The sequence below is a fragment of the Trematomus bernacchii genome, unplaced genomic scaffold, assembly GCF_902827165.1.
Source record: "Trematomus bernacchii unplaced genomic scaffold, fTreBer1.1, whole genome shotgun sequence".
In the NCBI taxonomy this organism is placed as follows: Eukaryota; Metazoa; Chordata; class Actinopteri; order Perciformes; family Nototheniidae; genus Trematomus; species Trematomus bernacchii.
Window position 1 is genome coordinate 1,112,730 of NW_022987782.1, and position 144,179 is coordinate 1,256,908.

A 144,179-nucleotide genomic window follows, 5' to 3' on the forward strand; every position below is an offset into this window, starting at 1 on the left:
ACGTTGTTAATCCAGAACAGACAGACCGCTGTCAAGGATTTATTGACCGTTGTTAAGGACGCTCACATCTGCACAAAGAAGTCCGGTCGATTTATCTGTATACCGTTTGGCTGAAAAGCAAACTGCACGCAGTTTGCTTTTCGAACTGACAAGACAGGAGCGACAAGAAAACAGCGTAGAAGTCACGGGCAGAAACCCTCCTTTTTACGCAGCGGTCCAGACATAGACATCAAACGGCAAAACATATTCAGTGTGCAGTTCCTTTGGCATTAGGGCAGGGATATCTAGATACTTTCCAAGGTTTGACATAATGAATTGTGCTACTTTTAAAGCAAGCAACGATGTTTTCAAATCTGTAATCAAAAAGCTCCGCCTTCCTGCCGTTGCTACGTTTTTCAAACGGTAACAACGGACTATTTTCCTTAGCGGATGGATGTCAATTTAAATCAATACATACAACTATTTTTTAAATCAATAAAATCATTTTCTAAATCCATAAAAGCATTTAAATTAATATTGGGAGTCATATCGTTACTTTGTTGAGAATGTGGCCATGTAATAAGCGGGATAATGTGCAGCGACTTGGTCATTATGGGGAAAAGAACACCTTCATGCCGATATTAGATAGTGTTAGCTAAAAATACGGCACGAAAGGAACTCCAATGTAACTTGAATTACTAACTCTCACGAGGGCAACAAAGCACAAAAGGTGCTGCTGGCTCTGGTTCATGCTTAGTACAAGCAGCACCCAACTAGCTAGGCCTTGTTTCGCAAGCTGGCCTCGTTTCGCTAGCTAGCCAGCCAGCATTGTGAAGCGCGAACCTAACTGCATGACGAATATACACATGCAGACAATTATATTCGTCTATGTATAGCATAAACACGTTAAAATAACTTTTCATCTTCAATAACGTATGGTTAGGCAGCGGAATATTAAACAATTAGACTTACCTAAAGTCCGTCGATCGACGGTGTAGGTTGAAACGCCAAGTCTACGTCCAGTGTGAACACTAGTCAACGTCAGTAACGTCATGCTTTGCGCATGCGCGTTACCTCCCTTCAGGGTCTGCCTTCCCTTTATGGGATTTAATAGAATAAACTGTACTAATTGTCTTACATTCAGTTTATATTCAACATATTCACGTTGTGTTCAATTGCTTGAACAAATCCACTTTATATTTGACAGATTTCAGTTATATTATATCTGAAAATATTGCTTCATATTTATGTGGACCAAGAATCAGTTTTTTGAGTGTAGTTACAGTTACATTAGCAGTTCAACACACATTGTAATCCCGTACAATAACGCCGAGTTACGTATTGTAACCCTTGTTATATAAACACAGGCGGAGCCCTCTACTGGACTCTATGGGTACTACCTTATCCCACGTGCATTCTCCCACTGAGACTTCTATAGACGTAGCCGGCCCAGGGCGGGCCTACCTGAATGCGCGCGCATCACACCGTATAAAAGGAGGCCTCGCCTCCTGACTGCTATGCTATACCTCTCTTCAGCGAGCGGAACAGGACAGGCAGTGCCCTGAGTAGAGGGCTCCGCCTGTGTTTATATAACAAGGGTTACAATATGTAACCCGGCGTTATATCTCTCACAGGCTCCGCCCTCTACTGGACTCTATGGGTACAGTGGGTGGAGCCCTGATGTATACGCGCACTGTCGTCCAACACCAATCCACCCTACTGCCCCTGACCGGCTTTTCTGGTCAGCAGCTGCTGCCCCCCCCTCTCCTTTAACCCGGTTGTGACCGAGGAGAAATCTGGGCTGCGGCTGACAGAGCACACCCTGCTGCGCTTGCCTCGCAGAAAAATGTGCTCAAAAAACAGTGCCGGGGGACCCTCCGCCCCTAGACGGATGGGGAGAGCCCCCTCGGCCCCGTATGGGCTTACTACGCACCTGCCTTCCTGAATTCCTAAGGATAACAGGGAGAGCGCCAGCGCCCATGCCTCACACTCAAGCACTGACCCCATGCAGAATGTGAGAGGACTAAAAAATGGGGGGGCTATCCTCCCCCTGCCTCTCGGCAGGAGGGGGGCAGCCCCTCCGCCCGTAACGGGCCAGCGCGCCTCTTGCCCACCCCGGGACCCTCAGAGGGCCCAGGAAAGGTGAAGGCGCATCACGTCCGGGGAGGGGGTCAGATGCCAACTGACCCACAACCCCCCCCTCCCCTACAAATTCTGTGGTGCCTCAGCAAGCACAGACGAGGAGAAAGAGCCAGACATGTCCAAGAGATAAAACCTTATGAAGGGGCCTGGCGTCGACCAAGACGCCGCTGTGCATATATCCTCCACACTCACACCGCTGAATAAGGCTGTTGATACAGCTACAGCCCGTGTGGAGTGCGCACGAATCCCCGTGGGGCAGGCTCTCCCCGCCTGTCCGTAGGCATGTGCAATGCACTCGCAGAGCCAGCCTGCCAGGCGTTTCTTGGACAGAGCTTTCCCGATCACCCCGCCCCCGAAGCACACGAACAGCTGTTCGGTGCGTCTAAGGGCAGCCGTGCGCTCTACATAGCATGCTAGCGCACGCACCGGGCAGAGGAGGTGCAGTTTAGCCTCCCTGGCCCCACCATGGGGGGGAGACTAAAACCCCCTAACTGAATAGCCCTCGACCTGAACGCACTCCTTAGGTTTTTAGGTACAAAGGAGGGGTTCGGTCTAAGTGTCGCGCCGCTCTGGTCACCCTGAATTAGTAAACAACCCGGGTGCACCGACAGAGCAGTTAACTCGGACACTCTTTTGGCTGACGTTAAGGCAAGAAGCAAAGCTGTTTTCCACGACAATGCTTTCAGAGAGGAGAGCTCCAGAGGCTCAAATGGTCCCGAGGCCAGAGCCTCGAGCACTAGGGGCAGGTCCCACTGCGGGGTGGAGACGTGCACTACAGGGCGCAGTCTCCTAACCCCCTGTAAAAACCGCGACATCAGTGGTTGACTAAAGGCTGACCTGCCACCAAATCCCTCATGACAGGACGAGATGGCTGCTGCATACACCTTCACTGTGGAATGCGCCAGCCCTCTATCCACCAATAACTGTAAGAAGGACAAAATAGAGCCTAGCTCACAAGATAGGGGCTCTATTCTCTGTTCCTCACACCATCGCTGGAATCCCAGCCACTTCGGCCTGTAACAGGCTGTGGTGGATCCAGCTCTAGCTGCCTGGATAGACTGAATAACACTGTCAGACAATCCACCCTGTCTCAGCCTGTCCCTCTCAGGAGCCAAGCCTGGAGAGGTTGGCCGAGCGTGGGTAACGCCCAGATTGCACCTGCCTCTTGAGACATCGCCGTGTTATGAAGGTTTTTATGCATGTAAACGGTCTGCAGAGTCAAAAACCCTCAAAGTACACCCTGTAGGGAGTAAAACTCTAACACAGAAAATACCTCCCCAAAACGCCTCGTTGGAGATTTCTCATTTTCTTCCTGGGTATCGCTAAGTAGCCACGCCAAGAGCTATGGCCGCCGCCGCACCCTCTGACAGCCTTTCACGAAACAAAGCTTCCCAAACCTTTCAGCGATTCATGCCGGATATGTACAGCGTAGGGCACTGAAGAACGATGCTGTTCCTACTTTGTTTGGACCAGTGGGAGATTTGAGTACACAACCTGTAAGTATTCATTGTTGTTTGTGTATTTATGATGTTTAAAACAAACAAGGTATCTACCACGACTGTTTAAATGGGTAAACGTTTTTCGGGCTACTAAGTTGGGATCGCGGAGAAATGCTCTCCGCAGACCCATGCTCACAGCGTTATAAACCTTTTTCTTACTCAATATCAAGCCACAGTTATTGTTTTTACTTCGGCTGTGAGTGTTTGTGTGTGCTCAGGATGAGTTTAGCTTGTTCTAGCTCAGGGGTCGGCAACCTTTTTGATATGAAGTGCCATTAAAAAAAAAAATTGTTATCAGCGCGCCAACGATCGAGAATTATCAACGGGGGGGGGGGGGTGTTGAGGAGCTTGACGCTCGTGAACTATCAACAGGAGGGCGGGGGGGGCTCGCTGCGGAGAAGCAGTGTGTGGACCTGTCAGCGCAACTTACATGATACCGAATTTAACAAGCACATTTAAATAATTGGTTTAAACGGCATAATAATAATAAGGACGATCGTCCGTTCTGTGATTCTCCAGAACACACATGTTATGATATTAGGGTCAGGCAGAGATGAGATCGCTGTCCCTTTAAGAGAGAGAGAGAGAGGGGTGTGGCGTGTGCATGTGTGTGTGTGGGTGGTAGAGCGAGAGTGAGCGAGGGTGTGTATGTTTCTGGAAGTGAAACGAGGCAGCAGAAAAACAGAGGTCTGTGATGTATTTTGTGAAACAGAAGAACAGCTAAATAAATGCAACGGCCTCCCCAGAAGAGCTCGCCTCTCTCCAGTCATTTAAGTTAAAGTGGGGTATTGAACCTGAAGCTTGTTGCTTCTGCCCTCCTCGACTACGGTCTGGGAGCCGACAGGAAAGTTCAACACACAGATGGCCAGTCCGCCCCTTTGTAGCATATTATTTCAATGAGAGATGAGCAGATCGCCACTGGGCTTTCAACTAAAGACACACACAGCCACGCAAAAACTGCGGCATTTCTAAAGCTCCTTATGGGTACTGCAATTTGTGAAGTGCTTTCCTCTGTGGTGAAACGATCAGCCCTGCACCACGGAGGAAAGCGGCAGAAAGTCACCTGGCGTTAAAGAGAGCGGGGCTGCGTTGCGTGCATGGCTTCCTTCTGCAGGTAACGGGGAGACGCGCTCTGGCGGCGGTCTCGTTCAGGATCCGAAAATACAATTTAAATATTTTGCACACTTATTCCACTTATTCCTAGTGTGCCACTGGTTACGGTGCCGCGTGCCAGCATTGTTGCCGACCCCTGTTCTAGCTGTATCTGTATCGCCAACACGGAAGCCTCTCTGCTCCTCACAGCAATGAGCAGCAGCTGCGAACAGCTGCGAGCAGCAACGAGCCTTTCACGTCGCGTGACCAATCGGAGCACACTGGGCTCACAGGGAGGGGGGGGGCAGGAGCTCCAACAAGCCGTTTAGGACAGAGAGTGAATACCGGTGAATACACATACTTTACAGAGATGCTGTATGAGAAATCAATGTGAGTTTGGAAAATTGCACAGTATAAATCTATTTTAGTATACCTCAACAATGGAATTATGATCAGTAGAAATGGCCATGACATGGGACCTTTAAAGTATTTTTTACACAGCGGCACATGCAGAAAGCTGTTCACAGTGTAATCTCCTCAATAAATCAAATGTGTTGAGTGTTGCCTGGGTGTAATACATGTTATGGACCTGCACCACCCAAACTATGTGCAAGATGGACTCTCATGTTGACACGGTATACTGTGTTGGCTTCCACTCAGCACACCAGCTCAGTGATGCTATTTATATAAAGTCACAGAGACTATATTAAAATGTTTTTTTTGTTGAAAATACTCCACTCCGGTTCAAATAGAAAACTTCATACACACATGCTTATGATGAGCCTTCATGCAGCATGGAGAACACACAGGCACCGTTCTGCCCTGCTTATTGAAAGCAAGTGACTTATATGATGACATGAGATTATCATAGGCTAATGCAAATCTGGTTCACAAGGCCAAAAGGAGAACTGGTTAGACCAAACTTAACAGAATGAGAGAAAATTAGTGACAGAGAGAAGGTCACTATCCTTGTGCTGATATTATAAATAAACACAGGACAGAAAAATAAAAACAAAGAAATGGACGACATAACATACGTCACAGCCTTGGTGAAACCCTTTCAAGGCTCCAATAACAAGTCTTCTCCATTTCCCCAACAAAAACCCAGTCCAACGCATTAGACCCTCTTAAGGACCGGTTCACTGCTCTTACGTCAGTGCCGTTTGTTGAGATGTTTTACAAAAATGGAGACAGAAAAATGACACAAAATATTTGAAAAGGCTTCCAAACCAGAAGGCTGTTTCAGCAGCTGTCAGCGGAGTGAGGAACAAGTAAGGCTTTTACATGATTCTTCATTTAATTCAAGCTCTTACATTTACAATGTATTGGATCGAGGGTCACTCAGACTAAATGTTCATCTATGTTTTGTCGATGGATTCAGGAGTGCATTAATGTTAGTGCATGTTCACAAGGCTGCCAGAGTTCAGGGCTTTGAAAGCTTATTGTATATGTTCAGATCAGTATGTGTTACCGGTGATAACTAAACAAACCACTGAAAGCTACATAAGGAGAAAACATTGATAAAAACCTTTTACCTTAACACAGGAAATAAAAACTAACATCTACTGTTACTGAGTGATGAAACGATGAGGTGACAGGGGACAGCCACAGGTTTATTATCCTTCTCAAAGTGCAGAGTGGCAGGAGAGATCATACGAATATAGCAGAAAACAGTCCTTGTTAATCCAGCTGTTTGATCATCAGCTCAATAAAAAACAAGAGCAGAGGCAGACTGGAAGACTGTTTAATAAGAGATAAGGAAGGTATTGCACTGTGTGTGTGTGTGTGTGTGTGTGTGTGTGTGTGTGTGTGTGTGTGTGTGTGTGTGTGTGTGTGTTCGACACATTTTGGATGAACGGTTAATCTGTGGTCGGTTCATGAAGAATTTAACATGTTTTAACTAAGGTTTTTCTTCATTCAACTTAAGTCCTATCCTCAGGATATTTCCTTTAATACTCACATTTTGATCCTTCTGTTGTAATTTTTATCTTATGAAAGTCATATAAAGCATTGAACAATTTTCCTTGAAAATAAACCGGGAAAACTATAAAACCATAAATCTTCAAGTGTACGTCATTATCCTTTCCTCTAAAACACCCAATACTTACAAAATAATTACAGTACAAATTATTTAGACTTTACTCGTTAACCATAAGGCTATAAAATATACTAGTAAAAAAAATAATACTTGTTCACTGTACCTTCTTTTAATTAGTAATAACTTTGAACTACTAATAGCAACCAGTGAGTTTTTACTACGTACTGATTCATTTGATGTTAAGTTCTGAGTTCCAACATGTAAAGCGAGTTTGCACATCTAAGCCTATGGAATTAGGTTTGTGCCATTAAGATAAAGCACCACTTTCTCAGAATCAAGCAAAACTAAAAGTTTAAGAGAAATAAATACTGAGTCAAGCTAAATACATTTGATTTAAAAAATAAAACTATAAGTTGCAAACAAATCATTTGTGTAATCATGTAAACTATAAGTATCTTTTATTTGTTTTAACATATCTTTTTGTTTGCAGTTCTCTTTGCTTCTTTCTCAATGATCAGACTTTTGCTCTCGCTGCAGCTTTCTCATTTGCGCTCTCATTTTTTGTTTTAGATTCTGGCACAAACATCCCAGGTGGGCGGGACTTTCAGGGGTGCGTACTCAGTTTTTGAGTGACATCCTAGTCCTCCGGCGATTGTACAGTGCACCAACACTAACGTGGCCGAGTGGACTCCGGAGTTTGTTGCATGGGTTGCACTGTACGATCTGTGGTGTAGTGGGCTGTCACTCAAAAACTGAGTAGCCAATGGGGACGCACCCCTGAAAGTCCCGCCCACCTGAGATGTTTGTACCAGAATCGCAAACAAAAAATGAAGGAGCGCAAATGAGAGAGCTGCAGCGAGAGCAAAAGTCTGATCATTGAGAAAGAAGCAAAGAGAACTGCAAACAAAAATATATGTTAAAACAATAAAAAAATACTTATAGTTTACATTATTAAACAAATGATTTGTTTGCAACTTATAGTTTTATTTTTGAAATTAAATGTATTTTGCTTGACTCAGTTTTTTGTTCTCATAAACTCTTAGTTTTGCTTTATCTTAATGGCACAAACCTGATTCCATAGAATCCCAAATGCTCTCAGTTCTGCACAGCATTATGAAGTTTGCGTTAGTTGTCAAAAAGGTATTGTATGCATATGTCTGTATGTATATATGTATGTATTGTTTGCAGGGGGCGTTTAATGCATTAGTGGGTTTTTTTTATCTGAGAAAAAGAGTGTGTGTATAAAACACACAGATGGTGATAGAAGACAGGTTTGAAGTGAGGTGATGCAAATAAGTTCAGTTCATGGATGGAGCATATACTTGCATGTGTATAAATATATATATATATATTTTAAATGTTTCCAGATGTCTTCCCATGTTAACTGCCAGCAATCAGTAAACAGAGGATGATGATCATCATGGGGATGATTTATGTCCTGCTGCAGGGAATCAATATCATTTTATTATTAATCAATAACCTGCCAGCTTCCTGCCAATTTTACCCCAAGGGTTTATCTGACCTTATGTTTGATGACATCAGAGTATTGACCTGGGTGTAAATCGATCCCACACACACACGCACGCACGCACACACGCGCGCACACACACACACACACACACACACACACTGGAGTTGGGACGTGTGGCGGATCTTTCTTTAGTGAAAGTGCAGTAGAAGCTGAGGAATATAATATCATCTTTTATCACAGCCAGTGAAGTGAACAGTGAGAGAACGCACAGCACCATGACCCTGAAACGGGGGGTTACGTATTGTAACCCTAGTTATATAAGCACCTAGTTATATAAGCCCTCTACTGGACTCTATGGGTACTACTCTCAACCATGCTATGTGAGCATTCACCTACTGAGTTGCATAAACGTAGCCGGCCAATCGGGGCGAGCCTACCTGAAAGCGCACAGGCCCACAGTATATAAGGCGGCTACGCCTCCTGACTGTCAACCACCTCTGCAGGCGACGCATATGCAGTAACTCCAGCGGTACCACGAGGTGAGCAGCCGCCATGAGACCCAGAGTCTGCACGATGCCTGAAGCAGGGATGCCTGTCTGCTCTCTGACAGGGTGGCACGTAGTCTGCCTGCATCGAGCAGAATCCCCAGATACTTGCTGGTGAGGTATGGGACTGCTCTTCTTCCAATTGACCGCAATCCCCACTTGGATCAATTGGGCTGTGTTTGCCCCTTCCCTGGACCTGGCCATGACTATGAGGTCGTAAAAGAAAACCCTCATGCCATGGTCGCGAAGCGGCTGAAGCGCTGTGGCCACACATTTGCTGAACGTGCGTGGGGATAGGGAGTAGCCAAACGGTAGTCTGTTGTACTCGTAGGCTACCCCCTGGAAGGCAAAACGCAAATATTTTCTGCGCTTTGGAGCAATTTCGACATGAAAGTAAGGGTCCTTCAGGTCGATGGTTGTGAACCAATCGCCCGGCTGCACTAGTTCCAGTAATTTTTTTACATATGGAACTTTTTGCAGGCAATGTGCTGATTCAGGCTGCGAAGATCCAGAATGGGTCTGAACTCTCCTGTCTTCTTGGAAACCAGGAAGTACATGGAGTAAAGCCCCTTTTCTCTGTCCTGAGAGTGCACAACAGACACAGCCTGTTTTTGCAACAGGGCCTGAATCTCTGTTGAAAGAAAACCTATCTCCTACTGGGATGATAGATTTGCCTCTCTTATGCCCCTGAATGGAGGAGGGACGCCGCAAAACTGGAGTGAGTACCCCAGTTTCAGTGTCCTGTCCATCCATTCTGTTAGTACACAGCTGAGCTTCCATTCCCCATAAAACTTTGTTTTAGGGGACATGCAAGGGGCTGTGGAGCCGCAGCTAAGACGCTGTGGTACTCTCTGGTGGCCCTCTCCTCCGCCAAACCTTCCATGAAAGGAAGATTGGCTTATGGGGAACGACATTAAAAGGGCCGATTTTCTGCGGCGGTCCTTGAACGCAACAGCGGTAATTAAAGTTGAAAAGTCTCAAAAATGCTACAACTACTGTCACAAACTGGATGAATGTGAAGTATTTTGTTAAAGGAGGATGAAAGCGTAATTAAGGAGCACTATTGGAGTGACTTTGATGGTTATTGGACTCAGGATTAATTTATTTGGATTCCCGCTGTATGAAGAAAATAAAGGACGGCGCAAGTGGAAACAATTCACAAAGGGATTAAACTGTTTAAAACACATGCTCAAAGTAAGGATTTGCCGATGTGTTTATGTGGATTCAAAAGTCGTAAATAATCTACAAAATGGAGGAGACCGATCTGATCGGAGCAACTGTGACAAATAATCCAACTGAAACCGGCATGGACAATGACTATGTTTTAAAAATGCGCTTATCCAGACAAGCCTGGTTTGGACACTTTACGGGCAGAAGAAACATTTCTATTAAAGAAAGAATTATACATTTCTGTGTTTTTATGCCTATAATAGCTACTAACTTGAATTTTTATTCAAATTAATTAATCAATTATTTTTTATATTTTATTGTAATGTAGAGACAAGGCTTTTAGTGACAATCATGTATTGCGTTACAATTATATGTAAAAAAAAAAGAATAAAAAAAAAGTCTAAATATGATATTTGGCCTCAAATCATCTGAGGCCTGGCGCTCCCCCTGCGATTTTTGGCCCCCCCAGGTTTGGAACCACTGCTCTAGGGGGTCCGGGGGCATGCTCCCCCGGGAAGACTTTTTAAAAAATATATAAGTTAAAAGCATAAATCTGGTGCACTTTGAGAGCAACATTAAGAGATCTATGGATACATCTCTCAACACCCATATGAAACAGAACTGTAAACAGATTTACTTTTTCTTTATGGATATTTTACAAATCACTCCCCTTTTAAACTGTATTCTTGTTTTACTGTCATATAGTATTTCATACCTGTTTTACATTTATTGTCTTATTTCTTTATAACTATAATGATCATATAAACGTGTGCCTCGGAAATAATTGTTTACATTAATCATGACCAAACCGTTTGAGACCCGGCCACTAGCTCGCTAGCACCAGAAGCTAACAACAACGATCTCCGGTACCGGTGCGCTCTCTCTCTCTCGCTCGCACACGCACACAAAATGGCTCGTTCCACACACACACAGCCGAGCTTGAATGAAACACAGAGACCCAGACGTACTTGTACTGTACAGTAGCATATTATTTTAGAATCAATAATTTTTCAAATTATGATTTTCTTCAAAACCATCTTTCCTCCTGGTCTCTCGCACCCCCCCTGTCATGCCTCTGCATCCCCCACTTTGAGAAACACTGGCCTAGGGAGAGCCTCAGCTAGCAGTAGGCCAGCAGGATCTGTGTTTCCCTCTCAAGGGGTGGGGGGGGGGGGGATTGCGGGCTGGAGGCTAAAGATAGGATAGGTTATATTTGACCAACTACTATTTTTGTTTTAGTGCTCAGGAAGGATAACATTATTATGAGTCATGTTGTCATTGCCTGACCCCAAACAATAACGCACAGCATCATGCGCTTCAGGCTGGGACAGTTAGCTTAGCAGGTGCTGATGAATTCAATGCAACAAACAACAACTAGCTAGGCTGCTGAAAATGAGATCGATTGATCCCGGGCTGATACGCTACATAATTGAAATGCACGCTAAGGTTTTATGTCTTAAAATAACACTATTAGTTATGTGAATTAAGAATTTCAAAGGAAAAAATGTAATGCAAACACTAAGTTCATGACAATTCATGAAGTTTCTTTGTGCCCTGCAATCTGGTTTCACCACTTGGTCAATTACGGAACGTCTACACAGCAGCGTTAAAAAAATCTTGGAGGTGGGCGTATCTGAAGCTTGGGGATTTTTTGCGAACAACCAATCACATGAATCTCTCGCCCCCGACATACGAAGCAAAAAAGCCCGAAGTAAACTGGATATAAACTCCCCAAAACAGGCGAAAACCTACCACTGTCTCTGCCACCTCCCTCCATGCCTGGCTCCTCCGGTTTATATCCCGGTAGGTCTGGTCATAAAGCACCGGGTGATTGATTCGCTACCGCTAATTTCTCCTCCATTTTTTGGAACATGAGGAAATGACCTGCGGTATGTGTCTCCCAGCATACACGCCGTTTGATTGGCTAGAGCTTGAACGGTCAGATTTGCGTACACGGGATTTGATTGGCTGACGCTTCCACCTCAGCCTCAAAAGTTGAACATTGTTCAACTTTGAATCCTCAAAATCCTCAAAATCTCCGCTCGCCTGCCCACAATGCATTTCGGCGAAAAGTGAGGGAAAGTGACGTCACCCCATTCAAAGTGAATGGGCAGAAGCGTTTCAAGATTTTTTTAACGCTGCTGTGTAGACGTTCCGTTATTGACTGTGTGACTGTAAGCCCTGGAAAACATTCACCATCGAAACAAAACACCTACAGAAAAACATTGATTACACGTCCCCTGTGTAAAAGGCCAAAAGGCGCGTTCACACCAAGTACTTTTCCCACAATAGTTCATGAGAGCTCTTTTAGTTCTGATGAACTAAAGCAGATCGCGTTCACACCAAAATGAGTTCCTGGGGGTGGATTAGGCAAATGAGCCGCTGACGTCACTTCTTCTTCTTCTGCTTTGGGTTTACTGGCAGGCCGCAAACAACTTCACGGCGAGTACAGTAGGTGGCGGTATGCACCTTAAAGTTGCAATCCGCCAAAAAACCAAGAGAAGAAGAAGAAAAAGAACTTCCGCTTCCGCTGTATGCTTCTGTTTACCTTCCGACCTCAGACACGGTATGGAGTTGACGTTTTGGTGCTCGTGTTATACAGCTTCGTAACTGAGTTATTTAAGCCAATAACTCAGCCACAAATACAAATACAGATCGACCATTCAAATGCAATAGAAATGCTGAGTCGGAGGCGAAGGCGGTTAAGAAGCCTTAACGATTGGACGACGAAAAGCACACGCTATGGACATGTTTCGCCGTAGGACAGCTGAGGATGATGACCGTTATCACGCCCAAAGAACAGCAATGGTACGTTCATTAAATCACATTAATACTATCTAATGTAGGATTTATGGAGTTATGTAGGGCTAATTTGTGTCTTTGTATGTGTTCCAGATATGCGAATACTACGGAATGCGTCGTGTCCCGCGCTCTCTCTGGGTGAACAATAGAACATCGGCCTGGTGGGAGAAGGTGGTGCCAACGTACACCAATGTGCAGTGGATCAAAGATTTCTGAATGTCCAAGGGCTCTTTTCAACTCCTCTGTATTCGCCTGGAAGCAACGTTGGGGAGACGCAACACCAACTACCGGGAGTGTGTACCCGTGCCTAAAAAAATCGCCGGGGGGCAAGGCACGCGCACAGTCCTTATGAGGCATCTGAACAGCATGGAAATTGTAAATTGACAATAAAGCTGATCTTTTGTACAGTGCATTTGGTTCTCTCTTTTATTTACCACAGTCAACAGACAAAATTACAATAGTGCAGACACACCTTAGTGCAAAGATAAAATGTCAGTATCAAAACAGTACTCATACTGTATATTTGTATATTAATATGAGTATATAATTATGTAAATGTGTGTTAAAGACGGATGGATGAGGTTGAAAGCTCTTTAAAAAGCTTTTGTATACCATCTTTACTGTGATAAATACACACCTGAAGAACTACGTTACACACACACAGGTTAGTCTGTGTACAGCTGCACTGCTGCTGGTTTAAAGACAGTCATGATGCTAGTGCCGTGCAGCAGATCATCTTCACTGTGTGTTGTCGCCCAGAACTGCACCATACAGGTGAAAAAAGACAACACACCACATGTCTGTATCTCTTTCTCTATGAGGGTTAGGATAACAATCAAAGTTAAGACTGGCTGGCTGGTTGTGGTATGTCAAAACTCAAATGATGTGGCAGATGTGTTTTAGAGGTCCATAATAATCTAAATGAATAAAACTGTGATTATGGAAAAAAGTATTGCACAGTAAATAGGCTCAGCAGTTAACACACCTTTATTATATATCCTCCTGAGAGGAACTCAGTACACTAACTCCTAAGATGTTCCCTTACTATAATTAATTAAAATATTGAACTCACAACACTGGTAATTACAAACTTAACCTTTTCTCTTTCTATAAATAGTGTTTGTGTTGATGGACGCCATTTTGAAATACAATGAAATTATCTTTTTCAAAGCCACATATTTGGGGTGGGACACAATAAATAAAGCTTCGCCAGTTTATAACCGATGAAAACATGATGGTATCAGTATAATCACTTACATGTTATGTATAGGATGCTACACAGGTCACTGTAAAGATAAAGTGTCAGAGGAGAAATAAGCAAGATACATTATCTGTTTAATCTCCATGTGGTTCTCTTTTATTTATCAGCAGCAGATCAATAAGTGTCAGTAGTATCAAAACAATATAATAACAGTGGCAATATATATATATATATATATATATATATATATATATATATATATATATATATATATATATAATAACAATAGGTAGGCTCAGCAGCAGACACACCTTAGTGCAAAGTTAGGTGTCAGTATTAATAACAGTGGCATATATATATATAATCACAATAATACAAAATTAACTGTCCCAGGTGTAGGCAATTTGGGGTGAAGTGTCTTGCCCAGGGACACAACGACATCCTGACTGCAGTGGGGTTTGAACCTGTGCTCCCCTGATCCGAACACCAACGCACCAGATCACTGCACCACACGCCTCCCAACAAGTCATTGTACAGTTTATCAACGACGTCAAGTTTTTCTTAATATTTGTATTGAAGGCCTGTTGGATTTAATCAGCTCGCTTAGCACTGCCAGAAGCCCAGCCTGAAAGGTATTTTGTTGCTCCACCTGGCGCGCCATCACCATGAGCAGCTGGTCGTCCGATTCCTGGGCCTTGTGTGAATGCAGCAGCCGTTCGTCGTGCATCTCCTTGGCACGCAGGTCCTCATTCTCCTTGCTGACCATGGCACGGCAGTCCATCGCCATGATGGTGTCAAGGAAGCTGTCATCCCGTGCCCGCTTTCCTAAGGAGAAATAAGCAAGATACAAGATCAGTTTAATCGCCTAGTAGGTTGTCAACAGAGACAACATTGGACATGGTGCAGACAGGGACAGTGTACAAAATGCAGGTGTAAAGTAGAAGATAAGATAGCATCAAATAGCTGACGCTCAAAGTGCCCTTATTTATTGTTTTATATTTGTTTAGAGTGCTTAAAGTACGCTTGAACTTTGTCCAAAAATGATACGTTTTCTTACCGGCAGTCATGTGACCTCTAGCCCGGATGTTTATGAGAGTGAAAAGGGCGCTAAAAGTGTAAATGATGTATTTTCACGGTGTTTCATAATTGTACCAAGAAGGAAATAAACGTGATTAGTGGACATCAGTTCGATGCGTAACGTTCTTTCAAGACCAGAGTAGTTACAGTGTGTTTGTACGTACTTTTGCGTTTGCGAAAGTGCTGCTGTTGTGATCCGGAGGGGAAAGCTCACTTGTTTCCAATTCAGAGAGTTGTCCTGCCTCGCCTGAAACACACGATTAGTGCCATGAGTTAGTGAAGCAAATTACAGAAAACATTACACACTTATTCACAAGTCAAAAACGTTTTCATAGCGGCCGAGAATGATGTTATTAGCCATGCTAGGCTGAACTGGCTAGCAGTGTTAGCCAGTTCTGGCTAGCATGGCTAGCTCGATCTACTGAGCAAATAAAAGTACATCTGAGACCAGTATTGTGCAGATTAAAACAGTGCAGTGCATGTAGTTTATTTTACCTTCGTAGTAGTCGTCGTTGGACAATTCACAGGCCACTGAATCCGCCGTTTCACCACAAGTGCCGGAGAATGAGGGTCTGTGGCCGAGCAGAGCATCCAATCGATCATACCATTTACGGGTCTTCCGGCCGCTACCACTCTTGTTATTATGCTCTTTTATTTGTTTGTAGTCCTGCTTTAGTTTCTTTATTTTGTCCCGGCATGAGTGTGCGATGTGGAAGATTCCCATGTCGGCTAACTTTACCGAACAACGCTGATACATTTTGCAGTTGGAAACTGCCTTCAGTAGAAGCTGCTGGATCCCATCCTCCGAGTAAATCGCCAGACATGCCGACACATCCTCATCACTCCACCGCTCCGATGATTTTTGTATTCTTATTGTTGCCATAATAACTGCTTTCACAAAAGTACTCTCGTTGGTGCGCTGGGCTAATAATGCCAGCAAATACAATGGCCGCTCCAAAAAAAATTCAGAGTTAAACAGGGCGTGGTTTGCATTCCGCACAGCCAATCAGACGTATGAACTTTTTTCTCCCAGGACAGTCCCTGCGAAAAGCGGGTCAGATGACTAATTTGAACTACTTTACTTCCTGGGGCTTTTTGGTGTGAACGCAAATATATCGTAGTTCTGATGAACTATTGTGGGAAAAGTACTCTGGTGTGAACGCGCCTAAAGAAAGGTAATTGTGACCACATGGCTTTACATGATGACTGAGCTGTGCCAAAACCACCCACTAAAAATAGCACATTCAGGAGGCCTATGTGAAAATTGTGAAAATGGATAAACCAGCTGCAGTTCGAAACTCGCTGCAACCATTGCCATGTGTGTGATAACCCAGCGGAGTAAGAAGCACATTGTATCGGCTGAGAAAACAACCACTTTGGTTCAGATTGAATCTCTAGTCATTGCTTCTCACATAACATACACTAAGCATTGAGTAGAAGAGAACGGCAGGATTTAAAAATTAAGATACTGTAATAGCCAAGGCTATGACTGACACAATCTATAATTAGCTGCAGTGTAATCTAGTCCAACACTTAAGATAAGAATAAACATGACATATTAACATTTTTCTTGGAATGGTTCTCTTTCTAATATGGACAGATAGCTATCTTGGCTAACTATGAACACCACCACAGTGAATCAGACGGACTGCCCCGAGGTGAAGGTTCCTGTCCCTCTCTTCTTCACCATCGGTGTGGTGAGCCTGGCTGAGAATCTGCTGGTTGTGGTGTCCGTCATACTCAACAGGAACCTCCACTCCCCCATGTTCTGCTTCATCTGCAGCCTGGCAGCCTTCAACACCATGGCCAGCCTCACTAAAACCTGGGAGACCCTGATGATTGTGTTTGCCAACGTGGGCCAGCTGGAGAAGAAAGGTTCCTCTGAGAGGAACCTGGATGATGTGATGGACTCCCTGCTGTGTATGTCCTTAGTTGGCTCCATTAGCAGTTTCCTGGCTATTGCTGTGGACCGGTATGTATGAATGGCTTTGATTTGCACGTTTCCAGCATTTTTAAACCATATGCTTCAAAGAGTGAGGGGTGGACTTGCATCTGTGATGGTATACATTGATTCCACCCCACTAATACACCAGAATCCCCGTTGCAAGGCAGTTTAGTTCCATTTTACTGCTGTGCTCTTTAGTTTCTCTGTGGACTGTGGACCCTACAACCAATTATCCTCTGCTCATATTTAAATTCATCAGGCCTCACTAACTAGGACTCTGGGGAGAATTTGGTGAAAGTCTAAACTTTCCTCAGGGCTCTGCCTCATAGATCCAGAGCTCATTTAAAGCCCACTGCAATATTGCATGCACGCTTTACCACAAGGACTGTAATGGCGCAGTTCCACTACAGCGCGGAGCTCGCTTTAAGCGTGCCGTGTCGTGCCGTACCCGTTTTTGGTTGCGCTTCCACTAGGCCTAGGTACGGCCCGGCCCGGCCCGGGGCCACTTTTTCACCTCTTTTCTGGCCCGACAAAATTGTGGTTCTATCGGGGCCAACAAACAGGGCTGAGTCGGGCTGAGTATGCTAAACCAGAGAGAGGAGCGCTGGCAAGAGGGCTACAACTACAACAAGATGGACATATTTGACCGTGATTTAATTGTAATACACGTTTCAAAATGATGCCGAAGTAACAACATACTGATACCGGTTAGTAAAAACCATGAATTAATGCTTTGTCAAGTCTGCAGACAGACGGCAGGCGAAAAACCTTTTAAAATTCGTGTTTTTCTAGATGGAGATTGGCTAAGCTAACGCAGTATATGCTCCGACCGTCCACACTCACAACAACGGCCTATACAGACATAAATAAAGCTGCGACTGTATTCACCATGACACAGGCAGTCTGTGGTGTGTACTTGTTTAACTTTTGTCGAGTTTCTGAACATATATAAGGAGCTGTGAGCTCTGAGTGCTAACAGCTAACGGCTGTGTTGTGTTTTCTGGAGTTCTCATTGAAGATGACGTCACGGCTCCGCCTACACTGCGTTACTATAGTAACTACCCCAGTTCCTAAACTGTAATGGAAGCGCAGCATGAAGTGAGTCGGCCCAACGCGGCCAAGCCGTACCGAGCCATACCGAGCGTGGCCGAGGCCGACCGTGTAGTGGAACTGCGGCATAAGTGTCACTTTCTAGTAGTACCTTGTTTACAATATTTGACACCTTCCACACAGCCACTCATTTCAGATCATGCGAGTATGGTATACAAATATGAAGTGACTCTAAACATGCATGAAATTCATTCATCAAATTATCCATAGTTGCTAAATGTGTCTCTCCAGTTTGAGGAAAGGCCGGATGAGGCATAGATTTTGACAAGCTTAATGAGATTTCAGTTGGACCTTATACATATTATTTATGCAGTGTACAGCACAAGTGTAACACAACGCCAAAATCTTAACTGAGCATATAATAGAATCACTTGTTTTTCTTTCCAGCTACATCACGATCTTCCATGCTCTGCGATACCACAACATCATGACTATGCGGCGCACAAAGGCTATCTTGGGGGTAATCTGGATAACATGCGGGGTGTCAGCCGTGCTCATGGTGAGGTTCTTCCACTCCAAGTTCATCATGATCAGCTTTGTTGTCTTCTTTGTCGTCTCCTTGGCAATTATCTGCTTCCTCTACTTCTACATGTTCATGCTGGCACGCATCCATGCCAGAAAGATTGCTGCCCTGCCCAGCAGCAGTGGGGGGAAGTTTGGCCGCCAGCGGTGGAGGGGCAGCAGCATGAGAGGGGCCCTGACTCTGACCATCCTGTTTGGGGCGTTCGTTGTGTGTTGGACGCCGTTTTTCCTCCACCTCATTCTCCTCACGGTGTGCCCCATGAACCCGTACTGTGAGTGTTACCGCTCCCTGTTCGAGCTGCACGTGGCGCTGATGATGAGCCACGCCGCCATCGACCCGGCCATCTACGCCTTCCGCAGCGCCGAGCTCAGACACACCTTCAGGAAGATGCTGCTCTGTTCAGACTGGAAGCAGCGATCATAGAGAACATCTATTGGCACCTTTTGTTTATCTTATTACACTGCTCTAAATTCATTTGTTGCATATATTCAGTGTTGCGAAAGCTATTTGAGGGCATAGCTTTGCAAGCCCAGTGTTTCCCCTATATACAAATAGTGGCGGCGCAGCGCCGCTGCTGAAATATGCGCGCCGCTGCTAGGGGGCGCCAGCCAGGTACCCAAAAAAATAAATAATAATAATAATTAGAATAATAATAAGTGGCGTCCCTTTTTCATTTTTGATTGTTTGTTATGTGGATTTGTAGTATTTGTGTTACTGTATGTTCAATAAAGGTGTATTTTTGCTAAATCTTGAGACATTGGACTCTCTGAGTGTTTAGATAATTTTAGTCATCTCAGTGGGTCTCAAACGTTTTGACCACAAATTATGTAAACACATATTTCCAAGGCACTCCTTTATAATTATTAGGATAAATAAAAACAGGTTTGAAATCATTCCAATGTATACTATAGGACAGTAAACCAAAAATATCGTTTAAAGTTGGAGAGATACAAAAATATGCATAAATAAATAAATAAATGTTAACTAGGTAAAATAAGATATGAATGAACAACAAAAATAAAATAAGTTACATTTATTTGTTAATGGATATGTTAGGTTATTGGTTATGTTCATATACTTATTTGATTATTAAAATGTAAACCGATCTTTTTCATATGGGTGGTATAGAGTTGTACCCCCTAGATCAGGTCTCTAGTAATTGTGCGCTCAAAGTGCACCAGATTTTAGCATTTTACTTTAAAATCTTCCCGGACGGCATACCCCCGGACACCCCTAGAGGATGTGATGTCCACCCCCCAATTCAAACATGTTCATACAATGCTGAATACATTTGAAGCCATTTTGACGTCCTATGTCAATAAGTTTCTGTTTTTGTAGTGTATTTGTCTTTTGTAGAGATTTTTCATTTATTCTTTATATATAAAATCTCGCCTAGGGCAGCAAATTGTCTAGAACCGGCCCTGGTACTAGGCCTCAAGAGCCTTTCTTGTGCTGGCAGACACATAGAAACAAATTGGCGGGGCGCACTTCGCACGTGCACACACAAAAAAATTCCACGCGCTCCGCGCTCACATTATGCTGGGCCCACGTGCCTTAGCACCGCTGCTATGACTCCATCCTAGGGGAAACACTGAAGCCACCAACATGTATTCACACAGGAAGACGTTGAACTACAGCAAAGCTACCCTAAACAAATGAAGTTAGGCTAATTAAAGAACCCTTAAAAAAAATAAAATAATTGAGTTTATAACAAAAGTGCCTTGTTCACAGGTCATTCATTTTCTTTTTTTAAGGACAAAAAACAATTGACATATGGAAGGAATGGTAGAAAGATAAGTACAATTGTTTATGCTCCAAAATAGTTTATAAGATAACTACACCAAAAATAGCAAAATTGTAATGTAACTACTCGAATCACTGTGCAAATATAAATTCTGTTGAAATACTCCTAGATGATATCTAATACACTTAGATATAAAACAATAGATGTGACATTCCATAATGTATTGCTGTTCAAGGACGGAACATTATGCTAGCAATCTATGTTGAAGGGCCTCAGGTTTGTTTTTGTAATCATTGTATTCATCTACCAACATATTGATAAATATATTAAATCAAAGTAATGAGCCGGTACCTGCCTAGAATGAACCAAAAGCACAAACAAAAATTCAATAATGAAGATAAACTCATAATTAGGGGTATATTTTGCAGACAATGCTCTTTTTTGTGTTTTCACCCTAATCTGTGGGATCTGTCTTTGGTAGCCTAAATAGTGGTGCAGTGATGAATTCTTTTTGTAGGCCGACCCAAAAGTTAGCATTTTAAACTCCCTCGACATAAAGCAATGGGATTTTTCCCTTGTATTTTGGCATATTGCAGAAACTAAGAGGACGTTTATGTTATTTCATCAGAAAAATCTCCACCAACAACACCTGATGATTTTTGTAGCGAAAATGCAATCCAGAAGAAAAAAGCTCACATATGACTATAAACACACTACATCACTGTGACATCAAGTCACCAGCGCTTAGCTGAAGGCAGAGATGGCAAAAGTACACACATCCTTTACTCAAGTAGAAGTACAGATACTCGCGTGTTTAAAAATACTCTGGTAAAAGTAGAAGTACTGACTAAACTTCTTTACTCAAGTAAAAGTAAAGAAGTATGGGCTTCGAAATGTACTTAAGTAAAAAGTACCCATAACTACCAGCTGTTTTATAGAGTAACTGACCTCACTTTATATTAATAGAACAATAAAGATCTTCTATTTCAAATGGTAATAATGTCATTGTTAGCTAATGAATGTTTCAACACTGAACAACCACCATTTAGAATACAAGCAAAGGAAACAAAGTGGGGAAGGGAAGAAAACGCCTAGGATACACTGTAGATTCTAGGGTGACTCTACCTCTTCTTTGGAAACACAACAATTATTATGGTAATGCTTAAAAAAAACTGAATTGAAGTGAGTTATATGGTGAACTTTATTTAAATGTGTGTGATTGTTACGTCCCTACTAAGGTCTAGGGCAGGGGTACTCAAATACAAATCTTAAAGGTCCAAAACATTTTTTTCAATAAGACAAAGGTCCGTTTATTACGGTCATTCAAACTTTTAAACAATTGCAACAAGATTCTTAACACGAGGTTGCAAAAACTAAAATAATCTGTATGCAGCAGTTTTCATTGTTATTGTGTCTGTGCTTGATCCCTCAGAGCAGTGTTAATTTCGTCAACGAAAACTATGACGAAAAATGTTCGTCAACGACCTTTTTTACATGACTAAGACGAGACGATAACGAGCTAAAAATAGATTCTTGATAACGAAAATTTGACGAAATGTATATTTAGTTTTCGTTAACGAGACGAGACGGGACTAAGGTGTTAATGGTGGACTAGCGGACGTTCAAAATGCAGCATATTTTCCCCCAATTGCCCGTCTTGTCTGTCAAAATGCATCTTACATTTCTAACTTGCAATATCATTATTTCCGCTCTCTTCACTCCAGAAGAGCGATCTCTCTCTGTCTCTCTGTGTGCGGGGGGCGGGGCCTAACAGACACGCTGCAGCGGCACACAGAGATCTGCCGGGGACGGAGCGTTCAGAAGTATAGAGACACTACAAGGCTCGATGTGGACAAAGCTCGTTTGCCATGTTTTCGCGTTAGCGCGTTGACACGAGTAGAGTAGTCTGTCCAAACAGCCGGCCAAAAGGCGTCATATTCAGTCGGAGAAATGCACAATTTTCGACTTCCTTAACTCGTAGCTCTGTTGCCCCAATTACGACATCAGGTGTGCAGAGGTGGGAGAAGTACTCAGATCTTGTCGCTAAGTAAAAAAATACCATAGTGTAGGAAGAGTTCCTCAAGTCAAAGTATGATCATCAAAATATAGTTAAAGTAGCGACAGTACAAGTAGTGATTGTGCAGATTGTTCCATTTCAGAATAATATATATGATATGTTTTATAATGATTGATCATTAAAGTGTTCTCAAAGCTGGTAAAGGTGCAGCTAGTTTGAATGATATATTATATATCTGTATACTGCAGGGTAGCTTGTGAATTTACTAAAGTCTGAGTTAACACTTGATTATATTTCACATCATTCATCCACATCTGTAAAGTAACTAAAGGTATTAAATACATGTAGTGGAGTAGAAGTACACCATTTAACTATGAACTGTAGTGGAGTAGAAGTACACAGTAGCAAAACATTGAAATACTCCAGTAAAGTACAAGTACCTCAACATTTTACTCAAGTACAGTACAATATTTTAACATAATTATATATATTTAATTTATTTCACATTTTAAATAAAGCAATTAATTCGGTTAACAATTTGTTAGTTTTTTCCTTTAAAAAATAACAAAAAGTAAATACAAGAATACCGTTAAAGTACCGGATCGATAAGCAGTATTGATAAGACTAGCAGTACCGTAGAAAACCTTAATGATACCCATCCCTAGATATTACACAAGTAAAGTGTTGAGAGTGAAATGTTGCTTTACGAATTTCAACACTTGATGCTGTCACCTTGATTCCAATTTCAGATACCTGTATTTGCCTAACTGAATTGGTTTAAAGAGAGAAAACATTTTGACTAAAAGTTGACTAAAATGTAATTTTTCATCGACTAAAAGTAGACTAAAACGTTTTGAGTTTTCGTCGACTAAAACTAGACTAAAACTATGAAGGATAGAAATGACTAAAATGTGACTAAAACTAATTACCATTTTCGTCTAAAGACTAAGACTAAGACTAAATCAAAAACAGCTGCCAAAATTAACACTGCCTCAGAGTCGCAGTGTAAGAGCTGCACAGTTATGAATAAAGGCAGCTGCACCCTCTTTCATTCAGCATTCCCATTATTGCTTTATAAATGTCTTGCACCCTTGTGTGTCCACTGAGGTTCGTCAGGCCCAACACATCTTCAACAAACTCCCCCTTTGCCTCATCATAAAAACTCACAAACACCAGCAACTGAGCATTGTCAGTGGTGTCAGTGGACTCATCCACAGCTAAGGAAATGCACTGTGCATTTTATATTCCATCACAAAGCTGATTAATCAAATCACCAGCCAGTATTTATGTTCTTCTGGTTGCTGTGGAATCTGAGAGGGGGATTTGCTTGATTTGACCTGTTATTTCCTCTTTTTGTTTGCCTTCAAACATGGTCTCCATCACTTCAGTCATGCATTCTTTTATACTTCAGTTATTATCCAGTGGAATGTCCTTACCTACTGGCCTAGTTAAATCAAAGTGGTTACTTTTTTTTGGCCCGGCAGTGTAGTTTTACACACCGTCTTATTTGACTTTCTCAGGACTTAAAACGTTTTGGGGGCAGACCCCCACAAAGAAAAAAATATATTTACACACGTAAGGTCATCATTTTAACAGTTTTGTATGCTCATCCGTGAGCAGAGCATCAAGTTGACATGTCTATTACAGCTGAATGCGGCGATTACCATTTTGTTCAGCAAAACGCCTCACAAACTTATTAAGATCAACAGCTTTAGTGCGTTTTGATTCAATGCTGAGTACAGCCAAACTTGACAGTCTCTTCTCTGTCATTGTAGACCGCAAATACCTCATTCCTTCAGTACTTGGGTCCGAATGCTTCTCGTTTTGCGCCGTCCCGTTCAAATGAAATCGCCGCCAATCATATTTCCATGCTCGCGCCAGGGACGGGGGGAGGGGTTACAAGACGTGCGTCTTGTGCTGCATTCACTTGCACTCGGACATTAGAGACTTTCTCTCATAAATGTCCGATGAGCCACAACTTTTCTTTCAAAACAAAGCTGCCAACTGGGGTGGCAAGGCCTATTTTTAGGGTGGCAGTTGCCACCCCATGCCACCCCGGTAGGTGAAACTAGGCTACTAGCTACAGTACAGATGCAACTAGATGAGCTGTTAACTCTCGCTCTGACTTTTTTTTTTTTTTTTAAACACACGCGCATTTTTCCCACCCGCATTCCGCGAAGACCCGCCCTACTGTGCCTCTGATTCGCAGACTGTTGGTGGGGGGGAAAAACGCTGACGGGATGCTGAATGTGATTGGACCAAAGCGTTGACAGACAGACACAGTGGAACAGTCTGACATGCAGAGCGCTGTTTGCAGTGGACATAGCGGAGAATTTTGACTCGTTGCGTTGTGGCGATGTCTCGCAGATAACACAGATAACACAGATAATACATATGAAAAGTATAATTTGCTCAGAGTCCAGAGACAGTTGTGGTTCGGTCCGGATCCGGACCGGAGTCCGGACTTTGAGGATGCCTGATCTAGGGGACCTGGAGACAATAACACACAACAACCAATAAAATGAGGGAGTCAGCGTAAAGGTTAACAAAAGTTGTATTCCTTGTATACCAAAGAACTGAACATAAATACTCTTTTGCCGCAGTTCCACTACACGGTCGGCCTTGGCCACGCTCGGTACGGCTTGGCCGCATTGGGCCGACTCACTTCATGCTGCGCTTCCATTACAGTTTAGGAACTGGGGTAGTTACTATAGTAACGCAGTGTAGGCGGAGCCGTGACGTCATCTTCAATGAGAACTCCAGAAAACACAACACAGCCGTTAGCTGTTAGCACTCAGATCTCACAGCTCCTTATATATGTTCAGAAACTCGACAAAAGTTAAACAAGTACACACCACAGACTGCCTGTGTCATGGTGAATACAGTCGCTGCTTTATTTATGTCTGTATAGGCCGTTGTTGTGAGTGTGGACGGTCGGAGCATATACTGCGTTAGCTTAGCCAATCTCCATCTAGAAAAACACGAATTTTAAAAGGTTTTTCGCCTGCCGTCTGTCTGCAGACTTGACAAAGCATTAATTCATGATTTTTACTAACCGGTATCAGTATGTTGTTACTTCGGCATCATTTTGAAACGTGTATTACAATTAAATCACGGTCAAATATGTCCATCTTGTTGTAGTTGTAGCCCTCTTGCCAGCGCTCCTCTCTCTAGTTTAGCATACTCAGCCCGACTCAGCCCTGTTTGTTGGCCCCGATAGAACCACAATTTTGTCGGGCCAGAAAAGAGGTGAAAAAGTGGCCCCGGGCCGGGCCGGGCCGTGACTAGGCCTAGTGGAAGCGCAACCAAAAACGGGTACGGCACGACACGGCACGCTTAAAGCGAGCTCCGCGCTGTAGTGGAACTGCGCCATTTGTGTGAGGAGGAGGAGGAGACAAAGGAGATTGTGCCAAACAAAATAAATAAGTATAACAAAACCAGGCCTATCTCTATGTGCCGGTGTGGTGCGGCTAGGTGCTAGAAGTCGGTTGCTGACAACGCCACCTGGAGGAGTTTCGCCCCCAGGAAATTATAAAAACTAGGTCTAAGAGGGATAAGGACAATCAGGTTCGTTTTACACCACGGGCAGAGACAGTTTTAAGGGTCAGAATACAGTTTTATTTATAACATACAAAATATCTAAAAACACCACACACAATACATTTGAATAAAATACCCACTTTGGGGAAACGGACAGGGCTGGGACTTACCACGGCGGCAGACGCAGTTAACAAAAAGGGGAGTAAGGGGTCCAAAATAAATCACCCGTGACACTGCACTCCACTCCACTCAAAACGGACACGTGAAGAAAACCACTGCTACCACCAGGGAGTCTGCCGCCTCAGGCCCACAGCACCTGTCCGGCACAGGATACAATGTTATGGTTCTGACAGAAGGTTTGTGACAGAAGGATAAACAAAGGAAAACAACAAAATACACCAAATCTGAATTAATGTAAACAACACAAATGAATAAACAAATTAAAGCAAATGTAAAGGACTGCAAGGAATAAACAAATTAAATCAAATTAAAGTAAATGTGAAGGACATCAAGGGATAATCAAATTAAATAATAAATGTCCTTATAGTCGGATTAGGGCAATTCCCTGACGCCAAGAACGGCTCCAGCAACAGGCCAGAGTGAGCAGTCTGGGCCTGTCCACAGCGACGAGCCACAGCGATGAGCCACAGCGATGAGCGAAGCTCACAGAGAGCCCAAACTCACAAAGAGCCAAAACAGCAGCACGGGACGGGAATGATGGCCAAAGGTGGGGAGGGAGAATAGTTACTGGAAAGGGGATTAGAATTACTACAAAATCTGTATGAAAGTGACGGTTTAACTTATAATATGGGGGGCTCATACATACCACCTTGTGCAGCCAGGCGCAGCCACAGAGCCGACAAGACCTGCAAATCCCACGGCCAAATCCTGCTGTGACATAAATAATCGATAAGGCAGGGGAACTACGCAGCAGATTTAAAGAGAGCAGACAACGGCACTCACCAACAGTGTGCAACGCTGTGACCACGGAGCCTCTGGCGGAGCAAATGCCTCCTTTAGTGCCCTGGACGTCAGCTGCGCTAAGACAAGAAAGTGTCAGCAGTGTGTAGCTTGTGCCCATGAATGAATGACAGACTGCACAGTGCTTTACCTGTCCGGTAGAGAGTAGGACATGAACGCTGCCACGCCAAACAATTTGCGTCACCACGCCAGGCTGCAGCCACCACAGGAGAAGCGGAAATGGGAGCGACCCAGTTTGGCACCTCAGCTTAAATAGCCGGTGCGCACAATTGGTGCGCTGGCACGGTGCCAAGCAGCGGCACAGAGGGAGAAGACCTCCAGTCACATCTACATCTATCCTCTGAAACCAAAACTCAAACAAAAACCCTCACTAACTACTCAGAACTGGACAAAGCTAAATACAGGGGTGGCAACAATCCGCTAACCTAGTGTGTCTAAACATTAGTTACCTACGTGATGAGAAATGTACAGGGTACCCCAGACTTACCTAACTCCTCCACCTCCCAACACACACACATTGACAAAGGTCAGAAAATACAAAGTAGTATCAGTTTCTAACAACAGTTGAATTCCGGCTCCTCAGTCAGCAACAGGCCCAGGGTGAGAGAGAGGGAGAAGGCTTCCTGGGTGCCTCCTTTATGGTCGGCCCTGGCTGCTGATAGGCCAGCTGAGGGTGAGAGGATCCAATCAGCCGTCAGACTCAGGTGCACAGGCAGGTACTGATCAGCTGCTGATTAGCTGTAGAGAAGACTTTAGGCTCGTCTCAATACCCCTCCTCGACTCCTCTCTTCCCCTCCTCCGGGACTTGACCCGGAAATCGTTCAAGACACGCCATGTTGAAGGACGTCCCAATAGCTGAAATGCACACGGAGGAGTCGAGGAGGGGTGAGGGAGGAGGGGTGCGGGAGGAGACGAAAGGGAGGATACACGAGAGCAGACTATGCGGAAGTGTTTTCACTACTTGCGTATAAAAGCCCCGCCCCCACCTTCACAGCTGGTCGATTTCAACACAGGAAAACGGAGAACTGGAAGAATGAGTGGAAAAGCGTCACATCCTAAGTGCTCACAGCTCCGTGGGAATTATTATGTGCAATTCATTTCTTAAGGTTATACTAACAATTTAAGTCATGTTTAATGATCTTGAACGTCACTAAAACATAGCTATTAAGAAAGCTATTTCATAAATGGCTAGATCTTGATAAATAACAATTATTTGTTTTGTTTTGTGTTAAAATATTGAGTAGTTAAATTATTTAAAATGCACAGTCCTGAATGTGGGTTTGTGGTGAATGTGGGGATCTACAGGACACATATGTTCAGAGTAAAGGCTTTCACATTATTATAATTATAATTGTATTGAAATGTACATTTTACACCAAAACGGAACACAAAAGCAGGACCAACCATCATACATTGAATTCCTTGACTAACAAGAGAAAGATTCATAATTTAAATACATATTTAACAACAAATGGGCCGGTTCTAAAGGTTATTCAGTTAAGCCCGATGAGAGGGGATACAGCTGTGCACATGTCATCATTAACAGACGTCGTTTAAGAGTGACGTTTGAGTGAACGAGGACATCCCAATTAATACCTGAGGACTCCTCTGTCCTCGCGTCACCTCCTCGTGTCTCTCGCTCGCATCTTACGGAGGCGGAGCTAAGACGCAAGGAAGGGACGCGAGTGAGGGAAAGGAGGAGTCGAGGAGGGGTATTGAGACGAGGCTAAGGGTTGCGGTCGAATAGTCCATTTAGCTTAGGAACCTTCCTAACGGAGTGAAATGACCCGGAAGTCCCTCAGTGGCAGCCATGATAAGTGCCGTTCGAATTCTCTAAATGAAAAGGAAAGGAGGTTTCAAACTTCCTTTATAACCTCCTTTAGCTTAGGAACCACTGGACCTCCCTAACCGAAAGGAGAGGAGAAAATGCTGCCCCACAATGCCTTGCTGCCGCGGCATTTGCCGTCACACAACAGTCGGCCGTTCAAGGAAACAATCGATTATGAACGAGAAATGATATCATGAAAGTTACGGTTCAAAACGTATGTGGTAAGTTGCCAAAGTGCTTTGTTTTGAACGTTCATCAGTATTATAATCAAAAAGAGAAACATGAACGTTAGTTTTTACTGAAATGATCAAATAAAGTCAACATTTCAGTCTTTACTAAGCTGTGTGGGGTTTGTTCAACTTTTAAAAAGATGTTGGTATGGTAATATACACAGTGATAGATGTTAAGGACTAACGTTTATAATAAATACATTTGTATTGCTTTTAAGATCTTTTCATAGTTCATACAATCATACGTATTGGGATCATTTGTATTAATGTGGACCGGAGGGAGAGGGTGACGAGCATAAGTTTCACTTTCCTTTTTTATTTCAATTCCAACTTTGGTCATGAAGAATATGTTTCTCTGTTGTCCCCGTTCATAAAGCATAGTATTCGACCGCAACCAGGGGCTGCAGTCAAATAATCCAAAAATCAGCTCCTAAGTTCTAACCCTATCGTCTATTCCTTGACCTCTGAGTGAAACGTCATGGGGTTAAGGGATAGTGGATAGGAGAATTCAAAAGGATTTAGGAGAAGAGACTGCGGTACTTTAGAGAATCCGACTGCACTTTCACTATCCGACGTGTTTATGATGCGCCAGCGGAGGTCATAAATGTGCGCCTGCTGCTGTGGGGAAACTATGGAAACTACAGTTTTCTATACAGCGGACTACAACAGGGATGTTTAATAAGAACGAGGGACTACTGTAAACTCATCTAGAGACTCTGCACCGTGCTCTGATGCTGTTGTTTTATGCTTTATGAACGTCAAAGTCAAAGTCAGCTTTATTGTCAATAATTCTACATGTTGTACATCCAGAAATATCGAAATATCGTTTCCCGCAGTCCTACAGTGTGACATATATACATCAAACAAAAAACATAAAGGGCCTAGATAAACATGGTATACATTTAAACAAAACAAAGAGCCTAGATAACCGGGGTATACAGTTTAAAATGTTAATAATATAATTTAAGTGTTCAAAGTACAGTTTCAGTGCAGTAGCATGGGAGATGGGCAGAAAAGTGAGTTAGGGGGTTTGAGTCCAGGACCATTTGGGGCAGGGGAGAAAGGTCGGAGGCAGGGTGGAGAGTTCAGGGGAGAGATGTCAGAGGGCGGAAGAGATGGAGGGAGGGGAGAGAGTTCAGCATCCTGACTGCCTGGTGGAGGAAGCTGTTCCCCAGCCTGGAGGTGCGTGAGCTGAGGCTGAGGAACCTTCTTCCTGAAGGCAGGAGGCTGAAGAGGCTGTTGGAGGGGTGGGTGAAGTCACCCACAATGCTGAATGCTTTGCGGGTGAGGCGGGTGTTGTATATGTCCTGTAGTGAGGGGAGTGAGGCACCGATGATCCTCTGGGCAGAATTCACTATGCGCTGCAGGCTCTTGCGGTCGGCGGCGGTGCAGCTTCCGAACCACAGCGTGATACAGCTGCTGAGGATGCTCTCGGTGGCGCCTCGATGGACGTGGACAACAGAGAAACATATTCTTCATGACCAAAGTTGGAATTGAAATAAAAAAGGTTGAAATGTTGACTTTATTTGATCATTTCAGTAAAAACTAACATTCATATTTCTCTTTTTGATTATAATACTGATGAACGTTCAAAACAAAGCACTTTGGCAACTTACCACATACGTTTTAAAAAGCTTAATAAGCACCGTAACTTTCATGATATCATTTCTCGTTCATAATCGGTTGTTTCCGTGAACGGCCGACTGTTGTGTGATGGCAAATGCCGCGGCCGCAAGGCATTGTGGGGCAGCATTTTCTCCTCTCCTTTCGGTTAGGAAGGTCCAGTGGTTCCTAGGCTAAAGGAGGTTATAAAGGAAGTTTGAAACCTCCTTTCCTTTCATTTAGAGAATTCGAACGGCACTTATCATGGCTGCCACTGAGGGACTTCCGGGTCATTTCACTCCGTTAGGAAGGTTCCTAAGCTAAATGGACTATTCGACTGCAGCCAGGGAGAAGAGAGAAAAGCAGGAGGGAAGGAAAAGCACACAAGTACAGCCTGCCTGGCACGTAACCCAACTCAATCGTTTTTGATGCCGATCATTTCGAACATCTCCCTCATATATGGCCATGGGTGAGGGAGATTAATATCTCTGCTGCACTCAGTCTTGTCGCTAACTTCATCACCTGTCTCTGACTCTTCCTCTTCCTCCCTAACCTCCATCTTTATTCCTCTAGCTGCCTCTGCGGCCAGGTTCTGCCTCGCTCCGTTACTGGCTGGTTTGGGATAATAAGGCGCAGCAGTTGCTTCTGGTTCAGAGGATGATGGGAATAGACAGAATGGACTCGAGCCGAGTTCTCATTGGTCCCTCTTCTTTAGAGAAGACCAGGAAATGATGGATATACGGATCGTGTTCAAATCAATAGGCACGCAATGACTCTAAATAATAATGACCACGCCACCAAACACACATTCAAACTAAAGGAACCAGCCTGTTTGGAAAATGTAACAAGTAGAAAGTACAGGTATTTGTGTTCAAAATGTAAGAAGTAAAAATAAAAATATATACTTAAGTATTTGTACTCCACTACTTCCCACCTCAGGCTGAAGAGGGACTCGTGTTTATTGTGATGACATTCAGTGGTTTCATTTAGTCACTTGTTAGCAACGTGTTTATCACCCATAGATGCTTCGGAAATCCATCAGTGGGGTATTAACTGATGTGTTTAATGTTCTGGAACAAAAAGGGAAAAATCTATTTAGTTTTTACGAGTGCCTTTTTCAGGCGTCTTACCAAAAACACATTTTACAATCGGAAACGGGATGTTGTAAAATGCTAACTTATTTCCAGGTTTTAGGACTTGTTCCTGCACCATTCTATTCTACATGGCTTTACACTACATTAACCATTATCGTTTGTATAACAATATGTTGGTTAGTGTTCAAAGTTGCTGTTAGTGTGTGATTTGATACGTTACCATCAGCAGACTGGACTACTGTAATGGTGTCTTCACAGGTCTCACAAAAAAATCCATTAGAAAGCTGCAGCTGATTCAGAACGCTGCTGCTCGAGTCCTCACTAACACTAAAAGAGTGGATCGCATCAGTCCTGTTCTGAAGTCTTTACACTGGCTTCCTGTGTGTCAAATAATTGATTTTAAAGTACTGCTGCTGGTTTTTAAAGCATTGAATGGTTTAGGACCAAATTATTTTAACGATCTCTTGCATAACTATGAACCATCCAGGAGTCTCAGGTCTTCTGAGACGGGTCAGCTTTCTGTCCCCAGAGTCAGAACTAAACATGGAGAAGCAGCGTTTAGCTATTATGCTCCGACTATCTGGAACAAACTCTCAGAATCCTGCAGGTCCGCTGCAACTTTTACTACTTTTAAATCCAGGCTGAAAATGTATCTTTTTGCCGCTGCTTTTGATTGAGCTGTTCATATTCACACTGCAGCATGGCTTTTATTCATGTATTCTATACCTGTTGTGTTTATTTCATTATCTTTGCTTTTTAATGCCTGTTTTTAAATGCCATGTTATAATGTGTTTCTGCTGTATTTCTTCTTAAATGTCTTTTCTTTTATTTTATTTTGTAAAGCACTTTGAATTGCCGTGTGCTGAAAGGTGCTGTATAAATAACCTTGCCTTGCCTTGCACTTTTTGTGTAGATTGTAAAGTGGCAAGTTGCTCAATTTGTCTTCAGATATTATGAAATAGCATTTAAGAATGCAGATGATCACTTCTCCTTGTTGTTAATGTTCACATTTCCTGTACCTTTTGAGCTAAGCTAGCACAGCTAACATTTTAACAACGTTGTGCTGGTTGTAACTTATCTGTTTAGCTAACAGATCAATTCTGTTGAGAGTTAATGTTACCAATCAGGATAACTTTGTCTTAATGGTATATTTGCCTATTTCACAACTTGTTGTAGTTTTAATCTTGTTTACTCTGTACTGTGTGTAAAGTGATGCCAGCCTCTCTGGTCTTTTTGGTAAAACAATAAAATGCTGCACAGCTGATAACCAGTTCCTTCCCATAGACAATCATGTAATGTTGCAATTTTATTTTATTGCAATTAAACTACAAGCAAGATACAGCTAAATGTAGGTAGACTACATACATTAACAATAAACACACCTGTACTGCCACTGAGAATGAGAACAGCAGGTTCGCAATGGGCCAAACCTTAACACCTGGTTCTCAAATAAAGGTAGTTCAAGGCTACGGACCTTTTATTCATTTTGTGTTTAAATGTGCACATCTGACTTTCAATCTATTTGTTGAGTGTCTGAGTGTTTCTGTGTATGATTTTTTAAATTCCATACCATCTAGCTATCTTCTCTCTGCCTTGCTGATTATCTACTACCCCACTCGTTTTCTCTCAGGACATGGATGTACTCGCATTTTAAACCAAGTGTCAATCTTTATAAATAACGTTTGAAATTACCCATCTGCACCACATTCACATGGGACACATATTTCCCATAGACTGTTTTCAAAGATCATGTTATTATTTTTTCACATAGATCATAATCTTGAGGTTTCCATCATTCACAATTTACCACAGTTGATGCAAACAATTATATGAAGACAACTCAGAACTTTGCCTTTTGCTTTTATTCACACTCAAATTAATAAAATACATACTTTTGTGCAACATTGCCAACACTGACATCAGTCATTTCTCTTGCAGTTCACATTTATATTTTTGCATGCCATGAATTTACCATAACTTACATGACACATGTAACTGTTATATGGGCTCACTTTACAATAACATAGGACTGATCATGCAATTACTAAGTGGGCTTCCCCTCTAGTGTAACATTACATTCAGTGTTTTTGCTGCTGTTTCTTTCGGGACAACTAAGTACTTCCCAATAAATAATAACAATGATATCATTGGGTTTTAATAAAAGCACTTTACCATGTGGGCATGTACATTTGTTTGCATATTCATATGCTCTTCTTTTGATCTCACAAATACAAAGCACTTACAAAGACAATTAATGGGGAATACAGTAAGGCCATTACAACATGATTTTGATCCAAAAACATCTCTTGTCCCAGAGTCTTTATGCATAAGATATGCCACAGATAAATCAAAGACACAACTAATAGAGGCTTGCTCTTTTTGAAATACATATTACAATGTAACACTAGAAAGAAATGTTTAGCTTCTAGCACCAACAAGGTATGCCTAACTTTAGTCATGAACAGCAGTTTCAGACGGTTGCATTTTATAACAAAGATCTGTTTAGCTTCTTAGTTGGGAGGTAGGAGCGACTTACAGAAAGCACTTTGAAGCTACAATACATTTTACATTTAAAGTGTAAACTTATGGCATTTTACATTGTTTCATACAAGCACTGGCAGGGCTGTGTCATGAAGAGATCATGGGCGGCACACAAAATATAGCAGCTATAAATAATATGAAGATACAAGATATATACAGAAGAGTGTCAAAATAATCATAGCAGAAAATGTCTATGCTAATGAGCGTTAGCATTTAAGGAAGTTGCTCATTAGCTCTGAGTTTATGCTGCAGCAGGTGGAGGCAGGACAAATGTAGTTTCAGCAAACTATCTGTTGACAGGTGATAACATCCGAAGGTTAAGCAGCAGCTTACTTTCCCCATTTATGTGCTGTTTACACGAGAACGCAAACGGTTGTATCCACTACTTTTCTCTTTCGTATAGCCCGTTCGTTCACACGAGGCCGTAACGGAAACGCGGAAACGGACCCCGCAAACAGGTCCCAAGGTGGATAGATCTGCAAACGGAACGCTCTGGGGGGGCAAACGGCTCTGTGTGTACGCCCGAGCGGTCTCGTGCGGAAGTACAGCGCCAATTACAGGCCCGGCATATGTACTACAGCGTCTCCAGCGCTCCCGAGCGGTCTCGTGTGAACGGAAGACTTTTTTGATATCGTATTCGGTTCGTTTGCGTTTCGTATGCGTTTGCGTGTAAATGGGGTCTTAGAGTGACACCACTGACAAAGTAACACTCCTCCTTATAGATATATTTAACAATTTGTTTTTGAATCACCTCCTGCCAGATTCCTCCAACTCAAATGAATTATGGGCGGAATTGTTCAGCCTCAGCTTATGCTGACTCAGGCGACATCACCTGAGGCAACTAACTATTGTGTATTCCCTGCAAAACTTTTCCAATAGTGTCTTAATTCCCAAAATGAATACATACAGTAATTAAAAGCCAGCCTATAACGTTTCCTTCCCAACAGCATTTACGGTAGGGTTCACTTGTTTTAGTAATGAACATGACGATATCCTGTCTTAGCTTGTAATTTTTTTCTTTTCAAAAGGAAAAAGCAAAAGTATAAAGAACAGTACATTTCCTCTAAAATGAAAGGCAGGACACAAACTGTTTTTCTATAATGCAGTTTCAAAATAATCATCATTTCAAATGGTCCTGCATGTCTGTTCAAATACTGTAATGTCAACTAGCCACTTTGTATACAACCTTCTTACATACTGTGAGGGACCCCTCTCCAGGTAATTCCTGAGAGAAGACAAAGATGGTCTTGACCAAAGACTGTACTTGCTGAGAAGTGCAATGAACCATTTCACAAAGTGTATGTTTGATACTCTCGTATGGTTATGCGCCAGTGTCCGATTCAGTAGTTCATCCTACAAATCCTGTCATTGGTTTCATAGTCTGTGTCCCTCAGTACTTACCTGTTAGAGCGCAGATGTTGGTGAAGGCGTTCTTCAGGCTGTAACAACAGATAATCTCTTTAAAAGTCTTCCTCATCTCCTGACTCCTGAAGGCATAGATCAGTGGGTCAATCACAGAGTTGCACATGATGAGGATGAGGTACATGTTGAAGTGGGACATGAAGCACACACAGTAGAGGTTCCGCGGACATGAGATCATCAGGATCAGGTGGAGGAAGAAGGGAGCCCAGCAGACGATGAAGATCCCCAGCAGGATGGTGAGCGTGATGGCCCCCTTCATGCTGGCCCGCTGGTGGATGGAGTTGTAGCCGGGGAGCGCGGCGATGCGTTTGACATGAGAACGCGCCAACATGAACATGTGGCTGTAGAGGGAGGCCATGATGAGCAGCATAGCAAAGAACATGGAGACCAGGCAGATGATGACCGGGGTTGTGTCTGAGTAGATGATGAAGACGATCCCGCAGCCCGTGCAGAAGGTCCAGATTCCCCCGATGATGCAGCCGGCTCTCCTCACTGTCATGATGTTGTGGTATCTCAGCGCATAGAAGATAGTGACATACCTGGAGATAATAACACATAACCAAGTCAGCTATGATTTCCTAAAAACCTTTGTCAATGAAATATTCAGAACAGAGGGATTACCTTCAACATGGCGATAGCTTAGCCGACCGCTAGCGGCTAACAATGCTAACAGTACTAACAACGTGCAGACAAAGCTAACAATGTGAACCAGAACAGAAGGGTTTACATCACATTATCTGTGATAACGCTGTCAGACGGTAGGCCTTCTGCTTTATCAGTGGTAAACGCTATGTAAGAGACAACTGTTAGCTAGACACACAAGGACTCACATGCACTAACATGAATGTACAGCTAGCATGAGAAACCTGAGTAACTTTCTCTGCTACTCCACTATATACTAACATAAAACATTTGTATGCTGCTTTGTAGGGATGCTCCGATTGATCGGTGCTCTCTAAACATGCCGATCGCGAGGGCCGATCGCATGACGTAAAATACATGACACTTTTCTCTGTACGCGGCAAAACAAGCTCGCCAAAATGGCTTCACCGGTCTGGCATTATTTTAAGGTGTCCGAAAAAGACAGTAAAATAGTGGTATGCAACGTGTGTGTGAAGCAGAAATCCTGCAGCTCCACCCGCTGTGATGGGCGGTGTGAGCGGAGCGAAACACACAAGAGTTAGACCTAACACACTTAGCTATATTATCTACCTCTGGAACAAGCTAAACTAGTTATAAATATGTTTATTCTTCACTGTCGGCCTCACACATTACTGGATCAGCGAGCTGCATGAGACGATACTGACGGGCTGTCAGGAGACGGAGAGAGGGGGAGAGAGAGGGGGAGAGAGAGGAAAAGAGAGCGCTTGCTAATTTCTCCCGTGGTATTATCCAAAGTGAATGTAAACTTGAATAATATACATAATTTGAATGTAATAATTAAGTTGATTGTTGTTTGTGGAAGCTCCAGTGAATGAGCCCCATTAACTGAGTTTTAAACATCACTTTAAATGGAAGATTTAAAGTGATGTTTAAATCTTCCATTTAGGCCCCGCCCACTCGATCGGATCGGCGATCGGTATCGGCAGATACTGATTCCGGCGATCGGCGATCGGCCCCAAAATTGGCGATCGGAGCATCCCTACTGCTTTGTAATGCTCTGAATTTCAAATTGACAACCTTTAACTTGACACTGAGATTTTGAATAAACCAATGAAGTAAGTTTATTTTGAATGCTTTATGGTTAATCTGTGTCATCTGCTAGAAGCTTTTCTGAAACAACCTTATAGGCCTACATGGTATATATACTTATTTAAATATATATACAAAAAAGATGGCGCGGCAGATGGCTGCTTCGGTGTTTTGGTGCGCTCTGTTTTGTCTTGTTTTGTGCGTTAATTCAGTGTTTACATACAGTACACCAAACTATTTCACCAGGGAAGAGCTCCTAAACATTAGAGAAACAACTCCAGCGGATTACTTTCCCACTTTTCTCTGTTCTTCCGTGGAATTATTGGACATTCTTGTAAAAGGTACCCTCACCTGCATCCGAGCAGCGAAACGCCACAGGAGAGGGAAACGGGCCGGGACAATCGTACGCCTCCGGAGCCGCGGACTTTGCACGCTGCTACTTGGAATATTTCTCTCTCGTTCAATAAGCAATAAACTGGACAAGCTTCAGCTACTGGTTAGTAGAAACAGAGACTTTTCTTCATCTTGTGTTTTGTGCTTCACTGAGAGCTGGTTGTGTGGATCGATTCCGGACTTGGCGCTGCAGCTGCCAGCGGATCGTGACACGGAGCTCTCCGGCAAATCAAAAGGTGGAGGAATATGTTTGTATACAAACAGTGGCTGGTGCGACGATGTGACAGTGATTCTGCAGCACTGTTCTCCCACTCTGGAAACTTTTATCCTCAACTGCAAACCCTTCTATTCCCCCGCGAGTTCTCCTCATTCATACTGGTCGGTGTATACATCCCACCGCATGCGAACGTGCAGGAGGCGCAGCGCACACTTGACCAGATACTGTGTGTGGAGAGGACTTATCCGGACTGCCTAGTTATTGTTCTTGGTGACTTTAACAAAGGCAACCTCAGCCATGAACTCCCAAAATACAAACAGTTTGTTAAATGCCCCACCAGAGAGGGGAATATTTTGGATCAATGTTAGACCACCATCAAGGGAGCCTATCACGCCGTCCCCCGCGCTGCATTGGGCCACTCTGACCATACCATGGTACACCTGATCCCATGACTGGGACATGTTTAGGACTGCTACTCAAAGTCTGGATGAGTATACAGAGGCTGTGACGTCATACATCAGCTTCTGTGAGGACAGCTGTGTACCAACACGCACCAGGGTGAGTTCTATTTCGTATATGGCTTCGCCCTCTAAGGCTATCGCTATTGGGTAATCCCCCTGCGCACCCGCGCAGCACTGAAACACTTGTAGTCCATGCCCGCCCGCAAGGTGGGCCCCACCCTCGGGCTCCCTTCCGGTATAAATAGGAAGGAGGCCCGACAACCTGCTCCCTCTTTTTCTTCAGCACCCCGTTACTGAAGCACAAGAGACACTTTCATTAACAGAGCAATCATGAGCAGCAATTGTGTGAGAGATTGTCCCTCATGTGGCTCTGGATACATTATGAGTTACGACCAGCACACGATGTGCGAATCCTGCCTGGGGCCAGAGCACGGATACGCGGCTCTCAGCCAGCAGGTCGCATGCACACACTGTGCCCGTCTCCCCTCGGACGACAGGAAGCGAAGAGCGGACGCTCTCGCTGCTGCGGCCGAGGAGGACGATTGGCCCGTCCAGGCTTTCGAGCCCGTGGACGGCGGCCTCATGTCCCTGGAGCCGAGTGCCGGGCAGGTGTCGGACGACTCCTACCCCGCCTCCCTCCACGGTTCACCGTACGGTTCTCCCCTCCCTCCTCTCCCTCCTCTCCCCCGGACGGGGGAGACAGAGTCGGAGCAGGGTGCCGGCTTGGCGGACGAGCACGCGGAGAGACGCCCACAGCCGCGGCATCAGGGTCCTTCAGCGGCTGCAGGGGCTCCGTCCCACGTCTCCGCTCCCCCACCACCCCAGAGACAAAGGGGTCTTCCAGCGGTGGGTCAACGGGGAGTGAGGCACTCCCGCTCTTGGTCTGCTCCACCAGAGCCTCCGAGGAAGCAGAGACGTTTTTGACGTGTTGGGGTTGTGTGGAAAATAAAAGGAGAGTTCATTTTCCAACTTTTTGTCTGAGTCATCAGTATCAAGTGTTTTCTCACCCCCCACTCTGTGTAAGCCAGCTGCCTATAACCTATCGGTTAGTATACTGACCGATAGGTTATAGGCAGCAGGGCTCGTTTCAAAAGCCTGCAGTTTTTAATCTATCGGTTAATAAACTGCAGAGTTCGCTAATTAAGCCAGCTGCCACCAATCTGTTGATTAGTAGACAGCAGGGCTCGCTGCAGAAGCCTGCTGGTTTTAACCTATCGGTTAATGAACCGCAGAGCTCGCGGCATTCCTCTGTCCGAGATACGTCTCCTACACACGTAATAAGCCCATGAGCGCAGTTATGACGCCTCATGTGGACGTCACGGCACACACCTCCACTCATCCCCTGAGCGTGTACACGCCTCATGATGAGAGCCGGAGTGAAACGCAGCGTGTGGAGGCTCCCTCACAGCCCTTTTGCTCCAGGCCCACCTTGGGTTGCCTCACGGGCTCGTCGCCATGACGACCACAACACATCTCAAGCATTTGCGCCCGCTCTCAGAGTGTTTCTCAGAGTGGTAGCGCGTGTGTCTGATGGACAGCAGAGGGTACACCCTGCAGTTCGCCTCTCCCCCCCCCCCCCCCCCCCACAGTTCAATGGGACACAGGAAACACTCCCGTCATCCCAGGAACAGTCTTACGGGGAGTGGAAAAAGACTGGGGGAATGAGACCATCCTCGATCTGTCAGTATTCCACATGCTGACGATCAAACAGGTGCTGGAATGTGTTCACCAGGACGACTGGTTCACTTCCACCTGAAGGAGGATGCATACTTCCATACCCATCATCCCGAAACACAGGAAATTCCTGCGTTTCTCTTTTCAGGGAATATCAGACCAGATAATCTGTCTGCTGTTTGGATGTTCCCTGGCTCCTCGCATTTTGTGTAGAGAAGGCTGGAGCCACTACACAGTGACAGAGGAGGGATGAGAATGAGGTTTTTCTCTGGACGACCTGCTATTTGCTGGCTCGCTCCAGCATGAGGAAGTCGCTTTACAGACGTTACATCTCGTATCGCATCTGTCAAAGCCTGGGTTTCATAATGAATTTGGAGAAGAGCTGCCCTCTCCCCTCTCAGACATTCATTTATCTGGGAGTGGAATTAAACTCAGCCAGCAGAGCGCGGCTCTTGCGGCAGCGAGTGGAGGAACTGCAGCGAGATCTCCTCCGGCGTGTCTAAACCCGCACAGCCCTCTCCGTGACGCAGCTGCTCGGCATTGGCGTCAGCTGGTCACGTGGTGATCCCCATGGGTCTCCCCCACAGGAGGAGACTCCAGAGGTGGGTCATTCGCTGCAGAAGCCTGCTGTTTTAACCTATTGGTTTATAAACTGCATAGCTCGCGGCATTCCTCTGTCCCAGATATGCCTCCTACAGAGCACGGTCATGACGACCATTACAGCATATCACAGAGAAGCCTCTCCCCCCCGCAGTTCCATGGGATACAAGACTCCTGTCATCCCAGGAACAGTGTCTTGCGCTCCATTCAGCGCTGCAGGAACTCCTGTTGAAAAAGGCATTTTTTCAAGGGAGGAAAATCAGGGGTGTTTACTCCCGTTATTTTCTAAAATCCCGGAAAAGAACGGGGGAGTGAGACCCATCCTTGATCTGTCAGTATTCCCATGCTGACGATCAAACAGGTGCTGGAATGTGTTCACCAGGACGACTGGTTCACTTCCATAAACCGGAAGCACATATACTTCCATGTAGCCTATCATCATCCCGAAACTCAGGAAATTCCTGCGTTTCTCTTTTCAGGGAAATATCAGACCAGACAATCGTATGCCGTTCGGATGTTCCCTGGCTCCTCGCATTTTTTCAAAGTGTATAGAAGGCTGGAGCCACTACACAGAGGAGGGATGAGAGAGTGTGGTTTTATCTGGACGACCTGCTATTGCTGGCTCGCTCCAGGGAGGAAGTCGCTTTACAGACGTTACATCTCGTATCGCATCTGTCAAAGCTTGGTTTCCATAATGGATTTGAAGAAGAGCTGTCCTCTTCCCCCCCAGACATTCATTTATCTGCGAGTGGAATAAAACTCAGCCAGCAGAGTGCGGCTCTCGCTGCAGCGAGTGGAGGAACTGACAGCTCCCTATCCAGCGTGTCACATCCCACAGCGTGGTGACAGCCCTCTCCGTGATACAGCTGCTCAGCATGACGTCAGCTGATCACGTGGGGATTCCCCGGGGTCTCCCCCACAGGAGGGGTCTCCAGAGGTGGTTCATTCGCCCACGCACCGACCCCGTGCGTCAGAGGTAAATGTGCTGGAGCTGTTCTCCGGGTTGGGAAGTATTCCAGCACTTCGCCCCGTTGCTGTACAATCAAACATGTGTTGATTCGCCCAGCCAACAGGCCACGGCAGCCTACCTCAATTGCCTAAGGCTAAGGTCATCACAAACTCTTTTAGGTCAAGAGTGATCACCCTGGCTGGCTTCTTTCCCCCTCCTCACAGGTCGGAGGAAGAAGCCACGTCTCATCTCAGCTGTCCTGCTATGTGACGCGCACGGCTGCCTTGCGCCGTTCTCAGCGCCTGTTTGTGCATTATAGAGAGCGCTCGATAGGGCAGTCTCTATCTGCACAACGGCTGTCACACTGGCTGTGTGAAGCTGTGTCACATATGTCTCCGCTGGGTTGGATCCCCCGGAGAACATCAATGCGCACTCCACCAGAGGAATGTTTCCTCCTCCACAGCTTTGCACGGAGGAATGTCAGTGGAAGACATTTGCACTGTTGCATCTTGGTCTTCTCCCTGTTCATTTATTCAATTTTATTTGAGGGATGTCTCCCATTCCTCTCTGACACACCCTGTGCTGAGTGTCCTGTCAGAGTGAGTGACGTCAGGGATCCAGCTGTGCGCCTCTCTCCTGCCTCGGCACACGGAGAGTGGCCTGTATTTCCCTTTTATGAGAGGGACGTCCCCCTTTTTCCTCTGACACATTTCGTACGGAATGTCTTGTCAGAGTGAGTGATGTTGGGGACCCAGCTGTGCGCTTTCCTGCCTGTCTGCACGCAGAGAGCTGCTATTCCCCCTCCTTTCTGTCACTGGGCAAAGTGTGACCTTCGTCTCTACTTTCTCACAGCGGCAGGTATGTATTATTCCCAGCCTTCGTCCCCTCATGGTAAATATTCATGTTATGCTATATTCCAGGGACTGTGATGCGCCATTCGCATGGCGCAATAGGCATGGGTTATTATCTGAGCAGGTGTGTCTGTGCTTCTTGTACCGGGGGGACCCAGTGGGGCGCAGACTACATCTTGCTTCGCCCTTAACCCAATAGCGATAGCCTTAGAGGGCGAAGCCATATACGAAATAGAACTGAAGTTACCTACTGTAACTCCAGCTTCTATGAGTATTGGCGTAGCCCTCTAAGTTCTGGGCCCCACTGGCTCCACGAATAGCTGAAGAAAAGTTGTTTTGTGTGGGAGCAGGGTGTCGGGCCTCCTTCCTATTTATACCGGAAGGGAGCCCGAGGGTGGGGCCCACCTTGCGGGCGGGCGTGGACTACAAGTGTTTCAGTGCTGCGCGGGTGCGCAGGGGGATTACCCAATAGCGATAGCCTTAGAGGGCTACGCCAATACTCATATAAGCTGGAGTTACAGTAGGTAACTTCAGTTTCATCAACAACAAGCCCTATAGTTCACAGCTAAGATTGCAAAAGGAGGAGGCGTTTAGGAGTGGCGATAAGGCACGTTTTAGAGAGTCGAAGTACGTCTTTAGCAAGGCGGTGAGAGATGCTAAACGACAATACTCTGAGAAACTCCAACATCAGTTATCAGCAAACAATTCTGCTTCTGTCTGGCGTGGACTAAAGGCCCTGACACACCAAACTGACACCAAATAACACGTCCCGACGGACCCGACTGTTGTGTTGCCTCAAGCCTCCTACGTCTTGGCCATGTGTCGCACTGGAACACACCGCAAAGACTTCAGCCGAGCACGTACGAACTGCGCATGCGTGAGTGGCAATAACTCTCCTTACCAGCAGGCGGTGGTAGTGTGTATTCGTCATTCAAAATAGGCAACAACCGGAAGACAGAGAAGAAGAACAGACTGATATAAACAAACAACAAATAGCGTGTGCGTTCCATTTTCACTCTCGTCCATCGAAAACATGTTTTAGAATATAAAAATACATGAATGATGAAATGAGCACATAAAGTGCAGACATACTATAAAATCACAGTTAATAGACCTACATCTGATGATCGCAGTGTTCTGGCGGGTGTGTAGTTTATTGAGTCAGCAATGTAGTAATGTATGTAATGTAATAATGGCCACTTCTTGCTAAATTTACATTTCCATGTGATGCTTTTATCCGAGGCGACTCACAATAGGTAAATGAACAGCAGTAGACACTATCTCATTTACTTAGACACTGTACTTAAGGACAATGTTAAGGTACTTGAGACTAATCCTGCAACTTTATACTGACAAATAAACCGATGAGATGAAAAACCGGACTTGACCAAACAAATCACGGAGCTCTCAGCAGAGGACAGCCGGGGACGCTCCCGCCGATATCAGAGATGTCCCTGCTATGTGTGGGAGGTAAGAGAGGACATTTAAGGGCTATTTTGATGTCTTTAACCTCTTAAGCACGGCGGTCCCCCCATTGGACCCCTCCCACCGTGTTTTTTTCGAGATAATGTCTCAGGGCTTCTTAACATTTATGAAACTATTCATGTGTTGTCAAGGAGTGAACTCTGAGGCATGAACTCAAATGCACGACTCGAAACCAGACTCAGGAGAGGTTCAAAAATAAAGACTTTACTGGATTTTACACAGTAACAAAACAGGGAAAACAATAACTCTCTTTCGAGGAAAAACAATGACAATAACTTTGAAGCTTAGAGATACGTAACACGTCTGTGGAGTACGCTTGCTCAAAGTCCTGAATGAGGAAACGAACCGACAATGGACAGGAGGGAACTAGCAGAATATATACACAGGGTAAATGGGAACAGGTGGAAACAATCAGGGCGGGGAAAACAATCACAGACGCAGGAGACAGAAGGGGGCGGGGAGCGGAGGTCTGAAATGAGAGGGAGAATTACTATTCCACATAACATAAAGCACCGGACAGAAAGACCTGACAAAAACTAACATAAAGAATAAACTTTCACAATAAGTTTCTTGGCCATGACAGTACCCCCCCTTCTAGGGACGGCTCCTGACGGCCCAGGCTCCTCCGAGTTGAGGCGGTCAAAATCCTCAATGAGGCTCTTATCGATGATGAAACGGGAAGGAATCCATGACCACTCCTCAAGGCCGTAACCCTTCCAGTCAACAAGGAGCTGTCGCCCTCTACCCCGTTTCCTAGCAGCCAAGAGTGTCTTGACTGTATAGACTGGACCTCCATCGATCATCCTGGGAGGCGGGGGGGGTTTGGCGGTGGGAACCATGGCGCTCTCCTTCAGGGGTTTCAATTTCCCTACATGGAAGGTGGGATGTACCTTCATGGACCTGGGAAGCCGTAGTCTCACTGAAACCGGGTTGATGACCTTGGTGATGGGAAAAGGACCCACAAACCGGGGAGCCAACTTGCGGGAGAGTAAGTGGAGGGGAAGGTCCCGCGTAGAAAGCCAGACTTTTTGGCCTGGCTGGTATACAGGAGCTGGTCGGCGTCTTCGGTCTGCTGCTCGTTTTACCAGCTTAGAATTTCTGCAGAGGATTTTTCTTGCCGCAGCCCACACGCGATGACAACGCCTGACCATAGCGTGGGCAGACGGAACCGTGACCTCTTTCTCCGTGGCTGAGAACAGTGGCGGCTGGTACCCATAAACACAATGAAACGGGGACAATCCCGTGGCAGATGTGGGAAGGATGTTGTGCGCATACTCCACCCAGGTGAGGTGCTCGCTCCAGGAGGATGGATTCTGGGACACCAGGCAGCGCAAGCAAGTCTCCAGTTCCTGATTCAGGCGCTCTGTCTGGCCGTTTGACTCCGGGTGGTATCCAGACGAGAGACTGACCGTGGCACCGATGAGTCTGCAGAACTCCTTCCAGAAACGAGACACAAACTGGGGCCCCCGATCGGAGACAATATCCTTAGGGAAACCATGCAGACGAAAAACATTATGCATCATGACCTCAGCCATCTCCTTAGCTGAGGGCAATTTGGGCAGAGCAATGAAATGTGTCATTTTGGAAAAACGGTCCACTACCGTGAGAACTGTGGTGTTACCTCTAGAGAGGGGCAGGCCTGTGACGAAGTCCATAGAAATCTCTGACCAGGGTCTGTTGGGAATAGGAAGTGGTTGTAACAAACCCATCCGCGCCCTGGAAGAGGTCTTATTGCGAGCGCAGACAGGGCACGCCTCCACATACTCCTTCACCTCCTTCTCCATGGATGTCCACCAGAAACGTTGTTTAATAATGAACATGGTTCTCTTGACTCCGGGGTGACAGGTGAGTAGCGACGTGTGAGCCCAGTGGATCACCTGTGGTCGCTCGGCTTCTTGAACGAATAGCCGGTTAGGCGGGCAACCCCTGGGTGCAGGAGCTCCCCCGTTGGCTCGTATCACCTCCTTCTCCACTTGCCAAGTCAGTGCTCCTACCACACGGTTTAACGGAATGATGGGTTCCGGCTCCTTGACTGAAGGCACAGGGTCAAACAGACGGGACAGAGCGTCAGGCTTGACATTCTGAGACCCCGGCCTGTAAGAGAGAACAAAGTCAAACCGGTTAAAAAACAAAGTCCACCTGGCCTGGCGGGAGTTCAGTCTTTTGGCCTTCTTTATATATTCCAGATTTTTGTGATCAGTCCAGACCACAAAAGGATGCTCGGCTCCCTCCAACCAATGCCTCCACTCTTCCAACGCTAGCTTCACAGCCAGCAACTCACGGTTTCCCACATCGTAATTCCTCTCTGCCGGGGAGAGCTTCCTGGACAGGAAAGCGCAGGGGTGAAGCTTATTGTCCTTCTGTTGGCGCTGGGAGAGTACCGCTCCCACCCCCTCGTTGGAGGCATCCACTTCCACCACAAACTGGCGAGTGGGATCCGGCAGAGTAAGTATGGGAGCAGAGGTGAACATCTTCTTGAGTCGAGAAAAAGCCTCCTCAGCCTGAGGAGACCACACAAAAGGCACCTGGGGGGACGTGAGGACATGAAGAGGGGCTGCAATAGAACTGAAGCTCCGCACAAAACGCCTGTAAAAATTAGCAAAGCCTAAAAACTGTTGCACTTTCTTACGAGAGTCAGGGGTAGGCCAGCAGGCTACTGCGCTAACCTTCGCTGGGTCCATCCTAACCTGACCTGGGGAAATGATAAAGCCCAAAAAAGTGACTGTCTTGACATGAAATTCGCACTTTTCGGCTTTAACAAACAACATATTTAGGAGCAGTTTCTGTAGAACCTGGCGGACATGTTGTTTGTGGGTGTCAAGGTCAGGGGAGTAGATCAGAATGTCATCCAGATAGACAAAAACGAACCGGTTCAGAAACTCCCTCAACACATCGTTGATCATAGCCTGGAAAACTGCAGGAGCGTTTGACAGTCCAAACGGCATGACGAGGTATTCATAGTGGCCTGAAGGAGTGTTAAACCCCGTCTTCCATTCATCGCCCTCCCTGATCCTGACCAAATGGTAAGCGTTACGCAGGTCTAACTTGGTGAAAACCTTGGCATCCTGAAGCTGCTCGAAAGCGGACGAGATGAGAGGAAGGGGGTACCGGTTTTTAACCGTAATGTCATTGAGAGGTGAGTAGTCAATACAAGGCCTAAGAGACCCATCCTTTTTGCCAACAAAAAAAAAACCTGCACCTGCTGGGGATGAGGAAGGACGAATAAGCCCTGTTTTGAGAGAGGCATCAATGTAATCCTTCATGGCCTCTTTCTCCGGTCCTGAAATTGCATAAAGTCGACCCTTAGGAATGGGAGACCCAGCAATCAAGTCAATAGCACAGTCATAGGGGCGGTGAGGAGGAAGAGCCAGAGCCTTGGACTTACTAAAAACTTCACTCAGATCGTGATAACAGGAAGGGACTGAAAGTACATCAGGAAGATATATTTTAGAGATAGTATCCTGTCTAACACTCCCAGTGTTACATCTCCTGTCAATCTCTGCAACCGGTCTTAAACGGTGATCAACGCAAGTCTGTCCCCACCCCTCCACCCTCCCAGAGTGCCAATCTATGTGAGGGTTATGAAGTTTCAACCAGGGAAACCCCAATATGAGAGGATGTTGGGCTGAGTTGAATAAGTGAAATGACATTGTCTCGTGATGGTTATCATTACATCTTATTTCTAAAGGCTCTGTTTGGTGAGTCACTTTGAACAACAGCCGTCCATCAAGAGCACTTGCTTCAAGAGGCTGGGGTAGAGGTTTAGTTTTTATGTTCATTTTATTTACTAAACCCCAATCCATTAGACTTTCGTCTGCCCCTGAGTCAATAAGAGCACCATGAGTAAAAACATTGTCTCTGATTTTTACCTGGATGCGAGTCAGGGTGCGAGGAGGAAAATCAGAGGAAGAGATTCGGCTCCCCAACGTCCTCCTCTTAATTGATGAGCCTTTCTCTTTTACCGGACAAGCAGCTTGTGGATGTCCGCGCTGACTGCAGTAGAAGCACAGACCCTCCTTTAACCAACGCTGACGTTCTGCCATAGACAGCTTAGCACGGCCCAACTGCATTGGCTCCTCCACGGAGCCAGGGGGCGCTGATGTCTGGAACGCAGGTGGTGAGGGGTGACGGGGCCTCCAAGAAGAAGTGGAATCCGGCGGCGAGCGTCTCCTCTGGAGAGACGGACCAACCGCATCCTTGAATTTATTCCTTCTCCTCTCTGCCAAACGATTGTCTATTCTTATTGCCATGGATATGACGGAGTCCAAGTCAGCGGGCAGATCCAGAGGCGCCAGCTGGTCTTGTAGAGGATCCGAGAGACCGCTGACGAATGCGTCAAACAATGCAGCGGAGTTCCAGCCGCTGTCGGCTGCAATAGTCCGGAACTCGATAGCGTAGTCAGCCACACTACGCTGATTTTGCCGCAGCTTAATCAGAGCCCGAGCTGCTTCTCTGCCCGGAGTGGTTTGATCAAAAGTTTTTCTCATCGTGTCTATGAAGTCGTCCAGAGACCCGCAGATGGGAGAGCCTCGGGACCACTCTGCCGTAGCCCACGCTGCTGCTCGACCGGAGAGATGGGAGATCATGAAAGCCACTTTGGAGTCATCCGTGGGAAAAGCAGCCGGTTGGTGTCGATAGTGTAACTCACACTGTACGATGAACGGCCGGCAGCCTTCCGAACTCCCGGAATACCTCTCGGGTGGAGCCAGACGCATGGAAGGAATATGCGACTCCGTAGCCGGGTTGGGGTCGGATCTGGTCGCCGCTGGAACCGGAGGAGAAGCAGCCTGCAGGTGAGTGAGCACACGCTGAACCTCAGCTGCCAGCAGATTCACCTGAGTAGTCACCGATGATTGTAATTCCGCCTGACTGTTGGTTAGGTGCTGCACTCCGTGCTGTATGCCGGCCATCTGGTCCTCTTGTTGCCCAAGACGTTGGCCCTGAGAACGGATGGCGTTCTTGAGTTGGTCTGAGTCGGCTGAGTTCATTTTAATGGTCGGTTCGTACTGTCAAGGAGTGAACTCTGAGGCATGAACTCAAATGCACGACTCGAAACCAGACTCAGGAGAGGTTCAAAAATAAAGACTTTACTGGATTTTACACAGTAACAAAACAGGGAAAACAATAACTCTCTTTCGAGGAAAAACAATGACAATAACTTTGAAGCTTAGAGATACGTAACACGTCTGTGGAGTACGCTTGCTCAAAGTCCTGAATGAGGAAACGAACCGACAATGGACAGGAGGGAACTAGCAGAATATATACACAGGGTAAATGGGAACAGGTGGAAACAATCAGGGCGGGGAAAACAATCACAGACGCAGGAGACAGAAGGGGGCGGGGAGCGGAGGTCTGAAATGAGAGGGAGAATTACTATTCCACATAACATAAAGCACCGGACAGAAAGACCTGACAAAAACTAACATAAAGAATAAACTTTCACAATAAGTTTCTTGGCCATGACATGTGTAGCACCAGATTAACGGGAAGAATCTCAGCTAACTGAAGATATGAACCATTTTTGCCAAAACAAAACACAAGTCTAATAAGAAATGACCCCTGAGCGAAAAGATTCTAACGCACTGCGGCACACAATTCAAGATAAAAATACCCTTATTACTTATCGTAGCTGCACATACAATATAGCAGATTAAAGCTGAGACTCCACTGATTATTTAGGTATAGTATCATCACTGAGCGATCCGAACTTGCGACAGGGGAAGCAAACACAGACATCACAACACGTACCTTTACGGAGCTTTTACGGCAGATCGTCTCACTGTAGCTGTCAATTAGGTCAAAAGACGTGTTCAATGGCATTAAAACGGAAAAAAAAAATACTACAACTGTGGATCCATAGGTTGATAATGTACCTGTGACTTTAAAGAAATTATTTATAATCCATAATTCCATTTTTTACGTAAAAATCGGAGCGGAAAAGTTAGCTGCTAATGGTAGCCACCAGAGTGTATGCAGCTTCCGTTTTTTTTACGCGTCACTCTCACTCCTTATTTGTTAACGTGTTGGTGTGTATATAACTTTCCCTCGATTCCATTGGCTCTAGCGGTTATAAAGAGATTTCATTCATCAAAATCGAGCAAGGGGGGCCAGAGATAGGTCAAATCCACCAAAATGACCCCAGAAGTGGGGGTTTTTGGCTAAATCTCTCTAAAAAGGTCAAATTTCACTTGTTTTGAATCAATCTTGATACAGGGTACTTATTATATGTTGTACTTTGGATTCCTAAAGCTTTTAGTCTACTAACCCATCATCCAAGGGTAGTTTTCACTATAAGTAAAAAAGAATTTTTGGACGGACACTATAATTTACAGTTTTTTACTATGTAAAATCTGAATTTTCTTTAAAATAAAAAACATCTATATTGATTCTGACTTTTCTACATCCAACTCACAGGTTTATCATTACTTTGAGAAAAAAGATTATTAATTTAACCCTTTTAGAAGGGAAGATATGGTCATTTGTTCTGGGAATGTCATTTTCGAGCCTGAGACCTGAAAAACAGGCTCAGGGCTTAACAGGTTAAGTATCACCTGCTGGGGTTTAGCTGCTGTCCTGTGCCTTCTTAAATCGTTTGTTTACGTCCCTCACTTCCGTTTCGCTTCTCATTTGCTAGCTGAACAGCTGATCAGAGTGGTTTCTTGGCCCGATAGCTTGTGTCGACCGTGAAAGGCCAAATAAGGTGTGTCACGGCCGAGGGTTCGGGACACACCAAATTGACTTTGGGCGACAGGGCACGCTTCGTCGCCAGACAACCGAAGACGGCCAATATCGGCCTGGTGTGTCTGAGCCTTTAGACAGATCATAAACTACAAGCCAAAAACCTCACTCTCTATGAACGACCAACTCCTTGCAAATGATCTGAGGCCCCGCTCACACGGGACCGTTTGCGTTTATGCACAGTATGCGTATTCAAAAAAGTCTTCCGTTCACATGCATTAGTTTCATTTAACGTGTCTGTTCAAACGAGGCCGCTGGAAACGCTGTAGTACATATGCCGTGCCTGTAAGTGGCGCTGTAACTTCCGCCAAAATACACCAAAAGCAGCAGAAGAAGACCCAGAAGCAGCCGCGCAACAATGTTGCCATGGCTACCCTTCCAGTGTTGCCAACTTGGCGACTTTCTCGTTAAATTCGGCGGCTTTCCAAACCCTCCGGCTACTTATTTTTGTCAAAAGCGACTAACGACTAATTTAACGACTTGTAATGGTGTTATTAGGGACTTTTCTGGTGTTTGGAGACTCACATATTGTTCAGCAGTTAACGAGCCGCGGGTGCTGCCGTGAGCCCCTCTACCCTCCCATAGTACTCACAGGCGCTCACCCCGCAGCAGCTCAGCTGCAGTCAGAGCAGAGAGGAGACAGCCACACTCTCCCGCGTCGAGACGGCAAATGAATTGCGCATGAGCGGGATTTAAATGTAAAATGTAAATGTTTCTCAGAAAGAGAGATATTCTCTACAAACACCGGGTGAGATCCTCCTTTGTCAATATAATGGATCAATGCATGAAATCTGACTCTGTTTATTTTGTTTAAGGAGTATATTGGGCGTTAACAATTCTGGTTTGCCTTTTATAATATTATTTCATTCAAGAACCCCTTGTGCGTTTAATTAACACAGCTATTTTTGATAGTTGCTACAGCAGCAGTGAGCAGGAGAGGTGGGGCTATCGCAATTTTTTCAGGAAATATTCGTATAGAGGTGATTACACGGACTCGGTTGACCCCCCAGAGCGTTTCGTTTGCAAATCTATCCACCTTGGGACCCGTTATTGTTTGTGGGGTCAGTTTCTATCGGCCTCGTGTAAATAATAGGGCTATACGCACGCGAAACTATGCAGATACAAGCAGTTTTCTCCTCGTGTAAACGGCGCCTGAATCAGTTCTACTGTAGATTTGAAGACAAAGAGTTCAGTCCTGACACCATCCCCCGTGACACCTCCCAACAGCTTCAGTGTCACACCTCCACGTCCCCCTCCCGTTCAGTGTCCCACTTTCCCACACCACTGACCTCCCCTGACACATCAAATTCTCTCTCAATCAATGAAAATAATGTAAACAGACTTTTTAATGGCGCTTTTCCACTGCAGCACGTAGCACGGTTGGCCCGGCCTGCTTCTTTTTGCTTTTCCACTAGGGGTAGTTCCGGCTCAGGGCTACTTTTTCACCTTTTTTCTGGCCCTCCAAAATCGAGGTTCTTACCGAGCCAACAACCGAGCTGAATATGCTAAACTAGTGACGTAAACACTGTCGACTGCTGATTGGTCAGAGAGAATCGTCACAATTCTTCGGCGAGACAGTCTCCAAGCGTTGCATAAGCACCATTTTTAAAACAGACGAGCTACAGTCAACAAATCCATAAAGAAATGGCAGCAACAACAAAAACATGCCGTGGTCATTTGACGAGGTACAGACGTTACTCAATCTCGTTGCGGATGAAAAAATACAGCGGGGAGCTCGACGGCGCAACGCGAAACGAAGCCTGGACTCGGCAACGGCGTCCGGCATTCATGCAGGATGGTAGGTTTTTGCTAACGCTCTGTTCTTGCTTGAAAGCGCTGTGTCGCTATCTATTGTAAAGCAAATTTCTAACAAACAAACCTATTTTATCCTTAGATTTATGTTCGACAACCCATGCTTTTATAGAGCCCCGAAGAGCTACGGTTAGCACAGATAGCATTAGCTAGAGCTATTGTTTGCTAACACCATATATATACCATTGTTTACGTCCAGTTTTCTAGAGTTGTTGTTGCTATTTAGTATTGTGCTGCAGTAGTTTGTGGAATTAACAAGTCATGTATGCTGTTCTAGATGCCGTTGTGACTAGCGAGGAGGAGTCCCGAACAACGAGTGATGGCAGTGCTCCAGAGCACCGACAGCCAGCGTGTGGTTCTAGGTAAGAAATAGGCATGGCAAAACGACTGGAATTGTGACTTTTTTTAAACTTTAGATCATCGTCAGTAGGTAACATAAGCAATACCACTGTGTGGAAATGCTCTGTTACAAGTAAAATAACGTACCAAAAGTAAAAGTAGTAAGAATCACTATTAATGTTGCAGCTAGTACAATTATGTGTGACATCCTAATATATTCTTGTATATTGTTCATTGTTAAGTATTGTGCAGCAGACACATGGACCTGCACTGCTTTCCACTTATTTTGGACTGTGCTTTGTTTTAGATTTTTGGACTTTAAACTGGTCTCATATTTATTCATACTTATATTCATTTGTAATTATCCATTTACTTCATGACTGTATATTTGTACATACCAGAGGTGGGAGTAAGTCCTACATGTGCAAGTCATGAGCAAGTCTCAAGTCTTGACCTACAAGTATCAAGCAAGTCCCAAGTCACTGTGGTGAGAGTCAAGCAAGTCAAGTCAAGTCAAGTCATTGCTCAGGTCAAGCAAGTCAAGTCAAGTCATACGAAATTCTGATGAATAAGCCCAGTTTCCGCATTTAAATCAGTTAAAAGACAGTGGTTATGAAAATGGATTTAACCCACACTATGATCTTCATTGCATACACAGTTAATAATTTGAAATCTAATTTAGACCGATGACAATCATATTAGATTCATATTAACCCTAGAACTGCAGACAATATAGCTAGGACTCAAAAAGTCTGTTCAAAAAGGCAGAATTCCAGGTAAGAAAATCATATATGGCATTTGCCATTACACATATTTAATTGAAATGTATGTTAACACTAGAACCGCCTCAGCGTCAGCACCTACATAGATATCATTTTCAAATCATTTAATTTGTTCCTCTTCATAATTTCCTTATAAACTAAGTAGGACGATGTAAAACTCACTTAATTGGGTTAATTTAGAAATTGCTTCAGTTTATCATCATAACAGATTAAAAAGTTCAGATTCATTTTACAATAAATCAAGGAATGATGCACTTCTACAAACAAAAATAACATAATTAAAACATTTAAACAAACTACTAAAAGTAGATGAACTACATTATTCAAAAGTTTACAGTAACTTCTGATAATAACACAGGGGAAATAAACGAGGCATCTCTTTTCCTCTCTCTCTCTCCCTCTCCTGACAGCCTGTCAGTATCAGGGTTAGTCAAAATGAATCCCTTGGCGGTTCTAGTGCTTAATCGATTTGAAACCAAGTCTAACGTAGCTTAAACTTAACGTTAGCTTTCTAGCTAACACAACACATTCACGCACCTTTCTCTGTGGGTTTTTTTGTAGTGACGAATGAAGTTGGATGTTGTGGTGGTCGTGTCACCGATCTTTATGCTGCAGACCCTGCATACCGCTGTTCTCTTCTTATTAGCGTCATCGACAACATAATCCTTGAATCCAAACTTCACTATTTGTGGAGTAACGCTAGCCGCTGCCATGTTAACTGACGCTCCTGCAGTCTAGTGGGTTGCCAGGTTTGCGCGCACGGCGCTATAATCACCCAATCACGTTTTTCGAAAAAACTAAACGTAAAATCTCACTACAAAAACAAACGCAAATATTTAATTTTAAACAGTCAAGTCCTTTCAAGTCATCTGTCTCAAGCTTAAGTCAAGTCTCAAGTCATGAATACCAAGTCAAAGTCAAGTCAAGTCTTTTATCAATGTTAGTCAAGCAAGTCTCAAGTCAAAAAATATGCGACTCGAGTCTGACTCGAGTCAAGTCATGTGACTCGAGTCCCCACCTCTGGTACATACCCATACATATGTATACATATATTTATATTCATTACCAACAGGCTGGACATAATGTAATTCACTTTCACAATCATTGTAAACATCTAGGGCCAGAACTGTCTTTAGTTCATCCTTACTGTTGTTTATACTTATATATTTTATTCTTATATCCTTATGTGACCTTTACCTGTCCTGTGTTTTTCTTTCTTATTGCTGTTGCTGCTATAACACCTGAATTTCTCTACGGGGATTAAAAAAGGTTTATCTTATCTTATTGTCTTCCAGGCAAGAGGAAACGAGGAGAGGAGCACCCCACAGTCCTGAGGGAGATGCACAGTGCAGATCTAGCCCAGCAGGAACGGCACCTGCAGCTGGCCGTAGTGGCCTTTTACACTTGCATTTATGTATATAGTTTTGCTGTTTTACACTTTTGTATTTATGTTTATAGTTTGCTTTGTTATTTGCACTTGTTTGAAGATGAAACAGTTTGTTTGTAACAAGTATTTTTATCGTGATTTCCTCTGTGTTAATAGTAGATCTAAACAAACAAAACAGACCTCAAAACAACTTTCTTAATTTATTAGAAAGATTATTTTACATCTGTTATTTTTTCAAATGTACTTATTATGGGGCAGTACTTACAGGTGCTTGAAATTCAAATATTTACTAAAAAGTCAATTCTGATAACATGTATATGTGAAAGAGTAAAAAATATGTATTTATGTTCAACAAAATGTACAATCAGTACAATGAATGTGTTACTATTAAATTAGCGCATCAGACCCTCTCGTATGTCACTGCCCTCCTCCTCTGCACCTTGTGCCGCTGCTGGGGGGTACAACGGAGCTGATCCAGATTTGCTGCGGTCATGACGACATTACTAAAATGTGGGCTGGCTTTACGTTGAACTCCTGGCAACGTCCCAACACGTCCCAACCTATCGTCCCCATATACAGTCGCTAGCTGAATCCCCTCCCCCAGCTGTGTGTCTGTGTATTCAGCAGGATGTCTAAAGGAGGGACTTAGACTAAAGTTGTTATATATATATAATACATATAATGGCACTGTTCTAGTGGTGAACACTGAAGAAAGAACATGTCAAGCTATGTGCTGAATGAGAAACAATGCGTGTTTTGAACGTAATATGGTCTGTGTTTACATTAGCAAGCATCGCTAACACTCAGAGCTAACGCTGTACTGGAGAGAATATGTGTAAAGAAGCCGGATATAAAAGGAACTGTCCTTGTGGTAAACCTGCGAGAGAGAAAGCATTTGAGCTCCATACTGTTTCAGAAATAATGCTTGATGTGGTTTGGAACATAATATGGCGTTTAATCACCGCAGCGTTTAGCTGAGTTTCTGCTGGTAGACAGCCTTCTCTTCACAGAGCTCACTGCTTGCATGCGGACGCTCAAAAGGGGCGTGGCCAACATCAGCTCCAAAGGGGCGTGGTCACAGCAGCTCGGTTACATTTAAAGGGCCAGACCCAGAATCAGCACTTTAGTAACAGGGTACATTGTAACAACATACTACAATGGGTGATCTGTTTGGTATTTTGAGCAAAACACTTCAGAGACATGTTTTGTATAGATATGGCCCTATAATATATTGTTCAAATATAGCATAATAGGTGAGCTTTAAGTTTTAGGCCCCATTTACACAGAGACGGAAACAAAAATGAACCGAATTCGATATGAAAAAAGTCGGCTCAATAAACGTGTCCGTCCACACGAGACCGCTCGACCCGCTGGAGACGCTGTAGTACATATGCCGGGCCGTAAGTGGCGCTGTACTTCCGCCACAAAATACACCAAAAGCAGCGAAGAAGACCTCCCAAGCATGGTTGCCTGGTTGCCCTTCTGTTTTTTCCGCCGGTCAACATGTCCGTTAAAGTTTAAATCTTCCGGACAAAATTAGAAAAATGCCGGTCAAAGGTCTTCTTTGTTATTTATTGAGCTTTAAAACAAATTGATAACGACTCTATATAATAATAATAAACGGAGTCTCTCTCTTCCTCCCCCTCTCCTGACTCCGTCTCATGCAGCTGGCTGATCCAGTAATGAGTGACCTGACTATAAAAATAAACATATTTATAACTAGTTTAGGTAGTTTGAGAGGCAATTAAAATAGCTAAGGGTGATGATCCAACTTGAAGTGTGTGTTTTGCTCCGCTCATCGCTCCATCACAGCGGGTGGAGCTGCAGGTGATCATGCAGAGCTGCGTGTCTCTGTCAGCAGCAGCTGATCTCTGATCTCTCTCTCCTGTCCGATTAGACTTCACTCGCGTTTATGTCCATATCGATCAAATCTAGCTGGAGGCTCCTGCTGGGTGCACTGTCCTGCGAGATACCGGGACCTGGCTCGAAACACTCGGTTGTTGTTGTTGGCGAAACACATCAGCAATGACGCGGGTGACACGGGGGTGAGCAGGAGAGGCGGGGCTATGGCGTATAGGGCGTACATACGGAGCCGTTTGACCCCCCCAGAGCGTTCCGTCCGCAGATCTACCCACCTTGGGACCCGTTATCGTTTGAGGGGTCCATTTTCGCGGTTCCGTTACGGCCTCGTGTGAACGAACCGTCTATACGATAGAAAAAAGTAGCAGATACAACCCGAACCGTCTCCATCTAAACGGGGCCTTAAAGAGCTACTCCAGGAATTGGGTATTGCAGTTCCACCTAGTTAGGATATTCTGACTTTTAATCCATAAACTCCAATAACAGGATCAGTAGTTACATATTGGGCAGAAATTAGAGAGAGGTTGTTGATTTACAAGAGTTGAGCTCATAAAATGTTAATGACTGGAATATCCAAAAAGAGATCCACTGACTTGCTTATAAAACATATTTATTAGCTTAACTAAAGAAGAAAGTGAAAGCAGAGCAAAGTAATTACGCAAACTCACTTATTCATGAAATAAAAGGGCTAGTTTCTGTCCATCATTACCTGTCCACAGCGATGGCCAGCAGGCTGCACATTGAGGCCACCACAGAGATGCAGATCAAGGAGTCAAACACATTGTCCATCTGCCGGATGAAGTGATCCTCCACTACCAGCTGTCTGTTGTTTAGGAGGTAAATGATGATGGTCTCCCAGGCGTTGGAGACACTCACCAGCATGTCCGCTACTGCCAGACTGCAACAGCCAAACAGGGTAGCTTAAGGTTAGAACAACATGGAAGCATTTTTTAAAGATGCACATGAATCCAGAAGCCTGCAAGGTAGAAGTCATAGCTGCTTGACAACACATTCATGTCAGAGTGTAAAACAACAACTTAACTAGAAAATGCATTTCATGGAAAAAAATCTTGCTTGCAAAATCTTAAACCCAAATGCATTCCACTGCACTTGGGGTTATCACGAGGTGTGGACATGTGATCTATGCTGTACTCACGCTGACACTTCACAGTACAACATGATCTCAGAGACTTTATCAAAGGAAACGTGAACCTCTGTGCGGATACTGAAAAGGCTCAGCGAGAGCTAAAGAAGAGGATTCAGCAGACAGCTAGAGCAGAATCTGGAACAAAAACTCTAGCAGAACTGAGAGCGGGGGGGGGGGGGGGGGAATCGGTGACAGCATGCCAAAATTCCATAACTTGTGTCGGACTATAGGTCAAATTAGAGCAGAATGCCCAAAATAAATGTAATTATTCATCCTCTGGTGGAAAATAACTGTCTGTACTACATTTTATTTAATAAAAATAATTAAATGTATTTGATTAATTCCAATATTTTACACTGAACTAAAGTAATTGACTGATGCCATACCTATACAAATGATGACAAAGCTCTAGAGACACATGTCTAGCGTGAAAAGCAATTTTTTTCACACTAAATAAAATGCAATTTCAAATCAAAGGGAGCAATGCTGCAAAGCCACAGCATCCTTTATCACTTCCTGCAGAGATATATTCTAGACACTTGGTGCTATAAGTGGCGTTGCTAGCATAAAAGGTATTTTTAAATGTTGAATCAAGAGTAACAAGGCACAGCTTCTACCTTCACACACAAATAGTCACAGACTCGTGCAGCTCTCAGCGCCTTGAAAATACAACTCCACGACAGCAGACCTCGGTAGCTGCAGATGTATGGCGTTATATTTGTGCCTCTATCCTGAGCACGCAATGAAACATGTTGAGCATACAAAATGCTATTGAGCGCGCACTTGAACATTTCTGAGCACAGAGAAATATATTTTCTCTCATAAAACTCCTGCTCCGTGCATATACATATACATGTTAGGCTAACGTTGCCTTGGTTACAGAGCCTGTTGCTGTTGTGTATTGCTTTGAATTCTTTAAAACAAATATTATCTTCTTAAACTTGTATGGTAGTCAGGAGCATCACATCCTAATGTTTATTGATATATTTAGAGGGAGGGGATGGGAAGGAAGGCTTCAAAATTCAGATTAGAATAATTTCTACCATTTCTTTAATTCATGGTGGTTTCAGTAATCCCATGGTAATTGAGGACATAAGTAAATGACTAATGTAATCTTTATGACTTTCAGAAAGGACAGGGGACCAACAGGTGCCTATCAATGATTGTCAACTGACAGCACAATGAGTCAAAGGACTAGCAGCAGCAGCATGATGATGATGTTTATGTGTTGTTTTAGGAACATCCATTGTAAATAAATGGAATTCAATAAACATTGAATAGCATGTCATGCAGTTTGTCTGTGCCTTTTCCTCCGTGTTGTCCTGGCATATCGTCTCCACCATGGTTTGCTGTGCTGCCTGGGGATGATCCAAGCGCTCAGAGAAAGGAGTACACATGTAAAGTTTCCCCACTGACACAGAGAGGAGGAAAGAATGGCTGGCTCAAGTCAGCAGGAGCAATTTAACTATCACAAAAGACAACAACAGCAACAACATATGTGAGTTAATCATATTTTTCACAAAACGAAGACCACGCCATTGGGAAGCTTAATGTCTGTTTAATAAAAATAAGGAACAGGGAGAGGCTTGCAAAACTCAGGCTTAGGGTGAGGGTCTCATTGCAGGTCTTCAGGCTCCATTGAATCCCCCTGGGGTTCTTGTGCTGAGAGAGGGAGACAGGAGAAAGGGTTAGATACATCTATAAAGCAACCTATAGGATGGGAAATTGCTGACCTATTTTAAACTTACCTTGTGTTTTCACTCTCACTTAAGTCCCTCTCCCTTTGCCATCAATCCAAAATCAGCTGAGCTGCAACATAATACAGACAGGTAATAATCAACAGAATCACAAGGACATTATATGACTCTGCTAAAAACACTCACCCATAAGTTACGTTTTTGTTTACTGTTTGGAAGTCTCAAATATGCACTCTAAATCCATATCAATAGCGATGTATCACAAAAATAGCTCTCTTCCTTATTATTGTGTAACGTTAACTATATTATACTAGCTTGAACTCCAAAATGGATATCCTCATTTCACCACCTCCACCCACTACAATCACACGCCCCAATGTTATATTAAACTAATATTTAACTCCCTCCACCCCGGATAAAAGCACGTTAAGAAGCCCCTTTTCTCTAATTCCACAACGTTGGATGAAATAACATTAGGAGAACGGATTAACAGGCTGTTCATGGTTAACGTGTGTTGCTAACTTTATCCGGTATCCTAGCCTAATCTGTTTAGTTGTCCGGTTGAAAATTAACGCAAGCTCTACTATGCCCATTGTAGAACAGGAAACAGAAGTTGGTCCAGGTTCTGGTCAACCCAAAATTGTGATAGAGAGAGAAACATGTTTTGTCATTCTGCCACCTCTAATGCTTACAGCAAGTGATCAATACCTCAGAAGGGTTCATGTACATGTAGGCTACGGTTTGTTAGCTGTTTGCTTAAACTACCCATATAGCTATGTTGCCGGATAGCAAACTCACCCTTATCTGAAACGATCGGATAAAAGGTTTCGTCAAAGGCATTGCAAACAATAACGTGATATCAGAAAACTAGAAATGTATAACTCACCTGACACTGTGGCGTACTATTCTCTTCATTCGAGTCTGTCATGTCCTGTAAATGTCAACAATGGATGTGTAATAAGAACGTCAACAGCCTGATGGCAACCGAAAATCCCTCTCTTCTCGTATCTCAGATAGAAGATATGGTTGGAGACGACCAGCCAATCAGAATAGACCTTCTCGAGTTCTCCGATTGGTTGGTTTTGTGGCACATTTGTAACGCTGTGACAACTTGAGCGAGCAGGCAGGCAAAGCTGAGCGCGCACAGGGTGGAGAGGTCGAGCGAGGGAGAGAGAGCGCGTGCAGCGGTCTGCTTGCGCACGGAGCAGGAATTTTATGAGAGAAAATATATTTCTCTGTGCTCAAAAATGTTCAAGTGCGCGCTCAATAGCATTTTCTATGCTCAACATGTTTCATTGAGTGCTCAGGATAGAGGCACAAATATAACGCCATACAGATGAGGCTGATGGGATATGCATCTATTTGTATGTATTTGGTTACGAAGCAAAGTATTGAACACATTTAATTGACCTGCTGGTGGCGCTAGAGGAAAAGTCAGGGGCTCAAGATATTTAGATGCTCCCTATGCTTCCTATATTCCTACAAAATGTCAAAGCAGACTATTGAACAGTTAGTGAGACATAACAGTCCAAGTGATTGACTGACAGACTGACCATCAACACTGCCCAGCATAAAGCTAGATGTGCGTCCACTGAAAAGTTTCACAATAAAGAAGAGATGAACAATAACCATGTACAGTAAATACTTCTGAAATTATCATGGCCTGAAGGAACAGCCGCAAATTACCCAATGTCATTTTTTGCACTTTGTCCTGAGTTTGGGTTTAGTTTAAGGCCCTTATTGTCTCACTTTGTGTTGTTCTTTCATTGTATATCAATTTCTCTTGATATAGGAGTATTACACAACAATTCAAAAGTGATGGGAAAGCAGGGGTTCAGTCGGGGGCCACATGATTTTCCGCGTTGACCCAAATCATGTCAGGCCCCAGGATGAAGTGAATTAGGAAACTGTTTAACGATTGATTTAACTATGCAATAGCTTCAAAGAGGCTGAAACACAAAAAAACATAAGGCTACTGTTGAAACATAAAACATTCAATGAATTTATCGGCACCCACATAAGAACATAGCACTGCAGAGAAATAGATTTTGAATTTATGAAACAGTTTCTTTATTCAAATGTTTTATCCGAAACACTGGAGAATGGCGCACGTTTAATAATCCACCTACTTACTAATCATACAGACCTGGCACATGTCAATCTTAAAAAGAGAGTTTTGATTCTAAGATCATATGTTATGAACCTCTCACCTGCAGACGAAGAAGTACATGGGTGAGTGGAGGTTCTTGTTCTTTACTATGGCTGTGATGACCAGGATGTTCTCCAGCAGGGAGATGATACCCAGGATCAGGAAGACCTGATGAGAGCAGAACACAGTGTCACAGAGAGGGAGGTTAGAGTAGATGAGCAGAAAAGCAGAAGACTTGTCCTAAAATGGAAATAGCAAAGTTAATAAAATAGGAAAGAGTAAAAAAAATGCTGCATATTGGTGTTCAGTAGCACCCTGTCCATACCTCGACTGCGATGTGGACCTGCTCACACGCTGCAGGTTTGGAGGTGCTGGTCTTGCCTTGTAGCAGTGGGGGGGGCAGGGTGTAGTTCTGGTGATAGTAGGAGTAGGCCCAGGTGGAGTTACCCAGCAGCCCCTCCTCTTGGTAGGAGGACTCATCAGACAGATTCATGCCTGCCGTGGCTTTGCTCCAGATCATTGCTGCTTGTTTGTGGGGGACATTTCCCAAGCAGGCTGCAAAGGAGAACAGCACAATGTTCACAGTGCAATGTGAACTAGAGAATGCAATTCCTGAAGAAATTCACAGTGGGAATGCTTTATGCTGAAAAGCTGACGCTTAACTGCTATGCTGAAATGTAATGTGTAAGAAGAAAGTGAAGAATTTAGATTGAAATGATACATGAACACTGGGGGCTTGAATGTGTGATGAGAGAATTAAAGAAAGTAAAAAGGCTTGGAAAAGCAGCAAAATATTTGAACTGCAAACTTTTGAACTAACTTGATGGCGAATGATCTGTCGCCATGGCAACGGTATTTGATGACACCCTATAAGACGCTTAGATGTGTTGATGGCTGCATTGTTACCAAACCTGTGAAGTTTTGGGCCGTTTGGAGAATTTTCACTGAAGTTATGAGAAAACTGTGTTTCATAGCGAGCAATGTGTTGCCAAGGCAACTGCATTTAAAGAAATCTCAAAATTGTCAAATAGATGTCTTCACGGCTGGACTGTTAGCACACATGTGAAGTTTGAGCACTTTTTGACCATTTACACAGGAGTTATAGCAATATCGTATCTTACGGCGAGGGATGCGTTGCCATGGCAACAGCTTTTGAGGAAAACTCACTAATGGCACATAGACATGTTGAGGGCTGGACCATTAACTGTCATCTGAAGTCTGGGGCTGTTTTGACCATTTTCATAGGAGTGACAACAACATTGTGTATTATGGCAAGGGGTGCGTTTCCATGGAAACGGCATATGGTGAGATCTCAGATTTGGTGTAGAGCTGTTGAGGCATGGACCGGTGATATACAAGCGAAGTTTGGGGGACGATCGGATCGTGTCCATTGGAGTTACAGCGACATCGTGTTTTATGGCGAGGGATGCGTTTCCTTGCAAACAGCATATGATGAAACCCCATAATTGACATAGAGCTGTTGAGGGCCGGACCATTAACCATTATCTGAAGTCTGCTGCTGTTTTGACTATTTGCATAGGAGTTACGACAACATCGTGTTTTATGGCGAGGGATGCGTTTCCATGGAAGCGGCATATGGTGAGATGTCAGATTTGGCGTAGAGCTGTTGAGGCATGTACCGTTGATATACAGGTGAAGATTGGGGGACGATCGGACCGTGTCCATTGGAGTTACAGCGACATTGTGTTTTATGGCAAGGGATGCGTTGCCATAGTAACACCACATTACGTAACATCAGATTTGATGTAGAGCTGTTCAGGGCCACAGTGTTAACGATCATGTGATGTTTGGTGGCGTTCTGAGCATGTCAGTTGGAGTTATGACATCATCATGTCATATCTCCAACACACAGGTGTTTATGTTTGAGCTAACGACGTTATGAAACACCTGTGCTTGAGCCCAGAGATCAAAGGTTTCCATGGTGATGTGCAGTAATCAGTGAGAGGAGAGCCTTTCCATTGTTCTGAATGAAAGATAAACCTCTTACATGTGAACGTTTTGTTGAAGAACCGTAACAGATATCGGTGAAATTTCAAGACGTGAAGCATGTCAAGGACCCTGAGCGTCGGAGTCTGCTTTTTGTGTAATTTCGGGTCAATAATGTGGCCTTTTTTGGCAGATTAACTAAAGGTGTGCGGCTGCTGTGAGGAAATATCAGGCTGAATTTACAATGGGCCTTAATGGAGACATGTTGAAAGTTTTTGTCACTTCATGCCCTCAAGAGGCATTTTGTTTAATTATTTTGATGAATTATTTGTCATTTCTCAAGCTACGAGATGTTTTCCTACGTTTGTCATGAAAAAGTATGTCTCAGGAATGTAGGGTTTGGGAATTATGGCAGTTTTAAAAAAAAATATGAAGGCAAATTTCAAGATGTCCTACCCTCTAGCTGTGACATCCCGCACTCTAGTTAATGTTAAAATCTGAAGAAAGCCTCTTTACCAAGGTCTGAACAATGTTTAATATCTCTAAAAGTAAGAATCAGATTTAAAAGTTGTGTTACACGAATAATGTCAGAAAGATGTGTAACATTTTAAAGTTCGAATGAGGTTTCTGAGTGAAAGTATGAAGGAACAGTTAGCAGTTGAAGTCGCATGAAGATTTTGAAGATTTTTCAAGTCTGAAGAGTTTCTCCATTGACTTCAATGTTAAAAATGTGATGAATTATGGGATATATCTCGGGAATTATGAAAGTTATGAATGATAAAAGTAATAGCAATCGATTCCCGACCGAGCTGAATGTTTTGATGTTTGAACGGAGTTTCTGTGATGAGGAATGTGGGAGGAGAAGCGCGGCAAAATAAGCCGGCGGAATAATAAACTTTTCGTGCGTAGCATAACAAGTAGTTGGAATGCTGTTATCAGCATTCCAAATTGATTTGTTTTCCCTTCAAACAACTTTGATTAATGTTTTTGTGTGATAAGCAGTTCAAACCAGTTAGCTGGAGGAACCAATGAGGAATTAATTTGGGGAAATTCTCTCCTGTGTTATTATCCAAAGTGAATGTAAACTTGAATAATGTACATCATTTTAATGTAATAATTAAGTTCGATGTCGATGAAAATTCAGACGAATCTGCTCAGCATGCCATGAGTGATTGTGGGCAGGAACTGCCATGATATATATCATGTGTAGTCTTCAAAATTGGCAGGACAAAAAATGACAATTCCTCGCAAGAAAACACTATCATACAATGATAATAAATGTGTGCAATTTTGTGTATTGAATGTTTCTTTCAATGTTATGGTTAGCAGTTCTTTTTAATAAAATAAGTGAAAAATTCAAGCTCCGTTTTTTTATTAATTGTTTATTTATGGGCAAATATCCCCTATTACAGTGTATATAAGTCTCTAATGGGTGACATATATCATTAGCTGAGGTTGTGCTGATTTCTGGGATGTGTAAAACTTGATTATACTGTAAAGAAATGACAATCTATAAGGCAAAACACAAACATATACAAAAACGGAAATGTCCTATGTGGGTCTCAGAGGGTTAATGCTCTTATTGTTTGTTATGTTTATAAAGCACTTTGAATTGCCTTGTGTTGAAAGGTGCTATATAAATAAACGTGCCTTGCCTTGAGGGTCTCAAATTAAAATCTGTCATGGTAGGCACATTATTTAAAAGTCTCCAAGATCAACCACAGCACTGAAGAGCAGAAACGTTAGGGATTGTGACATCAAGTAATCAATCAATTACACACACAGGATGAGAACTACAGTGCATTCACACCAAGCTTTGGGACTTCCTTAGAACTGGGGACTGAGCAACCTCACTGTCACACATATTGTCTTATTGTAACGTGTTAATATGTGTGACTCAGAGGAGCTGGAAGTCATATTCTGTTACCTTCAAATAGCTACTAACTAACTACTGCTGAAGCTGCATACATATTTGCGTTACAAACATGGAATAGCCAAGAGATAAGTCTTCTTAATATGTACTTCTCTGTTCCTTTAGGACTAAACATGTACTGGGTTACTTTCAAGTTGATTCAATGGTTTCCTGGTAAAATATAAATGTGTCTGCCTCAATGACTCAGTGCTGCACTAGACTGGTTGAGATGGTTGAGGATTAGTTTTAAGGTTAAATCGCAAAGTGAAATGATGTCATACAGTCATAATAATCAAAATATGGCATTGTAATTAGATCCCATTATACATCAGTGAGACACAGTTTGTCTATAATGGGATGTAATCTCAGCTGAAATTAAAACAAAGGGGCCCTGGAGGCTGTTTGGTTATGACATAAAAGAGATGAGGGGCCCTGCCATAACACTGTGAATGAGACACAGAGAGCCTCATCCTGTTCTCAGCTGATTGTATGTGATGACATCTGACTGGAAAGCTTCAGCCCTGTAGGCAAGTCCCCCCCCCCCCCCCCCCCCCCAACCACACCCCACAGAACAGTATGACTAATGGACCCTCCAGTGATGTCAAATGATACTATTGGAGTTGGTTTTACATTTGAGCAGAGCTGAAACCACCGTTATTTGAATAAAAAATGCATGTTAAGTGCTACAGCTGTTAAAAGCTGATACAGAGTAAAACGTGTACACAGAAAGCAAACACACCGATGAGAAAACAAAGCCATTCCAGTTTATTTAAGAGATAAACTGAATTCTCCATTATGCCTATCATAGCCCCTGTGTGGACTGCAGTCACACAGGGGCTCATTTGAGAAGAATGCAAATTATTCAAATCCCATTACAAGAGAACACAATGAGCCTAAAGTAATTCATCTTTGCTGCATGGCTAAATGAAAAAGCCATGCCTGTTAAGTTTGAGAAGTTAGGACATGTTGTTGCTCTTATGTATGGACTTTTTTTAACACAGTAATTGAAGTAAATGGACATTTTATCAGCCTAATTGGAATTACATTTTTACAGTATTAATCGACACGAAAGGTATTTTAAGCTTCAAAGAGGAGAAGCAATTACTGGAAATATTATTTATGTTCAAACTATTTACAAGTGCAAATGTCAAACAATTCCCAGTGGCTAGAGCAATTATAATTCAATAATTGAATGTATAGCTGTCTTTTCAGAGTGTATTACCGTTTCTACTTTCTCACATTTGTTAATTTTCTGCTCATTTCAGTATCATAGGATCATCTCAAATACGCAGAACTTGTAAAATGATCTGTTCTGTTGTAATGACTGAAGTGTGTCTATAATTAAATCCTACTCGTTGTTCGTTTCCATATATGATCCTGAAGGAAGTCATCTTTTCACGGTTTGGCATACTTTCACGCACTGATGGAAATATAATATCCTGAATTTCCCCACAGGAATTAATAAAGGTCCATCTTATCTTATCTTAAATATATTTAGAGTGCTCTATATATCACATTCAAAGCAGCAAGCACAGACATTTAAATCATTTGATGCTATCTGTTTTACCAAAAAAGGAGCACAGTGTGAACATTGTGTTCAAACTACATGAGATATCAAGTTCAGTATTTGCTTTGACAAAATTGGTTTATGAGTACAATGATTTATTAAGCTGCTACCTCAGTATATCAGCATTCCTAAATATACTTTGTTATTTGAGGTATTTATAATAACCTCTAAAGACATTCTTCAAAGTATCATATCAAGAGGTGTAAGTTTGAGATCACAGCAGGTAATGAATTGCGTCAACAGCACTGATTCTGAAATGCTTTTGAAAGGCATTAGTACACACCCATCACACCTTACATTATCTTTAATACTCAGAGGAATTTGTGAACTAATGTAAATGTTGTATGCTTCATAATGTTGGCACTCAACCATTGGCTGTGTAAAATATTACTGAAGTTATCAGTATAATGTTCACTGACAACTCTTTTCTTTCTTACAAAATATGCACACTCACAGCAATCTGCTCAAAGTGACTACAACTATTTATTTGAGGTTTGCACAGCACCAGGGAAACATTGAGCTTTTCATTTATTACAAAAACTAGTCTGCAGCTCAAACACAGAGGGACATAGCCAGCAAAATGTCAAATAGGCACATGAGAACTGACCAAGAGCACAACTCTCCCTTTGCTGTGCCCAATTCCCATCTTTTATTCAGACTTGCTTCATGCTAAATATAAAAGTAAATCAATGAATCCCCTCCATTAACATGTTGACATTTCCCCTTCATATGACTCATCAGAGCATGGTGGCAGATGTCAAAGCAGTTTAATTCTAAAATTGTCTTCCCCACCAGTTCATTTCCAGATCTTTTGGAAAGTTTTGATCAAATGTTGTTTCCCGCTGCATAAGGAAGGGCGTTCAGCAAGTCAACAGCACGGCCCAAAGTGACTGGAGGAGCATTTATATGTTCAAAATAGGATAGCCCACACCATACCTATACCTGTGGTTAATGTGCAGGCTGTAGCCACCTGCACTTTCTGATGGTGTGTGTGCTCACACACTGATATATGTAGTTCTGTCGTGACAGCAGCTGTGATCCTTTAATCCCTGTGTTTTTTCTCAGGTACTCTCCATCTTCCTTCACTCCCAGGGGATTATTTATTGACATGAATCATGTGTCACAACAAGGAGAGCAATACAACACCTGGACAGAGTCAATAGAGTCATGTTAGTCATTTTCAACTCAAATCCCCACCATGGATGCACACTATCAGGAAGAAACATGACATGTTTTTAGTTCTTACCTGTTACATATGGGGGTTATTCCCTATCTTTATTCAAGAACGTGGTCTTTACATTTGAGAGCATAATTGATTGATTTCACGTTCAGATTATGTATTTCTTTCCCTCAAACCCTGTCCTCGCACTCAAATAGTGCCTGCTTGCGCTTAGATTTGCTCTGCTTCTGCTCAAACTGTACGCTTGCACTCAGATATATTGCTGCTTGCACAGATTTCCCGTGTTCCAGCTTAAAACCTTCTCCTTGCACTCGGGCTGTTTCTGTGTGCTCGTCAAATGTCTGCTCTCAGATTTCTGCTCTGCGCTTGGATTCTTTGTGCAACAACCCTGTCAAAATCCCTCAACCAATAGGAGGCCAGGTGTCCTTGCGGGTACGTTCGCTTTACTTATTAGAGCGTCCCGTAAGGGCGGTTACTCTTTGGTTTATAAACTCCTGCCCTCCACGGCTTTATCACATGTACTTCACTTGTTTCATTTACAACTTTTGGGGGAAAAAAGTACAGTTAATATATATATATATATACCAACACCTTACATAATAGCTACGTTAATAGTAGCCGTAGCACACCGTGCTGCAGCAGAACAATATTCTGGAGGATCGCTGTCCAACATGGAGCAAAGTCATATTGTTTTATTTGCCATACTTTTTACGCGGGTAAGGGTGTCGTGAATCAACCACGTCAGGTCTTGCTCATTCATTGACAGCTGCATGAACTAACATGGCTATTAACGTTAGCTTAAACCAAGGTGGTAATATTTCAAATGGCTCTTAAATACACGCAATATAGTAATCGTAATTTATGCTTCTGTGAGTTTCATTTCCCCTTCATCCATGGGTGTAGCACATTTTGTAGCACGTTTAAGTTTAAGCAGTATGGCTAAATAAAAAACTCACATTAATAATTAGGGATGCTCCGATCGATCGGCCGCCGATCGTTATCGGCTGATATTCACTCTTAATAGTGTGATCGGTGCTCTCTATAAAGGCCTACCCCTGGAACTACCTAAACTAGTTATAAATATGTTTATTCTTCACTGTCGGGTCACTCATTACTGGATCAGTGAGCTGCATGAGACGATACTGACAGGCTGTCAGGAGAGAGAGAGAGGGGGAGAGAGGAAAAGAGAGCGCTTCCGCTAATTTCTCCCGTGTCATTATCCAAAGTTAATGTAAACTTGAATAATGTACTTCATTGAATGTAATAATTAAGTTGGTTGTTGTTTGTGGAAGCGCATCATGTATTGAAAAATGTATCTGAACTTTTCGATCCGTTACGATTATAAACTGAAGCAATATAAAAAAAAATGAGCCCCATTAACTGAGTTTTAAACATCACTTTAACCTGTTAAGCCCAGAGCCTGTTTTTCAAGCCTCAGGCTCGAAAGTGACATTCCCAGAACAAATGACTATATCTTCACTTCTAAAAGGGGTAAATTAATAATCTTTTTTCTCAAAGCAATGATAAACCTGTGAGTTGGATGTAGAACAGTCAGAATCAATATAGAATTTTTTTATTTTAAAGTAAATTCAGATTGAACATAGTAAAAAAAAATGTAAATTATAGTGTCCGTCCAAAAAAAAAACATTACTTAGTGTGAAAACCACCCTTGAATGATGGGATAGTAGGGCTGTCAATCAATTCAAATATTTAATCGCGATTAATCGCATGATGTCCATAGTTAATCGCTATTAATCGCAAATTAATCGCACATTTTTTATCTGTTCTAAATGTACCTTAGAGGAATATTTTTCAAGTTTTTAATACTCTTATCAACATATGAGTGGATAAATACGCTTTATGCAAATGTTTGTTTATTGTCATTGGAACAATGACAAATATTCTCCTGAATATTCTCAACACAACAACCTCTGAACAATGACAAATGTTCTCCTGAATATTTTCAATTCAACAACCTGGAACCTCTCTCTCTCTCTTACACTCTCTCCCAACCCTGTGTTCTTCTTTTTGCCGCTGCTTTTAATTGAACTATTCACATCTTAAACTGCACTGTAACTTTTATCCATGTATTTTTTCTTTTAATGTTTATTTTATTATCTTTTCTTTTTAATGACTGATTTTAAATGCCATTTTCTTAATGTCTTCCATTTTTGTAAAGCACTTTGAATTGCCTTGTGTTGAAAGGTGCTATATAAATAAACTTGCCTTGCCTTGCCTTGCCTTTGCACTGAGCCAGTTGCTCAAACAGACAAGCCTGTTTACAGTTGTCGGCGAAATGCTGCTCCTCTGTCTTCATAACAGTCAAAGCATGAGACTGAAGTTCCCACTGTGGGTCAAAATAATGCGCTGTGATGTGCAGTCAACACGTTGGATGCGATCCGAATGATCTAACGCAGCCCCTCGTCCTCCACAATGTTAAGCTGTAGCTACCCATTTAGCTATCGCTGTTGTTGTCCAGGCGTGTCCCCGGCAAACTTTCAAGCGTGGTCTGCCGCAAGCGAGCGGCAGGAGCGGGGCTGTCAGCATCAGCTGTGTGCTTGGCTTGCTGTTTAAAACACCTTTTTTTGTATCGATATCTCTCGCTAGAATCTCCCACCATCCAACTAACAACAACAACAACAACAACGTCAAGCCTTTGGGCTCTGAAACTACGGGGCGGGGACAAATACACATGCGTTAATCGCACGTTAAAATAATTAGTGGCGTTAAAAAAAAATTGCGTTAATGCGTTATTAACGTGTTAACTTGACAGCCCTATGGGATAGTAGACTAAAAGCTTTATGAATCCAAACTATAACATATAATAAGTACCCTGTATCAAGATTGTTGCAAAATAAGTGACATTTGACCTTTCTAGAGAGATTTAGAAAAATAAAACCCACTTCTGGGGTCATTTGGGTGCATTTTCTATATCTCTGGCCCCCCTCAGTCGATTTTGATGATTGACAGCTCTTTTTAACCGTTAGAGCCAATAGAATCGAGGGGAAGTTCCTCAAATCCATCTAAACATTACCCATTGGTGAATGAGTGATGCGTAGCCAGAATGCCCAAAACCGGAAGCTGTCATACTCTCGTAGCAGCTAATATGAAATCTCCGTTATTGACATAAATATGAAGATGGATTATCAGTAATCATTTCAAAGTGACACAGACACATTGGATTAACCTTCAGCAGCGTTGTTATGTGCCATTGAACACAACTTTTGATCAGCAAACAACAAAGGTAAGACATTTTAGCCATTTTGGCTCCGTCAAGCTAATTTCTTTGTTGTTGTTTATTGTCGTTTCGCCGCGAGTTCTGATCGCTCAGTGATGATACTTATATGTCTGGAATCGGTGGAATCCCAGCTTGCTAATCGATATCTTGCTTATGCAGATCCGATAAGTAATAAGGGTATTTTATCATGAGTTCTGTGCTAAATGCGTTAGCATTCTTTCGCTCAGGGCTAATTCAAAGCCTTTGTTATTACCCTTTTGTTTTGTTTAGCTAAAAATGGTTAATATTATCTGATAGCTGAGTTTCTTCCCATTAAGTGAGTATGACACATTCATAGTTTATTAAAAGTTAAGAAGCCCTCAGACGCTGTTTCTTGCAAGATGTTGCATCATGCGACTCTGGGGCATGGGGCTTAACTGGTTAATTAAATGGAAGATCCCCCATAGCCTTTGAGTCCTAGACCTGGTGACGTACAAATTAAAACTATAAATTGCGTCACTCGCTACTCCCCTTATAACATGTCAAATCACATTTCAACGTACCCCAGTCCATCAGCCTAGCCTTTAGCAAGTATGATAGCTGCCAGAAGTTATCGTTTGGCTCAGGGGAGTGGACGCGGATCAGTGAAACTTCCTGCAGACTCGTGCGGACTCAGAGCCGTAACCGTAGCAGATCCAGAGATCCAGGCAGACTCGTCATGCACGAGTCAACAGCAGACTCAGATTCGCAAATCCTGACTCACTGAATCAAGGGAACTTCCTTCACTTCCTGCAGACTCGTGGGGACTCAGAGCCGTAACCGTATAGCAGATCCAGAGATCCAGACTCGTCATGCACGAGCATAGCCGCGGGAACTGGGAAGTAATTTTACTTAGGGGGTGCGGCCAAAAGTGGGGAGAGATTTCAACAACAGTAACATGAAGTTTTTCAAATGTACACCATTCGCAGCCCCGCCTCCAGCACCCCTACTTCCCGCGGCTATTGTGCACGAGTCAACAGCAGACTCAGAGATTCGCAAATCCTGACTCACTGTGCAAAACATAGCAGACTCATGCGGACTCAGAGCCGTAACCGTATAGCAGCAGATCCAGAGATCCAGCAGACTCGTCGTCATGCACGAGTCAAGAGCAGACTCAGATTCGCCAAATCGCCAACATTTTTGTGATCAACATTTTTTATTAAAGCAAAAGACACTGTGTAGCGGAGGTTAATGTAACGTTAGTTTAATATGCTCGTGAAATGCAACAACTTTTCGGTTTCACCGGTAGGATTTCTACGCTCTTGGTGATGCTGACTCATATGACTCAAAGGACTCGTATGATCCGGATCTCTTCAATGACTGACTCAGAAGACTCAGAGTCCGTAAAAGGATCCGGATTTGCCATCTCTACTGGGCAGTCAGCTACAAGCTGACAGTCAACAGCAGTCAGCACTGTGCTTTTTCCCCAAAAAAGTTGTAAATGAAACAAGTGAAGTACATGTAATAAAGCGTGGAGGGCGGGAGTTTATAAACCAAAGAGTAACCGCCCTTAAGGGACACTCTAATAAGTAAAGTGAAATCTGAGAGCAGACATTTGACGAGTGCACAGAAACAGCCTGAGTGCGAGGAGAAGGTTTTAAGCTGGAACACGGGAAATCTGTGCAAGCAGCAATATATCTGAGTGCAAGCGTACAGTTTGAGCAGAAGCAGAGCAAATCTAAGCGCAAGCAGGCACTATTTGAGTGCGAGGACAGGGTTTGAACGAAAGAAATACATCTGAACGTGAAATCAATAAATTATGCTCCATAACCCCCATAGTTACAATGTGTTATCAAATATTGATATTGCATGTTGGTATCATCAGTTAGCATCAAATTATGTTGGTATTTTCAATAACAAACATCATGTAAAAAATATGTATAAAAAGAGATATCACACACATCTACAAAGTCTCAAGAACATCACAATATTGTCAAAGTCATATTTCTCTGTGGTCCTTCAAGAAGAGAAAGAGACAAGCACTCGAACATTTTAATACTGCTATAAGATAAAGGCATGGAGAATTTCTACAGTTGGCTAAGTAAGAAAGCCATCTTGTTGTTAGCCTTTACTACTGTAGGATTTTGCTACAACAAAAGGCAGGATATATGTCAATGATTAGCATTACTTTAGTTTAGTAGCTAGCCTATGTTTCAATGTGTTGTGTACTATACCGATAATAACGACACACTCTATCTTACTCTCACGTACTTTACTTGTAATGTTCCACACGATACAATGCAACATCCTAGCCGCGCTAACTTAAAAACTGCTGCTCATGCCTGGTCCCTCGACTCATGTCGTCCCCCCTGGCCACCTGTGCATCAACAAATAATGTCCCCCTGGCAAGCGTATATTGCAACAGCCTAGCTAACATGTTTTAATTTACTGGTGAAGTACCAATTCAAAATGTGCCTGAAAATTGAGCTGTACCCAGCATGCCATTTGATAATGGTCCCTCTATGTAAACAAAAATAAAAGTATGTACATAATGCACTACCAACAAAGTATGACCCAGAGATCTCACTGGGTAGATGCACAAAGTGTGAACATTTTGGATGAACGGTTTTCAGGCAAAAATAAGGACAGACATTCATACGAACATTATGCTTTCCAAACCATTGGGTTGCATACAAGGCGTAATCTATTAATGTCGACTACTTGCACTCGCAAAAAAAAATGTCAGCCTTATCAGGTTTAACTCCAGACGTTTTGACAGGTTTGGCATGACAGTTGTATTAGTCAGTCAGCTATATGCTAACACACTCGATGGCAGAAAAGGGATTGTACCCCTCTGCAATGTGCATCACACGTGCATCGTACTGTACGAACGAGCGCAGGCCACAGTTCAGGAATGATCAAGATCAAATAGTATTTACGTACCTTAACTGTTACAGTGCCGATTCACCCCCTACACACACACACACACACGTATTTGTTTAAATAATTATTTATGACAATTGTTCTGATAAGCTGGTAAAGTTTACTGCATCTATCCTCAGTAGAGCCAGTGAATGAGGACCTGAATGCCTCTCAGCCGTCGAAGAAGAAGATCTCTATCTGCAGCTGATCTCATGATGTGACTGAGTCCATAAAATGACATGGAAGATAGCAAAACATTATGGTCACGACCACCTCATCAAAGGTTGCCATGACAACTCATGACAAACAGTGTGACATGGCCTCCCAGACGCCCCAAAAACAGCAATATCACCATTCAGTCACATATAAAGCTTTCTCTGCTTGCCAAAAGATTCACCTACAGGTTTATTCAAATAGGTTGTAAGATCTCACTGGAAATGATCATAGAAAAAATTTATATATTTATCTTTATTGTAGTAAACATACTGTCGGCCTGTAAACAACCGTAAACATATCAGAGAAAAATCTTGCAAAACAGCAGGAAAGATTATTTTGCTTTATTTTAAAACTAAATCATAAGCTGAATTTAACACCAGACACACTGCATTTGTTTTGTTTGTTGAATCACACTCACTCTTTGCCTTATTTTCCTCGTCATTTGCGATGTTGTTTTTAATTTTACTCTGGTTTTAACTCTACCCGTGGATAGCTATATTTCTTATTTATTTTTGTACTTTTGATTGAGTTGCCTGTTAGGAAAATGCTCACTGGTAGACAGTGATGGAGTGTCAATATCTAAAGTTTATATTGGAAAGAGGCTGTGAGACCAATCTAAATGCTGCTAATGATCAAATAAAAATGTTGCCACTTTAACGTTCCCTCAGCAGGAGATGTGTTTATCAGGAACTAGATTCAGGTCAGTCAGTGAAAAGGCAGCTCCTCTCTCTGATGCTGCTCTGCCAGTCTTTTACTCATTTTCTCCAGGCTATCATTATCGTGACAATTAGACTGAACAAGCAAACTGTAATTTTCTCCAGACTATTATCACAGAGACACTTCACTGAGCAAGAAGGGCATTTCTGCACAATTAGGGTGAAATGTATTAAATGTGTGAGGTGTGATCTCTGATATGTGATCAGCTTTTACGGAGTGATTCTCTGCTCGGTTTGTGTGCCACAGTTACAGCATCTGTAACTCTGTGTTTGTGTTTCCAGAGGAAGTGGCAGAGCGGCTCAGAGGGAGGCTCTCCCCGATCTATCTGCAGTGTGAAATCATAGCTACAGAAGCATAATGCATGCATATTACCATGGTGATCTCATTTCTTAACAGACATCAAGACTGATGATAAAGTTGCTTGAAGGATGATGTATTGTGATAAAATTAAATGTTTTATACATTCTACACAGCTCTGAGTCCTGTATATACACATATATAAAATATCCATTTATTCAGTAGACATCATTGGTTATGAGTTTGTGATGTGCAAAAAACTGTTGGTTGTCCGGTTGATCTTAGTCCCCACAGATGATTTAGGATTCAAACGTTTATATTAAAATATAAATATAAAAATAATATAATATGATTTATAGTGTGTAATAAAGCTGTCAGTAGTTGATCTTTAATTAAAAGAAAAAATGCAAAAAGTAGAAAATCCATTGCATTGTAAAAACATGCATGAATATCGTCCATGTGACCCTGAATGTAAATGCAATACACACTCTGTTTTAATACTAGAGACAAACATGGAGTTTCTATACAAAAATCACAGTGACAAAATTATAATGAATAATGATCGTTACACTACACAGTAACACACACAAGATTAAAGTCTGGCCATTAATACCAGCTTTTGTATTAATTACAGTTTTTACCACAACCAATGTAACAACGCAGAGAGGTGGTGAAATTGTGAAATTCATCACGAGTAGAGAGACAGAAAAAAAGAATGACTCACCTCTCGTAGGAGCTGTGACTCAAATCTTTCCCACAAGTGGCTCAGATGGACTGGATGGAGCCTCGATGAAGCATCAGACCGGTGCATTCATCGAGGGAGAGAGAGACAGGGAGAGAGAGAGAAAGAGAGACAGAATGAGAGAGGCAGAGAGAGAGAGGGAGAGAGAGGGAGGGAGAGAGAAATGGAGGGAGGGAGAGGAACTCCCTCCTCAGATCTGAAAGTGTGGACACGACATGCAGCCACTGCCAGCTATTTTTAACCACCCCCTCATATCGGCTGAGGGAAGCTGAAGCCAAAAGAGCAGAGCTTCTGTTTCTCCTGCTGAAAACACTCCGTCTGTGAGAAACTCCACCTTAAAAATGTAGCTGTAACATGTGAAATTGTGCATAAATTCTAAACTGCATACCCTGCGGTGAACAATAGAATGGGCAGCAAGATAACAGATATTTTAAGACAACTCCACAGACCTTTTAATATGTTTGTTTGGTTTAACCCAAAAACTCTGAGATGCTATACTTCATTCATTTGTACAGTGATATATTTGTTCTGATATTGCTGTTGTTATAATAGTGATGCAGTATCCGACCACAGCTGCAGCTAGGCTACATGACTGAAGACAACATGACATTCCATAGTACTTTCCAGCAATATGACTGGTTACACAGATTGTTTTGAACAAGTGCCCAGAAACAAAAAACGATTCAATGCCTCTTTATCAAATCAGGCAGTTAGTTAAAGGATATTTGCGAAAAAAAGTAAAATAATGCTTTTGTTAATTGCATTTCTATTTTCGAACCAGCATGGTACTCAACATAGTTGTGGCGGCTACCAGCTAAGGGACTTAGCAGCGATTACTGTCATATAGGGGGACCAGGTGTCCCGTTTTCTGCATAGCATTTGCATCATTTGACCTACAAACTGAGCTGATGACCAGCATTTGTTTGACAGTCACCCGGCTAAAACCTTTGAAGCAGTGCATAATATCTTGAAAATCTGCCACTCCGGCTGCTTCACCCACAAAAAAAAGACGTGTTTGCGGACAATTGTTTGTTGGAAAAATGTCTTTTCAAACCAAACATATATAAGTCCTTGTCATGATTTTAGTTTTGTGTGTTTAGTTATGGGTTTATTTTGAAATGCTGTTCTCCCTGTGTCTGGTCTTCCTTCCTGTGTTTGCCCTTGTGTTTCTGTCTCCCCTGCCCAGCTGTGTCTTGTCCTGTGATTACCCTTCTGTGTATTTAGTCTTGTCTTCCCCTGTGCTCCATGTCGGAACGTCGTCTTTTCCTTACCATGTTACCTGCGTAAGTTTGTTCTGTTTCATGTGCTCCCCAGTTTGTTAGAAAAAACAAGAAACAAATAAACACTGTCATCAGCTTTTTTTAATAAAGCTCGCCTTTTGTTCCTTGACATTTTGTCTTTTTTAACTGCACTTGGGTCCTGATTTTCCCCAACCCTCCATTCAGAAAACACGCATTTTAAAAGGTTTTTCAACTGCCGTCTTGTCTGCAGACCGGTATCAGTATGTTGTTACTTCGGCAACTTTTTTAAACGTGTATTACAATTAAATCACGGTAAAATATGTTCATTTTGTTGTAGTTGTAGCCTCCTTGCCAGCGATTCTCTCTGACCAATCAGCAGTCGAGAGTGTTAACGTCACTAGTTTAGCATATTCAGCCCGATTGTTGGCCCGGTAAGAACCTCGATTTTGGAGGGGCAGAAAAAAGGTGAAAAAGTAGCCCTGAGCCGGAATTACCCCTAGTGGAAAAGCAAAAAAAAGCCTTAAACCGTGCTACGTGCTGCAGTGGAAAAGCGCTTTAAGAGACGCAAGGCCAGGATTCCAGCCCGTGCCCCCGCAGCCATGGTTCCGGCTCCAGTATCGGCCCCAGCAGCCATGGTTCCGGCTCCAGTTCCGATCCCAGCAGCCATGGTTCCGGCCCCAGTTCCGGTCCCAGCAGCCATGGTTCCAGCCCCAGTTCTGGCCCCTCAAGTCCTTTCTCCATCGGTGGTCCCGCCGACTCAAGTCCCCTCTCCGTTGGTGGTCCCGCCAACTCAAGTCCCTTCTCAAGTCCCTTCCCCGTCGGGGGTCCCGCAGACTCATGTCCCTTCTTCATCGGGGGTCCCGCCGACTCATGTCTCTTCTTCATCGGGGGTCCCGCCGACTCATGTCCCAACTCCATGCTTTGTTCCGTTGGGGTTTCCGCTGGGGGTCCTGCCGACACCATGTCCTGTCCTGTTGGAGGTCCCGTCGACACCTGTTCCGCCGGGGTTCCTGCCAACACCATGTCCTGTCCTGTTGGGGGTCCCACCGACACCTGCTACGCCAGGGTTCCTGCCAACATCATGTCCCGCTAAGTTTGTTTGTCCCTGTTCTGCTTGAAAGCAAGTACCTGCGCTCTTGCAAACTGTTAAAACAAACGCTTCAACTTGTACAATTTAGAATCTGTATTTTTGAATATCGATCTTAAAGGTAGGGTAGGTAAGTTTGAGAAACCGGCTCGAGATACACTTTTTGTTATATTCCATGGAATGCTCTTAACATCCCGATAGCAATGAATATCTTAAGTGCTTTGACAAAAAATCCATAACAAAAATTCATCTGTGGAAGCCGTAGTACTGTAAAAAGCACGACCAATCATTTTAGCCGGCCCGGCTAAAATAACTGGATGGCCTACCTGCCTGTCAGCCTTCCATCTGTGCACAAACTTATCTCGTGCCCTCATTGGTCATGTGCGCGTTCGTGTGTGTTGGAGGAGGGGCTCTATAAGGAAGTGGCAGATTTTCTCCGGTTGTGTATTTTCAAATTCTAGCGATCTCGAGCCGGTTTCTCAAACTTACCTACCCCACCTTTAAGGTTAGCTAGCTTAACACGTGCTTCGTAGTTAGCTAGCTATCTTAGCTAATTCAGCTAACAGTTAACCAATCAATTTACTACTACTTAATACATTGAAAGCACTAATATTTTACATACGCCTATGGACTTTTACTCCTACGTTGAGTTATTAACGTTACCTTAACTGCACTTCTTAGTCACTGTCCTGCCTTGGCGAAGGTGAACTGAATGACCAACGTGTTACATTCTGCTGCGGAGTTTGGCTTGTGGTGCGTTCAGGTGATCCTCGTGAAATAGGAAATTCCCACTATGCAATCCTAAATTTGGACATGAACAGCCATCCACTTGTAAACACTGAGGACTGAGGACTGAGGAGGATCTCTCGATGTAAATAATATAGTACTGGCATTCGTTGTTTACATCTTTTAGTGGATATTGTCATTGATCCAGCTTCTGACAAACACATGGTAAATAAAGACACTCATTTTCCGACTTTATGAGAGATGACAAACACCACATGGATGCAGCATGCACATTCCCGGTTTTTCTTCTTTCAGGGCCAATGAGAAGCAGAGTAGGGGCGGGTCTTCGCATAATTAAATAATGCAGCAGGCACCAAATTCGCACACACCACTGAGAGCAATCGTAGTCGTCCACATCTGATGAAGTGTGTGAAAATTCAAGTCAAAGATATTGTGATTTATTTTTTTGTTATCCATATCGCTCAGCCATACTTGGTGTGTTAAGCTGTTCATGTTTAAATGTGTAATGTGGCATGGATTGTTTGAAAAAGTTTGGTGTGATATATGAAAAGCACCACAACCTCAGAAATTAAGATATATTGTTCTTTGTCCAGTATTGCTTATGCCATAGATAATAAGAGACCAGATAACAGGGGAAAGAGACGTTCCTTGAAGGAAGAGGGAGGGGGTACTGAGTAGCTGGCAGCCCCTCCCAACAGTGTCCTCACTGCTCAGGGACCCCCACCTTGATACCAGTTCCAGGGCAGTAACAGAGTAGAGATTGCACACCTACCTCAAGAGTCAATGTCATGCATATCATCAGTTATTCTGGTCCATATCCTTTAGGAGAGTGTGTTATGATGATTATCAGTTCATTTTGTGATTATCATTAAAAGAGATGTTAAAGGTGGGGTAGGTAAGTTTGAGAAACCGGCTCGAGATACACTTTTTGTTATATTCCATGGAATGCTCTTAACATCCCGATAGCAATGAATATTTTAAGTGCTTTGACAAAAAATCCATAAAAGAAATTCATCTGTGGAAGCTGTAGTGCTGTACAAGATAGATAGATAGATCGTACTTTATTGATCCCAAATTGGGAAATTGTTTTTGTTACAGCAGCATAAAAGGCATTTTACAATAAAACAAAATATACAAGAATAGAAATAAAATAAAATAAAATATAAAATAAAATATAAAATATACATGTCAAAATACAAAATAGAAAATATACATACAGATATTATATATATATATATATATATATATACAAATATATATATATTCAAAATATATGGAATTATGGAGTATTAAATATGAAACAGATTATGTGTGAGTAAAAATGTACAAGGTGGTTTTATTTCTAGAGAAACTATGGAGCAGAGAGTTCTCTTCCAGCCAGAGGTGATTTGTTGTACAGAGTTATTGCAGTGGGCAGGAATGTTTTCCAGTATCTGTCCTTGTGACAGGGGAGCTGCAGCATTCTGTTGGAGAAGGAGCTCCGTTGACTGTCCAGCTGCAGGTGGAGAGGATGGGTGGGGTTATCCATGATGGACAACAGCCTGTTCAGTGTCCTCCTCTCCACCACAGCTTCAAAGGGTTCCAGCTTGATGCCGATGACTGACCCAGCTTTCCTGATCAGTTTATTGATCCTGCTGGTGTCACCGGCTCTGATGCTGCCCCCCCAGCAGACCGCAGCAAAGAAGAGTGCACTAGCCACAACAGACTGATAGAAGATCTCCAGCATCTTACTGCATACGTTGAAGGATCTCAGTTTCCTCAGAAAATAGAGTCTGCTCATCCCCTTCTTGTACACAGCGTCAGTGTTGATCCTCCAGTTCAGCCCATTGTCTAAGTGCACTCCCAGGTACTTGTAGACCTCCACAACTGCCACATCCTCTCCCAGAATGCACAGGGGCAGAGGAGGAGATGTCCTCTTCCTCCTGAAATCAATGACCATCTCTCTGGTCTTGGCCACATTCAGAAGCAGATGATTTCTTCCAGTCCACTCAACAAAATCACCCACCAGCGCTCTGTACTCCTCCTCCCGTCCATCCCTTATACACCCTACCACTGCAGAGTCATCCGAAAACTTCTGCAGGTGGCATGACTCTGAGTTGTATAGAAAGTCAGAGGTGTATAAGGTGAACAGGAAAGGAGACAGCACAGTCCCCTGTGGGGCTCCAATACTACCAACCACCACATCAGACAGCACACTGCCCAGCCGGACGTACTGTGGTCTGTCCGTGAGGTAGTTGGTAATCCAGGAGATGGTGGACGAGTTTACCCTCATAGCCTGCAGCTTGTCACTCAGTAGCCGAGGCTGGATCGTGTTGAATGCACTGGAGAAATCAAAAAAGGTGATTCTCACAGTGCAACCCGATCCATTCAGGTATGAGTGAGCACGCTGCAGCAGGTAAATAATGGCATCGTCCACCCCCAGGTGAGGCTGGTAGGCAAATTGCAGAGGGTCAAGGAATGATCTCACCTGCGGTCTGAGATGGGCCAAGACCAGTCTCTCAAGCACCTTCATCACATGAGATGTGAGTGCTACAGGGCGATAGTCATTGAGCCCAGAAGGAGTTGTCTTTTTAGGGACCGGAACAACGCATGATGTCTTCCACAGCACCGGGATGGTCTCCAAGTGCAGGCTCAGGTTGAATATATACTGGAGAACAGGAGCCAGCTGGCGTGCACAGGTCCTCAGGACCCTGGGGCTGATACCATCAGGGCCAGCAGCCTTGCCTTGGTGGAGTTTTTCCATCTGACTCTGGACCTGTCCTGTGCTCACAGTGAAGCGGGGGGGGGGGGCTTGATGGCAGGGGGGATAGAGGGGGGGGGGTCTGAGGCAAGATGAGCAGAGGGGGGGGGGGGGATCAGCGGCAATGTGAGCAGAGGGGGGGTGCAGAAGCCAGGCTGGGTGGTGGAGGAGAGGTGTGAAGTGTAGGTGGTGAGCAGAGGGGGGATGTTGACGCCAGGCTGAGAGGAGGAGGTGAGGTGAGAAGAGGAAGTGGAGGAGACAGCAGCGGGCGGAGAGCTAAACCTATTGAAGAAGGTGTTCAGCTCGTTGGCCCTCTCCAGGGTGCCCACAGTCAGTCTGTCTCTCCCTTTGAAGCCAGTGATAGCCTTCATCCCAGCCCAGACATCCCTGCTATTGTTCAGCTGGAGCTTAGTCTCCAGCTTCTTCCTGTACGAATCTCTGCCCCTCCTCAAATTGTCTCTCAGTTGATGCTGGATACTCTTCAGCATTGATTTGTCCCCAGACTTATAAGCTTCCTTTTTCTTATTTAAAAGAGTTTTCAGGTCACTAGTAATCCAGGGTTTATTATTGGGGAAACAGTTGACAGTTTTAGCCGGTAATATTGTTTGTTCACAGAAGTTGATGTATTCTGTGATGCAGTCAGTCATATTATTGATGTCCTCTCCATGTGGCACACAAAGCACGTCCCAGTCAGTGGTCTCGAAGCAGTCCTGTAGAGCCTCATTAGCCCCTGGAGTCCATTTCCTCACAGTCCTGGTGGATACAGGCTGCCTCTGCACCAGTGGGACATATTTAGGAGCCAAAAAGACGAGGTTGTGGTCAGATCTGCCCAGGGGGGGGAGGGCAGTGGCACAATATGCATTCTTGGTATTAGCATATAGAAGATCCAGAGTATTATTTCCCCTGGTGGGGCATTTCACATACTGAGTGAATGTAGGCAGAGATTTGTCCAGTTTTGCACGGTTAAAATCCCCAGTTATTGTTATGAATGCATTTGGGTGAAGAGTTTGGAGTTTGGCCACAGAAGAGTGAATGACGTCACCAGCCACCTCCGCGTCCGCGTTCGGTGGAATATAGACAGCAACTACGATGACAGAATAAAGTTCTCTAGGTAGATAAAATGGACGTAATCCCACAGCTAGCAGTTCAATGTCCGGGCTACAGAAACGCTCCTTCACAGTAACATGTCCAGGATTACACCATCGTTCGTTCACATACAGTGCAATCCCTCCTCCTTTCTTTTTACCGCTCAGAATAACGTCCCTGTCCGCCCGAACACTCGTGAAGCCGGGGAGAGCCGTGTTATTATCCGGGATGAGCGAGTGCAACCAAGTCTCGGTAAAACACATGATGCTACACTCACGGTATTCCCACTGCGTCTTCGTCAGCACGCGGAGCTCGTCCATCTTATTCCCCAAAGACCTCACGTTCCCCATTATGATGGCCGGTACACAGGGTTTGTACCTCATCTTCTTCTTCATCCTCAGCTTGGCCCCAGCTCTGCAGCCCCGCTTGAGCCTCCGAAGCTCCTCCGGGATGTCATGCCTTGCTCCGGGCAGCAGCACGGGTCGGCACAGCGCAATCAGCTGCTCACGCGTGTAAACAATGCCATCACTCCTCTGAGCATGGCTCTCCGACACAAAAAGTGAAAAAAGTAGCAGAAGAATGACCAGAAAACGTTCGAAGTAAAACGTGGCCATAGTTCGCTGCAAAACAAAATAAATATCCAAAGAAAAAAGTACAACTAAGAGAATAAAAGTAAACAAAAAGACAAAGAACAATAAAACACCGGGAGCTGCATGCAACAGGCAGCCACCAGCACGGCGCCTTATTTTACTACATGAAAAAGACGAAAAAAGCACGACCAATCATTTTAGCCAGCCCGGCTAATGTATCTCGTGCCGTCATTGGTCATGTGTCGTGTGTGTTGGAGGAGGGGCTCTGTAAGGAAGTGGCAGATTTTTTCCGGCTGTGTATTTTCGAATTCTAGCGCACTCAAGCTGGTTTCTCCAAAATTACCTACCCCACCTTTAAGCCTCACTATTCTTGTTTGAATTGTGTCTCTTTACCAGCTGGGAAAATAACTTATGTTAACCACACAGCTGATGCTTGAAATTTTTCTTCTTGCCATACTAGTGCTTAAAATAAGGCTTCTAGCCTTGAAGTGGATGTTTTATAGACAGGTCCCTTGTATCTAGTTAAACATAACTAAAATAAAGACAAAGTTGCTTATCAAGACAAGGCAAGTAACATTTACTTGAATTAAGTCAAAAGATCTTCCTTAGAAAGCACTAGATAAGCTATTTAAACTCAAATCAAGACAAACTAGATTTATAATCTAAATATAAGATTATTACACTCTGCAGTTTTTGCAGTGTAATAAATTCGATTTGTAAAGCACCTTTCATTGCTAACAGCAATCCCAAGGTGCTAATTCAGAGGCTCGGCGTTAGAGTTGTGTTTTGTTTCAGTAAAAATGGTTCATATCGTCAGTTAGCTGAGTTTCTTCCCGTTAAGTGGGTAAGACACATTAATAGGTTGCAGTGGCGAGCCACTCTCACTCTGTGAGGGCCTAAGATATTCTAAAAAATAATATTTAAAAACATTTAAAAAATATATATATTTTTTAAATATATATTTTTTTAATATTATTTTTGTTATATTTTTCATTAGTTTTACCGAAAAAAAACTTGATTTAATTGTATTTAAAATAACATTTCCAAAGAAATAAATCCTTCGAATCTGCCTGTTCAGTCTCTGTTGAATGTGAAGGGTTACATGAAAGAAGCTCGTCTGGCCCTCTCTGCGAGTTACTGTCCTGCTGTAAGTTCACAGAGGGCCCGCTATAGTAACTGAACGAGAGAGTAATGTCAAATGACAGTACAATTGACCAATCATATCTTCCCTCTAAATGGGTGGGTTTTATTATCGCGGACTTTATGACAAGTTCCGCCCGCTGTGAAACTTTCATTTCATTTCATTTCACACCTTTATTTATCCAGGTTGTATCCCATTGAGATCATTGATCTCTTTTTCAAGGGAGACCTGCTCAAGTAGGTTCCACATGAAACATTAAAAACATAAACAGAACAACAAAAGGACATCATACAGTAGCATTACAGGGATTACAATTTACATACTATCCACACTTTTCTTGTTTCCATAGCAACAACAACTTCCTGTCAACAGCGTGAACTCGCCTTCAAAATAAAAGCATGCCAAATTACACTTAAGACATACAACTGCAACGAAAGTAACAAACACAATGCAATATCATTTTCAATGTCAAAGAACACAAATTGGGTTGACATGTGTTGTTTTGTGTGGTAGAGGGTCGCTGTCATTGATGAGTTTTGCACCCTGGGCCGTTGTTTTGATATTCCGCTGAAGTATACGCGTAATAACTCTTTTTTTTTCTTTTTTTCGAGGGAATTGGTGGGGGTCAGAGGGCCTAGGTATAAAGCTCACGGCTCGCCACTGATAGGTTGTTAAATGTACAACAAAGAATATCCATTCATTTTAGCTTAGCTGACTATTTTAATTGTTTATCTATTACATTTTTGGATTCTATAGTTAGGATTAGGAAAAAACTTCTCAGATTTTCCAGCTCCTCTCCCCTCTAGCCGTGATGTCATCCACTCTAAGTCTTACAGCTCTCTAATACACACCCATTAGAAAATGTGAAAGTGTGACATTTTCACAAAACGTAAGCTCCGACTATGTGAGAACCGTACTCGCTATCAAAAAATATCCGATTAGTCTAATAAAGTCCATAGTCTCAAGAACCGTTTAAACTTGTAATTTGTGTTCCACGTTAAAGTATGCTGAATCTGTATGGGATCAAAGTGGGGTGTTTTTTAGCTCTGTTCAAATGAATTCCCCATTCATTCCTATGGGACGCTAGTGGAGCACGCTTGTGAACTGTTAGTTCGCCGGAGCCTCGCAGCGGGGTAACTGCGGAGCGCATAATTGTGCCGCATTTGCGCATCAGATGAATTGCGCCGCATTTACGCATAAGATGAGGCCCCCTCCGCAAGATGAGGCCCCACGCAGTCTGCGTGATCTGCGTGTAGGGAGGGGCGGGCCTGGCTGTATGCTGCAAGGCAATCCTTGGGATCTGACATAATGAGAACCTCTTACCCCTAGATTCCACCGGGTCCGTCTGCGGCCACTCTAGTCAATGGGTGCTATTCCACCACACGCGGCGCGTTACGGCTCAGAAGCGTCCCAGAAGCGTCCCAGAAGCGTCTCGGCGCAGGGCTCCTCTAAAATTAGGATGAATCCTATTTTTGACGCGACGCAGCCGTAACGTAGTGTCGGGCAGGCAGGAAGTGGAACGTTCAGAGCATATATAGCATATATATATATATATATATACACACACACAAACACATTTTGCAGACCCTATCCCTCCGTAGTCTTTCAAGTAGGAGGAGAAATGCCAGCGTTCTCCTCCGGTTTACAGGCACTGTGTAAATTATATATATAGAATAATTATGATGATGAATGCATTTTTTTACCACTAAAATACAGCAACACATCTTTGATTCATGTCGTTTATAACTGGGATATTACAATTATTATTAACTTTGTCTGACAAAACAAAACAAAAACTGCGAGCCGGCAGGCAAGACGCTCCGCTTCTGAAATGCTTCTGAAACGGGCCCGGTAGGGTATGACGCCGGAGGAGGCCAGACCAAAACCGCGGCGCAGCCGTAACCCGGCCCAGACGGACCCGGTGGAATCTAGGGGTCAGTGTCCCCAAGATATACAGCAAGCTTTCTTAGCCATAGAGAGATGTGTGATGAGTACTAGGGATGGGTATTGTTAGGATTTTATCGATACCGATACTGCTTATCGATACCAGTATTTTCCGATACTTTTCAATAATTTGGTGCTCAAAATTACAACATTACATGTCGCTTGTTAGACGCTTTTATCCAAAGCGACTTACATACTCAATACTGTGGACAATCCCCACTGGAGCAATTTGAAGTGTCTCAGGGACACAAAGACATGCTGACTGCAGTGGGGTTTGAACCTGTGACCCCCTGATCCGAACACCAACGCACAAGCCACTGCACCACACACCTCCCTGACAAGATGTGAAGATTAAACAACAGTCATTTTATTGTAATTTATTTGTATTTATTATTTAATGTACATTTTTCAATGTCATACCAAGCAGTTATGAGTGTGTTTGACAGTGTGTCTCTGGAAGGAGGGCGGTAATTAGGGGCAGTTCATAAATCCATGTAAACATGACCATTATTCAGTTAAAACGAGACGCTGCGTGCGCACCTCAAAACAGCAAAGGTAAAACATAATTATCATCATGGCTACGTAAAGTGAAGTTGTTTTCTTGCTCTCTCCTGGCTGCTAGTTCAGTGAGTTGGAATCTGTGGAATCTCAGCTTTCATGTGATATGTTGTTTGTGCAGATAAAATGACGTAGAAAAGATCGCTTTTGCCAGTTATGTGCTAAAGTAGCCGTTAGCCCCGTTAGCCCGTTTTGCTAAGTGTTGATTTAGACTCTTGGTGTTGGACTTCTGTTCCGTGTAGGTAAAATGGTTAATATCGTCTGTTAGCTGAGTTTATTTCCGTTAAGTGGGTATGCATCATTAACACCGCCTACACACGGTGGCGTGCGTTGCCGCTTGGCGGTGGGCGTGTCTTGACCTTGGGGAGTTAACGCGAGCAATGCGACCAACAACCAATCACATGAATCTCCCGTGTCTCTCCCCAAGGGCTGGAAAATTGAATCAGTGACCAGAAAGTCGGGTTTGTCAGCTGGAAAAAGTGATGTCTATTATTTTAGGTACTAAACTAACGGGGGCTTGAAAAACTTTTAGCTGTACAGGACACAAGAGTGTGCGGAAACAAGACAGGAGTTGATCATTGGAAGGGGGGGGTCTGTGTCAAGTTTGTGATGGGAAGGGGGGGGGGTTTGCAGTGGGGTAAAAAGGCTTTAAAAAGGCTCCGGTGTATGAATCTCACCATAGATTTAATGTCTAAAAAGCGATTTTTAATTAATGTCTATGGTGCTATTTTATGCAACATTGCATGCTGGCTAAATATACTGTCTATGCCTGCTGTCCATTCAAACGAAGTAAACTGGATATAACCTCCCCAAACAGGCGAAAACCTACCAGTTTCACCCACTGTCTCTGCCACCTCCCTCCATGCCTGGCTCCTCCGGTTTGTATCCCGGTAGGTCAGGGGTGTTATTAGAAGTATTCGATGTTCTCGCGTCCAGGAGAGGAGCTTAGAATGAAGAGACTAATGGAGTCTCCGAAAAGGTTCAAATTGGTGAGTTTAATTAAATGGCACGATGATACAACAAGCAGAGGGTAAAGGAAAAGACAAAGCCGGTGTTGTCTTCAGAGTGGCTGCAGCGAAGAAAGAGTCCTGAATTGTCCTCTGCCGTTCTCCTTTATCCTCTCCTCGTTCCCTCCCGCTGTGAAGATAGGGGGTACGTCCTCCTCGGTCTTCGATGTTTGACATCGCGTAAAACAGAGGACTTTGACATTCTGTATTCCCTGTCTACTTCCTTAAGCCTTTTCTCCTTCTTATCTCTTTCATGACTTTCTATTTAATACCTTATAAACAGCTGTAAGTTAGTTTAAAACATTGTTCGCGACATGCTACGTACTGACCGGATATGAAGGATTTTCAGAATAAAAGCTTGGCATTGAGACTTTGAGAACTTCCGGGTTTCTTTCACAATAAAACAGCTTTTAAAACTGACGATATATTTTAGACTAATTATGCTATTAACATTGATTTTAATTTCTAACAGTGTCGAACTCAATTTCATTGCGGGCCACATTCGCATTATGGTTGCACTCAAAGGGCCGGTTGTAACTTTAAGACTATATAAAAATACATATATAAATATTTAATATATATAAAATAATGTATTATATTACATTATTGCCTCTGCATTGGATTATTATCGGATAGGGTAATAACTTCATAATTAACTACGTCTGAAAGCAGAAGTCTAGGGCAAATAATTGCAAGTCTCTTCAGTGTGAATGTCACAAAATGATTTAAAAAGAAAAGCCAAATTCTGGAAAACAATTTTTTTTTTTTTAAGAAAAAAGGGACATTTTGAAAAAAAGAAAAGTCAAATTCTGAGAAAAAAGTCAAATTTGAGATGCATTGTGGGACATGTAGTTTGTGGGCAACGTGCCTCTGTAAAGTAGCATGTAACCGTATAATAAACATATCATATTTTTTGCAAGCTCTTGTGGGGCCACATAAAATGAAGTCGCGGGCCGGATTTGGCCCCCGGGCCTTGAGTTTGACACCCCTGCGGTAGGTGAACAGAGACTGATCATATAGCACCGGGTGATTCCCTACCGCTACGATGATTTTCTCCTCCATTTTTTGCATATGAGGAAATGAACTGTGCTATGGCTCTCCCAGCATATACGCGGTTTGATTGGCTAGCGCTTGTACTGGCAGATTTGCATAAGCGGGATTTGATTGGCTGACGCCTCCGTCGAAGCTTCAAAAGTAGAACATTGCTCTACTTTTGCAGCGAGCACCGCGAGAAAAGCTACGCTTTGCTCCCACAATGCAGTTTGGCGAAGCGTGACGTCACCCCATTCAAAGTGAATGGGCAGAAGCGTTGAAGCGGCAACGCACGCCGCCGTGTGTAGGGGCCGTAATAGGTTGTCAAATGTTAAGAAGCCTTGAGACGCTGTTTCTAGCAAGATGTTGCGTCTTCCCCTATGGTCTGCCCCTGGGACGGGAGTCTCACAATAATAAGAGCGCTGGTGTTAGGAGAGATGACGAGTGGCATTCACAGTGGCCAATCAGAGTGGTACTCAAACCGGATACGTCACACGGGATGAGGGTTCCCAACCAACCAGAATTGTTTAAACTAAGGAAGTAGCGTCATTCATATACCGATAGCAGCACCGTTTGTCCAGCGGCTTAACGGTATACCAATACCGTCCAATCAGGTACCGGTACTGACTTAGTACAGGTTCTCGATACCCATCCCTAGTGATGAGCATGACATGCTTTGTGTTGCTGATTCCGCCCCCCCCCCCCCCCCCCCCAATAATATTTGCTATACATTCACAAACGCATGGATTAATTTCTTCACAGCCTGTCCTGAATAATGGTACAGTGCTTTAATGAGTGTGAGACGTGCAGTGTACGGTCACACTTAATAACTCTTTCCTTTCCCACACACTGTCGTCTCTTTCCTCTTTCTCCTAACTCTGCTGGCAGCAGAGACATCAGCTTTTAAACCATTTCATCTTGTAGTCAAATTCAATGTGAAGCGAAAAGGTAAACTTGTTTAAATGACCAGTGAGAAAATACAAAGATTTAGCACTAATTACTTCATCTTTTTCTTTGACCTAGCTGGGTCTGACTGTAGCTCTGTCTTCCTCTGTCTGTCTCTTGCTCACTTGTCCCTCTATTTAATCCAGACTCATAGACAATGCAAACGATGAGTTAAGGTGGTTCTCAATCGACTTAAATGTACTCCTAATCAACAGTGGTGAAGAAAAAAAACATCCAAATTTGAAGGACAAGTTGTGACTTACAACACATGAACCACTTATTTCCATCATACAGTGGCTTTCAGTTCATGTGATGTACTTACAAGTAACTCATGACCACCTAAAGGCAAACGTCTTGCAAATGTTGACAAGGATTATCCATGCGCCATCATGCATCTGAGCAACCAGCAGTCAGTGGATTGTAGGATTTACTGTTTTGTTGCCATACCAATGTCAATGCAAAGTTAAAAAGAGCATCAGAGATAACACAAGCGAGTCTCAATCATTTTTTCATTTGGGTCCTTGTTGTAATAACAAGGCGTTGAGATGTGTGTGTGTGCGTACTTTATGCTAAGACATAAACTTCCTTGTACTAAAAGAGGTCCATTAAACGCACCCTGCCAACACTGTTTAACTGTGGTATGTTATGCCAAAGCCATGCATGTGTTCCTCATTGTTAACTCTTAATTTAAGTAAATTATGCCCTGGAGCCTTAAAGCCCCCAATACTTGAGACAAAGAACAGTGTTCAAAAATAAAATAATAAATACTCACACAAATGTACACATAGAGCCGGACACAGCCAAAGTACAGTGGTCAGGCATTGTTGACTCCCCCAGACACAGTGGGATGTCGATGTGTGGCCCCCAGGTCTGAGTCAAATTCCAACCCTTGCTCCCAGAGGGTGACTACAAATCATATTAGTACATGAGAAGAGTGCTAGCGCACCAATGACCATAGGATTATATCATCTGCATATGTATGGTTTAAATCATGAATTCACATAATAAACTAAACAGTGTGTACTCATGCTGCTCTCCTTTTAGTGCCGACTTTTCGTGCTGGGTCAGCATTTCAGAGCAGTGTTTAGATGATGATCTCCTCCTGTTGATTTGTTGATTTGTTGTATGTTATATAGAAAGGTCCTAAGTAACAGATAAACAGCAATGACAGTAAGTCAAATCGAATGCCTTTAGCTCAAAATGAGTAATTATTATGTAACCTGCTCGCAATTAGGGCTTACTCATGAAAGCAGTCCAGGTTACAAATCGGAACGTGCTGGATGGATATAGAAAGCACTCAGCCAAGTCCTGAGGGCAGCTAAGTGTACCAGGTCAGAAGCAGCCCCAGGCTCAGTCCTGGACTAAGGTGAGGTCTTTCTCTGGATCAGGTGGCTACTATCACAGGATCTGTTCTGGGTTTTCAAAGAGCTCCTTTTACCAAACTCAAACAGAAGGAGATTTTGAGACAGCTTATTAGCACCTGAGAAACATCTGTGTTCATTTGTCTGCTGAGGCCTGAGTGAAGCCGCAGTTGTTGGCCTACATGAATAACTGTGGAGAGGGCATAGACACAGCAGGAGAGATGAAAAGTGTTCTGTACCTCATCGGGGGACTGTGATCTCACTCTAATTATATTTAAGATCATTTTACATGCTATCAAATTATCGTTGAACAGCCTCAGGTATCTTCTCTTATGTTACTCTAACGGGCCGTCTCCACGGCAGCGTTAAAAAAATCTTGGAGGTGGGCGTATCTGAGGCTTGGGGATTTTTTTGCGATCAACCAATCACATGAATCTCCCGCCCGCGACATATGAAGCCAAAAAGCCCGAAGTAAACTGGATATAAACTCCCCAAAACAGGCGAAAACATACCACTGTCTCTGCCACCTCCCTCCATGCCTGGCTCCTCCGGTTTATATCCCGGTAGGTCTGGTCATAAAGCACCGGGTGATTGATTCGCTACCGCTAATTTCTCCTCCATGTTTTGGAATATGAGGAAATGACCTGCGGTCTGTCTCTCCCAGCATACACGCCGTTTGATTGGCTAGAGCTTGAACTGTCAGATTTGCGTACACGGGATTTGATTGGCTGACGCTTCCTCCTCAGCTTCAAAAGTTGAACATTGTTCAACTTTGGATCTTGAAAATCCTGAGAATCTCCGCTCGCCTGCCCACAATGCATTTCGGCGAAAGCGAAAAAAAGTGACGTCACCCCATTCAAAGTGAATGGGCAGAAGCGTTTCAAGATTTTTTAACGCTGCCGTGGAGACGGCCCGTAACTGGTGACAGTATCAGGTAAAATAACCAGCAGTATTGTTAGATAATGTTTTGCTAGTTACCATACTTTATGTAGTTTATCATAAAATCTGGCTGCTTGCTCTGCTGTTAATTTAGGATCTGTAAAAGTGTATTATTAGTACATAGTCCAAATAGGGGGCTGTATTACTGATAGCCTACACAATATGACATATAACAAAATAAAGAACAACATCTGGATAAAATAAAGGTTTGATTCTTCATTTGAAAATACATTTTTCTACTATACCTCCGTGGGGCTGCTGGCACTGGGGAAGACTTACCCCTAGATTCCACCGGGTCCGTCTGCGCCGCGTTGCGGTTTTGGTCCGGCCTCCTCCGGCGTCATACCCTACCAGGCGCGTTTCAGAAGCATTTCAGAAGCGGAGCGTCTTGCCTGCCGGCTCGCAGTTTTTGTTGATTTGGGCATATTTCCTGGACAGGCTACTTTGTACAGACAAAGTTAATAATAACTAATATTCCAGTTATAAACGACATGAATCAAAGATGTGTTGCTGGCAGGCCGCAAACAACTTCACGGCGTATACTGCCACCCTAAGTCCCAGGCCGGAAGTCCCCGGAGTTGGGGACTGGCTTCAGTAGAAGCTGCTGGGACTCCCAGTTCATACCCCCGTTTTTAGAGATTTGGGTACGGAGGAAAAGAGAGGTTTTGTTTTCTGACACTTTGTGAGTTCCCTGAAACAAAGGGTACACATATTAAAGGTGGGGTAGGTAAGTTTGAGAAACCGGCTCGAGATCGCTAGAATTTGAAAATACACAACCGGAGAAAATCTGCCACTTCCTTATAGAGCCCCTCCTCCAACACACACGAACGCGCACATGACCAATGAGGGCACGAGATAAGTTTGTGCACAGATGGAAGGCTGACAGGCAGGTAGGCCATCCAGTTATTTTAGCCGGGCCAGCTAAAATGATTGGTCGTGCTTTTTACAGTATTACGGCTTCCACAGATGACATTTTTATGGATTTTTTGTCAAAGCACTTAATATATTCATTGCTATCGGGATGTTAAGAGCATTCCATGGAATATAACAAAAAGTGTATCTCGAGCCGGTTTCTCTAACTTACCTACCCTACCTTTAATGTATAAAAGACATCAAAAAGTGCATGTCGCATAATAGGGGACCTTTAAGCTAAGCTAAACATCTTCTGACCCTTGCTTTACATTTGAAAACAAACTGAAAACCAGATGAATAAAGAAAACATTAACGTTTCTCCGCTATAAGATAATTAAATTGTTCCAGTGGTTCTTTGGAGCGTGAAGTAACTTAAAAAATAAACAGATTAGTGGGAGGTCTGCCTGAAGATTGCTTTCACATCCTCTGCTTTGATTGCCACCCAAAGTGCTCCAAAATACTTAATGTATTATCCAATGAGAATCTCTTAGGCCTTTTTTATTTGGTGTAATGAATCTGAGGATGGAACTCACACGCTATTTTACTATTATTAACCACATAAGCTCTTTGATATCATTGTGTTGTCACCAGAGGGGTCCTTCACTACACATTGGTCAAGCCTGATTTCCTGCTAATGCTGTGAAGGTACATGTATGAGAAAGGAGTGTGTGGTGCAGCAACTGTTCTTTACATAAAATATTGTTATTCAACAGACCTTTTGCAAGACGTTGAAGGTTACAGATTAAGTTATTCTAAGAAGGATGGACGTCATGCCATAATTATTATTTTTACGAGTGGAAGAAGAAATATATTTAGAGATGTGAAAAAAAAGGTAATTTAAGTAGAGTTATTAAATAGAATATAACAATGTTTAGTCATTTAGCATAACCGAAGGAATCCAGTGTCTCTATAGTCAATGCAGGGGAAGTAATTATGGAAAAAGCACTCAAGTGATCGAAGTGATTAAGCAACACACTGTTATGAAATTCAATGTCAACGTTTGTCATCCTGAGACTCACATAATGCAGGCCAACAGGACTTCTTCTTGTTTTTTCTGTAACTGTGACATTTCTGTATCTTCAAGGGACTTTTTGTTCCAGGAAATAAGACTGCATTTTGTGACTTAAAGCCAACCTCAGGCTGCTTTTTAGAGATATATGTGTCGGAACTGCATAAAGACAGAGCACATTTTCATCAGGCTATAATGTCGGCACTGTGTGAAACTGGTCATCCTCGCGGCAATGCAAATATTTACTGGAGACCCTGACTGTCACGTTAAAGCAAATATAGCAAGCACAAAGAGATCTCAGATTAAAGGAAACAAAGTGGGAGGAAAAGCAGAAAAAGCATGATGTATTGAGCTGATTGATGAGAACAAGAAACACTTTTACCTTACTCTCAGCTAACACAAGTGAACAATAAGTGCAACATGTCCTATTAAAAGCAGAGAAAATGTGAAGGGGACCGGAATAGAACTGTCTTTTTGCAGACTTGTTTTTCACATCCTTGCCTCATCGTGCTTATATTTAAAGCCCCTTTGCTGCATTTGGAAGATAAAAAACATCTTTGGTGTATAAGGTTATAAAAAGCAGAGCACAGTCAAGCCAATTGCCTCTGAGACATCATTCCAAATTATTCATATAATATTTAGATTTTATCTTGACCAGTTCCACAATTCAAAAGCTGGACAGGTTGGTTGTGTATGTAGGTCATATAGTGTAGTTTTACCACCTTGGTATTACTGGGGGGGGGGGGGGGGGGGGGGGTTAAAATATAGTTAAAGTACCAAAAGTAAAATTGTGCAGATTGGTCCATTTCAGAATAATATATATGATATGTTTTATAATGATTGATCATGAAAGTGTTCTCAAAGCTGGTAAAGGTGCAGCTACTTTGAATGACTTTGTATACTGCAGGGTAGCTTGTGCATTTACTCCAGGTGGAACTAAAGTCTGATTTAACACTTGATTATATTTCACATTATTAATCCAAGTCTGTAAAGTAACTAAAGGTGTTAAATACATGTAAGGGGTTAAAGTACAAAGTAGCATAAAATGGAAATACTCAAGTAAAGTACAGTACAAGTACCTCAAAATTGAACTTATGTACAGTACTTGAGCAAATGTACTTGTTACTTCCCACCTCTGGTATTGGTATATTTAAAATAAAATAATTATAAAATAAATAACAACATATAACTCTTTGTATGTTATTTCATATTTTGCATGTGGTACATCTGCCTATTTGCATGTAGTGGACTCATGGCATTGATTGACATTGCCTTTTATAATCTGAGAAACAAACCGTTCCCTTAAACAGAGAGTTTTCCTGAACTCTGTGACTACACATGTTACAAGCAACAGGTTTATTTAAACCTGTCCAACCTAATACTTGATGACCGTGGCAGTGTGTCATTCTTAAAAGAACCACCTCTGGCTTCACAGCTGCTGGGACCTCGAGAGCCCAGGTTTACACCTGCCTTACTGAGTTAAAGAGAGAAGAAAAGTCCCTCACTCTGTTTGAAAAGGACAACATTAATCACAGTATCTTTAATTTTCAACACGAGAAATAATCCAGTTTCATAAACTGCAACAGAAGCACTACATAACATACAATTCACCAAATGGCATGCATAATGCATTATATCTCTTGTGACTGAGTAGAAACCCGAGCAAAAACAAGGAATCATTGAGCCTTTTATTCACAGAACATTTTGTTACACTGAAATGACTCATGCTTTCAGCTGACATGAGAAACGAATGAACATGAAATGAAAAGTATGCTCCCATGATGAAAGGTCCATTTTCAGGCGTGAAAAACAGCAATCACCCTCATATCACAAGGCTTTTACAAGGATCCATGGAGAATTGACTGTCATCGTACAACACAGGGTTGTGCAACCCAATACAGTCAAGAAAAACAACTGTTATTATATATTTACTCAACTATTGGTTATGAAGATGGTGAGTTAGGAGTTTTAAAGGCTAGGGAAAGAAGCTGCCTTCTGATCTGGTCGTACGACAGCGCATACTTCTGTATCATTTTCCAGATGACAGCAGTGTCAGCAGGCTGTGGGGTGGGGATTGTACTTAAGCATCTTTTGTGCTCTTCACAGGGCCTTTTTCTAACCAATATCACTGATGCTCTGTATTGTGGTACCAATGATAGTATTTGACTTAATGCAAGTTTGCTTTAGGCTTGATTAATGTATGTTGAGGGTTTTGGACTCTGTTTAGATACACTGGTTTGGAGCATGTTTCTTTTTGGTTTTCTATAGGTTTTTAGGTTTTTTTTGGTGCTTTGTTATCAATGCTTGCATCATTTATTATAGACAGTGTTTTCTTTTGTTGCCGTTGCTTTTTCATTCTTACCCCCCCTGAATGCCTGTCTTTTATTAGTCTAGCTTTCCATACTGTTCCATCTCACACAGGCTCCGCCCTCTAGTGGACTCTATGGGTACTACTCTCATCAATGATACGCGAGCGTTCAACACACTCTCACTCCATAAACGTCCAGGAGCGACGCTTGGTCAGGGTCCCGAGGCATGCAGTTTGGACGCGCCGAGGCTCCTTCAGCTTCATAAACAGACGCAAATAGCTTTCAACTGATTGCAATGTATTCCCATCGGCGGCGGGATTTGACGCTCATGGAAGCACGGCATTCGTTTGTGTCGGAGGCTGTTAAAGGCAATGTGAGCGTCCATTCCCATTGGATAACGGAGAATTGTACACCCGGAAGTAAGTATTCCCCTTACTGTCGATTGATTTGACAGTGATATCTCCACTACTCATCAACTCAAAAACACCAGATTATCCTTGTTAATTAAACGACATTGATAGGTTTTAGTGTGTGTACAATGCTTTTGTCACGTTTTCCCCTTCAATTCTGAGAAACAAGTCATTTTCTATGAGTTTTGGATGGCCGAAGACATGACATTACTCACAATCCTCTGTAGCAACCATAGACTGTATATTGCAACAGGCAACAGCTTCGGTTCATGTTAATTTACAAACTCTTCAACTACAACCGTAGTTATATTTAAAAACATGTTACAAGGCCTCACGAAATACTTTAATGTAAATTTAAATTTAAATGTGAAGGAATGTGTGTATATTAACTGTGGGTTTTTCTCTGGAAGTTTTTCCTTGTACGATGTGAGGGTCAAAGGACAGATGATGCCGTTTTTCTCATACTGATATTCCGCTATGCACGCTGGGATTTGGTGTTAATGCGATGTGAAATCCGAAAACATTTAAAAAAAATTAAATAATACTTTATTCCGAGTGTGCTTGCTTTTCTCTTTGAAAGTCATCACATAACGGCATTGTAATACACGTTTCGGCTGCATTAAATATGACATATCTGCCGTAGTTAACTCTGTTATGTTATGTATAGAGCCCTGATGACAAGACTTCTAGACAAACAGGAACTACCGCCAAAACTGAAAACTTGACGTGGATCTTAAATATATAAGCAATTAAACAACATCTTACATTTCCTTTCACACAATACGTCTCCTTGCAGTATCAACACTAATTCGGCTGACTTTTATATTTGATCCAATTGATAGATAGCTGTATTTACGCCATAACGGTGCGTCACACTAAAACCTATCAATGTCGTTTAATTAACAAGGATAATCTGGTGTTTTTGAGTTGATGAGTAGTGGAGATATCACTGTCAAATCAATCGACAGTAAGGGGAATACTTACTTCCGGGTGTACAATTCTCCGTTATCCAATGGGAATGGACGCTCACATTGCCTTTAACAGCCTCCGACACAAACGAATGCCGTGCTTCCCTAAGCGTCAAATACCGCCGCCGCTGGGAATACATTGCAATCAGTTGAAAGCTATTTGCGTCTGTTTATAAAGCTGAAGGAGCCTAGGAGCGTCCCAACTGCACGCCTCGGGACCCTGACCAAGCGTCGCTCCTGGACGTTTATGGAGTGAGAGTGTGTTGGAGCGTTCACACACTGAAGTTGTATAAACGTAGCCGGCCAATCAGGGCGAGCCTACCTGAATGCGCGCTCAGGCCCACAGTATATAAGGCGGCTACGCCTCCTGACTGTCATCCTTTTCTCTTCAGCGAGCAGGACAACACCTGACAGAGGAAAGTAAAACATTTGAAAGAAGAAGAAAGAAGTTATCGTACCTTCATGGAGTCGTCGCTTCTAGAGACCCGGGCCTGTCCTTCGTGCCCTGGCTTAATAGCGGGCGCCGGTCCCCACCACCTCTGCTTCGAGTGTTTGGGGACCAGGATATGGCCGAGGTGGTGCCATTCACGTTCGCCATTCCAACGGGGCGGATGGCTCCGTTTGCCGGGAAGGAGGATGACGAGGACTTCTCGTTGTCGGGCACTTCCGGGTCCGGCGTCCATGAAAGTCCACCGCCCAGGTCTGTCCGCCAGTGTAGGGGTACCGCTCCCCCTACCACTGCCGCCGAAACCGGTGAGCCGCCTCCGCCAGGGGTTCTACGGCCCAGTCCGTATATTCCGGCTCGGAGCACAGATGGCGGCTGCGGCGAATAATCTGGGTGTGTTGGGCGTGTCGCTGATTACTCCTCAGCAGGACGCCCCCGCCTCTCCATCTCAGGATCGGAGTGATTTGTTTGGACCGCAGCATCGGGCAGATGAATAATCTGATTCATAGTGTGGCCGCTGCAGCTGGCCGTGTAATGTCCCTGGCCACAGTGGGATCACGCCACGTCTGGTTGGCACTCACGGCTCTCTCCAGGAAGGATCGTGATGATCTCCTTGGGGCCCCCGTATCAACATACTATGGTAGGAGCTTTTCCACATACTCTACCATTCAGTTTTCAAAAGTCATGTTAGAGTATGTGGAAAAGATCCTACTATAGTATATTGGAAATTAAATGAAAATTAAATAACATTAAAACAGTTATAATCTAGTATGGCAAAAATAAAAGACAAAATGAAATTAGTCATAATATAATATGTCCAAAAATATGAAAAAAGACAAATAGTAGTCAGAGTAAACTATTGCAATGTTTTTTGAGAAAAACATTGCATATAATTCTGAACAACTCAGTATAGTATGAAAATAAGAAATAAAAAAAAGATAATATAGTATGAAAATAATGATAATGATATGGTCTACTATGTTGAAACATTTGGAGAAAAGTAAAAGTAAAGTATTTCATAAATATCATGAAAAAACATAAAATAAAACACGTCTAAAAATATGAAATCCTGCTGCAAGGGACGCAGGTTCAAATCTATCCTGCCCCCTTTACACGTGTCCGCCCCTCTATCTCCCCCTTTTGACACCGTCACTTTCCACTAAAGTCTAATCTGGGGCCTCATTTATAAAGGGATATACGCTCAAAAAATGGCGTACGCCAGTTTCTACGCAATGTTTGCGATTTATAAAATACTAACTTGACGGGAAAATGTGCTGTCCTCCACGCAAACTCTAACCCATGCGTACGCACTAAGCACACAAACGGGAGAGACGAGAAACTGCGACACCGTTGGCAGAAGGAAGAATGGAGAGAAATATGTGGAAATAATACCATAAATAAAATGTTACCTCTCATTTATCAAATATGAAGAATTCATTTTCAAACATTGATTAAAGCCAATCTTTAAATGATTAAACAAACGCCTGTTTGAAACTCCTCAGTGCACACAAAAACATAACTTGGAGAAATAAATAAATACGGATATGCTATTTAAAACCACCTCGAATATGTTGTGTTAATGTTATGAAATGTTTTCTCATAAATGATGCGGTAAGCAGGGGGACATAATTACGTCTAAACTGACGCCGTTTTGCATTTCTATAGGTTGTAGATACGAGCATGGTTTTATATACTATCACGTTTAATCGTGTTTTATGCCGTTTGCCAAGACTTGATAAGTAGCTCGTAAAACACAGGAGGTATGGAAACTAAGAACACCATATGTGGTAAATTGTACAGCTAATATAACACAATCCATTAGTTGTATTTCCTTTAACTGGTGGATTATGGATATATAGTTGCTGATCGACAGCTGGAACACAAACCACCAAATACAACAAAAATAATTCAGATCCAGTCATCATGACTCCACTCCGGAGGGATTCCCCCATCATTTCTTACAGTTTCTCATCAAGGGGGTGTCTCCTGTCCCCGGGACAAACACACTGCCTAAGGAAGGTTATGTGTATTTTTTTTGTCATTAACTTATTTCGGACCACTTATTTATTTATTTTGGTGACGATCCGACCTCCATGCTGCTACTCTGGTTCAAACTGCATCCACCAAACAATATGATTTATCTCGACCTCCCCACAATAACCTAAATCTGACACGGTGTGAGATGTCTTTTTTAGCTGTTCGGTCGTCATTTCCTGCGATCTTCTTCGTGCAGTCAGTCAAAATGAATGAATGAATGGGCGTTTCTTTGACTATGTATAGGCAAATATGGGCGTTACGAGTCGATTGTGATTTATAAAGGGAAACAGGCGTAGGGAGTGCCGTACGCACTTCCCTCGCCGGTACGCAATGTTTTGTGAATCGGAAAATGGCGGAAAATGTATGTACCTATTTTTGTGCTTTGTACTACGTAAGCAACCTTCCTACGTCAATCCTACGCAAGGCGTTATGAATGAGGCCCCAGGCCCCTAAAAAATTACTTGTGTATAGTTTGTGTATATGTATATGTATAGTAAAGTATATACATATTGATAAAATGTGTGTAACAGTATGTCGAAAATATCTTGAATAAAAAGACATAGCATAATATATCTAAAAAAGGTAAATAATATAGTATGTCCAAAGAAGTCATGGTATAGTGTATTGAAAATATAGAGAGAAAGAAGTAAAAGAATAGCATTATGAAAATGTCATGAAGAAAGTCAAAAATATCACAAATGTTAAAATAATAAGAAATTGTTATACATACATCATTCTTTTTAAATATGAAAACATTTCATTGTAAAGTATGTTGAAAACTAAAAATAGTATAGTTTTCAAATATATCATTTAAAAAGAGTCAAACTGTAGAATGTCGGAAAAACTTTTTTTTTTTTTTTTAAGTACTAGTATAGTATGTCAAAAGTATCTTGAAAAAAAAATCCTAGTACAGTATGTAGAAAATAATTTATATTATATAGCATTTCGGAAATGTCAGTATAGCATGTCTAAAAATATGAAAGAAAGTCATAGTATAGTTTGTCAAAAATATCTTTAAAAAGTCGTGACATTGTGTTTTTGAAAAATATTCCTAGTATTTTTATTTTATTTTATTATGAAAAAGGTCATGGTATGTTATGTTGAATAAAGTCAAATTATAATATTTCGTAAAGATTTTGAAAATAAGTCCTAGTATGTCTAGAAAGGTATAGCATAGTATGTTGTAAAACGTTATTATGATGATGATAATAACATGAACAAAATTATAGTATGGTATATAAATATATATACATAACAAATAAGAAAATAATGGTCATAGTATATAGCAGGGTTATTTAATAGTTTTTGAATGGGGGCAGTTGATGAAGTGATCCAAAATAAGGGCTCAAGAAAAATATGCCTTGAAATATGAGCAATCATGTTAATAGCTACAGATAAAGTAATGTACTACAACAACATAGTGCTTATATTGTATGTTGTAAAAGCATGACGCAAAAATCAGGGAACCATATGCCCAAGGCATTCCTACATTTAGATGATATGTTCAGAACTCAGTACATGTGAACCATTAACTAATTTAACCATCAACATCAATTTAAGTGAAAAAAAGTCAAACTAAAATGCATCAGACAACTTAAATTACCCCATTTGAACTATATCTAGAACGTCACTATTTTTAACTAAAGTAATTTAACCTAAGTGAAGCCAACCTAAGGAGTGGGCACTACAGTCAGGAACTAGCTTACTTTTTAACATTCTACTCAAAGGGCCAGTATATATTACCTCCGCCAATCGCATAGCCCTGGTATATGTCAAATAGTCATTATAATATTTTCGAAATGTATCAACAACAAAAACAAAAAGTAATAGTATGGTATATCCAGGTATCATGACTTATTTTCTTTAAGTATTTGCGGTCGGGCATCTTGGATATGTCTGGACATATCGAACTACTTGAATCTTGGAACTGATGACTGACAGTGACCAAAATGTTTTCTTTTTATGTTCTGGTGGTCACGAGTGTTTTCTAACAACATATAACATTGGGGTCTGATAACACACAAGAGTTGCTAATTACGTTAGCCCTGACCTAGTTTTTATTTCTGGGTTGTTTTTATATTCACACCATACTTCTCAGTATTTAGCCAACGTTGCATAGCGTATTTAAGTTAAAAGCTTGAAAGCAATAGCTTTAAATGAGGTTGAGTTAATAATAGAGGCTAACTCTTATGGAGATCGGTGATTTAAGTTAAATGTGGCTCTAATAATAGTATGGTATATCATAATATCATAAAAAAAAGTCACACAAACTAGCCTTTTAGAGTCACAGTATAGTGTGTGTGTTTTATTTGTGTGTGTTTGGTGTGTGTGTGTGTGTGTGTGTGAGACAATGGGAGACACTATTATCTCAAAAACATTGTGAGTAAAGAAACTGTGACATGTAAAGAAAAGATTTTCACTAAAACTGTGATGCTACATCCCTCAGAGATGTCTATTCTTCTTTTTTAAAAACCCATACTGTGAGAAAGGAACTAGATTATCTGCCAGAGACAGAGTCACTGATGCCCCTTTCACACCAACGCGTTTTCAGCGCCGGCTTGGAGCTAGAGCCTGAAAAGTACAGTTTTTTCCTGTTAAAGGCCCAGACACACCAGGCAGTCACCGGAGAACTCGCCGACACCGACGCCGACTGTTGCGTCGACGAGTTCTCCTGCGTCTTGGCCATGTGTCGCACTGGAAGGCAAGGCAAGGCAAGGCAAGTTTATTTATATAGCACCTTTCAACACAAGGCAATTCAAAGTGCTTTACAAAAATGGAAGACATTATGAAAATGGCATTTAAAATCAGTCATTAAAAAGAAAAGATAATAAAATAAACATTAAAAGAAAAAATACATGGATAAAAGTTAAAAGTTACAGTGCAGTTTAAGATGTGAATAGTTCAATTAAAAGCAGCGGCAAAAAGAAAAGTCTTCAGCCTGGATTTAAAAGTAGTAAGAGTTGCAGCGGACCTGCAGGTTTCTGGGAGTTTGTTCCAGATATTTGGAGCATAATAACTGAATGCTGCTTCTCCATGTTTAGTTCTGACTCTGGGGACAGAAAGCTGACCAGTCCCTGAAGACCTGAGCGATCTGGATGGTTCATAATTTAGCAGGAGGTCAGACATGTATTTTGGGCCTAAACCATTCAAAGCTTTATAAACCAGCAGCAGTATTTTGAAATCTATTCTTTGACACACAGGAAGCCAGTGTAAGGACTTCAGAACAGGAGTGATGTGATCCACTTTCTTAGTGTTAGTGAGGACTCGAGCAGCGGCGTTCTGAATTAGCTGCAGCTTTCTAATAGATTTTTTAGTGAGACCTGTAAAGACACCATTACAGTAGTCGAGTCTACGGAAGATAAAAGCATGGACAAGTTTTTCCAAATCCTGCTGTGACATTAGTCACCCGCAAAGACTTCAGCCGAGCACGTACAAACTGCGCATGCGTGAGTGGCAATAACTCCTTACCAGCAGGCGGCGGTAGTGTGTATTCGTCATTCAAAAGAGGCAACAACCGGAAGACAGAGAAGAAGAACAGACTGTGATATAAACAAACAACAAATAGCGTGTGCGTTCCATTTTCAGTCTCGTCCACCGTCTTAGTGTCGAAATATCAGCTACAAAACTAACAAAACGACCTGTTTATTTTCCTGTCATGTTGACAGGTTATCATCATGTAGGCGTTGATAAAAGCTCATTCTAATGTTGTGTTATGTGTGTATGAAGGTAAGAAATAAAGTTTTGCATTGCCTATCCTGCTATTTGTGTTTATTCTTTTAATCACACAGCGATAAGAAACAATAACAATGTGCCTACATAACTGTCAGTTGCAGCCCTAGCATTAGTATTGGTTATAGTAAAATAATGCAGATATATTATATATATATATATATCCCAACAGGCCACCTTGTTTATGGTTTGATTCAGTTTTAGTAGAAAATAAAATACATGAATGATGAAATGAGCACATAAAGTGCAGACATACTATAAAATCACAGTTAATAGACCTGCATCTGATGATCGCAGTGTTCTGGCGGGTGTGTAGTTTATTGAGTCAGCAATGTAGTAATGTATTTAATGTAATAATGGCCACTTCTTGCTAAATTTACATTTCCATGTGATGCTTTTATCCGAGGCGACTCACAATAGGTAAATGAACAGCAGTAGACAGTATCTCATTTACTTAGACACTGTACTTAAGGACAATGTTGAGGTACTTGAGACTAATCCTGCAACTTTATACTGACAAATAAACCGATGAGATGAAAAACCGGACTTGACCAAACAAATCACCGAGCTCTCATCAGAGGACAGCCGGGGACGCTCCCGCCGATATCAGAGATGTCCCTGCTATGTGTTGGAGGTAAGAGAGGACATTTAGGGCTATGTTTGATGTCTTTAAGTATCACCTGCTGGTGTTTAGCTGCTGTCCTGTGCCTTCTTAAATCGTTTGTTTACGTCCCTCACTTCCGTTTCGCTTCTCATTTGCTAGCTGAACAGCTGATCAGAGTGGTTTCTTGGCCCGATAGCTTGTGTCCGACACACGGCCGATTCAACATGTTGAATCGGCCGTGTGTCGACCGTGAAAGGCCAAATAAGGCGTGTCACGGCCGAGGGTTCGGGGGACACCATATTGACTTTGGGGGCGACAGGGCACGCTTCGTCGTCAGACAACCGAAGACGGCCGATTTTGGCCTGGTGTGTCTGGGCCTTAAAGGCCCAGACACACCAGGCAGTCACCAGAGAACTCGCCGACACCGACTGTTGCGTCGGCGAGTTCTCCTGCGTCTTGGCCATGTGTCGCACTGGAACACACCGCAAAGACTTCAGCCGAGCACGTACGAACTGCGCATGCGTGAGTGGCAATAACTCTCCTTACCAGCAGGCGGTGGTAGTGTGTATTCGTCATTCAAAATAGGCAACGACCGGAAGACAGAGAAGAAGAACAGACTGTGATATAAACAAACAACAAATAGCGTGTGCGTTCCATTTTCACTCTCGTCCATCGAAAACATGTTTTAGAATATAAAAATACATGAATGATGAAATGAGCACATAAAGTGCAGACATACTATAAAATCACAGTTAATAGACCTACATCTGATGATCGCAGTGTTCTGGCGGGTGTGTAGTTTATTGAGTCAGCAATGTAGTAATGTAATAATGGCCACTTCTTGCTAAATTTACATTTCCATGTGATGCTTATATCCGAGGCGACTCACAATAGGTAAATGAACAGCAGTAGACAGTATCTCATTTACTTAGACACTGTACTTAAGGACAATGTTGAGGTACTTGAGACTAATCCTGCAACTTTATACTGACAAATAAACCGATGAGATGAAAAACCGGACTTGACCAAACAAATCACGGAGCTCTCAGCAGAGGACAGCCGGGGACGCTCCCGCCGATACCAGAGATGTCCCTGCTATGTGTGGGAGGTAAGAGAGGACATTTAAGGGCTATGTTTGATGTCTTTAAGTATCACCTGCTGGGGTTTAGCTGCTGTCCTGTGCCTTTTTTAATCGTTTGTTTACGTCCCTCACTTCCGTTTCGCTTCTCATTTGCTAGCTGAACAGATGATCAGAGTGGTTTCTTGGCCCGATAGCTTGTGTCGACCGTGAAAGGCCAAATAAGGCGTGTCACGGCCGAGGGTTTGGGACACACCAAATTGACTTTGGGCGACAGGGCACGCTTCGTCGTCAGACAACCGAAGACGGCCGATTTCGGCCTCGTGTGTCTGGGCCTTAACACCGCAGCGGCGCCGCCTCTTAGCTCCGGAATCCAGTTCGTTTCCAGCTCCAAAAAATTGTCGGTCTAGAAGCAAGACTCCGGCGCTAAGAGGTGTAAGGTCGCTTACGTCTCTCTTACGTCGAGGCGTGCAGGAAACTAAACCCACCTCCCCTGAACATGGGTCGACTGAAGAGTCTCGTCATGCCTGCCTACAAGCAGTAGCGCTGAGCAAAGTGACTAGAAGGCAACCACACACTTATAAAAAAAAACACACTTTATAAAGTCAGGCAACACTAACCAGGCTTCGTGTGATTCTGTTTATTTGTACCTTACTTTGACCATCCGTTCGCTGTTATTGATCATTGTGGAGAGCAGGCAGACGTTTTGTTTTTTATTATACAGATGTAGCAGCTTATTTCAGACTCCAGCTTACAGCTTCCTGCCTGCTACCTGCCTGCTACCTGCCTCAGACCAGCATCTGGGAATGTTAAGCCCTCCCACTATTTTCCAAGAGGGCGTTGCCAGATTTTCAATTTCAGGATTTAACCAGGAGATGGCGCTTCATTCACAAATACAGAAAGACAACTTTTCATGGACTTTCAGTTTTGTTTAGAAGAGCATTTGAACACATCAATATTTTAGATCAAATAAAGTATATCTAATCTTGTAATTCAATAATATATAGTCTTTATATATTAAATAATCATAATAATAATGTAATTGTTTACATTACACTTCTTTATTTGTCATGCGGTCTACCTACGCTGTAAAATGTATTATCTCTTCGATTTACACACGGCATTTATTGCACTTCTGTCCATCCTGGGAGAGGGATCCCTCCTCTGTTGCTCTCCCTGAGGTTTCTCCCATTTTTCCCTTTGAAATGTGGGTTTTTCTCTGGAAGTTTTTCCTTGTACGATGTGAGGGTCTAAGGACAGAGGGTGTCGTTTTCTCATACTGATATTCTGAACAAACTGTGCTGTTGTATTTGCTGTAAAGTGTCTGTAGGGTATTTTTATTATATGTACAGCACTTTGGCTTGACCAAAAATCGTTTAAAAATGTGCTATATAAATAAAACTTGATTTGATTTGATGCTCACACTTTTACCTTTACAATCGTTTGCTTTAATATGCAGTATATTTTTTGTATATTTTTGTGTTTGCTTCCTCCTGCTCCCTTTCGGACACATACTGTATGATTTATTATTATTATTAATATGAAGATATTATTAAGATAAGATAAGATAAGATGTTGATTGAACATTTTAGTTTAGAATGTGCTATCCCACGGTAATTCAGAAGGCTCACAGGTCACATTCCGACCATTATTTAAAACAATAGGTGCTTTCATAATAATGATGAGAAACTATGAAATAAGAAATGAATCAAATTAAAATGTAATTATCATATCATATATTATATAGTGTATTGTATTATTAAGTAATATCATACATTAACCCCATTATAGCAGATGCCACATTGAATGGATGAACACATTTATGCATCAATAATTACAACAGAGTATTTCTAAATACAAGTTGTAATCTAATCCTCTTATTTTACACAATTGACAGACAGTGTTATTTGTACGTCAATAGTCATATATTGTCATAACCTTTTTGTGTGAAATACCTGTAATGTACAGGAAAGGAGTGCGTGCTACTAAAGAGACGCGCTACCATGGAAACCAAACAATGGTGTAGCTGTATTGAAGTCCGAGTGGAAACAGTAGCATTTGGAGCGTTATGTTTGAATGAAACAGCCAGGTCGTGACTCACAAAAAAAAAGTGTTACTTCACTAACTGTAAGCTTGTCACTCAGAGTAACCTACAGTTAACTTAACTGCTGGAGAAGAAAGATCAGGGGGGGGAGAGAGCTGTGGCTGATGGGCCATTAGGTGTGTAAACACACAGCATTCAGACTGTTTAAAAAACGGTAACAACGGACTATTTTTCTTAGCGGATGCATGTCAATTTAAATCAATACATACCACTATTTTTTAAATCAATAAAAACATTTTCTAAATCCATAAAAGCATTTCAATTAATATTGGGAGTCATGTCGTTACTTTGTTGAGAATGTGGCCATGTAATAAGCGGGATAATTTGCAGCGACTTGGTCATTATGGGGAAAAATAACACCCAGGGATACACGTCGGGATCCTGACCTGCCTGACAAGGCTCCATTAAAATATAAATATTTTTAGTGAATTACTGAGTTTAGGCACGTTAATAACGTTTTAATGAAGTTGAATACAGTATATTCATATTTGTCAGTGATTTCATGTCAATTCGGCGAACATAAACATAAATGATCGTGGTGAAGATGATGATTAAATTAGGATTAAAAATCGAGAGCCGGCTGCATTTCCTCTCGTTCGTTTTTTTCGACTAAACAACATTATTTTGTTAAATAACAACATGGTGATGTTTTGTAAATGATTACATGTCTCTTATTTAGCACAGACTATGATCCTATCCGTGACATATGGATCTTAACCTCTTAAGCACGGCGGTCCCCCATTGGACCCCTCCCACCGTTTTTTTTTCGAGACAATGTCTCAGGGCTTCTTAACATTTATGAAACTATTAATGTGTAGCACCAGATTAACGGGAAGAATCTCAGCTAACTGAAGATATGAACCATTTTTACCAAAACTAAACACAAGTCTCATAAGAAGCGTCTAAATGACCCCTGAGCGAAAATATTCTAACGCACTGCGGCACACAATTCAAGATAAAGATACCCTTATTACTTATCGTAGCTGCACATACAATATAGCCGATTAAAGCTGAGACTCCACAGATTATTTAGGTATAGTATCATCACTGAGCGATCCTAACTTGCGACAGGGGAAGCAAACACAGACATCACAACACGTACCTTTACGGAGCATTTACGGCAGATCGTCTCACCATAGCTGTCAATTAGGTCAAAAGACGTGTTCAATGGCATTAAAACGAAAAAAAAAATGCTACAACTGTTGATCCATAGGTTGATAATGTACCTGTGACTTTGAAAAAATTATTTATAATCCATAATTCCATTTTTATGTAAAAATCGGAGCGGAAAAGTTAGCTGCTAATGGTAGCCACCAGAGTGTATGCAGCTTCCGGTTTTGGTAACGCGTCACTCTCACTCCTTATTTGTTAACGTTTTGGTGTGTATATAACTTTCCCTCGATTCCATTGGCTCTAGCGGTTATAAAGAGATTTCATTCATCAAAATCGACCAAGGGGGGCCAGAGATAGGTCAAATCCACTCAAATGACCCCAGAAGTGTTTTTTTTTGGCTAAATCTCTCTAAAAATGTCAAATTTCACTTGTTTTGCATCAATCTTGATACAGGGTACTTATTATATGTTGTACTTTGGATTCCTAAAGCTTTTAGTCTACTAACCCATCATCCAAGGGTAGTTTTCACTATAAGTAAAAAAGAATTTTTGGACGGACACTATAATTTACAGTTTTTTACTATGTAAAATCTGAATTTTCTTTAAAATAAAAAACATCTATATTGATTCTGACTTTTCTACATCCAACTCACAGGTTTATCATTACTTTGAGAATAAAGATTATTAATTTAACCCTTTTAGAAGGGAAGATATGGTCATTTGTTCTGGGAATGTCATTTTCGAGCCTGAGACCTGAAAAACAGGCTCAGGGCTTAAGAGGTTAACAAAGATCCGCTATACAGTAGTACCAGACATACTGTACATCCAGCGTACTGTATCGAAGTTGATTTCACATGAGCTCCAGTGTGGAACCCCACTGCACCCCCTGGTGGATCAATGATCCATTGCAGCTGGCTTCACAATAATTACATTTATTTATCACGGGGGCGGTCTCAAGTCAGACTGGAGGCTGTCTCTTAGGCAGATCACGAGCCGATCACGGGCCGACCACGGCCCTCGCGCCGACCACGGCCCTCGCGTTTCAAACTGTCCAAAATAAGCTGCTACATCTGTAGCAGCTATCGGATGGAATCAATACATGGGCTGCACAGGTTGTCATGTCCGACTATCACAAGTAGAATCATAATGAAAAATACACCGGTAAAATGTGCCTGTAGAAAACGGCTTAGCAAGTAGTCAGTTTAGCTTCGGTTGCTATGCTAGCATCACCCATGTTATACCAGAGAAACTTTCATAACAGCGTTGTGATGCCAAACAGCGTCAATTCAGACTGACACACATTCACTTAAGGGGAACTGGGGATATGTATCAGCTGCTTGTGTGACAGTCAGACAGTGAATACTTTAGAGCCGTGTGAGCTAACCCGGAGCTAACGGGAGAATAAACTCCCGTGGAAGAGCAGCCAGCACTGCAGCGGTCGGTAAATGCCGCTGAAACACATTAATAAACAATGAACCACGGCACTCTGGAGAAAAGTATAAGGTTGGAGAAGTCGTTATTTAATTTAATCTGGCTTCGTATGATTAAAAGCAACACGATCATCGACCCGACGCAGTCCCCCGTTGTTGTTGTTGTTGTGAGCGCCGTTGGGGAGCAAATCAGCGATGTAAACGGTGACGTCATGACGCAGCAGCGGCAGCACCATCCCGGCTCTGAGTGGTGTGAACAGAGCGGGAGCAGAAAAGGGAAACCGGAGCTGAACCAGAAAAGCTCTAGCTCGGAGCTAGAAAGGGAAAAGCGCTGGTGTGAAAGCCGCAAGGGACTGAGCATAAAAACAGGAAAGGGAGGAAAAAAGAAGGGGGAGGGTCTGGAGGGGGAGGTGTTTTGACTCTACAGAGTCACATGGACCCTAGGGTGGGGGAAAGGAAGAGGTAGATGATTAATTTGATAGATCTGACTTGATTGTTGTGATGGCTGAAGGAAGAGACACGGGCGAGGAAGAAGCAGAAAAATAACTTGTTTGTAAAAAGGACAGCACTAGTCTAGTCTTTTTTTCAAATGTATGTCAGTTTCAAGAAAAGATGAGAGGTTTTATGCATGACGTGCAAAATATCCTGCAACCCTACAAAAAAGAAAAGAAGGTACAAGTAAAGGGAGGCGTGTGGCGCAGTGCACTGGTGTTCGGATCAGGGGAGCACAGGTTCAAACCCCACTGCAGTCAGCATGTCGTTGTGTCCCTGAGACACTTCACCCCAAATTGCTCCTGTGGGGATTGCCCACAGTATTGAGTATGTAAGTCGCTTTGGATAAAGCGACTAACAAAGTGACATGTAAAGTAAAGTATGTTGAAACATTTCAAGAGTGAGTTGTATGTTGTAATAGTTGTATGTGGATAAAAATCTCTGTGTAGTTTTTCAAAAATATAATGAAAGAAGTCATAGAGGGATAAAATAGCACAGTATGTGGAAAATATGAAAACAGCACAGTATGTGGAAAAAAGTAATGTTATGTTAAAATAACATGAACATGAAAGAAGTCATAGTAAAGCATCTCAAAAAACATTTTCACTGAAACAGCCTTAAAATCACTAACTAGCCAATTAGAGTTGGATTATTAAAGAACAGAAGTAAAGTTTTACATACATTAAAGTGTGACTGAAAGTATCTTAGTAACACTAAAACAGCAAGAAATCTGTAAAGTTATCAAAAAACTGCAGTGTTTCACTGAAAAAGGGTTAAAATCACAAACTGCCATTCGGGAAACCTCCTTCCTTACAAAGTACTTCATTTTCTAGTTTTAAAGTTTTGCATTCATACAAGTTTATGTTTCAGTACCTTGGTGAGAGAAAAAAGCAAACATCTGTAAATGTATAAACACAAAACTGCCTTGTTTCACTAAAGTGTTCAAATCACAAAACTGCCATTAAGGAAACCCCCTTCCTACAAAGTACTTCATATTCTACCAGATGTAAAGTTTTACATACATCAAAATGTGACTGGAAGTATCTTAGTAACACAAAACAGCAACAAATCACTAAGTTATCAAACTGCAATGTTTCACTGAAAAAGTGTTAAAAATCACAAAGTCCTTTAAGAGTCATATTCCTAAAGAACATCTATTCAGACAAAGTACTTATCTTTTCTAGTTGTAAGGTTTTGCATACATACATACAAGTGTATCTTTCAGTACCTTGGTGAGAGAAAAAAGCAAAAATCATTAAATGTATATATATATAAAAAAACTGCCATTAAGGAAACCCCCTTCCTACAAAGTACTTCATATTCTACCAGATGTAAAGTTTTACATACATCAAAATGTAACTGAAAGAATGTTAGTAACACAAAATCAGTAAAGTTATCAAAAGACTGCAATGTTTCACTGAAAAAGTGTCAAAAAAAATCACAAAACTATCCATTTAGAGCATAGTTCAGTAACAGGCGGACCGCGGTCCGGACCCAGACGCCGACCTATACGGACCCGGACCTATAATCAATACATTAGGCGCGTTCACACCGGAGTACTTTGGAGTACTTTTCCCACAATAGTTCATCAGAACTACGATATATTTGCGTTCACACCAAAAAGCCCCAGGAACTGAAGTAGTTCAAATTAGTTCGTCCGACCCGCTTTTCAGTCCCTGCTCTGTGGGAGAAAATAGTTTGTACGTCTGATTGGCTGTGCGGAATGCAAACCACGCCCGTTTGACTCTGACATTTTTTTTGTAAGCGGCCATTGTATTTGCTCGCTTCGGCCAGCGCACCCGAAGAGATTACTTTTGTGAAAGCAGTTATTATAGCAACACTAAATAAATCATCGGAGCGGTGGAGTGATGAGGATGTGTCGGGGCTTCTGGCGATTTACTCGGAGGACGTGAAGCGCCGCATTCAGAAGCTTCTACTGAATGCAGTTTCCGTGGCTCAGCAAAGTTAGCAGACCTGGCAAAGTCATGTCGGGACGACAGGCACTGCACTGTTTTAATCTGCACAATACTGGTCTTAGATGTACTTCTATTTGCTCAGTAGATCGAGCTAGCCATGCTAGAACTTGTTATCATAGGTCCAAGCTGGCTAACAACATCTAGCTAGCTAGCTATTCTCAGCCGTAACCGCTATGAACACGTTTTGACTTGTGAATAAGTGTCCAATGTTCTGTAATTTGCTTCACTAACTCATGGCACTAATCGTGTGTTTCAGGCGAGGTGTTTCTCTCAGGATTAGAAACTAGTTTCCCCCTCCGGGATAAAACGATAATATAACGTTAGCAATTAGCATGCTAGCTGGACATAATGCTACCTCTAACATTGTAGTTGCTATAATTTCAAGTCATTTGCAACATTCATTCTACATGTTAATGGTAAAAGCTTAAACAGTTGATTACCTGCATGCCACAAAGACTGATGTTCTAATATTTTTGCACATTTAAGTAGAAATGTAATTGAAATTCTATTTATTTTTCCTTTTTTTTATTGATTGTTATAATTGTACGTACTTACACTGTAACTACTCTGGCCTTGAAAGAAGGTTACACATCTAACTGATGTCCACTAATCCCTATAAAACAAAGTTCAAGCATACATTAAGCACAAAACAATAAATAAGGGCACTTTGATATTTATTTTTTATTTGATATTATTTGATCCTATCTTATCTTCTACTTTACACCTGCATTTTGTACACTGTCCCTGCCTGCACCATGTCCAATGTTGGACAATGTTGTCTCGTTGTTGCGATTAAACTGATCTTGTATCTTGCATATTTGACCTTAGGAAAGTGGGCACGCGATGACAGCTTCCTTGACACCATCATGGCGATGGACCGCCGTGCCATGGTCAGCAAGGAGAATGAGGACCTGCGTGCCAAGGAGATGCACGACGAACGGCTGCTGCATTCACACAAGGCCCAGGAATCGAGGTGGAGCAACAAAATACCTTTCAGGCTGGGCTTCTGGCAGTGCTAAGCGAGCTGATTAAATCCAACAGGCCTTTAATACAAAAATTAAGAAAAACTTGTCGTCGTTGATAAACTGTACAATGACTTGTTGGGAGGCGTGTGGTGCAGTGGTCTGGTGCGTTGGTGTTCGGATCAGGGGAGCACAGGTTCAAACCCCACTGCAGTCACGATGTCGTTGTGTCCCTGGGCAAGACACTTCACCCCAAATTGCCTACACCTGGGACAGTTAATTTTGTATTATTGTGATTATATATATATATATTGTTGGAGTAGAACACTTTTCTGGTGGCTGAATAGCCCCCCTCTCTCCGCGCCGTTCGTTGGATGAGGCTGGATCTCTATTAAATTAAGAAAGGAATTGAAAACACCGGAATCAAAGTTATAACAAATTATCTGAGTTTACTTCTAGTAGGAAACCAAACACATATACAAGTTATACAGAGTACTCAAGTACTCCGGGCTTCAGGTTTGTGACGCGGTTTACAGGTAGACAGACCAGCCTTCAGGAAACGAGAAGTACAGACTTCAGGTTTGGGATGCGGTTTACACGTCTCTAGACCTGCCTTCAGCAAACCAGAAGCATTTTACACTCAAAAACATCAGTATTTCTATCCATTTTTGGGGCGGAGATGGGTCATCTCTTCCTTCCCACTTTTCTCCCAAGCGAATCAGAGTTCTCTGAGGAGGAGCTGTGTAAGCTGATCACCTACCCCGAGTGTCTTGACTGGCTGGATTCCCTTCTGGTCTAGTTCAATCACAGTTCAAACCATAAAGTTCCATAAGGTCAAAAGTCAACCTCTATCTGTGATTAGAATCTTAACTTAATTTCTTCCCATGAGTTCTCCACCTATTTAACGATGTATTTTAACGACTTAAAAACAGCATCTGGCTTTTAGAGGTGATAAGGAGCGATGTTGGTGTGTGAGACACAGAATCTCTGGATCAGTGAGTTTGAAAGTAAGAATAACATTCCTATTCTAAGTGACTTATCAAAACCCGTTTGTGATTACCTAAAACAGTTCAAACAATACATGTTCACTAAAATACAGTGTAGAATCATATCTTTTTACTTCAATCTCTCTTTTGATCTCACCTCACGAGATCAACATATAGCATTTGAAACATTACCACTGTCAATTTTCTTCTTACTGTGTCTGTCCCAACATTTATATAAACCCATCAGAAGTTGGGATATAGAGCACTTTAAACCTTTAGGAACAGTCCACAACAACAACTTATTATGACAGTGGAGGGAGAATAAAATATGTCTAAAAAGCAAAGTCCTTGTCAGCTGAGTCATCTTTACTCTACCCTCAATGGTGGAACTGATGAGTCTTAACACACAATGAGCAGATACAAGGCACACAACAACAACCACATGTCACTAAAATGGCAATAAAAGTAGCCACAGAAATCAGAAAAGACATTATCATACTTTTCCCTCTTTTGGTAACACATAGTTCTGTAGAATAAAAAATACAAATCCCTTAAATTATGGGATATAAAAATAAAGTTGAAAGTTCCTCAAAAAAAATGGATTGTTCAGACAAAGTTCCACACCGGCTATATCAACCTGTTTCAGCGGGAAATGGAGTTCCCTGTGCCGTCTTGGTTTGCCATATCTTCGTCCCCCCAGCCCGCTGACGGCGGCTTCTGGGCTGCCTGCTAGAGAGATGTGGCCTGATTGTCCTCCCCCGGCCCGCTGATGGCGGCCTCCGGGTCAATGCTGGAGAGATGTCCCGATCCTCCTCCTCCGGCCCGCTGATGGCGGCCTCCGGGTCGATGCTGGAGAGATGTCCCGATCCTCCTCCTCCGGCCCGCTGATGGCGGCTTCCGGTTCGACTGCCTTGACGAGAGCCAGATCTGTTCTGATGTCGTCTAGGGTCCTCGCAGGTGTTTTTCCCGACCGCACACTGGCTCCAGTGGTACCAGTTGTCTCCCTTTCCATCTGGGCGGACGGCATGGGAGGTCCCCTCCAACCAGACGTAATCTGCTGTGTTGGCCTTGTGTTTCTCGGGTCCCCCTTTTGGCGTCAGCAGCCTGTGTGGAGAAGTCTCATACCAAGCCCTTAAGTTGCTGGAAATATGGTTTTGAAATCATCTCAAAAAATCAAAATCAAAAATCAAAAAATCAAAAATAAAAATAAAAAATAGAACAAAAATAAAAATAAAACAAAAAAGGAACAAACTAACAAAACAAAAAATAACCAAAGCTAGATTATTTTAAATGTATCAATTTCTCTTAAAAGCAACAAACAAAACAAAACAAAAAATACCAAAACTAGTATTTTAAATTGATAAATTTCTCCTAAAAACGTAATAATCTCACATACATATTGTCTGATGTATATCCTATCCTTTTCCCCCTTTTTCTGAAATAGAACGCCGTTAACGGTGTTCTTATTTTCAGAAACATCGAGCCTTATACATCAGTTATTTAATATCAGCTATATATTTATTATTACTATTACTTATATATCAGGCATTAAATGTCAGCCTTCTTCCATGATTGACCTCGTCTATATTATCTGACTTATATTGATACGTGTTCGTTTGTATTCATTTAATATACTGGGCAATTATTGATAACTTTTTGAATCTCCCTCTTTTCTTAACAACTATGGCTATTTGAAATCTGACTTGGTTAAGAGATGATTTGTTTATTGGTGAGAGGCACACTCTTGCCCTTGTGATGGGGTGGGGGTTGGTAGTTTGGGAGAGTTCCTTACAATCTCCAGATCTTCCTCTCTGTGTTGAGGCCATAAAACCTTTTAATGGGCTCTGTGGTCTGTTCAGATTTAGATTTTCTTCCTCTCCAGAGGTCATGCCTGTCTTTGACCCTGTATGCTGCTTTGAGTCTGCAGCACCTCAGGAGCAGAGAAAGGGGGAGATATCTTCCCAAAAGTGTAAGCTCCCGCATGAGCAACATAGCAACACATTAAACTCTCCCTGACTTGTTTGTAAAGCGTTCTTTAAGGCCTGAATTGAGTCTTCCGTTGTGTAACGGAAAATCCCATTTCCAAAAAGGGGTCAGTTTAATAGTCCTTATCATATTATCGCACTGTGCTTGCATGCTAGGACCTAATTCTCTTTCTACATGTTTTAGCTCCATATTAGCAGGGTTCACTAACATGGTTGGTTGATCCAGTTTAAGATTTTCAATATCTGCCATTACTATTTCCAACATTCCTTTTCCCTGAATATCAGGTCTAACAATGTGTTTTCTTTTAGGAGTATTAGATGGGATACTCATAAGTGGCATTTGTGAGCTATTATCTCCGTAGGGTGGAGGTAGGGTCTCAGACATTATACCACCTTCTTGTTGCTCTCTGTCTCTATGTCTTCTGCAATTCTTTACCCACAGTTCTTTTTACTGGATTTGTCTCTCAAGTATTACACAGATTTGACTTAAAAAAAAATCACACAGAGCTTTTCATACCTTATCATATTACAGTCAGGCAAATTTTTATTGTGCGATGTTTATTTCAACAGATAGCGTGACTTCCAGAAGCAAGCTTCTACAATCCCCTCACGGCGATTGCGACTTCAGGCCAGGAGTTAAAACTCAGTCAACAAAATCTCTTTATCGTCACGTTTAATGAGCCTGATTATCCCCACAACAGTTTTGTGATGAGATTCGGTCGTTCCAAATAATTAGTTGGAGGTCGCGTCTCTCTCCTCCTCTATCACCCACCATATAACAATTACAGACATTTTATACATTTAAAGCACCATGAAAGGTAACCGCATTAATCAATCTTATCATGATCTGCGGGGAATTTAACCCTTCTGTTTTTTACACCTCCGTAGTCTTTAATTAAAGCACTGTAAAGCAACCGTATTAATCAATGTTATTTTGACTTACGGGGAATTTAACCTATACTTCTTTTACAGCCTTACAGTCTTCGTATTTAGTGAGTGAAGGGCCGGGACTAACCTACCCGCCTCTCTCAAACACTATTTTTGCTCTAGGTCCAGGACTGAATACCCTTCTCTAAGCACTTCCCCAATATCCCCAACTTGTAATATGTATTGTATTTCCCACCGTGACTAAGAACACTGAGAACGCTGCTGACAACTCTAAATTTTTTAGTATAATCAATCACAGATTTTTGATAGTCAAAACAGGTGTCTGCTCACCTTTTGTATATTGCCATGGTCTTAGTTGTCACCAGTATCTCTGTGTCCTCCCCCTGGACTGGATTCTGTCCCCTGGCTATCGGTGTTCCTTTCTAGAGATCAGCTCCCATCACGTCGGGGTCACCACTTGTTGGAGTAGAACACTTTTCTGGTGGCTGAATAGCCCCCCTCTCTCCGCGCCGTTCGTTGGATGAGGCTGGATCTCTATTAAATTAAGAAAGGAATTGAAAACACCGGAATCAAAGTTATAACAAATTATCTGAGTTTACTTCTAGTAGGAAACCAAACACATATACAAGTTATACAGAGTACTCAAGTACTCCGGGCTTCAGGTTTGTGACGCGGTTTACAGGTAGACAGACCAGCCTTCAGGAAACGAGAAGTACAGACTTCAGGTTTGGGATGCGGTTTACACGTCTCTAGACCTGCCTTCAGCAAACCAGAAGCATTTTACACTCAAAAACATCAGTATTTCTATCCATTTTTGGGGCGGAGATGGGTCATCTCTTCCTTCCCACTTTTCTCCCAAGCGAATCAGAGTTCTCTGAGGAGGAGCTGTGTAAGCTGATCACCTACCCCAAGTGTCTTGACTGGCTGGATTCCCTTCTGGTCTAGTTCAATCACAGTTCAAACCATAAAGTTCCATAAGGTCAAAAGTCAACCTCTATCTGTGATTAGAATCTTAACTTAATTTCTTCCCATGAGTTCTCCACCTATTTAACGATGTATTTTAACGACTTAAAAACAGCATCTGGCTTTTAGAGGTGATAAGGAGCGATGTTGGTGTGTGAGACACAGAATCTCTGGATCAGTGAGTTTGAAAGTAAGAATAACATTCCTATTCTAAGTGACTTATCAAAACCCGTTTGTGATTACCTAAAACAGTTCAAACAATACATGTTCACTAAAATACAGTGTAGAATCATATCTTTTTACTTCAATATATGCCACTGTTATTAATACTGACACCTAACTTTGCACTAAGGTGTGTCTGCTGCTGAGCCTACCTATTGTTATTATATATATATATATATTGCCACTGTTATTATATTGTTTTGATACTACTGACCTACATGCACGGCACTAGCATCATGACTGTCTTTGTTTAAACCAGCAGCAGTGCAGCGGTACACAGACTAACTTGTGTGTGTGTAACGTAGTTCTTCAGGTGTGTATGCTTAACATGTATGTATTTATCACAGTAAAGATGGTATACAAAAGCTTTTTAAAGAGCTTTCAACCTCATCCCATTGTCTTTAACACACATTTAACATAATAATATACTCATATTAATATACAAATATACAGTATGAGTACTGTTTTGATACTGACATTTAATCTTTGCACTAAGGTGTGTCTGCACTATTGTAAATGTGTCTGTTGACTGTGGTAAATAAAAGAGAGAACCAAATGCACTGTACAAAAGATCAGCTTTATTGTCAATTTACAATTTCCATGCTGTTCATAAGGGCTGTGCGCGTGTCTTGCCCCGCGGCGATTTTTTTAGGTTGCGTCTCCCCAACGTTGCTTCCAGGCGAATACAGAGGAGTTGAAAAGAGCCCTTGGACATTCGGAAATCTTTGATCCACTGCACATTGGTGTACGTTGTACACCAGGCCGATGTTCTATTGTTCACCCAGAGAGAGCGCGGGACACGACGAGTTCCGTAGTATTCGCATATCTGGAACACATACAAAGACACAAATTAGCCCTACATAACTCCATAAATCCTACATTAGATAGTGTTAATGTGATTTAATGAACGTACCATTGCTGTTCTTTGTTCGTCGTCCAATCCTTTTGTTAAGGCTTCTTAACCGCCTTCGCCTCCGACTCAGCATTTCTATTGCATTTGAATGGTCGATCTGTATTTGTATTTGTGGCTGAGTTATTGGCTTAAATAACTCAGTTACGAAGCTGTATAACACGACCACCAAAACGTCAACTCCATACCGTGCCTGAGGTCGGAAGGTAAACAGAAGCATACAGCGGAAGCGGAAGTTTTTTTTCTTCTTCTTCTCTCGGTCTTTTGGCGAATTGCAACTTTAAGGTGCATACCGCCACCTACTGTACTCGCCGTGAAGTTGTTTGCGGCCTGCCAGTAAACCCAAAGCAGAAGAAGAAGAAGTGACGTCAGCGGCTCATTTGCCTAATCCACCCCCAGGAACTCATTTTGGTGTGAACGCGATCTGCTTTAGTTCATCAGAACTAAAAGAGCTCTCATGAACTTAAGTTCTCATGAACTATTGTGGGAAAAGTACTTGGTGTGAACGCCCCTATTAATAGGGGATTTCAATTTTGACGGGGCGATTCTATTTTAACCGCCACCGACAGGGGGCGAAAGAGACAAGTGAGCGATACAGCGAGAGAAACACCGAAGAAGAGACGAGAGAGCGGCAGAGAGAAGCGGAGAGGAAAGAGAGTGAAGAGAATAGTTAGCGATACAGGGAGAGAAGCGGAGAGGAGAGTGAACAGGCGTGTTAGCGGCAGACAGGGAGAGACAAAAAATGACACATGGCGCTCTCCAAGAAGAGGAAAGTGGACAGTACAACTAAAATGTAGAATAAAAGGCATAAAAAGGCATAAAACAACAGCAGGTAATACATAGGATAAAACATACGATAAAACACCAATAAAAGACAGCTACTAACTCACCTCCTCCGACGCCCCAAAGGCCTGTCGGAAGAGGTGGGTCTTTAACTGCCCCTTAAAAATCTCTATTGAGGGAGAGGTTTTTATTTTCTGGGGGAGTTTGTTCCAAAGCCTTGGGGCCACCGCCTCAAATGCACGGTCCCCCTTAGTTTTTAGCCTGGTTCGGGGCACCCTTAGGAGGCCTTGCTCAGAGGACCTCAGGGCCCGGGTTGTGCTGTGAGGGTGGATCAGGTCATTGATGTAGGCTGGGGCTTGGCCATGGACAGCTCTATATGTGTAAACCAATACCTTAAAGTGGGTTCTGAGATGGACAGGGAGCCAGTGCAGGGCAGAAAGAATCGGAGCGATGTGGCATGTTTTTTTGGACTGAGTGAGCAATCTGGCTGCAGCATTTTGGACCTGTTGTAACCGGTTTATTGATGTTTTGTTGAGGCAGGAGAACAGAGCATTACAGTAATCAAGCCGGGATGAAATAAAGGCATGAATAGCCATCTCCATTTCTGCGTTTGATAGAACCCCCCTGAGCTTGGCAATGTTTTTGAGATGGAAAAAACAGGTACGGGTCAGAAGTTTGATGTGTTTGTCTAGTAGCATAGACTGATCGAAAGTTACACCAAGGTTTTTTATGTTTGCCCTTATGTTACCACTGAATGAACCCAGGTGGCTTGCTACCTTAGAGGCGATGTTATCAGCCGCTAAGATCAAGACTTCCATTTTCGATGCATTGAGCTGTAGGAAGTTGCTTGACATCCACTCCTCAATTGCAGACAGACATGTGATGAGGGTCTCAGAGCCCAACATGATCAGTCCACCAGGATCAAAATTAAAACTAAATATCGTTCCAGGGCAGGCTAACTGAGGCAATGAGCACCTGCATGTGTGTATGAGAATGGCCCTGACTCCATTTCAGCCCAGATTTAAACTCCTGGCAGGACAAGCTCGAGCTCAATTCTCGCACTGAACAAAAAAAGTGAGTGAGGGACTGCAATATAAGAGGGAGAGAAAGAGAAACTTTAAAACTGTTCAATTGTTATGATGTGTAAAGACTGATATTGTTCTATAATCGGCTGAAACTGTTAAGTCATGATGTGAAACGGTTAACAAAGAAAAAGGGAAACTCAAGCTGCTGCTACACTTTATTTATCTAAAATTAAGCACTTTTAAGATGCACACATTTTCAAAAGCTATTTTATTCATTTTCTCTATTTTATTTTTAAAGGAGAGGAACATTACACATATCCACAGTATTTACTGTATATCTGTATAGTTTAATGTTAATTGACAATAAATATTGTTGTTTATGAATTGTACTTTCTTTATTTGATTGGCAGTCAGTTGTTGATGACATGCAGATGTTGATAAAGCTACAGGCTACTTCAATATATATCAAACTAATTCATAAAGCAACTTAGACATTTTGATGTTCCGGACCTTTGCTTGGGGAGATTTTCTCTAACTGGACCTCGTTGAATTTGAGTTGAATACCCCTAATTTAGAGTAACAGTCGTTTGTGTGTGTGTGTGTGTGTGTGTGTGTGTGTGTGTGTGTGTGTGTGTGTGTGTGTGTGTGTGTTCATGTTTGTGTGGGGAGACAATGAGAGACACTGTTCTCTCAAAAGCATTGATAAGAGTAAAGGGGTAAAACTTTCTTGATGTAAAGAAAAACGATTTTCACTAACACTGGTACTTTACATTAAGGTGTAACTGAAAGTATCTTAGTAACAGCAAGACATCTGTAAAGTTATCAAAAGAAAACTGCAATGTTTCACTGAAAAAGTGTTAAAAATCACAAACTGCCATTCCTTACAAAGTACTTCATATTCTACCAAATGTAAAGTTTTACATACATCAAAATGTAACTGAAAGTATCTTTAGTAACACAAAAGGGGGGTGTGTGTGAGGGGAGTGTGTGTGAGGGTTAAGGCCCCTACACACCAGGCCGATATCGGCCGTCTTGCGTTGTTGGGCTAAAACGGGTTCCTTGTCGCCCAAAGTCAATTTGGTGTGTCCCGAACCCTCGGCCGTGACACGCCTTATTTGGCCTTTCACGGTCGACATCAGAGATGTTGAATCGGCCGGGTGTCGGACACAAGCTATCGGGCCAAGAAACCACTCTGATCAGCTGTTCAGCTAGCAAATGAGAAGCGAAACGGAAGTGAGGGACGTAAACAAACGATTTAAGGCACAAGACAGCAGCTAAACACCAGCAGGTGATACTTAAAGACATCAAACATAGCCCTTAAATATCCTCTCTTACCTCCCACACATAGCAGGGACATCTCTGATATCGGCGGGAGCGTCCCCGGCTGTCCTCTGCTGAGAGCTCCGTGATTTGTTTGGTCAAGTCCGGTTTTTCATCTCATCATAAATTTAGCAAGAAGTGTCCATTATTACATTGCTGACTCAATAAACTACACACCCGCCAGAACACTGCGATCATCAGATGCAGGTCTATTAACTGTGATTTTATAGTATGTCTGTACTTTATGTGCTCATTTCATCATTCATGTATTTTTATATTCTAAAACATGTTTTCGATGGACGAGAGTGAAAATGGAACGCACATGCTATTTGTTTGTTTATATCAGTCTGTTCTTCTTCTCTGTCTTCCGGTTGTTGCCTATTTTTGAATGACAATACACACTACCGCCGCCTGCTGGTAAGGAGAGTTATTGCCACTCACGCATGCGCAGTTCGTACGTGCTCGGCTGAAGTCTTTGCGGTGATTTCCAGTGCGACACACGGCCAATACACAGGAGAACTCGTCGATGGAACTGTCGGTGTCGGGTGTCGGCGAGTTCTCTGGTGACTGCCTGGTGTGTCAGGGCCTTTAGGGCTCTAACGTAGGTGCAGTAGGGTGGGAGGGACATTATGGGCGGAGGAAGGGAAAAAAAGAAGGGGGAGAAGGGAAAAAAATGTTTTTAAAGGTCCCATGTCATGGCCATTTCTACTGATCATATTTCCATTGTTGAAGTCTACTAGAATGGATTTAAATTGTGCAATTTTCCAAAATCACATTGGTTTCTCATACAGCATCTCTGTATAGCAGGGGTACTCAAACCTTTTTATTAAAGGTCCACTTGTGAATTTTAAACAAAGTCACTGGTCCGGAACAACGCCAGTAAAGTGCGTGACATAAATCAACATCCATAACATATACACACACACATTCAATACATACATTGTATTGAGCTAGTGGGAGAAATGGCACTGTTTGCCTGTAGCCAATGCCTTGAACCTCGGCACAAAAGGTGTGATAGCCAGACGGAGGCACTAACCCAAGTGTTCATTTGTCAAACTGCTGCGGTATGAGTTTTTCACAATGTTCATTGTGGAAAATCCAGACTCACAGCAATATGTTGAACCGAACATGGTGAGCAAATAAATGGCCACCTTCTGAAGGTGGGGGACATTTGCTGCAGTAGCCATCTTTGTCCAGAATGTCACAGGGTCACAGTCCACTTCCTTCAGAGCACCATTCTCCTGGAGATTGAAGTAAGAAGATATGATTCTACACTGTATTGAAGTAAACATGTATTGTTTGAACTGTTTTATGTAATCACAACGGTTTGGGTAATTATATATAGAATAGGAATGTTATTCTCACTTTTAAATTCACTGGCTCAGAGATTCTGTGTTTCACACACCAACATTGATCCTTATCACCACTAAGAGCCAGATGCGGTCACTAAGTCGTTAAAAGACATCGTAAAATAAGTGGAAGAGAGTTTAAATGTCTGTGGGAGAATGGTTTAGGTGAAAATATCCCCTGGGAAGGAATGTAGAGTAAGATAAGGTAAAGATAAACATTGACTTTTGACCTAGTGTGGTTTGGGGTCTCACTCTGTTCGAAACTCTGATTGACCTCGGCCAGAAGCGAATCCAGCCAGTCAGGGCACTTGGGGGAGGTGGTCAGTTTAAACAGCTCCTCCCCAGGGGCTCTCTAATTCGCTTGGGAGAAAAGTGGGAAGGAAGAATCGACAAATCTCCGCCCCAAGGACAGATAGAAATACTGATGTTTGTGTGTGTAAAAATGCTTTTGGGTTTGGTGAGTGGCAGGTCCTGAGAACTGTGTCCGTATCGCATCACAAACCTGAAGTCCAATTTCTTTTTGGTTTGATGAGTTGGCGGGTCCTGACGCATTTATCCGCATCGCATCACAAATCTAAAAGTCCGGAGTACTCGAGTACTCTGTATAACTTGTATATGTGTTTGGTTTCCTACTAGAAGTAAACTCAGATAATTTGTTATAACTTTGATTCCGGTGTTTTCAATTCCTTTCTTAATTTAATAGAGATCGAGCCTCATCCAACGAACGGCGCGTAGCAGAGGTATTCTACTCCAACAAGTGGTGACTCCCGACGTTTGTGAGCTGATCTCTAGAAAGGGACACCGACAGCCAGGGGACAGAATCCAGTCCAGGGGGAGGACACAGAGATACTGTTGACAACTACACCAAGGCGCCATATACAAAAGGTGAGCAGACACCTGTTTTGATTATCAAAAATCTGTGATTGATTATACTAAAAAATTTAGAGTTGTCAGCAGCGTTCTCAGTGTTCTTAGTCACGGTGGGAAATACAATACATATTACAGGTTGGGGATATTGGGGAAGTGCTTAGAGAAGGGTATTCAGTCCTGGACCTAAGGCACAATAGTGTTTGAGAGAGGCGGGTTGATCAAGTCCCGGCCCTTCACTCACTAAATACGAAGGCTGCAAGGCTAGAAAAAGAGGGTTAAATTCCCCGCAGATCATGATAAGATTGATTAATGCGGTTACCTTGCAGCGCTTTAATTAAAGACTACAAAAGGTGTAAAAAAGGGTTGCATTCCCCGCAGATCATGATAAGATTGATTAATGCGGTTACCTTTCGTGGTGCTTTAAATGTATAAAATGTCTGTAATTGTTATATGGTGGGTGATAGAGGAGGAGAGAGACGCGACCTCCAACTAATTATTTGGAACGACCGTATCTCATCACAAAACTGTTGTGGGGATAATCAGGCTCATTAAACGTGACGATAAAGAGATTTTGTTGACTGAGTTTTTAACTCTTGACCTGAAGTCGCAATCACCGTGAGGAGATTGTAGAAGCCTACTTCTGGAAGTCACGCTATCTGTTGAAATAAACATCGCACAATAATAATTTGCCTGAATGTGATATGATAAGGTATGTGAAGCTCTGTGTGATTTTTTTTTAAAGTCAAATCTGTGTAATACTTGAGAGACAGAGAGCAACAAGAAGGTGGTATAATGTCTGAGACCCTACCTCCACCCTACGGAGATAAGGGCTCACAAATGCCACTTGTGAGTATCCCATCTAATACTCCTAAAGGAAAACACATTGTTAGACCTGATATTCAGGGATAAGGAATGTTGGAAATAGTAATGGAAGATATTGAAAATCTTAAACTGGATCAACCAACCATGTTAGTGAACCCTGCTAATATGGAGCTAATACATGTAGAAAGAATAGCAGCAGCTCTGGCAAAGACAATAGGTCCTAGCATGCAAGCACAGAGCGATAATATGATAAGGGCTATTGAACTGACCCTTTTTGGGAATGGGATTTTCCGTTACACAACAGAAGACTCAATTCAGGCCTTAAAGAACGCTTTACAAACAAGTCAGGGAGTTTAATGTGTTGCTATGTTGCTCATGTGGAAGCTTACACTTTTGGGAAGAGGTCTCCACTTTCTCTGTCCTGAGGTGCTGCTGACTCAAAGCAGCATACAGGGTCAAAGACAGGCGTGACCTCTGGAGAGGAAGAAAATCTAAATCTGAACAGACCACAGAGCCCATTAAAAGGTTTTATGGCCTCTACACTGAGAGGAAGATCTGGAGATTGTAAGGAACTCTCCCTAAATATCCACCCCCACCCAATCACGAGGGCAAGAGTGTGCCTCTCACCAATAAACGAATCATCTCTTAACCAAGTCAGATTTCAAAATAGCCATACCTCAAGTTGTTAAGAAAAGAGGGAGATTCAAAAAGTTATCAATAATTGCCCAGTATATTAAATAAATACAAACAGACACGTATCAATATAAGTCAGATAATGTAGACGAGGTCAATCATGGAAGAAGGCTGACATTTAATGCCTGATATATAAGTAATAGTAATAATAAATATATAGCTGATATTAAATAACTGATGTATAAGGCTCGATATTTCTGAAAATGGGAACACCGTTAACGGCGTTCTATTTCAGTAAAAGGGGGAAAAGGATAGGATATACATCAGACAATATGTATGTGAGATTATTACGTTTTTAGGAGAACATTTATCAATTTAAAATACTAGTTATGGTATTTTTTGTTTTGTTTTATTTGTTGCTTTTAAGAGAAATTGATACATTTAAAATAATCTAGCTTTGGTTATTTTTTGTTTTGTTAGTTTGTTCCTTTTTTTTGTTTTATTTTTATTTTTGTTCTATTTTTTAATTTAATTTTTAATTTTTAATTTTTTATTTTTATTTTTTATTTAAATTTTTTATTTTTGTTTATTATTTTCTGCATAGTCTCTTGTCCACACTCCAGTCTAGTTGGTGCCGCCAATAAACACTAAAGAAGTAGAAAAGATGATTTCAAAACCATATTTCCAGCAACTTAAGGGCTTGGTATGAGACTTCTCCACACAGGCTGCTGACGTCAAAAGGGGGACCCGAGAAACACAAGGCCAACACAGCAGATTACGTCTGGTTGGAGGGGACCTCCCATGCCGTTCGCCTAGATGGAAAGGGAGACAACTGGTACCACTGGAGCCAGTGTGCGGTCGGGAAAAACACCTGCGAGGACCCTGGACGACATCAGGACAGAGTTGGCCCTCGTCGCGAGGACCCTGGACGACATCAGAACAGATCTGGCTCTCGTCAAGGCAGTCGACCCAGGAGGCGCCATCAGCGGGCCGGAGGAGGAGGATCGGGACATCTCTCCAGCATCGACCCGGAAGCCGCCATCAGCGGGCCGGGGGAGGACAATCAGGCCACATCTCTCTAGCAGGCACCCCAGAAGCCGCCGTCAGCGGGCTGGGGGGACGAAGATATGGCAAACCAAGACGGCACAGGGAACTCCATTTCCCGCTGAAACAGGTTGATATAGCCGGTGTGGAACTTTGTCTGAACAATCCATTTTTTTTTGAGGAACTTTCAACTTTATTTTTATATCCCACAATATAAGGGATTGCTATTTTTTATTCTACAGAACTATGTGTTACCAAAAGAGGGAAAAGTATGATAATGTCTTTTCTAATTTCTGTGGCTACTTTTATTGCCATTTTAGTGACATGTGGTTGTTGTTGTTGTGTGCCTTGTATCTGCTCACTGTGTGTTAGACTCATCAGTTCCACCATTGAGGGAAGAGTAAAGATGACTCAGCTGACAAGGACTTTGCTTTTTAGACATATTTTATTCTCCCTCCACTGTCATAATAAGTTGTTGTTGTGGACTGTTCCTAAAGGTTTAAAGTGCTCTATATCCCAACTTCTGATGGGTTTATATAAATGTTGGGACAGACACAGTAAGAAGAAAATTGACAGTGGTAATGTTTCAAATGCTATATGTTGATCTCGTGAGGTGAGATCAAAAGAGGGATTGAAGTAAGAAGATATGATTCTACACTGTATTGAAGTAAACATGTATTGTTTGAACTGTTTTATGTAATCACAACGGTTTGGGTAATTATATATAGAATAGGAATGTTATTCTCACTTTTAAATTCACTGCCTCAGAGATTCTGTGTTTCACACACCAACATTGATCCTTATCACCACTAAGAGCCAGATGCGGTCACTAAGTCGTTAAAAGACATCGTAAAATAAGTGGAAGAGAGTTTAAATGTCTGTGGGAGAATGGTTTAGGTGAAAATATCCCCTGGGAAGGAATGTAGAGTAAGATAAGGTAAAGATAAACATTGACTTTTGACCTAGTGTGGTTTGGGGTCTCACTCTGTTCGAAACTCTGATTGACCTCGGCCAGAAGCGAATCCAGCCAGTCAGGGCACTTGGGGGAGGTGGTCAGTTTAAACAGCTCCTCCCCAGGGGCTCTCTAATTCGCTTGGGAGAAAAGTAGGAAGGAAGAATCGACAAATCTCCGCCCCAAGGACAGATAGAAATACTGATGTTTGTGTGTGTAAAAATGCTTTTGGGTTTGGTGAGTGGCAGGTCCTGAGAACTGTGTCCGTATCGCATCACAAACCTGAAGTCCAATTTCTTTTTGGTTTGATGAGTTGGCGGGTCCTGACGCATTTATCCGCATCGCATCACAAATCTAAAAGTCCGGAGTACTCGAGTACTCTGTATAACTTGTATATGTGTTTGGTTTCCTACTAGAAGTAAACTCAGATAATTTGTTATAACTTTGATTACGGTGTTTTCAATTCCTTTCTTAATTTAATAGAGATCCAGCCTCATCCAACGAACGGCGCGTAGCAGAGGTATTCTACTCCAACAAGATCTATGAGCTCAGTTTGCAGAGATGAAACATTTGCCCACGGGAAGATGCTCTGTGCCTCTCTTGAGAATTCTTGAACATTCTTCACCAGAAATGGGGATCCAATACAGAGCAGGACTTGCTTACCAAGACTGAAATCATCAAAACGTTTTTGAAAATTCTCAGCCAGCCTCTCCAGAAATGCAACATGAGTATGATGGTGATTACCATTAGTTTGCTCCAATAGAGTTGGAAAGTGGAGATGTGCCTCTGTTATGTCACTCCTGAAGATCTCCAACTTTCTTTGGAAAGAACGTACTGCTGACATAAGGTCACACACTGTGTTGCCTTGGCCTTGGAGTTTGAGGTTGAGCTCATTTAGATGAGATGTCACATCCACCAAAAAGGCCACACATTCCATCTTTTCATCATCCTGCAGAAAATCAAGGTACTGTTTGGCTTTGGCATTTTTCTGCTCAGACAAAAACATCTGCAGGTCTTTCCTGATGGCCCAAAATCGCTCCAGAACCCTTCCCTTACTCAGCCACCTCACGTTGTTATGAAGGAGAATGTCATCATAAGCTGCATTGACCTCTGTCAGAAATGCACGCAAAAGGCGGTGCTGAAGGGCTGAGGAGGCTCTCAGGTAGTTCACAAGCTTCATAATTGTCTCCATGACATCTGAGTATTCTTTTCCAAGATTGGTACACAGCACTGACTGGTGAATGATGCAGTGGTATGACAGCAGGTCTGGATGGTGCTCTTTCAGGCGCTGAACAGCTCCCTTCTCTCTCCCAATCATGGCTGGAGCTCCATCAGTTGCAATGGACACCACAGTCTTGAGGTCAATTCCCATTTCATTCAGCATCTGCATGATGGCTTCATAAATGTCCTCTCCCCTGGTGTGGCCATGGAGGGTTTTGAGGCCTAATATGTCCTCACAAAATGTTCCCTTTGCCTCACTGTAATACCTAACGAAGACGCTTAGCTGGGCGTTGTCAGTGCTGTCAGTTGATTCATCAACAGCCAATGAAATGCACTCTGCATTTTTTATGTCATCCGTCAGCTGTGTCACCAGGTCTTTAGCAAGTAATTCAGTTCTCCTGGTTGTAGTGGAGTTTGATAAGGGTATCTGCTTAATTTTCTCAGACATCTCCTGTTTCTCCTTACCCTCCAACAAAGCCTCAGTTACTTCAATCATGCACTCCTTCACTACTTCTGAATCAGAAAAGGGCTTTTTGTGCTTGCCCAAAACCCAGGCCACTCTGAGTGAGGCTTCATTTACTCTCTCTTGCATTGACATAGATCTGACAAACAGACTGTTTGTGGCTTGATACGAAGATTTTGACTTAGTAAGTTTTGCTGTCCTCACCTCTGTGTTCTGGGGATACTGCCGCTCAAAATAGCTGTGCTTCGATTCATAGTGGCGTTTCACATTACCACGGTTTCTGTGCAAATCAAGCACATTGGTTTGGTGCTGGACTGTGGGAAAATAAATGCATATTTCTCTGTCCATTCTTCTTTGAATTCTCGGTTCTCTTGATCAACTTTCCTTTGCTTTGCGAACTTTGAGAACGACATGCTACCAGCATTCGCAATAACGTGTGCAGGAAAATATCATAACAATGACGCTGCGCTTCTGATTGGGGAAAAACTCTCTACCTCTGGAACTAGCTAAACTAGTTATACATATGTTTATTCTTCACTGTCGGGTAACTCATTACTGGATCAGTGAGCTGCATGAGATACTGATAGGCTGTCAGGGGAGGGAGAGAGGGGGAGAGAGAGAGGTAGAGAGGAAAAGAGAGCGCTTCCGCTCATTTCTCAGACATCTCCCGTTTCTCCTTACCCTCCAACAAAGCAATCTAATTTACATCAGAATCAGAAAGTTTTAATTTTTTTATTATTTTTTACAATGGGACACAGGGTTCGGTCCGGATTGATTTGTAGTTCGGTCCGGAGTTTGAGAAGCCCTGTTGTAGGGCGACAGGGCGTTTATCCATCGGGGCTCCACCCACTGTACCCATAGAGTCCAGTAGAGGGCGGAGCCTGTGTGAGATAGAACGGGAGGTTATGTATTGTAACCCTAGTTCTATAAGCACAGGCGGAGCCCTCAACCTACGTGCCCTGTCTTTCCTATGCCGCTCGCTGAAGAGGGTGTAGGATGACAGTCAGGAGGCGTAGCCGCCTTATATACTGTGGGCCTGTGCGCGCATTCAGGTAGGCTCGCCCTGATTGGTCGGCTACGTTTATACAACTTCAGTGTGTGAACGCTCGCGTATCACTGATGAGAGTAGTACCCATAAGCCGCGTTCACACCGGAGTACTTTTCACCGTACTTTTCGCGTTTAGTTCCGTTAGTACCCCTTATGTCGCGTTCACACCAAAAAGAGTACTTAATCTCGGGAACTTTTACCCCCATTTTTAGTGCCCGCTGAGAGATCGTACTTTCCTGTGGGAAAAAAGTGCCCCAGTGCTGATTGGCTGGGCGAATTGCAAACCACGCCCCGTACAACTGTGAAAATGTTGTGTTGTTTTTCCTCGCTACAAAAACCCAGCGCACCGACAGAGAGTAGTTTGTTTTTGAAAGCAGTTATGGCAAGCATCAAGAAATCATCGGAGCGGTGGAGTGATGAGGAGGCGCTTCTGGAGATCTACGCCGAGGACGCGACCCAGGGAATGCTACTGAAGCCAGTTCAGTAGCTTTCACTCGACCTGGGAATCGTGCACAGCCCCACGGCATACCGGCTAAAAATAAATAAACTCAGGCAGGACTACAAACGGCGGATTCAGTGGCCAACGATGACGACCACGACGAAGGTAAAATCAACTACATGCACTGGGGTTTTAATCTGCACAATAATGGTCTCAGATGTACTTTTATTTGCTCAGTAGATCAAGCTAGCCATGCTAGGCTGAAATGGCTAACACCGGCCCCGAGCTAGCTACATCTAGCTAGCTAGATATTCTCGGCCGCTATGAAAACGTTTTGACTTGTGAATAACTGTGCAGTGTTTCTGTAATTTGCTTCACTAACTCATGGCACTAATCGTCTGTTTCAGGCGAGGATGGACAACTCTCGGGATTGGAAAGAAGCGAGCTTTGCATTCTAGATCACAGCGCTTGGTCGTCCTCCTTACCAGCAACCAAACGCAAAGGTACACACACTGTAACTTTGTCTTGAAAGAACGTTATGCATCGAACTGATGTTCACAATCATGTTTATTTCCTTCTTGGTACAATTATGAAACAGCGTGAAAACGTATTCGCCTAGACCGGCATTTACAAATGTTCGCGCCTTTTTACTCTCTCACAAACATTGTAAACATCCGGGCTAGAGGTCACATGACTTCTGGTAAGAAAACTTGCCTCAACAACATTAAACAAAGTTCAAGCATACATGAAGCACTCTTCAAAAATACAAAACAATAAAGAAGGGCACTTTGAGCGGCAGCTACACACACACACACACACTAGTATGTTGTAAAACTACATGGCGACTAAACAGATCTTGTATCTTGCTTATTTTCCCCTCTTAGGAAAGCGGACACGGGATGCGAATTTCTTTGACACCGTCCAGGCGTTGGAGGACCGGCGTGCCGTGGTGAAAGAGTCGATGCACGGGGATCAGATGGTGCTGTTCACCAAGGCCCAGGAAACGGAGGACAAGATGCTCACCAGTTCATTTTATATTATTGTTATTACTGTTATTATATAGTCTTGATACAACTGACACTTTATTTTATATTGATAATGTTAATTTACATGTACAACTTCTATTTTATTTACATTAAAAATGTGAACTTCTATTTACTGTTAAACAGATCCTGTAGCTTGCTTATTTCTCCTGACACTTTATCTTTAGTGACCTGTGTAGCATCCTATACATCACATGTAAGTGATTATTCTGATACCATCATGTTTCATCGGTTATAAACTGGCAAAGCTTTATTTGTCATTTATTTATCATCAATGTTGCAACCTTGTGGAGGAATGGCAGGGGCACATACACAAATATGATAATTTATATAATTTTAAATATTATTTGACCTAAAACTAAATGTTTTTATGATTGTCCTCTGAGGAGGACATGGGGATTTGCAAACTTTTAATTCCCCCCCCCATTTTACACAACACAAAATGGAGTCCACTATGGGCCTAAACTAACATGTAGGTTTCCATAGTGTTTATGGCAGACGGATGCAGTGGGTCTCAGGAAGATATATAATAAATAATAAAGGTGGGTTTGCTGCTGAGCCTATTTACTGTGCATACAACACACCTGGCACAGTTTATTGTTATTATATTGCCACACTGTACACTATTGTAATGTTGCCTGTCTTGACTGGAAAATAAAAGAGAGAAACAAAAGCACTGTACAAAAGATCAGCTTTATTGTCAAAATGTTTACAATCTAATCTAATCTCGTCTTTGTTTACATTAGCAAGCCTCGCTAACACTCAGAGCTAACCTGTACTGAAGAGCACATGTGTTTAAAAAGCAGGAAATAAAAAAAGAACTCACCTTGTGATAAACCTGCAAGAGAAAAAGCATTTGAGCTCCATACTATTTCAGAAATAATCCTTGACATGGTTTAGAACAGGATGGCGTTTTATCACAACCAAATTTTGATCTCCGGTAGAATTCTGATCAGGCATTAGCTCCGCCTCCTCTTCTTTTCTTTTTTTCAAGCTAAGGACCCAAGATCCGCGTTTCTCTAACAGGGCTGCAAAAGAGGGGTTTGAGCAGTATGAGGCATGGCTACAATGGGTGATCTGTTTGGTATTTTTACTTCACAGACATGTTTTGTATAGGTATGGCCCTACAATATATTTTTCAAATATAGCATGATAGGTCCACTTTAACATATGTTTTGGAAGTGGATATGTTTGCCTTTTTAGGACTGATAATCCAATGTATTAAAATTAGGGCTGTCAAGTTAACGCGTTAATAACACGTTAACGCAAAAAAAAATTAACGCCACTAATTATTTTAACGCGATTAACGCATGTGTATTTTTTGTCCTCGGCCGCCGTAGTTTCAGAGCGCATCGAGTGTAAAATACCATCTACAAGCTGATACTGACAGCCCCGCTCCTGCCGCCCGCTTGTGGCAGACCACACTTCCACGCTCACCGGGAGGCCCGGACTGGCCATCGGGAGGACCGGGAGGGAGTGTGTATGTGTGGCGCGACTCGCGCGAGCGAGGCACACCTTACGTGTTGTTGTTGTTGTTAGCATCTGGTGCTAGCTAGCTGCGCCAGTGTTGTAGTCAAGTCACCAATTCACAAGTCCAAGTCACTCTCGAGTCACCACTCTTCGAGTCCGAGTCCAAGTCCGAGTCACCAAGGGAGAGTCGTAGTCGAGTCCGAGTCCAAGTCCGAGTCACCCAAGGAATGTCCGAGTCGAGTCCGAGTCCGAGTCATCATTACCTGTGTTCGAGTCCGAGTCCAAGTCCGAGTCACCCAAGGAGTGTCCGAGTCGAGTCCGAGTCATCATTACCTGTGTTCGAGTCCGAGTCCAAGTCCGAGTCACCTAAGAAGAGTCCAAGTCAAGTCCGAGTCACAAGTCTTCATGTATTAATCTTCGTGGATATATGTGTTGAAATGTAGCTGCTCCTCTACATTGCTTTTATCCTGTCATGTTATACTAATCTGTCTATTGAACTGCTGTGAAGCCAGTTTGGCTACAATTCTTGTAATAGGTGCAAAACAAATATAAAGCTTATTACTAATATTAATATTATTATTATTATATATAAATAAACTATGTTTAAAATGAGTTACCTTTTAGAGAAGTGATTATATTTGTATGCCAATATTTTCCTATCGTAAAGTTTTCGTTTTGCACTTTTATTTTGATAGTAATAAGATCGGGACTCTTATTTTGAAGGAACTTTTACCGGTTAAATCGGTTTACTGATAAAGATTTAGCCCCAGAAAGCACATGGCTACTTAGCATGCAAAATGACGTCATTCTGCATGTTAAGTAGCCATATGCTTTCGTGTTATCGGCTGAATCTTTATGTATTGATTAGATCACGTTACTCTGATGATCAGTGGCGTTTTTATATGTACAAAAGTGGTGGGGCACAAAAAACTTAGATGTCTATATATAAGCTTCTGCAGTGACGTGCAGTGAGGTTCATGGCTGGTGAGGCACTGGCACTGACTCTTCAGGTTTACAAATATTATATTTTGACCTAAACCAAAATATAATATTATTTTCAAAAGCTTTTTTTGTCTGATGCTTCGATTAATTTTAAACAGACAGTTCAACAAAAGGATACCCAAAAAATGTAATTTGATCATTTAAATATTGAATTGTTCTCTCTAAGTAAGATCCCATTTTCAAAAAATTGCGGTCTTACCTTGACTTGAAGATGAAGTCCATTTGCCTATCCTTCTGGACAAAAAATTCTATAACTTTTTTGTAAAAGTCCTCCTTATCATCTTGTAGTTTCAAAAGTCTATCATAAATCTAATCGATAGATTTATGATTCGAAAATGATAAAAGTAGGGTAGACATGTGGATATTATCCGGCTGAACAAAACGTGCATTTATCTAACAGGTACGTTTCCCACAGATCTTATTTCAAGCTATTTTCTAAAATCCTATAGAGAAACCTCATTGCTTTTTTGCAGCTTACTTCCTGGTTTTAGGACGCGTCACTGCAGCTCTCGTCTCCTCTTATTATACATCCATGCTCTTCACACACCACACTTTTCGCGGCACACGTACTTACAGCCAATCAGCTCTGAATGATGTGAGATGACGTATGGTGGGGATGGCAGCTCTGTGCCCCTATGGTGTTTTTTTTTTTGCCACACACATTACATTGAAAAATACTCTGAGCATGCGCAGTGTAGTTTTTACAGTCACCGTTCACTTTGACAGTGAAAGGGTGGGGCATGATCAGGTTTTGTCCCACATGGCTCAAAACGGCACTGTAGACACTAATTAGAAGAACACAGACTAAAACAGCAATGCACAGACGAATCAGATGATTAAACATGACCTTAAAATATATTTTATATATTTTTTTATTTCTTTTTTTGCATCTCTTTCCATTTTTTGTAATCATTATGTGTAATACTTTCTGCTGACACTAGGTGGGGCTGTGCCCCACCTGCCCCTAATGACCAGTCGCCACTGCTGATGATAGTGTTCAAGACAGCCTATATGTCTGAACTCGATCCTTAGAGTAATGTGTTACAGAGCCTTCTCTTCAATATTGTTTCCACATAGAGCATTTTGCGCTGCTCTTTTCCAATGTGGAAGCAGAATGTGTGAAAGCATACAGCACGATGCGGGGTGTGTCTCTAGACATCTTTAGACTGGAATAGCGGGGCCCAGTACGTGAACTCGCCTCGCAGCCGGTGCACACGCCAGGATAGAGGACATCAGACTCCATAGAAAACTTGCTCAAGTCCGAGTCCGAGTCCAAGTCGGAGTGTCAATGTACAAGTCGAGTCCGAGTCATCATGGGGGGAAAAATTCACGAGTCCGAGTCCGAGTCCAAGTCATCGTGCGCGAGAATTCACGAGTCCAAGTCCCGAAAATCGGCACTCGAGTCCGACTCGAGTCCGAGTCCAGGACTCGAGTACTCCATCTCTGAGCTGCGCTAACGGATATAAGGAGCTGTTTCAATGACATTTCGCCGACAACTGCGCCGAGCACTTGACTTTATGCAGGTAGCCAGACAGTGGGACATTGTACGAAAAGTCAGCACACTCAGCACGGATAGTACGCGCAACATGATTGCAGCGTCCAGGCAGCTCCCATTCGAGCATATATGCCTTGAGCTGCACATAGCTCCAACGACAGTGTCCCCACACACACACACACACACACACACACACACACACACACACACACACACACACACACACACACACACACACACACACACACACACACACACACACACACACACACACACACACACACACACACACACACACACACACACACACACACACACACACACACACACACACACACACACACACACACACACACACACACACACACACACACACACACACAGTATTGTATTATTGTATGAGAGAGGTTCCAGGTTGAATTGAGGCGAATATTTGTAATGTTCAGAGGTTGTTGTGTTTAATATTCATGAGAATATTTGTCATTGTTCAAATGATAAAACAAACATATAAAGCACATTTGTCCACTCATATGTTGATAAGAGTATTAAAAACTTGAAAGATATCCCTCTAAGGTACATTTAGAACAGATAAAAAATGTGCGATTAATTTGCGATTAATCGCGATTAACTATGGACAATCATGCGATTAATCGCGATTCAATATTTTAATCGACTGACAGCCCTAATTAAAATTGAATTATTTACAACAGCAAGAAGTTAAATCTTACCTTTTTGTTTTCCTCTCAAGGTGCAACAGATGTATGCATCTAACTTCACTTTTTTCAGTGAAAGAGCTCCGGGAAATCCACTGCACATAACCCACAGTTAGAAAATAGCATATGAACACAGTGCACATTTAGCAGCTAAAATGTCAGATATATTTCTCAGGAGTTGAGGGAGGAAAGATAAAAGGAGAGGGAATATGTCACAACATGACTCCAAATACTGCTAATGTCTTTTTGTCTGAAGGATGTGTAAACTGGCATCTGTGAGCCATAAAACTTTACAAGGACAGAAATACCAGAACATAATCAGTCAGCCCCTTAAGCTGTTTGTGATCACCATGGAAACAGCTTGTGTCTCACTGCTGCACTGAACAGAATAACCTGTTGGTATTGCATAATTTGAGACTGATTCATTTTATATTTATATCGTATGTTTGGACATTTATTTTCACAGTCTGTTCACATAAATGATCTTCAAAAGAAGATATAAACAACACTGTAACACAGGTCTGTTAGAATGTGCTGAGGGTTTTTAAAGCAGTGGCTGATGGCACAAATCTCCTCCTGAAACGTTTCTATTTACATATGTGTCGCCTGCCCAAACAGAGGAGGGGGAGCATGGGTTAATAGGGGGTGGCAGTGCTCTGCAATTGGTGTCAGTATCAATAGGGGCTGGCTGATTGGAACTGGGGAGACCAATAATTTTACAAGATATGATAGTGATTTTATTTTGTGCTTGAGCGTGAGAATGATGAAATAACAGGTGGCGCCAGTGGCGGACTGGCCATCGGGACGTTCGGGACGAATCCCGATGGGCCGGTACTGAAGTGGGCCGGTCGGACGATGCGGGCCGGTCGGATAAGTCACTAGCACCCCCCCCCCCTTCGACAATTTACTAGCGGTATTTACTTGCGGTACCGAGGTGGGCCGGCGATAACGAAGTGGGCCGGTCGAGAGTCCCGGGCTGATTTTTTGTCTCAGTCGGCCCCTGGGTGGCGCAGTACAGGAGGATTGGTATTACTTTGGTATAGAAGATGCATGAGATGGGGTTGACCAAAATATCCCTACATTTGGGAAGGCTGCCTTTGTTGATCAAAGTTCAGTTTATTAAATTACATTTAATTTAAATGACGCTTTTATCTAAAGCGACTTACAATAAGTGCATTACAACCATGAAGAAACAAATCCTGCAGGTACATTTCCTATCTATATGTAACCGGTGTCGTTAAGCGGTCTCTGCGTTGTGTTTGTGATATTCATGGATGAGACCCGAGCCAGCATACAGTTGAGGCGATCTCCGTTTATTCACTGACAATCTGACAATATACAACAAATCCGTCGTCATTCAATTGTTTTTCTCCTCACACCAACTCTTCTCACATGGAACATTCACAAAAAGGGAAGAGGAAACGTGAGGGACACAATATGAAGGGGGAAGTCCCCACAAAAATAATCTGAATACAGTGACTACATTTCGGAGGTTCCGCCCACTGATCTCAGACCTTGTCAGGTATTGAACGTTTAATAAATGAAGAACACAGAATTATTAAATATAAAACACAGAATTTGTGTGATTATACTAAATTTAACACTAAACACCACTGCATATTTACAACTGTTACATATAAGCCCCACCAGATGAATTGCTACTGCATTAGCATCACTTAAAGCCAAAAAGTGTATTTTCCAGGAGGGTGTAGAGCAGGGGTGGGCAATTATTTTTTACAAGGGGCCACTTCAGAAACTCGAGCTGTGTTGGGGGGCCGAATCAAAAATAAGTTGAACTTAATTCTGCTCAATATACCAATACTGAAAAGGTGTTTTACAGTATGTTAAAGATAAGAAATGAATCAGCTTTATACAAAAAGAAATGAGTGCTTTTGATTTTTGTTTTTCAGTTAATTTTACTTGTTCAGTGAGAAAAATCCAGTCTGTCTTGGGCTTGAACAAGTGCACGGAAATCTGGTTCAATGTCTGAGGTGGATATGCGAAGGACAGCTGAGAGGTGATCATCAGTGATAGAGGATCTGTATCTGGATTTGTTGAACTTCATCACTGAGAATGTCTGTTCACATATGTAGGTAGATCCAAAGAGGACCATCATCTTCTGAGCATGTCTCCTGATGTGTGGAAAGTTCTCCTCTTTCAGGGAAGAGTAAAACTCAGGCAGTGAGACTGACCTAAAGTGCTCTGACAGAAGTGTGTCAGACTGCAGGTCAATGAGTTCAAGCTGAACATCACTGGGTGCATCATCCACATGGCATGTAAATGGGGAAAAGATCATGTTCATTTCATTCTCAACTGTTTTGAAGTCTTTAAATCGCCTTGAAAACTCACCATGCAGTGCTTCTAACATGGATGAGTACCTCTGGAGGTGATCAGCTGATGGTGTGGCTTCCTTCAGTGTTGGCAAGTGCGTGAGAATGTTGTCCTCCATTTGGCTTGAGAGAAGCTGCAGCTTTCTCATGAAAGCCTTCACTGCACTGTACATGTCATGCACAAAAAGGCCCTTGCCTTGCAGTTTGACATTTAGTTCACTCATTAGTGCAGTCACATCTACAGCAAAACCAAGGTCTGCCTTCCAGTCTGCATCTGAAAGCTGTGGGATGTCGTTTCCTTTCTTCACACAGAAGTCTTGAATTTCTTCTCTCAGGTCCCATACTCTTTTCAGCACTTTGTCCAGGCTGAGCCACCTGACAGCTGCATGGTAGGGTATGTCACGATGTTCAGTCTCACTTTCCTCCAAAAGTGCAACAAACTGTCTGTGATTCAATGCTCTTGCCCTGATGAAGTTAACTATTTTAGTTACAACATCAACAACATGGTTAATTTTTAACACTGACTTACACAACACTTCCTGATGTATAATACAATGCAAAAATACCTATTTCTGCTCAGGGTTAATTTCTGTCACTTTATCCTGCATTCTCTTCAATAGTCCAACATTTTTCCCTGTCAGATTTGGACAACCATCCGTTGTCACGCCTGCCAGCTTGTCCCATTTCAGTCCCAACTTTTTTACACACATGCATTTACCTCCGTGAACAAATCACTCGCTGTTGTTGTCCCTTTCATTGACTGCATGGCTGCCAGCTCCTCCGTGATTTTGAAGTCTGTAGTTATCCCACGTAGGAAGATGAGTAGCTGGGCAGTGTCACGTACATCGCAGCTCTCATCCAAAGCCAAGGAAAAAAAGTCAAAGTTGACCGCTCTGTTCTGCAGCTGAAGCTCCAGATTTCCCGCGATGTCCTCAATTCTCCTCGTAACAGTGCGTCGGGAGAGCGGCACTTTCACAAATGCCTCCTTTTTCTCCGGGCATATTAGTGTCCAACAAACACTCCTTAATGAACTCTCCCTCCGAAAACGGTTAACTTTTAAGACATAACTCGTCTTGACAGCTGCATCTCTGGATGTGGAATGTTTTGTGAAAATGTGTTGTTGGCTTTGCAGCTTAGCTAGCCGACCCCTTTGCCCGCTCTTCCTCAGACAGGTTCTTGTATTTATCTGCGTGTTTGGTAGCATAGTGGCGACTCAAATTGTACTCCTTGAACACAGCGACCTGCGCACCACAAACTAAACACACAGCTTTACCTTTCACTTCTGTAAATAAATACTTAGCGGTCCATGTCTTGTTGAAAATGCGGCATTCAGTATCGATCTTTCTTTTTTTTCCCTTAGCGGACATTTCGAGGACTAGCCGGCCAGCATCACTCGTAGCTGTTCACGGCATAAGCGTTTACGTAAATAAATTTAAAAAACAGCAGCGCCCTTTTCAAAATAAAAGCAACACAGTTGGAAAAGTATTTACGCCATGCAAGCAATACAGCTGTGTTGCTTTTATTTTGAAAAGGTTGCTGTTTTTTTTCATTATGTTATAATTTATGATCAACCTCACACGGGCCGGCCAAGGCCGGCCAACGGGCCGGATGTGGCCCGCGGGCCGTAAAATGCCCACCCCTGGGGTAACTAAAGCTCTCTTATGTTTTATTTGATCAGCACAAGGTGAAAGTAACATGCAGTTCTGACATTGAACACAGGATGGAGCATTCATTTGAGAGTGCATTTGGGTAGTCACCTGGTGATCAGAATCAGGTGTGTGGGATGGGAAGCAAACAGTTTATTGACCGTGTAGAGACAGTGTCCTGGAGTAGAGTCGAACTGTGTGTTAATGTGTTTGTATCAGAGCGTGACTGGCATGCGTCTATTTTTTGCTAAATGGTAACAGATCGAGCAATGTGGATACCTTCATAATGGTGAATATATTGAACTGAAAATAAATGGATCGATAGATTCAAAGATATACGGCTCATTGGACATTGTTTGTTAGTCTGGAACAAGCGTCTGAACAAGTTCTGCTGTTCGCATCCCTCAGTGGTTTAAATATAGATTATGCTTAAAAGTCACTACACTCTCCACTATCTTCAATGGCTGGCCATTGATGGAATTGTAGTAGTGAGGGCAAGTCAGTGTAATGGACAGGGCAGATGTGTGCAAAGCCTTTAAAAGGGTTAACCGACACAAGGCTCCTGGACCTGATGGCATCCCTGGCCGTGTTCTCAGGGTGTGTGCAGTTCAGCTGGCAGAGGTGTTCACAGTTGGGATGTGCATCCCCATCACTGAGGCCGATACATTAACGATACATTTGAAGCACCGGGCGATGCGATACGATATGATTCACCCGTTGCGATACAGTTCAATGCAATTCGGGGAGATACGATGCGATTCAACACAATGCTAAATAATTATACAATTCAATATGGTACGACAGAGGATTTTGTTGTATTCCTTATAAGCAGCAAATCATAAATTAACAAAAAAGTGCTTCACATATTTGGTTCTCTCTACTAGTACTGCGCATCCCATTATGCTGTTTTATTTTTACCTTAAAAAAACAAAAACTTGGACCTTTCACGAACAGGCCTTTTCACAAGTCCTTTGTAGTAGTGTTCTCTGTCTCCAGAGTACAATTTTATAACACCTCACAGTCAAACAATTTAAGCATGCATTGTCCAGGATTAACAATGTGCAAATAACAACTACCATAGTGCAACGCCCATACAACTGCTAGCCTGATGTGCTTAACACTCATTCATAGGCTAACTCACCAGTGAGCAGAAAGCAGTGGTGTGGTTTCTATATGAACAATAAAGAATAAAAAGAACCTTTCACAAACAGGTATTTCATAACTGCTTACAATTGTAAGGAAGACATTTAACCTGTTAAGCCCTGAGCCTGTTTTTCAGGTCTCAGGCTCGAAAATGACATTCCCAGAACAAATGACCATATCTTCCCTTCTAAAAGGGTTACATTAATAATCTTTTTTCTCAAAGTAATGATAAACCTGTGAGTTGGATGTAGAAAAGTCAGAATCAATATATATCAATATATTTAAAGAAAATTCAGATTTTACATAGTAAAAAACTGTAAATTATAGTGTCCGTCCAAAAATTCTTTTTTACTTATAGTGAAAACTACCCTTGGATGATGGTAAGGTAGACTAAAAGCTTTAGGAATCCAAAGTACAACATATAATAAGTACCCTGTATCAAGATTGATGCAAAACAAGTGACATTCGACCTTTTTAGAGAGGTTTAGCCAAAAACACTCCACCTCTGAGGTGATTTGGGTGGAAATTGTTTTTTTTTCATATCTCTGGAACCCATTGGTCGATTTTGATGGTTGACACCTCTTTCTGACCGTTAGAGCCAATAGAATCGAAGGGGGAGTCCCCCACACACACTAATTGTGAAACAAAAAGGTGGGGGCTTTGCGCATGTAATTTTGCATTAGAGTGAAGCTACAGTCTAGCTCTGACATCTAGAAACGTAAAAGCATGGATTATCCGTTTTATTGCTCATGGATTATCAGAAATCATTTAAAAGGGACACAGACACATTGGATTAACCTATGGATTAACTTCAGCAGCGTTTTTATCGTTGTAATGCCATTGAAGACCACTTTGGAGAGACTACAGAGCCAAGGTAAAAATGTTAGCATTTTTAGC

At 42.6% G+C, this 144,179-nt stretch overlaps 2 protein-coding genes across 2 annotated transcripts; one reads left to right on the forward strand and one right to left on the reverse strand.

Moving 5' to 3' along the window:
- The first annotated feature begins 16,635 nt into the window (after window positions 1-16,635).
- Window positions 16,636-19,201, forward strand: mc2r (melanocortin 2 receptor). Its single transcript, XM_034149385.1, has 2 exons — window positions 16,636-16,988; window positions 18,459-19,201. The coding sequence occupies exons 1-2, from the start codon at window positions 16,636-16,638 to the stop codon at window positions 19,015-19,017; spliced, it is 912 nt and encodes a 303-aa protein (XP_034005276.1). The 3' UTR covers window positions 19,018-19,201.
- Window positions 19,202-33,487: 14,286 nt separating this feature from the next.
- Window positions 33,488-76,534, reverse strand: LOC117497414 (melanocortin receptor 5-like). The gene is made up of 6 exons (XM_034149391.1): window positions 76,505-76,534; window positions 62,152-62,381; window positions 61,888-61,994; window positions 57,543-57,731; window positions 35,573-36,132; window positions 33,488-33,729 (listed from the first exon to the last, which is right to left on the reverse strand). Exons 2-6 carry the CDS (start codon window positions 62,344-62,346, stop codon window positions 33,692-33,694), a joined length of 1,089 nt encoding a protein of 362 aa, XP_034005282.1. The 5' UTR covers window positions 62,347-62,381; window positions 76,505-76,534; the 3' UTR covers window positions 33,488-33,691.
- Between the last annotated feature and the right edge of the window lie 67,645 nt (window positions 76,535-144,179).

Coding starts and splice junctions, on each gene's coding strand:
- mc2r (XM_034149385.1), top strand. CDS start 16,636: ATGAACACCACCACAGTGAATCAGACGGACTGCCCCGAGGTGAAGGTT. Junction 16,989..18,458: donor CTGGCTATTGCTGTGGACCG/GTATGTATGAAT, acceptor TTTTCTTTCCAG/CTACATCACGATCTTCCATG.
- LOC117497414 (XM_034149391.1), bottom strand. CDS start 62,346: ATGATCTGGAGCAAAGCCACGGCAGGCATGAATCTGTCTGATGAGTCC. Junction 36,133..57,542: donor CTGGCCATCGCTGTGGACAG/GTAATGATGGAC, acceptor TATTATCTCCAG/GTATGTCACTATCTTCTATG. Junction 33,730..35,572: donor CAACATCTGCGCTCTAACAG/GTAAGTACTGAG, acceptor TTGTCCCGAAAG/AAACAGCAGCAAAAACACTG.